The following is a 123,727-nucleotide window of genomic DNA, read 5'->3' on the forward strand; positions in this document are numbered from 1 at the left end:
CGAACGGCCCGGGTTCGAGGCCTGGCCGGGGCGCTGCGTTGTGTTCTTGGACAAGACACTTTACTCTCAAGTGCCTCGTCTCCTCCCAGGTGTATAAATGGGTACTGGCGTTTACTGCTGGGGGGTAACCCTGCGATGGACTAGCATCCCATCTAGAGGGGAGTAGCAATACGTCCTAGTCGCTTAATGCTACGGAAACCGGGATAAGCTCCGGCTGTATGGGCCTCATGGCTCGGAGACAGACTTTATATATATATATGTCACGGTATTTCAAGTCATTTGCCTGATGCGTAAAATTACTTTCAAATTAACTGAACCTCAAAATAATAGTTTTCGTAGGTAGTAAAACGCCAAATAAGTAATTACAAACTCAAAATTATCCCGAATGGTTAATAACATGGTTAATATTGCGAAAGAAATGTTTGTAATGTATGTACAAGATAAGTATACTTGTTTTTTTTTATTTCAGACTACTTATATTTGTAATCTGAACACCTCTGTTGCTCAGCCTGTTTTTTTTAAAAATAAATATTCAAACTCTATGCTATCAGAGTTAACATCCCATTTTAAGTAGTGTTTGCCTTCCGTAAATTCAAATTCTGTAACACTCGAGTCCAGAAAATGTCGAGGAAGCACAGTGGATGAGTCGGAAAGCGTTAAACTAGGACACCCGATTTCACTAACTTTTACAAATTTATTGTATTTTTACAAATATAGACTGTCTTCACAGATCGCAGGCTTTGTTCAGCTACAACTGTTTGTCAATCGATCGATTGATCAATCAGCAATCAATCAATCATTCAATAAAACAATCAATCAATCAATCAATCAATCAATCAATCAATCAACTAGCCAATAAACCAAAGCGTGACCAACGTCCATATTTATATTCCTCTTACAATATGAATACAGTAGAACCCCGAAACTCGAACTCTGAAGGGAAACGAAAAAAGTTGAGAGCAGTATTATCGGGTGATTGAATTTCAATTTTCCTAGTTAATTATTGATAGTTTACTGATTCTCAGCACTTCAGTATAAGGTTAGTGAAATAAAATCTAGTCAGAAACCTCACGATCAAAATTCCGCTGAAGGGGAAAAGGCCAAAAGATGAAGAGAAGGATATGAGGCAGAGCGAGACCAGAACGGGCAAGGGAAATGGAGTAGTTTGAGTTAGCGGGGTTTGAGTTATCGAGTTCGAGTTACTGGGGTTCTACTGTCATTATGATTATGAATATTAAAACATTACTAAACAACTAGAGGATTATACGGACCGCTATGTTCTTCAAAGGCATCACATTGTGAAGTTAAGAAGAAACGTTTTTTGAACAAGTGGTATACTTAACATGTATCCACCCTCAACTCAAACTAGAGGGCTGAGGGCGACAGTCGAACCTTCAGACGTACCTTCAGCAACGAACAATTGCCGTAGACGGAAGACTCTATCCCGTAATCTTATCTACATACAAACACTTCATTTTTATATAACTTTCCATAGGCGGACACCTTTCCTTATTGGACACTTCTTTGTCTCGTGGGCATCCGCTCACTGGAGATTCTACCTCAATTTACAGCCTTGTTGTATTATATTTTGATCGATTCCCTCCTCTAATTCGGACGGTGTAGTACTCGGGGTTTGTTCTCTCAAGAACATCTTCACAATCAAGCTGTTCACAATCCAGGTCATCTGTACCTTCGATTACACTGCTTTCTTCATCTTCTACTTCGCAAATTACGTCTTGAGGCGTTGTTCGAACTCGATCCAAATGTGAATCTGTTCCTCCCAAATTGATATACGCCCTTCCGGTCCTTGCTAAAAATTCATGTAAGATGTTTGCTAACTCAGAAAAAGTGGGCCTCGCTTCGGCGTCTAGCTGCCAGCACGCTTTCATGACCTCGTATACGTCATCGGAGCATTGAGTTGGTTTCTTCATGCGATAGCCAATCATAAGCTTTCTCGCTAACAGTCTTGCCGGGATACCCGGATAAGGGCATTCGCCAATCGAGATAATTTCCCACAGCAGTACCCCAAAGGACCATACATCAGACTTGGTGGTGTAAATATGGAATCTTATTGACTCGGGTGCCATCCATTTTACCGGAAGTCTGCCAGCAGTTGTGGTCTTCGTGTAAACACCCTCCAATTGTACATCGCGCGCGAGCCCAAAATCCGTCACTTTTGCGATTTTGTCTTCAGTCAGTAACACATTCCTTGCAGCTAAATCTCGATGAACTAGGTTCAAACTGCTAAGATAATTCATTCCGTTTGAAACATCCTTGGCAATTTTTAACAGTTCCCGTTCGTTAAGTGAAGATGCAATGTTTACATAGTGAGGATTTTGACACCTGCTGTTTCTAAGGAAAGCCAACAGGTTCCCGCCAGAAACCAGCTCCGTCACTAAATACAGCGGTCCGTCCACGGAGCATGCTCCCAAGAGACTGACGATATTAGGATGGCTTCCGGCTTGCTTCATGATTGACAGTTCTGCCATCAAGTCTTTGTAGTCATGGCGATCCGCGCCTGGCTTTAAAGTCTTCACTGCCACTTTTGTCGTCCCTTCATCTAAAAAGAAAACCAGTTTAGTTATAGAGCGGTTTTCACTTGAGTGTCGAAAGTAATTTGCGTTTGCTTTGGTTTTGCATCACTACGCTTAGTGATTAGCTTAAAAATCTCGCGCCATCTCCTTAGCCAATCAGAAGTAAAACCAAAACCAATCGCGACTCTCTCACGCACATTTTCCCGCGCTTCGTGCCTTCGACATGTATTTGCTTCGAGTTTTGATTGGCTGGCTAGATTGTCTGTGTCCTTTGTGATTGGCCAGAGTAATTACTTTGGTTTTGGTTTTACTACACTCAATTGAAAACTGCTCTAACACATTTCCCCGTGGTTATTTTTTAATTAGCTGACAGTGTTATTATAGTAACCGATCGAGGACCCTATTCACTCAGAACCACCCAGTCAAATATCCCGCTTCCATTCCCTACCTATTAAAGAAAGGCTCTCCCAGGGGTTTCAGGGAATAAGGGCGCATGGCCATAAAATAACTGGGAACAAGGAAACAAAAGCAAAATAAAGCTGGGAACACGGGAACAAAAGCTGTGTTTCTGGTATTTTGGGGGACAAGGGAACACAAGGAAAATTTTTTGGGAACAAGAAAACATGGACCTCGCCCCCTGTGAGCCCCTCGCATAAGGTGTTTAGAAAAAGACGAGTCTTGGCGCTCACGCTGAAGTGATAAATGTACAGCGGATTTTTAAAAATATTTTATAAACCGGAAACTCCTATGTGTTTCTGATATACGTTTCTTTTTATTCGTTTCCCATGCATCACGTAGTAAACACGCTAGCAACATGGGTCATGAGAAGGACCTTCTGAAAGATAACAATTTTTCAACTTTTTACACAACACGCAATGCCAAAAAAGTTTACAGACAGCTAAATGCACCAAAGACGAAGAAAGAATCAAACGATTCATTCTGCCCCACCTGATGCATATTTAAGCCCCCTTTACTTAGCTAGAACAAGATTCCCGATTGCTGCTCAGCTCCTGAAGATAACAAGACGTCGTAAAAAACAAGCAAAAATAGTATTCACATCAACTTCGATGAATAGTTGAGCGACGCTAATTACCTGAATCCAGAACACCTTCCTTTACAACGCCAAAGGCTCCTTCTCCAATGGTCCTGAAAGTGTGTAACTTTTCTCGGGGAATTTCCCACTCGTCCGCTCTTGTAGATTCCTCTGTAAATTAAAAAAACGATACACAGTGTATAATCTTTTTTTTATTTTTTCTTTTTTTCTTTACGAGCGAGTCTTACAAATGTGCGAGGTAGCAAGGCGTGCGAGGCAGTTGCAGCGAGGCATGCGAGGCGAGGCAACGAGGCGTGCGAGGCATGCGAGGAAGAAATCCCTACTCCAAATAAAAAGGAAAAAAAAAACTAAAAATAAATAAAGGGAAACGGAGGGGGGTAAGCAAACTGAAGCTCCATTTGGACATTATTAATGGCCAATATTTTGTCTCCGGAATGGTATTGCACCTTAGCTGGAGGTCGCACTTTTTGAAGACCCCTCTGACCGAGCAGTTACTGATTGAACGACGATCTAGAGTTTTACCCTGCTTATCGAGGTTTTTGTCTAGTGCTATATATTGTGAATCTTAAGACCATTGCTCACCATTAGAGTTCTCAGTAGCTCAGTGGTTAGAGCATCCGACTAGTGTACGGGAGGGCGAGGGTTCAAAAACCCCAAAATTGGCCAGACCAACACTCAGGTTAAAATACTAAAAATTGGAATAATACCATGGTTAACTAAGTAACCCAAATTTGGACATATGAGTATGATTAAAATTCCGAAAATTTGGCCCAGTAATTTGATTTTTAGTTTGTGTTTAAGTCTGCGTAGTATTGTAAGGTTTATTAACTGTATTGTTGTAAGTGTTAATTTATTTAGGAAGCTAATATAAAAAAAAAAATAATCGTATTTAGAGTTATATCTAAATTAGTCTCTGGGGAGAAAGGGGTCGTACCATTTTAGAAGAAATTTTGCCTTTTTTCTTCGGGGTCGGCGCTTTTTATTTTTTTGGCTTTTTTTCCCACCCCCCCCCGGTTCTGGGGGGGGCCCGGCCCGCCGGGGGGGGGGGGAGATTTTAATTCGAGCACCAGACCAGACCAACACCCAGGGAATAATTTAGGAGAATGTGCTGCCTTTGGAATGACATCTGCAAATGGTTATAGACATTTAGTCTTCTCGGATATAGCACGATAAACCGTAGGTCCCGTCCCCTGCATCTTCTCTGTCACGGTTCAGTAGGGGACGTTAAAGAACCCACATCACCGTTCGAAAAGAGATGGGACTCTCCGCGCTGATTGTGTTCTGGCCTGAAGGGTTGGTTCTTCACCTGGGTTCAGAGACCTCTTTGCGCCTTTCCCTCTTGGACATAAGGCCAAGTAAAAAAATATTTCTCGTCCCCGCCCGCTTCTTTTTTGGGGGGCCTTTTTTTTTTTTTTTTTTTTTTTTTTTGGGAAGTTGGAAACAAAAAAAAAGGGGTTTTATTTTATATAAAATAATTTTTTTTTTTTTTTTTTTAAAAAATCGCCCGGGGGGATTTTTATTAAGGAAAAAAAAAAAAAAAAAAAAAAAAAAAAAAAAAATTTTAAAAAAAAATTTTTTTTTCTAAGAAAAATTGCAATAAACAAACATATAAAACTCTTACCTTGTGTAAAAGCAGTATTAGTGAATCCCAACTCGTGAATTTTATACAGGTCCACATATCGCCTAGTAGACTGCTGTCTCTTTCTTCTCCTATCCGTAGATTTCTTCGCTTCTTTTATCCTTTGGATTCTTTTGGGAACGACACAAAAAATTAACGTGCAGACGAGAGCAACAAACATCGCAGTAGAAAGCGTGGCGGTAACTATAGCGACGGTCTTTTGGTGCTTGATTGAATGACAGGTCACTCCGTCTCCACGGTAACCATTACTACAAACACATAGAAATGAGCCTTCGGTGTTGATGCAGTCAGATTGGATATTGCAGACATTATGCGCGTGCGCACACTCGTCAATGTCCGTGCAGTTGAGAAATCCGTTGCCTTGGTAACCGCTTTTACAGACACATAGTAAACTGAAGTTTGAGTAGGTGAGATAAGCATTGTCCACACAAACCTCGGAGATGTTGGAACAAAAACACTTCCCTTGCGAAGAACTACACATTATTTCGTATGACACGATGCTACTGGTGTCGTTGACTTGACAGGTGTCAAAACATGATGGCCCCGCCCACTTGTTAACGCAATTGCACGTGCTCCCTCCAGGAACGCAAATGAACGAGCTTTGACAGTATTCACATGAGCAGCTTAAATCTGCGATGTTTAAACTCATGAGAGGCCTTCCATTCAATGTTTTTGGATATTCACATTTTACTTGTGACCTGTCGTGTGTGGTGTTTTGATAACGATCTTCACTAAGCCATTCTTTAAGCCATAGCAAGTCACAATTGCAGTCCAGAGGATTGTGATCAAGGTAAATTCTCAAATCAGGCAAGATTTCCTTGAGTTGTATACCATGTAATACTCGAATGTTTGAAAAGCTCAGGTTTAGGAATTGTAAAGCACGCAAACGAGCAAAAATCTCCAAAGAAATAAATTCTATCGGATTGCTACTAAGATCGAGGCTAACTAAGCCCTTCAATGGCTTGATAACCTCTTTTGGCACAAAAGTTAGATTATTATGAGCAAGGAATAAGCTTTTTAAGTACAATGAATTAGAAAAAGATTCAGATTCGAGACAGCTGATTCCGTTAAAATCAAGCTTCAGTGTTCGCAATGACGTAAGTTTATTGAAATGAACCTGCGAAGATTTTACGGAGCTTATTTCTAGCCAGGTCAAGATATGTTAAGCGTTGTAAACCTGTGAACGCTCCTTGGTCAATTATGGAGATTTCATTCTCGCTCAAATCAAGATAAATTAGTGACATTAGATTCTGGAAAGATCCATTCTGTAATCGAGAAATCCGATTTCGATTAAGATACAGTTTCAATAAATTTTTCAGTCCTTGAAATATTCCTGAGGGAAGATCATAAAGTTTATTGCTTCCCAAATTCAGCGTTTTCATCATGACGTTGCTTTGAAAACTTTCTTCTCTAATACGCGAAATGTTGTTTTTTTCGATCATCAGTTCTTTAAGACATCGAATCCTCTTCATTTCTTGAATATTTAGTGTAGGAATCGCGTTGTAGCTGAGCACAAGTTTTCCAGTATTTATTGGCAAATTTGTTGGGAATTCGGTCAGGTTTCTCGCCGAACAATTAACCGCAACCAAGGGAATGTCGAAATTTCCACCAAGTATACATGATGAAGTACAATAGTTTGATATGACACTACACCCAGTAGAATGAAATGGCACATGTCCTTCATGGGCATCCAACATTTGCTGCGAAATGATGTGAAGTAAATTAAATAGAGGGAATACAACCGCACAATAGAAGCTCCTCATTTCGGCATCACCGGCTCAGTTTGCAAGATACTGCTGGTTATAACTCCGCCAAGAAGACTTCACATGATCTGGGCGTAGATCTCTCTTTAAACATGGCCAGAAATATCTCTCTGAAACTCTGCTTGAAAATTAACGCGGCGTTATTTCTCCTTTGAAAAACGAACAATGAACAGATTCAAATTTCGTTTTACAGTCCCGGACATTTGTCACAAAAAGCGCGAACTTGAGGACTGCCAGAAAGATTTCGCGTGCGATCGTTTTCGCGCGCATACAAAGAAAACGCAATTTTCCCTTTCGTTTCATGTATTCCGCGGGGAAACTAGTAATTAAAGGAATTTGCGCAACCCAATTGCTAGTTGTCGGCTTTGTCACTTCCTGATTCGAATGAAGGTAGTTTTTTACGGATCAGAACGCACGCAAAATGATTGCTGTTTTACTACACAGTCTCTCTTTTTAAGAGAGCTTTCTGAGCGCGCAAGTCACAATTGTTTTTATTTAGGCAGTGACAAACTTACAAAAAAAAAAGAGCGCCAAAACTGGTATTTTTCCTAGACAACCTCATTTTTACGCAATAATAAAAATACATCCATATAGCTTTCTGTTCGCTTGGGGGTAGCTATATAATTTGTTCGCCTCAAGCACCTTTCAAGTGTTGTGAAATGGTTATTTTAATTGGTTAAAGTACTAATGAGATGAAATTAGGACAAATTAAAAACGTTTAAACATTAAATGATAACGCTCCTGTCACAAAAGGAAGACCGTTGCAGATAATGAATGCGTCACCAAGCTTATTAACTGCATAAAGTATACGCGACTGATATCACTGTTATTTTTTGGTATTTGCATATAGAAGCATCGTTTGTAAAGTGTAAAGAAATACAAGGAAATTACTTTTAATGCGCAATTGATAGCCGATCTAAGTAGCCGGTTTATTCAAAATGTTATTATCAGTACTCGCTTAAACTCCGCTGTCCGAACAACGAGGGTCTTGATTTTTACTCCCGAGAACCAGCGCCTTGACAGCCTGGGACGAGAGTGGCCGCGCGAGCTTGGTACTTTCTCATTTTAAGGTGCGGGGGACACCTTAGGCTCATCATTATTATTTATTTAAAGCGTATGACGAGTACAACGTCCATCGACAACTTTACGAGATATTTATGATGGAGAAAAATTTGGGCGGGCGGTTTTTTTAAAAATTTTTTTTTTTTTTTTTTTTTTTTTTAAAATTTTTTTTTTTTTTTTTTTTTTTTTTTTTTTTTTTTTTTTTTTTTTTTCTTAACACAGGGGAAGAGAAAATGGGCAATTTATCACAGCTAGCCCGATAGTGCGGCTGAAATTTTTTTTCTGTAAACCAGTAAACACTTATCAGTTAACAGAGTCCGATCCAACTGTCGTTAAATTTGATGCCATGGCAACCTGAAATAAAGTGTATTTGGTGAAGGTTTTTATTTTTTATGTCTAATCGACAAAAGAAACATTTTTTGAAAATTTAAAAGATCTGTAGGTAGGGTTCAGAGCCACCTTAAATGTAGCTGCGATAGAATGCCGAAGACCGGGAGATTTAAACTATTACGGGCCACCTTTTGGGTAATGAGATTTCCCCATTCCCCAATCTAATACCCAGATTCCAACAGTTTGTCGCTAGGCTTTTCATTTCTGGGTACAAGATGGCTATGTGTTCTCCGAAACAGTACCACCCTCCCGCCCACAATCTTCTGGATCGGGCATTCCGGGAAAGGCCCTGGGGACGAGATTGAGATGCAGGGTGTGGTCAGGGGCAAGTTCAACAAAATAACTTAGCATTCCCTTCAAGAATGAAGTCAAGCAAGATAATATTAAATCAGAGCCATTTTAATGTTTCATCCCCACTGAGCTAAGCATAGCTTCCACTTTGTACCCAACCCCACTCCTTAGGGACGGACCATTTTTCGGGGGGGGAGAAATTTTCTTTGCAAACTTGTCGCGCCCGCAACGAATCCACTATTTTTTTACAATTTTTGTCGCCCTGCAACTTTTTTTATTTTTTTATCCCCCCTCCCCCCTCCAAAAAAATAATGGTCCGTCCCTTAGGCCTTTCAATTGCTCCTTCCCTTCCCCAGCAGTCACTAATACAACAGGTCATGGAAATCAATATCTGCTCAAATGAGGTATTAAATTCTACGAACAGCTATGATTGATAAACAGCTGGCAAGCAGACTTTCTTTGCTTGAGGAATAACTAGGGAAGGGGTTAGGGGTTAGTAGTTCAATCACCAGAGCAGGGAGCTTGCTTTCTGGCTAGCTGAACTTGATGACATTCTTATATCATGCCACTCAATAAAAAGTGCAGCCCTTGTTTGAGACCAGTCCAGTGAGTTTTATTGAAAAGATTGTTTTGTTCACAAACTCGTGTCTGAAATTCAAATTAAACTAAACCCAACAATGAAAAGTAATATTCTATTTACTTACGTTTATATTACTTAAAATCAAATGAATGTCAAGCTATGTTTTTGCCAATAACCTGGTTAAAGATGTGCTTTTGGCCATCTACCTGTAAGTGTTTAACTGTGTGAACTAAATGCTAAGCAGGTTTTACACCAATGAAACTACAAGCTGGGTGGTATACACAGTGTATACCAACACAGTGTATTCTATGAATTAACAATTTTCACAGGGAACCCATAATGGCTGTTGGAAGAGACAGAAAAAAAAATGTCCACAACAAAACGTGGAAAGGTCACTGGGCAACATTCAAGAAGTTCTTATTGATCTGTGCTCTTTAACGAAATCCAATAACCAATATGGGTTCCTTGTGGACCGAACACATTAATTAACAAAACACTTAATTAACTCATCTTTCCACTCACTTTCTTTGAGAAATTATTTGTAACCATACCATCAGTATATTATACCTTTTAACGACCAAAAAATTGCATAATTTTTCAAAAAAGAAAAACAAAACAATAATAAAAAAATTAAACTCAAAACATTGTTTAGGAGTTGCTCACTACCTTATTGTAGTTGACAACTGAATTCAAAATTCTAACTATCAAAATATACTTTTGACACTTTTAATGAGTTGAAAGAGCTACCTAAATCAATGCCACATGAATGAATGAATGCAATCATGTTCACTGAGTCGAATATTGTATTTTGAAGCATTATAATTTTCTGAAAAACTACTTTCTCTTATTTACTCCTTGTCTACTTAGTATAAAAAATTATGTAAGATATAATCTTGTATTTCTTATAGATTCTCCAGTCAAATTTAACGACACTTTCAATAATTTCAACACCTTTGAGAATATCAAGTTTTGGAATAAACTACATTTTCAATGTATTTGACTTTATCAAACAGTAAATGAGAACCAAAATTTACAAAATTCCCTATTTGTATTGAGTAAATATTGCAATAATCAGTTTTCAACTTAGTACAAACCAAGATATTATAATTCAAACACAATAACTTCTTTTTTAATTAATCACCTAACAAATAAGGTGAGTTTACCCTTTTTGAATGCCACTCTGGGGCATTCAGTTGCTATGTTAACAATGGTTGAAAAACAAAACAAACAAAAAACAGTGAATATAAACCATTGGTCAAAATTTCAAATTCTCAATTTGTACTCATTTTGAAAACTACTCAACATTTAACACTGGTACTACACTGCTAAACTTGTAATAAAGGTGGCGACATCCGTCTACATAGAGTACAAGAGGGCTTTTTGCCATTCTCAAGAGGAAACGGACACCACACTTTGCGCATCATGAAATTAACCAGAAAGACCAAAAATATTCCTCCCACTGCGTCAACGCCATAATGGTGATTTGAATAAAGAGCAGCCCACGTAATCCACACAACATGAAACATGGCAAACTTTTCGTTAATCCAAGGTCCACTTACTAATATCACGGCAGGCCATGCAACATGCAGTGAAGGAAATGCTCCAAACGGTAATGGAGAAGCAGCGTAGATTCCGTGAAAGAACGGAAATCCAAGAACTGCATCAAGTCTATGAAATCCAGCTTCATTAGCTGCTGCCTTGAGAACGTCTCCGTTTGGACTAAACACAACAGAGTCTACGTACCAAGGTGGCGCTGTAGGAAACAGGAATTGGATTATGGTTGCGACGAGATTCACCCAGCCAGCACACCAAAGAAAAGGGAACACTCCACGAATGCTGCGATTGCTGACAACTTTGAAGAATATAAAAAGGAACGGAAGGGCAAAGTGAAATAAATATGGCACAGCGGCAACACAGTCCAGAGCAGGATGCGCAAATTTTGCCAGCATCTGATGTGGAAAACAGTGAAAAACTAATACTTCCATCCATGGCAGGAATGTATGATTTGGTTTTGTCACTTTTCCAAGTCCTAAGAATGTCCGAAGATGAGAATAATTTGAATAAACTAGAAGATATGCCAAAAAAGGGATGGCGGCAAGCCCTGTATCCTTGAAAGGAACCTTCTTTATCTTTCTTGGTAGTTCTTCAAACCAGGATGTTAATTCAGCCTATTGGAAAGAAACAATATGAATTCTGTTAGAGGTGTAAACCTTGAAGCATGTCTTCAAACAGGGAATAAAATAATTATTAACCGTTTAAACCTAACAGGGACAAAGAATCGTCTATTATTATCATTTTCTTGGAAATACTGTACTATTTCTCCTAGGTTAAGCATCTCCCCTCAATTAAGTGCCCTCTTGAAATAAGCAATTCAGTTACATATGTAGGTGAGAGCAGGGTGAACACAATACCCAAAGGTGATCTATTAGGCCTGGTTCACACTAGTGACATAACGACATAAAGAAAAGTTCAGTTTTTTCCTTATGTTGTTATCCTTATGTCATTATGTTCCAACTATGTTGTTATGTTAAGTTGTACACACTGGTAACATAAAACATCAATGCGAGGTGTTTTTTGCATTCGCGTGACCTTGTCGTTATGTTGCTAGTGTGAACCAGGCCTTAGCAATACAGTCAACTCTGGTTATAAGGGACATTCTCGGTGAATTGTTAATAGTGTCCGAAATAATGAGAGTCGTTATAGCGAGGTGTGGGGAAAAAGTGTCGTTATTTACATTAAACAATATAGACTATGACGAGCTTATCAACAGTGAAACTGCTGAGCAAACATTGGGAATGGAGGATGTGGGCTTGATCTTTCCTTGAGAGTCTGAAGGGAAAAGGCCAAGCTGAATTGAAAGTACACTTACTGAAGGGATTGATGCAAAAATAAAAAGTAGCGTTTCCCATGTGATGTATAAATGTTGTTTTTTTGATGCAGTATGCTACAAAGAGTTCCCTGTGATTGGCAACAACATATATATTTTATATCATAAAATTGAAACAAAAAACAAAAAATCACTTGACAATATTTGGATTTGGGATGCTTCAGCTCTGACCAAGCAAATCATAACAAGCATAAGACCTCAGTGTTCTTGCTTGTTTTGTCCAGAACAAACAGATTTTTTCATGGTTAACAATTTACAAATTTTATTGGCAAATACCCGGGAATTTCTAATTTTGTACTGTGAAGGGATGGCTTTTTCAAAGAGAGGCAATCTTCACAAGTAGATATCAATATTATAAAACCCAGATATAGTGGTTGAGTTTCTTCACAGATGCAAGAAGAGGACATTTTACATCTCCCAGGTCTTGCAATATCAAATTACAGGGCAATATTTTTCAGCTTATTTTCTCTACAAACTCTGTTGGCAGCTTATAACTGCTTATCTAACCAAGAAATAACACTTTTTCCAACTCCTAGAGAGGTAAGATGGTTTAAAGATGATTTCCAGTCCGTCTCGATCGGGTTTTTTTTTTTTTTTTTTTTTTTTTTTTTTTGGTTTTTTTTTTCTTTTTTTTTTTTTTTTTTTTTTTTTTTTTTTTTTAAAAATTTTTTTTTTTTTTTTTTTTTTTTAAATTGGAACTTTATAGCGAGAATGACGGAATCACAGGAAACACGTGAAAATTGATATGCCGTGACCTTTGAGGCAATTTCACAAGTACTGCACGTTCTGCAAAGTACACTTCTCGATGAATTCCTCACGAAATGAAGCTAAAAGCACTTCAAAGGGCGAAATTGATTCACTGCAAAATATTTTACCGCACCTCAGCGGTTGATTAAAATATCACAAGGATTGTTTGCTTTATCAAATGCAAATGAAACTTGGTCTCTACATGCCACCTCCCCAACTCGGCACGCAAACTCCATTGCTCCACATTGCGCAAACACAACATTAGAGAAAGCGTGTGTGGGCAGCTAAATGCTCTTCGAAAACGATTGAAAGAGTTATATTTAACTTTCTAGCCGGGGAAACGGGAAAAATACAAGCGCCTTAGGTAATCAATTATTCAAGAAACGCCTGAATAAATTGTACGCTTCATTAGCATCAGCAAAAAGCTCTTAAAACAAACCAAATACCAGCGAAGGAACCCTATTCAAAACAATGAAATGTACAACGGAAATCAGCATTTTGTTTTGAATGAACACGCGATTCAAACAAAATGTACAAGCTGAAAACGAAATTCATTCAGAGCTTGGACGGAAAAGTCCGCAAACTTGCACCAACCACAACGTACTAGAGTTCAATCGTCAAATCATCTAATGTCGAAAACAGTTCCACCTCGTGCACATACCTGCTTCGTTTCCCAATATAGTTCAAAAGCTTCTTTCAGAGATCTTGCAAAGCGGTTCCAAGAAATCAGAATCTGCAAATAAAAGAATATGAAAACAGTGTAAAAACTACAGGCAAGATTACTGAGATCTACAGAGCATCGCCGACAGATTTCCGCGGAACTTTGTATACAGTAAAGGCACACGGGAGGTCACTACGATAAATACAAATAAATTACCCTTCCAGTTTTGTCGTGAATGATGAGGTCCTTATCCCCTCTAAAATGCTTTCCAGTCCGTCCAGTCATTGTGGACACCAGTCAAATTATTTTCCGGTTTGAAATGTTTATCGTCCTTGAAGCAGCTAGTCGGTTAACCACGCGAACTCCTGAAAGGAAAGCGCGCCAACGCTCGAACTAAATCCTCCAACGATATCTCTTGTAAAACAGATCCAGCTATCAAGAATACTGCTATCTTGCCATTGTTCCTTTCCAAGATGTCCAAAACGAACGATCTTTTCTCGATTATGTGCAACAAATTCCGCTCTCTGTAGCCGGTTTTGCGGTTAGTGACAGCAAAGTTGTGAAATGCAATCAACAATATGGCGTTCGTCGAGCGGGCGTGTCGCGATTGACCGACCAAACGAAGTTAAATTTAGCTGTTCAACTTTCACTCCAGTTCGTGGAGATAAGGATTCTTCGGTTGACAAAAGGCTTAAAAATAGTTTACTTCTTGTATAATGGAGTTTCTTGCAAGGATTAGCGTGTTTTGAATGAGTAGAGTAACTTATCGTTACACACTGCTCACACACTCCATTTCAGAAGAGTGTTGAAAAGAGGGAGTAAACTGTAGCATGCTGGGAAATAACGTTTGTTACCATAACGATAGCGCAAAGTCCAACGGAAACGTCATCGATATCTTTGTCCTCGCCGTACCGGAAATCGTTGGCACATGACAGGGGCATGAAAAACCAACATCAATAATCTTAAGTATTCCCCCAAGAGAATTTCGAAATAATTATTGGGATTTTTGAACAATTACGTGATTTCTCGGCCGTCACGTTTCGGATTAGCTTCACATTTCCTTCATGCGGTCTTTCGTCCGCTTTCGCACGAAATAAATATATTTTAATCTCACCATATTTGGTCATAAGCTGAAACTTTTTCTGCATAAATCAGGAGCCCATGATGGCTCCTGCATAAATTAACACGCTTTAGCCTGGTGCTTTATTATATTCACCCACGAAGTAACGCCTTCTATTTTTTCTATTATATTGACTTTGGCGGTTGAAAGAAATGTGGGTGTTTTGTTTTAATTCGACTTTAGTTTGGTCACAGGTGAAAAAAGTGTTAATTAGCCATAGGTTCTAGAAGCGTACAGGCTTCGCTCATTTTTCGCGCGAGACTCGAGTGTCACTCGTGTTTTATTTTTTTTAAAATTTTATTTGGTAGTGATCTCTAAATTATGCTGTATTATAAAGCCAAATAAAAATACAGAGATGGTTAATAGCATGTGAAAGGTTTCGCGGCTTCTGTTTCGCGTTTTTAGATTGCAATACGTGTCTCGCAGAACGCCTTCCCGCTAAGTAAGGAAGTATTAACCCTCTTGACTTCCTGCCCGGGACTTCCTGATTAGAGATTCAAGTCCTTGAACTGCAGGGCGGGCTTTTTAAAATTATTTTTTGAATATAAAAATCTCTTTTTTTTTGCTCTCCTTCGCTCTTAATCTTTCAAAACGAGGAACGCCACTGGTTCTTAAAAAAACAAAAAAACAAAAGAAAACTGGTCACAACATTGCCTGGAGCTAGAAAAAATAAAACGGAAAAGGTATTGGCAGAAGTCTTGTTTGCAGAGGTTATAGAGAGATTATTGCCCAGCAAAAAGAGAGATAATGGGTGAGGGTGGGGATGGTAGAAATGAAGACACTCCGCCTGGCTCTCAAATTAAGGCTTCCCGCTATTTTAACGACTTTCTTCCATTTCTTTTTCACTAAAATTTGCACCGCATTAATCTATACCCCATTACAAACCGGAAGCATTCTTAGAGCCCTTTGCTATGTGCAACCGGGTACTACGTCCGTGTATCCAATTCGTCAGCGAGGTTTGCGAGCGCGCTGCGGCTTTCTTCTCTCTAATCTACCCTAAGCCATTCTGCCCTCCCGATGCAGTAAAAAAATTAATGTTAGCTGGAATCTTGGCTGTGAAATCATTCCTATTCTCCGCGGGCTCATAGTCCCCTATAACCTTCGAATACAACCGTCTCTCATCACTCCGATCGCTCCAGCTACAACACGAGTAGCTGGAGCTACTACTAGCGTAGTAGCTCATCACTTATTGTTACAAAATGCCCCTTGTCGTAAGCCAATCATCCCCTCGCCCTCATTAGTGCTTTGTTAGAAAACTATTCTTCTTGCCGTTGGTTGATTTTAACGAAACAAATTAATAAATGCAAATATCTGCCCACCTATCGTCGAGCAGTTAAGACTCCAAGGTAACCATGAACGCTTATTGTTACTATTTAGGTCTATTAATTTTTTAAAAAAAAAATTGCCTACAAAAACAATTGAATGGCTGTAAGCATCCTCAGGCTCTCTGTGGAGCTCAATCGTCCGCTTTTAGGAGGACATCAGGGAGCATAATACTCGAACTTATACCGAGCATAATATGACAACCCCCTAATGATCGATACGCCTGCTAAGCAACTGAAAGGCTCAGAAAAATCTAATGTTTTAAAACTTCCTCACTTTTTGCCTTGGAGTACGGAAGTTCGTATCCCAGTTGTGTTTGTCAGGTTTGTAATTTACGTTATTACAAAGAAAACTGATAAAAATCCAGGGCTCCAATAGGATTCGTGCTAGTAACCCGGACCAGACGCCTGGATTGGCTTTTCTATTAAACCAGAAACTACTTTTCCATAGCGATTTTTACAATTTTATTTAAATTTGCGTTTTTATTGAGATAGTTTTTTCAATTTGATCAACAAAATTGCCCCTCAAGGTCGACTATACTGTGTTGGAATTAGTAAAATGCCTAGGTTTGAGATGTTAAATTTGGATGGATTAGAAAATGAAGCTCAGTAAAGGATTCAATTTTTTTTCGCTTGCTTCGCTTACCCTCCGTCCCTATTCTCGTTTCCAGAGCCCGCGCCCCCGTAGACCAGCGGTCGGGAAACGCGTAGCTCTCTGGAAACGAGAATGCCCCGTCCCTAGCCCCTCGTGCTTTCCGCATGCGCTCGCTGTTTCTTTTACGTTCTCTTGTATTCATAATACAGAAACTGTGAACAGTCTACCCTACGATAAATAACTGATTACCTGTCTTGTCTGGGGCCTAAGGTTATCTCAGGCAGTCGGTGCTTTCACACTAACATTTCCTATACCCACCCCTCCCCCCTTTGCGGAGAGGGGGCTACTCCCTGTAGCGCCCGAAAGGGGTACCAATTTTAGGTTAAATAGGTACATAAAAGGGAAGGGATTTTACGAATTGGAGTATATACAAAAGGGTAGGGAAAACTGTCATTTAGCTATTTCAAAGGATCTTTCCGAATATCTCGAGCAGACCCACCGAACGGTCAATTCTTTCAAGTGAGAAATTAAGAAAAGATGATGCAATATCCTTTTTGTAGGTATGCAAAAAGGGTACCATTTTCTATCAAAGGTATACGAAAGGGTTACCTTTTCTGTCAAGAATGGCATATGAAAAGGTTCAGGTCTCCGCACACGTGGGCACAAGACGCAGGGACAAGTCGCAGCAACACTGAGGGAACATGTAGCAGGGTCGTGGAACGGGGACATGTAGCGGCAACAAAATCAAAATATGTACACACACGGAGGACATACCCCAGTGTCATGTTGCAGCGGCACATCCCCTCGTGTGTGCTGACATGTTGCACGAAGTTCAACAAGTTGAATTCCGTGCAACATGTCTCAGGGACAAAACAGCCTCAAAGTTCGTGTTGCGCATGCCAAAAAGTATCAGCACACACGAGGGGATGTCCCTGGGGTATGTCTCCGCTACAATTTCTTGCGTGACTACGCATTGTGATTTTATTGCTGCTATACATGTCCCCGCTCCATGTCCCCTCAATGTGAACAACACATCGTTATGTCGCTGCTACATGTCCCCACGTGTGCGGAGACCTCAAGGGCTTGGACCTCGGGGCGGAGGCTACCCGTACAAAAGTTTGTTAAAGTGCTACTATGATCAATTAGAATAACAATCAATAGAAAATTAAAAACATTTTTTTTTTTTTTTTTTTTTTTTTTTTCTTTTTTTTCTTTTGGAAAAAAATTTTTTTAAAATTAAAAAAAAAAAATTTGAGTATGTCCAAAAAACGTCACTTATAACTCTGTATTATCCCGGGCATCTTCGGTATCAGATGTTTTATTCCAAACTGAAAGTCAGAAAAGAAAAACATACACATTTTTCACTGACTGAAACATTGAATTCAGTTGTCGATTACAGCTTAGCTTCTTCGTGACGTGTGAATAGCTGTAAAATTAGCCAGCAGATTTATGACTAACTGTCATGCGAGCAAGCGGATATTAGCCTAAGATGCGAAAATATTCAATAACGGTACTATGCATGTATACCATTTGCACTGACTTTCAAAAATAATCTAACTCTGAATAAAACTCCTTTGTTAGCTTATTATGTGTAATAATATATTAATGGTCTCGTTTACATGGACTCGTTCTCCTAAGTTAAATCAAAATTTTATGGAAAAACTAGAAATCTACTTATAACAATTTTTGATATGACTAAAACCACTCTTAAGAAATTGTTTTACGATTATGTACACTTGTCATATGGTAACTGATTTACTGTCTAAAACAGCAGGGGCGGATACAGGGGGGGGGGTAGGGGGGATTTCCCCCCCCCTTTTTTTAATAAAAAAAAATTAAAAATTTAATTTTTTTTAAAAAAAAAAAAAAAAAAAAAAAAAAATTTTTTTTTTTTTTTTTTTTTTTTTTTTTTTCTTTTTCCCCCCTCCCTCCTTTTGTTTTTTTGGCTAATCCCAAACTATCCCCCCCCCCCCCCCCCCCTTTCTAACACCCCCCCCCCCAACAGCGTAAGCAGTTGCATCATAGAGCCATGGTTCACACTTGTAAGATAAGCACAGACACAAGCAAAAGCACAAGAAAACGCCAGCGTGCAACGAGGCGAAATAAGCACAAACATTAGCACAAGGGAAGGTAACATTTTGCTTTTTTCTTGTGCTTGCATGCACTTATGCTTATTTTACTCAGTGTGTTATGCTTGTTTTACAAGTGGAAACCGCCGTGAAATAAGCTCAAGCACAAGATTTGTATTGGCTGTTGACGTGACTTCCATCATGCAATGTTCACCAGAATTTCTAAAGGTCTCTAAAGCGTTTACGCTCTCTTAATGGGTTAACGTATGTCGTCTTGTGCTTGTGCATATCGCAAGTGTGAACGTCCTTGTGGTTAGCCTTAATGCTTACTCCTACAAAAGGCTATTTATTAGTATCTTGCGAAACTCGTGCTTGAGAATCCGCTTTATTTTTTTGCGCTTCTTTGTCTATCTATCTATGTAAGGCTGTGTCAAACACTCGGACTTGACATGACCGAGCACAATGACGAGCACAATGTTAACTTTGTTATTGTTCTCCAAGCGTCATGCAGGTCCCATTCAGGGACATAACATGTGTACACCGTTTACACCTGCGTTCAAGAATAAAGAACCAGAAGAATTGAGGTTCTTAAGTGGCAGAAACTTCTCCTCCCATATTAAGAGACTTTTATGTTCGTTATCGTATGACGCCGAGTCAGCAATTTTCCAAGTTGAGCTATTTTCATCCAGTGTAAGGGTTTTCATCAGGGAACTGCTTTGCGTAGTTTTCTTGATCGAGAAACTGTTATGACAGGCTCCAGATTAGAAACTCCTCCTCTGTGTAGCGATATTTTTTCAAAATTAGGCTTTGTTTGGATCAAGGAAAACTGACTGTTCGATTAAGTGTTCACACTTTTATGTAAGTAGCACACAAATTCACACACAAGATCTTAAAAACATCTGGATCCAAAATGGGTAACTGGTGAATAATCGTTTTCTATTGTCCACGACAATAACTTTTGCTCAACAAGGAAAAGTCACAAAACATTTTGATATCTCGCAGTGTTTTGCTATCTCAAACAACTTCCCATCAAACACAGCAGGCCCTCTGTTACGGAACAAATAGTGCCCTGATACGAGGAGATTGCAAGAAAATGGCCATGGCTGAGATAGAGCCAATGACGAATGAAGCCACAAGCAAAAAACGATCAAGAATCCTGGCCGCATCTTGCCATTGTTTCTTGTAAATCTCTTCCTTGCTAACGTCGTAAACAGGAAACCTGGCCTCGGATATCTGAACCTCTGTTGTCTCGGTCTCAGTGTCCTGCGGTTTTCTTTTGACCGAGCGCTTCCTGGTAACGTGATTCGTGGGAATGTTTCCATTTTGGGACAAAAGCACCTGGTCACGCCCTCCACGAGGCTCCTCAAATAGGTCCATTTCAAACTCGATCGAGTCCCTTTCCAGATCAAATGCGTCATTTCGTTTCCTTTCCGAGGTTGTGTTCGATTGAATCATCTTTTGCGTGCTTTCGTCCACAGATCCTGTTTCTGACAAATGTCGGTTGCTAACACGAGGCTCGTATCGCACAAGTTTAGCCATCCATTCCAGCACAATCTTGTGAAACCAGTTTGGCATCTTTGTGTTTCGGTGATGAAGGTTCAGTATGATGCACGTGGCCCCGAGCGCGGTGCCTATTTCCATGATTGATACTGAATAGTACATAGCTGCAAAAAAAGCGAAACAAGACAATTTAATACATTATTGATAAGAATTGAGGTGAATGCATTACTTAAGATTATAAAACAACAACTTTCAAATAGTGATTCTATAAAGTAGATACGCATAGTCTACGAAAGAACACCTCTAAACTAATGGAAACAACCGTACTGGCAAGATGGACTTATTCGAGTTTTTTAATAAAAAAACAAACAACGTAACCGATAAAAAAAATGGGACGAAGGAAGCTGGACTGGCAACGAACTCGAACTGACAACAACTGATTAAACTGTTTTTTGTGTCTTGACAACCGACGGCATCACGACAAAACTGAATGTGAACTGGTCAGAAATAATATAAACAAATGTGGCGTTAACTAAAACGCGTTTGACTCTAACTTTAGTCTACGTGATCATTCATGCGTGTAACTTCATTGTAATCGTTAGGCGTACCACCTTATGTAGCTTGAGAAGCCCAAATAAGTTACTTTTCTAATTAATCAATCATAAAGTGAGCAAGCAAGAGAGTCTGTCAATCCTAACTGTACTCCCACGCGTCTTTTTCCCGTCCTTTTTAACGTTTGCCTGTTATAACTTGAGAGTTTTGATTGGCTTTCTACACTTCTTGTGGCCGTAGTTACTTAGTATCAGTTATTACGTAAACTACAGTTTTATGGCAGCGAATTGGAGAACTCCTCCAAACGTGAAACAGCTATTGGTTGACTTGAGGCAGAGAAGCCACCAATAAATTTAACAGCGACTTGAAGCAATAATTTCGATATTTTTTGCTTGACGGGCCGTCCGAACTCTAGTATTGAAATAGAAAGAAGTTTTAATTCCAAGATGCCACTTACCTAAAAGAGGGAAGTGCTCGGAGCTCGAAGGAAGCTTCTCTGACGTAAGTTCCTGGAAAACAGCCATTGATAGAAGTATGGTGATACCCAGGCCAACTCGTTCACCAGATTCTGCTGGGAGAATAAACTCCAAGAAGATGGTGCACGCTATCAGTGTGCAAGGCAAGATCAGACTCATGACGTAATAGTATGTGCGCCTGCGCAGAAGCATGGTGATGGACAATTCCGCCACTGGTAAATCGCAGCAGTCGTTTTCGTTCTGTGAAAAGCAAAAACACAAATTGAGATAGAAATTACCAGAACAACCAAAGCTTAACACTGACTGGCCCAATTAAAATCTGGAGTTGGAGCATGTTGTTTTTCCAATTCTGGCAATTACTCTAGCTTCTTCGATTGCGATTTGTCAAGAGACCATAAAAAGGTTGCAAAGATGTCAAAGTTAATAAAAAACGTTGTCAAGTGAACAGTATGGCGTTTATCGTTAGTAAATTAGATTCTTTCAAGCGCATTTGTCGTTAAAGGGGAAACCATTTCGCTTGGTTTGGTGCATGGGGAGAGTGCTCGTGGATCAAAGGTAGATCCTGGCTTGACCTTGAGAAAAACCGTCCAGGAAAAGTTCGTTCCAATCCTATGGATGTTGGACGGAAGAGTTGCTCATCCGTTCCTGGTTTTTGTAGCATAAAGCAACTATAGAAGTATGGTTACTCTTCCAGTATCGGATGCTTGTCCATCTTACTTCGTTACCGCCCCTTGCCGCCTCAGCATTTTTTCAGGATGCTCTACAATTCTTCCTTATCAATTTATACTCCTGTGTTGGAGTAAGGAAAGAAAATTGTCTTGACCAAGAATACAGCACATTGACACCGGCTGGGAACTCTTGATCAAAAACTTAACGCGCTGACCATTAGGCCACCGCGCCTGGTTGAAATAAGACGTCCCAAAATTTCCTGAAAAAAATGAAGGGCCTAATTTTTTTTTTTTTTTGCTAACTAACTGATGAACCTCATTCCTCTCGATGGCTATCCACTCCACAGTCCATTCCTCGTTTTCCTGGAAAATGTCCGAGCCTCTATCCTTCTTAGCAACAGCTCTTCCTCCTGCAAGACCAGGCCTCTCTCTCAAGTCAACTGCGCTGACGTCATATGACCAGGATGCGAAAACCATTTTGCAGGTCTGATCATCAAACGGGAAGTCCTTGACATTGATGTTGCACATGCTCCGATAGATCATATGAGCCCGCCATGTCTGGTTGCCATCATGCCGAACCTTGACGTAGGTTGTGAAGCCGGACGTTGCTTTCAAACTCAGCCGGTCATCAGCACTGTAGAAATGGATGAAAAATGGTTTAAAGCGTTAGAATTGTTGGACACAAGAGGAAATAGTACCAATCTCACCTGTAAGTGGAAGGAAGCTGAAAATCAGAAGAGGTATCCCTAGGAAAGAAAAGTGTAGATTGATGGAAATTCTGAGGAATAACAATGATTTGGATGCGACTTCATTCGTTCAGCGCATCAACAGCGAGGATAGACTTTAGAGCAATTGTTTAGAAAGTCGGATCATTAGATGAATGCCAAACAAGAATACAAGAAATCAGATAACACTAATAAGTGAGGGTTTTTGCACACGCAGGGGCACTGACTTTCTTGATCTTGCAAACAGGCAAGCAATCTGACAGAAAAACAAGTAAACAAACAGCTTGACAGTCAAGCAGACTGACGGGCAGGCAGACATGTAAGCAGAACGAATAGTCTTCCAGACCGCTCCGGCAGACCGGCAGACGCGCAGGCAGGCAAATAGATAGAAAGGCAGACGGTAGACCGGTGGACTCGAAGAACGGCAGACCAGCAGACCAGCAGACGGGCAGCCCGGCAGATCTAGATTGGCAGACCAACAGAACGGCAGACCGGCAGACCGGCAGACGACAGACAGACAAACAGACAAACATACAAACAGAGCGGCAGACCGGCAGGAAGACACACAGACAGATAGACAGATAGACAGACGGACAGACAGACAGACAGACAGACAGGCAGAGCGGCAGACCAGTCGACCGGCAGACTGCCAGACGTACAGATACACAGACTGGCATACCGGCAAAACTGCAGGCAGGCAGGTGCACAAACATAAAAACACTAACAAAAAATAAGGCTTACTTGTTGTACAGAATGACATCAGGCACCCAAAGCATCTCAGGAGGAATTTGAATTTCCTTGACTCCGCCATAATTGTCTGGTTTCCATGTCATGTAAGGATTGTTCCAGTCCTGTGGAGAATGAAAATGGATCAGCATTATATATGCTCGAGGGCCCCTGATGCAACTTTACTCGAATATTAAAATCAATATACCTTTGCTCATCCGTATATTAGATTTAGGGATAGCGATGATCCACATCTTGCTTTTCCAGTTTATCATTGCTTTTATAATATATATTGTTGTTGTAATTATTATATTTGAATCATTTGAAAGATTCCGTCGAGAGATGTGATATGTAAAAGAGATATATAGGCGACAACATGTAAAAAAAAAAACAAAAAAAAAACAAATCACTTTATTTAAGTGTCAATTCATTTAGCACTACTGTGCTAATAGAGGACACTTAAAATACCAGGAAACAAATACTATAAATCAAACAGAAAACTTGTTAAAAATCCCAACTGGCAGGACGCCAACCAGTTGGCTATTTACAAAGCATGGAGGAGTTGAATTCGGAACTATCGCCGAACAGAAATCCATCAAGTGACAGGGAAGAGGGTTTGAACCCGGGACCTCTGGATTACAATTCCAGCGCGCTAACCACTAGGCCACGCTGCCTCCTTTTTGACTAATAGAAAACAGAGAAAGGACAATCTCACCAGACGAACCCAGAAGTGTGTCTTGATTATCTGCTCCTTTTCATCCTGCAAAATTCAAATAGTTCAACTTAACATAAGTTAAAACATGGAAATAAATAGTCTAAATAGTTTTGCCTTGCGTCTGAATAGATCACAATCAGTACACCACTGTTCTGTAAATTGGGTATTTCTTTTTAAAATCAGCAACGCCCGCATTGTCTCTCGCATTTCAATGAAACTGGACAACTTGAGCCCAGGTCCCGAAGATCGGTGTTCTTGTTATTCACGATAGCGGCTATGTTGGTTTTCATCAGTATTCTTTGTTTTCATGTGACGTCATCAAAATTCTAAATCCAAAATCACAAGGCGCCTGAGTTTTTATCTTTATTTAAAAATATATATCTTGTTGGAGGTTTTCAGCTCGATTTTATCCGTCGTCTTTAAAGTAAAGGTCAGTTAGTTCGGAGCTTTCACGCCACACGACATCAAGATGGCCGCCAGACGCTGACTCGTCCCCAGTCGTCTTCATATTGCACGCGGCCAAGGGAGAAGCACGCACGCGAGGTGGGGGAGCAGGAGCGCTCCCTTTGCGCTCCCTTTCTCGGTACCCATCTCTCCCTCCGCTGTATCTTTGCCGCGTGCTATATGAAGACGACTGGGGACGAGTCAGCGCCAGATGGTTGTCGAGAAAAAAAATGACCCATCCTGTCCAATAATTTTTAGCAATATGAACGATTGAGGTATTGCGAGAATTGTTTATGTGACTATTTACTAGTTCGTGAAGTTAAACTAAATGCTTTTTATAGCAGATGTTTTCATCGATTTCTGTCCGCCATATTGGTATCCTGGCTCCGCGGGGCACCAATATGGCGTTTCCTTACTGAACTCTATAAATTTGTGTAGAACATTTTGCCAGATAACTCGATTATGGGATACCGCACAGAGCTGAGATTTGGACCGGTAGATTATCTATTAATCTTCTATAACATTTCAAAATTTTGACTTTTTTTACTCAGTGGTTCTCGTTTTACTTTTTCGTGACGTGACAGGGAAACCAGATATTATACTAGGAGTAGTTCTCACTAACATTGCCCCCGCTTTTGGCTAGTCCTGCTTTGAATTTGATTTTGCAAATGTCGTCTTTTTTTTTGCGGCTGCATGAAACTTTTTATTAACCGTCCGTCTTTGGCGTGAATATGTGAAATTTTCTTGGATGTTTACTCTAGTGCTTTTATAGCCGTGAGACATCTTACAATTAATGCTTATTAGTGAAAAGTTAACAAAAGGAAACAATGCGATTAGTGTCTAGCGGTATCGATTTGAGTAGTAACTTTTTCTCGGTGGAAAAAGTCAAGTCCTCGTATTCGTTTCTAAGAAAAAAATGATTGTAACAACTATCAAACAACTGGAGCTAACTGTTTTCATTAAATTTTCTTGGCATGGAAGCGGAAACCACAGGCTTCGTCTCGACAACTGATCGAGACTGACTTGTCAAAGATGCGGCAAAATTTTCTCACCTCTTTTGACGAAAACGTCTCGCGCGTCCGGTACTCAATCCTTTTGCAAAATCTTTTTTACAATTGAATATAATCTCTGGAGTGTGTTTCGTCGAGAAATGGCAAATCTCAGTTGTGAGTTGTAGCTGGGTAGTCTGTTTTGATTGTGACTAAGTCTTTCGGTCTGTTGTGATTTGTGTTTGACCGATCGCGGTTTACAAACGAGTCTTTCAATTCAGCGAACATATCTAAATTTGAGACGTTAGCCTGCGTTGCAGCCGGACGTCTCACAAAACCTCGGGGTTTAATTCGTCTGCAACGCAGGCTATGAGACGTTTGAGTCGCAAATCTTCAGCTTATTGCTCGCAGTATGGCGGCGAAAACACCTAAAACACCTTGCGTGCTTGCCGCAAAATTAACCGAGACCACCGTGCGCGCCTAGTTTCTTCAAATCGGGATCGCCTCGCATACTACCATACATTTCTTGTATATTTCTTCATATATCTTCTATTTTTTAATCCCTTATATATATACACGCGGGGACTTCAATGATGCCTCCTCGGGTTTTGGCCTCTGGGCCAAAACCCTGCGGGGGCAAATACAAATTGGGCACGTGGCTTCCAGGGGAAAATGAGTTAAAACAGCATGCATAAATATTAAGTGGTTTCTTGATATATCTGATAAAGATGCTTGATTATTGGGACGCGGAGGCGATATTTCCAGACTGCTTTATTCAATGTTTGCCTCCCACTAAACCGCGTGGTCAATTCGCATTATAATATGAAAACCATCATGGCGGCCGTCGTGAATATGAGAGTGGCAAGCACATAAAAGTTTTAACCACTTTTATGAGCGTGGTCGAAATCATCTACTGAGTAAAATATGCGCATAAATTTGTCGAGTATCAGTACTTATATTTTCATTTTTGGAAAAAGAAACTTCTGGATGGTAATATCGCATCGATCTCGACCCATATTTACTAAATAGGCTAAAGTATGTTACATATCATTCTATTTTACCCTTTATAAGATGCGTTGGCGTCTGGTCGATCGGCAGTCTGACCAAAACATCAAAATTAGTTTGTAGTTTTTACGAAAAGTGTTATTAAATACAACGGTTTATTCAATTTTGCAAAGAAAAATAAAGCGTAAGCAGTTTACTATGAACCACTAAAACAACAAACGAGGACAAATAGTTTCAATTTGCCAAAGACGTCAACGCACAGCAAGGAAGATAAATTGATATATATCTCTATATTCTATACTAAGAAATGTACTACTTATTCGTTGCGACATTTCGTGATGTTAAAGGGGTTGATAATTACGGTATTTCCTATTCATTTTTATTTCCTCAAAAACAAATAAATGCGGCCACTACAGTAAAACAGCAGCTTGTGGATCCCCGTGTGGTGATATGTAAATGTGGTGAAAAAGCAAATTTTTCTTTGTTTGATAAAGTAATTATATAAAATGCCCAACAGTGAACAACCGAGTAACCATAAATTCTCTTAAAAATATTAACATAAAAGACCTTTTCACAGGAATTAAAATTACTGTAAACTTCGATCATCAAGGACTTTGCATGTTTTTTTGGGCCAAATTTTAAGGAAACACATTGCATGCTTTCCAGGACATTTTAAGTCCTCAGATTTGATAAGCAAAATCTATTTTAGAAACGTTATCTTGAGTTCACAGACCGTTAATCTTTCAGAAATCAGATCGTCCGAAAGTTATTTTGACGACGTATTCGTTTTTTGCATGCAGCAAAAAGCACATTGCATGCTTTCCAGCCCATTTGAAGTCCTCAAATTAGATAAGAAAAATCTTGTAAACGTTATCTTCAGTCCACAGACTGTTAATCTTTCAGAAATCAAATCTTCCAAATTTTGATGTCGTATTCGTTTTTTTAACCATGATTAAAACACAGGCGAAACATGTGCTTCCCATTTCAAAATGGCGGATATTCCCGCGAAAAAGTCTTGATATTTACGGTTGAAGGGAATCATCTCCAAAGACGAAGTTGAGTGGCATAATCAAATTCGCCCAACTGGTGCTATAAGAATGTTGAATATCAGTATAGAGAATTTGTAGTTTGACACATATGTCACGATTGGACCAAAATGTTTCCAGTTTGCCTTTCATAATTCTCTCCATTGTTAAACATCCTTGGCCCGTTTGAATTTGGTTTGAATTGATTATTTCCACTTTGTTTATATATCTAAGTAAAATATTATCATTTTCAAATTTTCCCTTAGATTTAAAGTAATATTGTCTATTGTAAAGTATAGCAAAGCTCTTGCAGGGTTGCCACAAGCCAGAAAATAGTCAGGGAAAAATAAATTCAGGGATTTATTTTAAGTCAGGGAAAATTGATTGAAGAAAAAACGAGGAAAATGATTTCGGGCTTGGAAAAACATTTCAGGTCAATGTGATTTCAGCGTTGTTTTTTTTTATGAAAGCGGAGGCTCGAGTCTGCTACTTTATATGACATTTCGAATTTATTTGGTCAGGGAAATTTTATTTTTATCAGGGAAAAGTCAGGAAATTTTGAAACCTGATGTCTGTGGCATTGGGTTAAGTCAGCAGCCTTAAGTCTGAGTTTGTCGTGTTTTTTTATATTTTCTTACCACTTTAGCTACGCCAATTAACTCGGCACTAAACCCGATGACAACAGGTTTAGACCGGTCTTTGACAGGTCTCACAAGTCTGCGGTTCTTGTAATCCTGCAGCAGGTAATCCAACAATCTCTGTTCGTGGGTTCTATTCCCGAGTCCTTATGAAAAATGGAAAAATGCATGACTTTATCAAAAAGATAACATATTTTGAATTAATAAGACAAAACATCCCCCTTAACTGATTTTCTCAAATTCCGTGTTATATTTAACAACTATTCACCGAAGCGGAGGTGGCCATCAGATATTTACCGTTATAACCCACCCATTAATTTTTGCGTGCGCTCATTGGACAAAACGCATCACGTTGCACAAAATCGGACGACAGGTATCAGCGAAAATACCCCGTCCGATTTCATATCCGTCGCCCGATTTTGTAAGCAGCAAAAAACAAACGAATGAAGTCACCTTACACTCAATTCTAGCTTTAAATGAAATCACCGAGTTAGAAAAACAGGTAAACAAATCAACTTACATTTGTTTCAACCACAGTTACGGAGGGTTCATTACGTAGGTTTTTCCTATAAACTACTGGCGATAAACCGCGTTGTAGAAATTAATCGGAGGGTTATAAAATAAATAAATAAATAAAATAAATAAACCCCTTTCTGGCTTCCTGGTATATTGGAGGATAATGCCCGAGGCTGAAAGATTGTCCTCAAAATTTCACAGTTGCCCTCGAAGCTTCGCTTCTCGGCCAAATGTTCATTTTTCGACAATCTTTCAGCCTCGGGCATTATCCTTCAATATATCAGCCGCCTGAAGGGGTTTATTTACTAAGTAGCCACCGACACTGAGGTGAATAGTTGTTTTAGTATATACTCCCGGGATATACTAAAACAGTGAGATAATATAGCTCGAAAGGATGATTTTTGATTAGTTTATTCCTGTCAACGAGTAGAGTTTTTCGCGCACGAGTTGCTTGAAGGTGAATAGCAAAGGATATCCCAAAAACGCTATCCACTGTTTGAGTATAATGACCAGAAGTTGAACTACTCAAATTTTGAGTGCATTCTATGCTTAAAACAGAACTGTTTCGTAGGCCACCGAAACGATGACCCACTCATCGGTTAAACTCCATTTCACACTGAAGCGTCAAATATACTAAATGTATATATATATACATATATGATTCGTGGCAAGTATGGTTATTCCCACAAAGCTTACTGTTAAAAATAATCCTCACCAGAAATAAGCAACACATGACAGAAACATCATTGGTCTTTATGGAAACCTGATACGGATCTTAGATAACCCAATTGAAAACCACAGTTAATTCAGATATTTTTTTAAAAAATAGACGAGTAACCAGGATAAGACATAATAATTTATTTAAAAACGAAAATAAAGATTATTTGTCAAATTTTGCAGACTGGCAAACGGAAGCTCATAATTTTAAACTTTTTAACCAGAGGACGTTTTTTAATTTGCTACCAAATCATTTTTGCTTAATTTTTAAATCTTTAGACAATATTATAATTTTAGAGTTTTGTCTTTTATCTTTGCAAAGAAAAAATAAAAATGAGGATATTGTGGCAAGAAATGTTTTATTACTTGTAAACGTTTATGCGTGCACGATTTGATGGTTTCCTGACCTATATATAGTCTTCTAGATTTAATTATCATAATATCATTTTCTCAAATTATTTCTTGTACCTTCTTTGTAATTTGTATGGATTTAAATGCTTTTCATGTTAGCACGTTCATTTGCCATATTGATGAAAACTCCTACACAAGTATCCGATAAGAAACATTGAAACTAAAAACACTTTAGTGACGTCATAGTATCGCTTTTCACAGAACGTGTTCGAAAGTGGATTTGTGTTGAAAATAGGAGCAAATTGTAGCCGGATCTTGGTGTTGACCAGGATCAGCAGTAGACTTAATAAACATTTTAAGATGCAGGGCTGATCAAACAGCTAGGGACTGATGTTATAAATTTATTTTAGCCCAATATTTCGGTTGAACAAAACCAACCTTCATCAGGGGCATGCAATGCTAAGTGAGTATGGAAACAAACGGTTCAAAATTTAAATAAACTAAGATGAAAAACCGGTACGTCACCGTCGTGATATGCTGACAACAAGAAAACAAAACAAATTGTAACGGTAGAAAATAGAAATAGCATACAACATACATTATCAAGTTTATCCTGTCTATTTATGCCATCAGGTTCTTGTGTTTTTCCTTGAACGCTTATTTCGGCTTTCTTCAACCGAAATATTGGACTAAAATAAATTTATAACATCAGTCCCTAGCTGTTTGATCAGCCCTGCATCTAAAGTTTGTGTTGATAAAGTTTGCCATGAATTACAGCACAAAAAACATTATCCTGATCGAACTAAAGTCTAAGGAGAATTGTAGTATTCAAAACCTAACTTATTTATTAACAACAGAATATATCGATCAAAATAAGACAGATGAAACTCTAAGACAAGCTGTATAAAAAAAAAACCATTGATTTTCTTGTGTAAATATCATTTAGATTTAAAACACGCCATTCTAAAAACACTTTAATTTTTTAGACATTCCTGTTTAATCCCTTTATTCGAGAACATAAAACTCATATATTTCCTTGTGCAAATGTCAATTAATTTTTAAACACGCCATTCAAAAAAGACTGATTTTATAGTTCGTAATAGGTATTCCTCTTTAATCCCTTAATTCGAGAACACTTTTAACTCTCTTAAAATGTGCCATGCTTTCTTGGTCGTGACAAATGAAGCCCCAAAACAAGCTGTGTAAAAAATAATTTATTTTTGTGCAAATGGGACAGTCATTTTTGTAAACACCATTCTAAACACATTTTTTTGGCATTCTTGTTTAATCCCTTAATTTGAGAACATTTTGTTTTAAAATTCTTAGTCGTGACAGATGGAGCCCCAAAACGAGCTGTTTTAAAAATCATTTATTTCGTTGTGCAAATGTCAATTAATTTTTAAACACGCCATTCAAAAAATACTTTGATTTTATAGTTCGTAATAGGTATTCCCGTTTAATCCCTTAATTCGAGAACACTTTTAACTCTCTTAAAATGTGCCATGCTTTCTTGGTCGTGACAAATGAAGCCCCAAAACAAGCTGTGTAAAAAATAATTTATTTTTGTGCAAATGGGACAGTCATTTTTGTAAACACCATTCTAAGAACATTTTATTTTTTAGGCATTTTTGTTTAATCCCTTAATTCGAGTACATTTTGTTTTAAAATTCTTGGTCGCGACAGACGGAGTTTCCAAAACGAGCTGTTTAAAAAATCACTGATTTCCTTGTGCAAATGTCATTTATTTTTAAACACACCATTCTAAACAGACCTTGATTTTGTAGTTCTTAATAGGTATTGCTGTTTAATACCTTAATTCGAGAACACTTTCTTTTAAAATGTGTCATGCTTTCTTGGTAGTTCGAAAGCAACAATATAATATAATATGATTATGTTTTTAGTAAACCTTGTATTCAAAATCAAATGCATGATACCCTTTGTTATATATACGACATATTACTTTGTCAAAAAGAATTGGTGTGTCCTAGTAACTGAATGCACAAGATTTCAATTTCTCTGACATGTTTGCTCTGCGCAAACACTAAAACAATTTATCTCTGTTGTTAACCTTAAAATTTTAAGGTTATTCAAAACCATATGGTCGGCTTTTTCAAAGGTCTGTCGAATTTAATAAGATTTCCTCGACAGGAAGAAAATTGAGACGTCATATCGAATGAGGCGGTGTACGTAACATGTGAAAAAACAATACAAAAAAATATTGACGGGAAAAAACTATCTTGTGCTTAAAAACTTTGTGTGTTATTTTCATAACAGGATTTCGTTGCTGTTTTTCTTAAAAAAAAATTCATGTATGTCTCTTTGCTCACCGAAAACAATAGTTTATTTGTATAAGTCGCAAAGGAACAGCATTTTGCATTCGGGCGCGTATGTTAAGTTTCGTCAGTCAATAAGGTTTAACTAGCAACATTACTTGAATGCAGTTCGTGCCGCCATCTTTAATTCTCCTGCTCTGAAGCAATCTTTAAAAAAAACACATAAACACTATCTTTTCAAATGGGAATCACAGTGGGTACACTTTAAATACTGTATTTAAAGATGACAAAACTATCATGAATTTAAAAACCAATGTTTTTACATTACCGACTGTAATACAAAATTGACATAAGCACCTTCTAGAAATGTCGGAAAGAAACTTTATGACGGACTAATTATTTTCCTGTTAATTCTTAAAAACAACACGCAGCTAACCTTTTTGTTTTAAATAAGGGCTCTAAATTGACACAATATCTCTTGCGTCAACACCGTGCTGATTTTTAGCGGACATGACGTGTCGGAAAATACGAAAGGAATATCAAAGTTGACAGATTTCCCCCCTGTTTTGGCTATGTCCATGAAATTAACACCAATATATATTTTCACCAGCAGAATAATCCTTGTTAAAGTTATATACCTAGCTATATTTACCGCAGAACATAAAACTTTTGGTTTTTATGTATTAGTACGTGGAAAAAAAATGCAACAAACGCAATCTTTATTGCTTCAGAATGTACTTTGAATAAATCACCCGCTATCGCACGAAGCTTTGAAAGTAAATTTGTTAATGTGTTCTATTAAAACGGCTTTTTTATTGGAGGATTGTTAAATGTTTTGTATGTCATTGCCTTGCCAGTGAAACGTGCGACTATTGGTGAAAAATACACAACAAAAGTCAATTTTGGTTGCAAGGTAAATGTTTTAAATAAAAGCAGAATAAAGCAACAGAACTTGGCATGACTGCAAAGTTATCAAGCGACTGACGTAGTACACAGATTGAATTAAATACTGGCTAGCGAGGGTTCTCTTACATTTCCTTTCTATCATTTATTACAGTGATAAATCAAATTTGTCGAAATTCTGAAGGCTATCATTTGAAAGTGTAAATTCAATTTGAATAAAACTTTAGCATATACCTTACAAGCACACCTCATTCACACATCACTAAGAGAGAGCTTTGATCTTTGAAAAGAGCGCAAATTTCGAATTCCTGTCTTTAAGACAATTTGAAACAATTTCTTGAAGTTTCGCGTTTATGAAAACCACTAAACTTGACAAAAATCAAGATTTAGAAATATCACGATAGCCAACCAGAATTAAGACGTGAAATAGACTTAATTTTCCTTTCTCCTACTCATGCAAATTGGTTATATTCATATACCTCCAAGGGAGAAGTCAATACGGGATTTATTTCATTTTGCAAAATATCAGTAATATCTTCGATAACACTTGATTTATGCGCAGACTATGCTTTTCAACATGACATGAAATGTCTGTAGACATGGCGACTTCAACCGTTCGTTTACTCTAAAAAGAAATGATGTAGTTCAATTTAAATGGAATAAATTTTTGAGCATGAACGACAAGTGATTTGTTCTTCAAGATGTCTTGTTTTTTAAACCATAGATGCTCCATACCGTGTTACTTCTTAAACCCCGGTGGTCGGGCATTAAATAGAATAAGCTCTTGAAACAATGCGACAAAAAAGTAGTTATTTTCAGCACCACTGCGAATTTTATGGTGGGGAATTTTTTGCATTAAATAAATCCATACCCTCTTAAAAGAAAACCACGTATTTTAATATTCTATCGACTCTATTTATATCTTTTCACTTACTAGGCAAATCTGTAAATAACATTTTGGTCGAGATATTACAATCTTAGCAACTGTAAAGACGTTTTCGTATCATTAAAAATTTAAGAAAAACGCAATTCTGTAATTATTTGAGTCTTACAGCGCATATGTTTTAAAGCTAAAAGATGTTTGTACACTAGTCGGTCATAACATCAGTTAGATTGAAATGAAGGGCTCGATTTTTGCTTGAGGCATCGCCGAGAAATTGCATTGCGAAATTCAATTATTTTTTGTCAGAAAACCAGAAAATGTTAATAGAATTAAAATCGCATCGCGAAGTTCTTAAAGAAACCGCCATGTATGAATAAACGTGCTGTGAAATAACTAAACAAGCAAAATTTCCATGCAGGTTCAAGAAATGAGGACTTTCTAATGTGGGGTAAAATTCAAAGTGTAATCTCCCTTATCGATTTTAATGGACGTAAACCTTTTCAAGTAAGACGAGTCTCCAGATAAAATTCGCCAAAATAATTTCAAACTAACTCTAGGCGATTTGCGCTAAGAAATAAACATGTCCAAAAAGCCCCTTACAAATAAACAATTTTACCGATCAAAGACCGGTATTTTCAATAAGCTAGGAATTATCCTACCTTGCGAGGTTTCCTCAGTCTCAGCGGAGGCGAAGCTAACAGTGAATGTACAGGTGCCGAGAAGACACAACAAAAACAAGGACATCTTCAAAGTACTACTTAACAATGGCGAGCTACAAAAAGAAAAAGCAAAGAAAATTTCAAAGCGATTTCTTTGATTGAGGTCCGTGGCGCGCGCGTATGAACTTGGTGGAATACGTATCTGAAATGAGACGCATGAATAATCTTTGATATATTACTCTGACGTCAGATGTCTAGAAATATATTAAATGCGCGCGGAATCATTTTGTATATGTCGTCGATGAAAAATCCAAACATGTTAATGGCGTTATACGGTAAATTATCCAGGTCTTTAAAAACCAAAAACCAAAAAAAAAAAAATCCACAACATACTTTTCTGTATTCAGAGTAGTTTAAGTCAGCTAGGTATTGGGAAATAAGCGGTTATGCTCGGGTTTCATATTGTCGTATTTAGCATGCATAGTTACCAGCCGTGTGTTCGTCGCTACTGATACTTCCTGCCATAAAAACAGTAGCAAAATGCTCTTGACCAGGCCCAAAATGTTCCTTTTTGTAGTTTTGGCAATTGCGAATCATTTGTTCTTGAAAACAAAATGGCTACATTCCGCCATCTGGCTTAAACCGGTTTTTTTTCCCGCTATTCGACGAGAGAAGAAGGGCTTGAACTCAAATATGATTTACTGCTTGAAAAAGTCGAAGGGAGTGGAGAAGATATCTTTATGTTTTGACAATAACATGATTAATTTTGATTTTAAAGATAAACATAATTTTGGTTTCTTTTGTCAATAGATGCAATTTAGTGGATACCAAAAGTAGGGTTTCGTTGGATTCGGTTCGCTTAGAGTAAGTTCACTAGCTAGAGATTCGTTTATTTACCAGTGAAATTTCGCCAAGACACACTTAAAATGAAAAAGGAGTTCATTGAGCTTTCCTTATTCGTTTAAAAAATGAGGTTTCCTTCTCCGAAAAGAAAAAAAGTTACGGTCAGTAAGGGTTAAATACTTCAAAAAGAAAAAAATATATAATTGAAGTATTCATGCAAAACGATTCTTTTTATTCCGTTTTGAGAACAAAGCTTGCTTTCAATTAAGGGTGAACATTATATGAACATTAGCATGTTTGTCCCTTATGGAAGGTGCGATGTTATTGCAAACCTTGCACAGATATGTCACTTCATCGTGACAACCAATCAGAATCAAACAGATGTAAACAAGTACAACTTCTACTGGCTAATTACATTTCTTGCATGATATCATTAAGACAGTTGAATAAATCTTAGCCAATATGTTTGACACAGCTTTCCTTAATTACTTTTTTCAGTTTGAATCCATCAAAGCAAGATTGATGTTCAAGAACGTTTTCAATACTTGGCCGCATAATTAGTTTACAAAAAGTTAGGCACTTTATTTCAGAAGAAAGTATTACGTTGCAATGGGTTGTCAAAATATTATTGCTTTCCTGACAAAAAGATTACTGCTGAATTTCTGACACAGCTCTTGAAGTTCATAAGAAGGTTATTTAAGTAAACTTTAATTTTGGTTTTATGGTTTTTATTATGAGTTTTGGATCAAATGTCATGGCTGTCTTCCGTGAAGTTTGTAAATTTGTCCGCGCATAATGTGCGTCTAATGTCCAAAATGGCGCCAAGGAGCGGAAGAAGATATTAAAATCAGGTTGCAAAATGAAAACTTCTAAAAGATAACGCAACGTTGTGTTCAAGCATATCATTACTGTTTTCAGAGCCTTAACCAGACCTTTGCGAAAGACGAGACACGGCAAGATCTTGCTAGGGGATTCTGGGGGCAAGCCCTCCAGAAAATTTTGAAATCTACAAGCTCTGGAACTCTTTGTTCGACATTTTTCATAAGGTATCTATTGAGAAGGGAAATCAATCTTGTTCAAATTATTTACCAAAGCAAAACAGATTTTGTTTTAAATTTTGGGTTCAAATCTTGACGAGGCAAGTGCCTCTTGCCTCTTGCTAGTTACGGCCTTGGTTTTGCTTTAGATTAATTTTGTGTTATTCACAACAACAATTACACTTATATATGCTTAACAGCGCCCTTCTCTGGGTCGTTTTTCTCTCCACGTTCTGATCATTAAAACACTATCTTGTGCAAGATTTCGTTATCAGGTTCACAGCTACACTGGGATCATAGGAAAGCCGACACTATTTAATGCTTTAATTTTGAGGGAAAGTAACTCGACAAATGACAGGAACCCGGTAGCTATATAGGAAGTGAGGATGTAAATGGACATGAAAATGAACATATTTAAAAACACGACCGTCAGATTTTGCATAACGTTTGTCAGATTGTCAAATAACTTATTTTGAAACGATTGAAGCTTTTTCTACACTGCAGATTGCGGGGACTACAAGCAAACAGCGGCGAACGAAAAGGAGATCTATATATCGATTTTATAGACTTGGTTTGAAGAGGCCAACCAAAATGTGTTTACAATAGAGAATTGCTTTAATAACTAATAAAGGGCCGATTAAACGGCGAATTTTAGCCCGGTCCGAAAATTAAGCGGACTGAGATTTCAGCTCGGCTTCCAGAACAAATCTTCTTAAAATTAAAAGACGTTTTTGATTACATGAAGAGAGTATTTGCCCGGTCAAAAGGACTGAAAATCCTAATGTAATCGCATTCAATTCCACCCCGTGAGGGGGTGAGGATACGCAGTGATTGTGTGTTCAACGATACAAAATGGCGGCTACGTGAAGATTTTTTGTTTGAATCCGGGCTGAAACACGCCACGTAATCCACACCTAAATAGAGAAATTATTTTCTAAATTTAGACTGCATAAAGGTCAGCTCTATTTCAGGAAGACTGAACTTTCTATATTTAGTAACTAATTTACTGCAGCAATATTTCGTTTATGTATGTCATATCGCCCACGGGTGGGAACCCATTAAACTAAAATATTTTGGTTTTAGCTATAAATATAGTAATTTAGAACGCGTCATTTGATGTATGTCATCTTTGTGTTTTTTTGCTTTCAAAATCGCCGAGTTTGAAAAAAGCTGCAATTACATTCCTGAATGAAAGTAGCGTATATCGCAAAAGCCTGGGTCAAGAGAGGGCGCGTGAGTGTTTATGGGTCTAATTGAATTCGGTTGTTTTGCTGAGGACAGCTAAGAAATGTACCTGGTCGTGCAACCCACGTGTACTGGGAACTATTGTATTGACAATAAAAATGTTTTGCGAGGTATAAAATTTCCTTTGAATGAAAAAAAAGAAAAAAAACCCTAAACAAAACAAGACATCGAGACAAGAGTATCAACGAGAAACTTGAAAAGCTCAATTTTTCAGTGTCATGTGCCATCTATAACGTAGACTTTTTCAATTCTACGTTGAAAGCATAATCCTGACGAGCTTATTTGTTCTTCAACAAAATTGTTCTCCGTCTGTCCGTTGCGACAGAGATATATTTTGTGGAAAAGGTTAAACTTTGCCTTAAAACCTTTAACAATTATAACCAAACGTTTTCGAAAGCAGTCATCTCCACGAAATGTTTTCTTCGTCTCTACCGTTCAAAACATGGCGCCAGCCCAGTCAATTAATTGGTATGAATTTATTTCTAACCTGGATTTACGAGAATTTTGCATTTTAAAAATATCCAAAACGCAAGTTTTAGTAACAGTAAATGAACCTGCAAAAATGTTGGTTTTGTACTAACCAAATGACAGGATTTGAGCCGCATAGCTATTTGAAAACAAAGATTGAAATGGATAGCCAATATGGAAAGTCCTTTTTGACATGCAACCCACGTTTTCCTGTTTGGCCTGGATTTGCTTTGAAATTTGGGAAATCTTCTGAAGAAATTATTTTATTTTATTAAGCTGGACTTCATAAAAGTTTATTTTGTTTTATAAATGATGGAGACGCTTTATTTCGTGCAAACATTATTTACCTGGCAACGTTGTTTACGAAAGGATTTTTTTAACGCCTTCAGAAGAAGCCTTGTTCAACCTTTGTTTTGACTCAATTGACATTTTTGTCTAACAGTACAGTGTTGGCTCGGAGATTAAAAATAACATGCATTTAAATTGTACTATTTTGCTTTAATTAAGTACTTAAAGAGCAGCTGTGCACTACAGTTCGTTGTTGTTTATAAAGATAACAGCAAATAATCTAACGTATATATGTGGCAGAAACGCTAGAACCCAACAAATAACTATTCCAATCGAGTGGCATGCATAAAACACTTGCGGTAATACGCCGCGAATCCTTTTTTAAGCTCGTGTTTACATGTTTTTGGTACCCACGTGTGTCCCTAACTGGGAAAAAATAGCAAAGAAAAATTTTTTTCAAAACACTGTTTACAATACTTAGTTAAGCCCCACTCCATTAGTTTTACCAAAATTTGCATATTACAGGAAAGAGGAACTTCTAGAATATAAATTAGTCCTCGCATATCAAAATAATTTGGCTGTTTGGCAATGGTAGTAATTTTTTGAGAGCATGTACAAAAAGTAGCCCCGTGTTTTACAACTGATGCACTAGCGTGGCTCGTTGTCGAGATACTATAGGAAAATAAAACATTAAGATTATAGTATGTTATAAACAAACGGTAAAATTCGGTATTTTTGGAGTTCGTCAATTCATTAACATTACTCAAGACTGTACTTCACTGAACATCAAAATTGGCGAGCTCCATATTTTAAAGCTTGGATTTTTCAATGTACAAATCGAGGCTGCTCTTTTCAAGCAAAGTAGCAATAAACCCACGATAAATTAATAAAACGGTGCAAAACATAAAAGAATGAAATGATTCAATTCAAATTGTTGTCTATTCACCTTTCTATTTGAAAGCTCCTTGAAGTTAAACTGATCAGAAATCCTGTCTCTTAGTCCTCTAAAGAATTGCAACAACGAATATTCACGCGCGCGTTCCATACATGTTGATTGCAACAATGAAAAGCTTCCGTTGAATTCGTTCTAAATGTTATTGCGCATGACAACAGAGGCGTTGTGGGAGTTTCGCTTACGTTCTTAGCCAACGCATCATTTCGCAATTTCTATGCAGATTTCAACAATGGCACACACAAAACTCTTAACTCCCGAGAAAGGTCAGTCTTGGCGTTCAAACAACACTTTTTCATCTTCCGAAACAGTTCCGCTATATAATTGCTGGTTTCTGTATTCTAATTTTTGATTGGCCTAGCCCGGAGGACATTTTAAACATTTGTAAACAGAATTACTTAAAGGGCATTTGTCTGGCGTCAGTTTTGCGCGTACACTTGTTTCAACCACTGGAGAGTCCAAAGGTCAACATGAATAGAAAGACCTGATGTCTGCTGTGCTAATCTTTACAGGACACTGTAAATCAAAAAACAAATATTGCAAATTGAACATGGATTTGAAGTCTCTTGTGCTTTCAATTAATACATTTTGTACAATTTTCTTGGTAGTTTTAGTTTAAGCCTGTTACGTGACTGACTTCTGTCCGTAAAGCTGCCTTGGTATATCACTGTAGAGAGTGAAGTCAATTATTAATACAAACAAACACGGCAAGACTAGTACAGAGCTACATTTATATTGATTAGCAAACTACCGATTAACGTTTTTTAATCTGCCTGATTTTGCAATTACCAAAAGCAGTGAGAACGTAGGGAGTTAATGTTAGATTGCCACTACTCGCCTCGGGCAATACGATTAAAAGAAGAAACTTCAAAAGAATATTTCTACACCTGAGAATATAGACGCTGTTTAAACAGACACACTTATTGGTTGAATGAAATGAAATAGGTATGAAAGTGCCCTTATATTGTCCGAAACGTCTTTTTTTTAAAAAAAAAAATCAATTTGGGCACTTTCATACCTATTTCATTTCACTTTCATTTTTTAGCGCCACGCAGTATTTGGAACTTTTACACTTATTGGTTGTCTGTCTGTTAATTATAACGTCACCGAGGAAGGCTAAATTAGGGTCACCGCTTACAAGAAAATTATTGTTTGTTTTGGTCTTTCTTCAAAATAGAAATGAAATATTTATATTTAAGTAATGATGGCGAAATATCAGTTGTTAAGAAACAATCTGGAAGGATTTTAAAGCATAATGTATGCTGATGCGAAAAGAAACCCAAACTAGACTTTTGCCGTTACCTGAAAATCCGTTTGATTACATTTTGCATTTGAAATTCGTCTCTTCCTGGCTATCGCTTGAGATCATTTAGCAGTTTTATTCCTTTTGAAAATGTTCTGGATGAGATAGCCGAAAAATGGAGAGCTGTCAACTGACAAACCATGTAAACCATGTCACGATCTGAGCCTTTTTACCATGAAAAACTAAAACACGGCCAAAAGTGTAGACTGGAAAATGACAGTCGACCTACAATGTTCTGGCGACCTCAAAATTTTTACTGGTAATTGGAAAACGCCCAAAACGACAACAGGCAAGAGAAAAAGGTAAACTCACGTTTGAAATTTATGCGTAATTATAGTTGGTATCACAAAATGTGTGCAACAAATGGAACTCAAAATGTGATGAAATTATCAAGGTTGCAAATTTTGAAGCCACTCAGTGATAATCATAGAGTGTAAAATTTTATGGTGGGTTAAAATTAAAGTTTTTTCATCCATAAACGTTTTCCTTGTAAACGTTTGTGGCGACGTAGCAAATTTGAAAGGCTGACGTTAGGGCGTTAGGCTTTCCTAGTGACAAAAATGCAGCTTTTCAAATCAGCTCGCCACGGCAGTTAATTTACCTTAATAATAAGCTTCATGTTGATAACAAGCGAACTGTTTCACTTGTCCGCTGAGGCAAGACAGCAGTTTCCTTCAAGAACTTTTTCCACCTCGCGTAGAACCTTTTTAAAAATTGACTGATTACTAGCGGTTGCGTGAGATCAATGGTTTTCGACAAGTGGTCTCGCGACACCGCAGAAAAACGCACCGCGCATGCGTGCAACGTCACGATTCTGAATGAAAACAAAATAAATTTTGTTTCTTTATCACCACATTTTGCATGAAGGAGCTAGTATTGTAAGCGAAATTCATCTGCTGGATTGGTTTGGTCCGAAAAAAACAACAACACGAAATTATCGATGAAAATCTGGAGCAGTTTTTTTAGGGTGAAATTCACTCTAACTGATTAATTCCAGGGATTGCTCTGGTCCACACATCTTTAAATGACGATTTCTTTTGCATGATATTCACACATGGGAAAGAATTGTAATTTGAGGCGTTTGGAAAAGTGATAGAGCACTGTCTCTCAAGTTAATTCTTAATTCAAAACTGATTACGAGGAGTAAACGATTAACGGAGACAAACAAATTGTAAAAATCAATGCTAATTAGGCCATCACGATTATGATTTCTTTTGTTTTTACTTGATAAATTAATATTTATAAGTGTGAGAACTTCTTAATATTCATTCAAGAAATCCCAAGAAAATTTGTTTCTTCAGATATTGGTCATTTTGCTGCTTAGTGTCACTTTTAATTCATGTTTTAGAGCCAGTATTTTAGCAAAGTTTAACCTGAAGAGAAAGTCAAAACAAACGTCGAGCACCTTCAGCAATTCAGATTCAGATTTTGAACTGTGTTTGCGTTGCACGCGGTCAGGAAAACTAAGACGACTACAAATCGTTAACCTGTTTAACTAGTTTCCTATAGTATAAATATTGTGGGATACTAGTCGCCATTGACTACACTACGCTAGTTGGTAACTGTTTGTTATTTAACAACTAGATTACGAACCCGAGTTTTCTTTGAGCTGACAGCTCACTAGGCGCAGCCGAGTTGACTATCGCTCACAAAAAAACGAGGGCGAGTTTTCAGCGCAGTCCAAAACCTTCAGTTCTATGTACTTTTTAGCCAAAAATAAAGAAAAATTGTCCCTCCAAAAAGCAACGTAAAGCGTGCGATTTTATTCTATCAGCGAATAGAAAACAATGGGAAAACCAATCAGATTCTCGGATTTTCAATAGAATACGGCTGCGTTTTCTTCTAATATGTTTTAAAATCTAGACGACAACCTAGACAAATTGATTACAATTTCATTATTTCAATTCAGTTTTTGATCTACATTCATATTCATTCACACATGCAGTAGAAGCTAAAGTAAGGCGCAATAACTTCTCAATAAATACCAAAAGAAACTGACATGTTGACGATTTATCGTCTCATAAGAACATATGGCTCCGAGCTTCCGGACAGATAAGACTTATTATTTCCAAACCGTCCATGTATGTTAATGTTAATGAGGAAATGAGACATATCAGAAAAAAAAAAACTCTGGAATTCTAAAATGTTAACTACTAAACCAACCAAGTGTGCAATAACAAATCCGTTATCGACATTAGGCATGAATAGATTGTGCCGGTAAATTCAGGAAAAGTTGCTTCACAATATACCCAAAAGTTGCTCTAAAGTTGCTTAAATATCAAAAAGTTGCCACCAAAATTTAGAAAAGTTGCTTGCTCTCCAGAGTGAATTCTGCGTTTTCTAGAAATTGAAGCGCTTGCAGGTTTACTAAGACTTGCCCCAGCGTCTATGGCAACCTCAATGGGGTCAATGTCTGAATTATTTCCATTTTCCTCGTCTGAAATTTCATCTGATTGCGATGTCATAAGTGACTCGCACTTCAGCAAATACCAAGATGGCCGGCGGCAGGTTCTATGTTGCAGCGAATAAAACCAGTTTTAATAAAATCCTTTGAAATGAAACGACCTTTTATGGTTTGGATCGGTATTAAATCAATTTGTTGCTCAAAAGTTGCCAAGGAAAGTAAAAGTTGCCCTAGGTTGCTGGTACTACAAAAAGTTGCTCAAAAAGCCAAAAGTTGCTCAAAAGTTGCCGAGCACAATCTATTTATGCCTAATCGACATAGTATAAACCTCATTTATTTTCCAGGTACTATATAAATGAAATTTGCTGATGGAAAAAAATCTTTCCAACTGAACAATAGTTTTGATAATTTACGTCAGTAATAATAACTATTTTGCTCGAAATTCATGATTCAAAACGAAAAACCGCCGATAAAGGCTATTACCTCTAAAGTGCTCATTACAAAGTTTACATTTGTTTTTATGCAATTTTACAGCGTAGCGTTGAATACTCAATTTACCCGAGTCGATGCCTCAATAATATATAATACGTATACTTCAAGTAATAATAACTATTTTTGCTCGAAATTCATGATTCAAGTCAAAAAATCGCCGAAAAAGGCTATTATCTCTAAAGAGCTCATAACAAAGTTTACATTTGATTTGATGCAATTTTACAGCGAAGCGTTTAATACTGAACTTACTCGAGTCAATACCTCAATAATAATAGTTACAAGCAAAAATAACTATTTATGCTCGAAATTCATGAATCAAGTCGAGAAATCGCCGAAAAAGGCAATTACATATCTCTAAAGTGTTCATTACAAAGCTTACGTTAATTTTGCTTTTATACAATTTTATAGCATAGCGTTGAACACTGAACTTACTTGAGTCAATGCCTCAGTAATAATACTTTTTTTTGCTCGAAATTCATGATTCAAGTCGAAAAATCGCCGAAAAAGGCTTTTATCTCTAAAGTGCTCATTAAAAAGTTTACATTTGTTTTTATGCAATCTTACAGCGTAGCGTTGAATTACCAGACTCAATTCCTTTAAAAAAGACTTCAATCGGATGATATGCTAGGCAAATGATTGGTTCAAAATTTTCTTGAACTTGACATTTGTCTGTTGTTTGACGTCGCTTGATTTTCTTTCCAGCCTTCAAAGGCTGTCACATCATTTCCTCTTCATTGTGTAAGTCGTTTTCCTTGAGCGAAGCGCATAATAAATTCGCTAGAGCTGTAGAGGTTTTTAACTAAAAAAATGAAAAGGACAGGTGAAATACTGATTGCCTGTCAATAGCTATTTCATCACATTTGCGGCCGATCCTGACAAAGTATTTTTTGGTGCGCCTCTTTAAAACTTCTCAGGATACTTCATTACCACAGAAAACGCTTTCAATAGAACTGAATGAGATTCAGAATAAAAATGTTTACTTTCATTTTCTTTGACTATCGTAGTGTCAAAATAAGACAGTACAAAGTACATACACGGCGTTTCGTCGGCTAATGAGGTTTTCAAGAAATTTCTAGAAAGGTTGTTATTTCCTTACTAAGTATTAACTAAAAATATTAGTGACAGTTACTGCTTAGTTTGTGACAAAGCTGGAAATTGAACTAAACCTTCAATTACTGCGAATTACACTCAATAATCTCAGAGAATTAGGCTGAACAAGTAGTGCGAGACCGCGCTGAAATTATAAAATGCGCACAAAATTCAGACACGAATTAACGTCTTCTGTAATAATTGTTTACTTTTCTTTCGTTACATTTTCTTTCACAATAGGAAAAGGAATTAGGATAATATTGCTTGCATATATTGATGGTCAGTATTCGTAGCTTTGCACGCAAAGGCAAAAAACTTAAATGCAGCGACTCGCGAATGACATTTTTACTTTAGTCTTGATAAGGGTTTTCTTTGAAACGCCGCGACTATAAGACTTGCCATTAAAATATTTACAGATAAATGCATAAGCCATGCTTTGTTTTGAAAACTCTTATAGCTCTAAAATCCTGTAAAAAATTTAAATTTTGAATATGCTGAAAAAAGGAGATTCTGTTGGATTATTTGAGCCGCAAAGACTTCTCATATTTAAATTTAGTTTTTTTAATACACAAATTAAATTTTACGTTTCTATGGTTATCGCATTGTAAAATAAATTATACCTGCAAAAAATTGCCTATCATTCGTGTACGCGGTAAAATATCTCTTGCTTGTATCGATGTACGGCGATATTAACATTTCATCGAGACTTTTTTGTTAAGTAAATAATCCGACTTATTTGAAAACATCACAACGGAGGGTCTTGCACATGGCCAAACTGCAAAACGCGAAAAAGAAAACAAGTTCTGGGAGATTTACAGTGTTCTGAAGCAAAGGACATTACTCATTGTAATTAGCGGCTGAATTTAACTGATAGTGATTCACCGATCAGTTCTGTTTTGAACACTTTAATCAATAATGCAAGTACCTTGACGACGTGACATAATAAGCTTTTAAAAGCTGAAAATATAGTATAGAGCGTTCGTAAAAGTACTAAAACTTGCGCGCCCATAGGTAATTTTTTTCTTCTCGTAGAAAATTGCAACTGGAGAAACTGTTGTTTTTCAAAATTTACAGAAAAACATTTGGTAAGACTTTTTTTGCTTGGACTTATTGCAATAACAGAAAGTTAACGCGGAATAGAATACGGCAAAATAAACGAAAACGCTGGAAAGCAAAATTCGGTTTTCTTGTGTTTACAATTGAAGGTATCAAAAATTATCCTTTTACGCTCGCAATATCGGAGTGGGGCAATTTGTGTAGCCACCTTGTCGGTTAAGAGAAAGAAGTGAAATTAAACTTTAGGTGATAATGTTCTCTGAGATCAGTGGTACAGCCGAATATTTTGACGGAAAGTAGTTAGCTATAAAGAGCAAATGTTCCGTGCGCAATTCGATTTAAGAGTTTATTGTCGATAGCCGAGAAGACTTCGTTTTTCGCAAGCTCTCACTTCGCGCTAAAGTGCGGCGGGGCTTTCTTATTTTCTTAACCTTGTACAAAATTAATTAACAGCTCCCTTTTCTCGAGTTCAAGCGTGTTAAAAACACTAATCTGGCGTGGACAATATTTTATAACAAATATTCTTCGTGCGTCTGAAAAGTTGTGACAAAAGTTTTGAAGTCTTCTGTAGCTAAATTCATGATTCATACATTGAATGTTCTCGGTGTAAGGAAATCTTTGAATTTATTTGGAACGCTGTTTGTGGAAAGATATTGCGCGCTCAGCTGTTAAAAAAATAACAAATAATAAATATATATCTTACCGGCTTTTCCTTCTCCAGTGAAAACAGAAGAATTTCAATCTTCACGCGGTATATGAAAATCAACTACATACGCCAGTTGTTGTTTGAAAGAAATTGAGAATATTTTGCGCTTCTTGTAACGTTACTTCGCTTAAATTGTTACCACCGTTTCGACGTTTCACTTCTAAAAATTGATTAACGACATGAACTATTCAAATGCAAATTTATAATAAACTCAATTTGCATGTATTAATCTCAGACGGTATTGTGAACATTGTCGCAAGATCTTAAACGAGCCATTCAGCGGTTTTATCCTTTCTCCTCTTTTCTTTGAAATACCCATTGTTGATTTCCTGTCTTAGAATAATATCTTCCTGGAAAATCGCTAATGAAATCATAAATACTAATTTTCAAATACAATTCTTCAGTTGCTTTAAGGAGCGCAAGTTTTTCCTTCGAGATAATGTTTCAAGCCCTTCATCGCTATTTAACCAGAAGCTAGGTATTCAGATTTAAGAAAATTCCTTATATTATCTGTGCTGAACTAAAAAAAATCCCTGTATTATCTGTGCTGAACGGAAGGAATTACTCTCTCTCTCCGCCTGCCAATAGAAAATCGGATTAATGAATTAATCAGACAACATTATTTCCCTGTACTTTGAGCGCTTTTTTTTTGAAGAAGTTGTTCTAACGGATTGTTAAAACTTAGTTGTATGAAGGGTTAATAGGTTGGTTAGTCTTCCAGACGTTTCGACTGAGAATTCGGCGGTCAATCGTCAGCTGGAACGGTTCCCATTGAGCTTATTATAAAAGGTAAACAATCCCAGCTGCTTTTCACCCTCCTCTAAGTATATATCTATACAAGCCAGGGAGGAAAAACACAAACGAATAAATAGACGACACGAGCAAAATTTTGTAATAAATGAATAGGCCCGGAGCGCGACTTCGTGCCCTTTGACAGATAGTTTGTTACTGTTTTGTTCGATCAAGAAATTGGCGATGAAAAAGCATGAAAATCCCCCCACTCCTCTCTTAGCGAGTCGTAGCAACAACGACTGTGTTGCACCAATGACCAAAGTTGCTTTTCGCATCAGTACATTGTGAAAAAAAAAAAAAAATTAGTTGTCAATAAAAGAAATGAAGAGAGAAAAGAAAGACGAGAAAGAGAAAAAAGAAAGTTTTCCTCATGAACGCCCATGTTACGTGCCCGACTTTGTAGTGGACTGTACTTGCCGGTAATAAAATTGATAAGTGAGAGATATATTTATACAATTTTTTTCTCTGAATCTTCTATTTTTTTGCATTTATTATCCGGTGACCAGGTTCTTTTTAACGTTTTAGTTGGTAAATCACTCTCCGTTTTGAAAGCGCGAAGCTGCTCATATTCAAAAAGAAAACAAAATGAAAAATTAGGCCTGATCACAAATTAAGTACTTAGCCCAAGCCTTATTGTGTCATTTCACATGATTATCAAATAGGACAGCCTTTTGAGAGCTTTTATCCAAAGCCAGACGGCTTTCATTAGTTCCTTTTTGTTCCGCTCTGCAAACAAAGACAGGGACCATTGAATGCACTGAAAATACTGATATTTTACTGGAAACCTCTTTATTGTCTTCTAAACGACCGTTAAGCTTGATATTTATCTTTATTTTGATTGTCACAGGGAAATGTCAAACAAGAAAACAGCAAAATTTTCGAGATATCAAAGATCTTTTCCGTTTTCTCAAATAAGCACTTTTTTAACTATATATGGCAGGTGCATTTGCTGTGAAAATGAATTTAATAACCGATTATTTATCACAGGTGTAAAGAGGGCTACTGAATTTCGCGATGCTTATTAAAATTAGCTCTCTTAATACTCAAAAACTCTGCATGTAAGAGACTTCGCGCCTACCATTTTCCCTTTTATTTCTCAAATTTCTTACAAAAGCGTAAATAAATGTCCACTTTTTCATGTATAGCTACAAAGCAGAATGATAATTTTAAATCATGATTCAAGAGCGGGAAAACCATAATTTTTTTATTGATATCAAATCAGTTGTTTTTTAGATTGACCGCATGTTATTTTTTTTTTCTGATAGTTTATCTTTTGTTGAAGTGTAGTACCAATCATATCACTGTTAAACTAGTTTAGCGTCCATGACATATATATTATTATTTATTGCAACACAACACAGTCAACACAATACGCCACTTTAGAAAAGAGAGGAACCTGGGGCGAGCCTCATATCTCAATAGCTTGTGGGACTGTAATTACTGATTACTGTTTTATCTCCAGTAACGATCCCATAAGCGACTGCAAGATGAGACGACCCAGATTTCTTCTCGTTTGTTAATTGGCAAATTTATCCGGTTATCTACTTTTTTAAAACACGATTCAGTTACGGTAGCTGCAAAGTGCGCATTTTTTTTTTTGCTATGACACATATTTTTGAATAGCGACGAGAAAGCAGTAAAAATTCCGTTGATATGAGTAAAGGTAAACCAATTCAAACAAAATTCCACCAGAGAGTACAGACATTCTCATAGTTTATAAATTGCTGAAAAACTGTTTTTGAGTTATATGATCAACGAAAAATTGAACGCTATACCATGTTGCCTGTCGGCCACTTTGAGAAGCAGTCAAGTAATTTTTACGAAAGTAATTTTCCCCTGAAACCAAATTGGCAGCAGAGCTTTAAAGTTTCTAAATGTCATAACATCTATTTGGGGAATTGATTTTTCCGTTGTTGTAACTATACTTTGCAAATACTCGATTTTTGACAATATTTGTGAGGTCCAAATATCGGTTTAAAACTACTTGTGACAAAGGCTCAACTACCTTAAGGTTACTATTGTTAGCGGCTACTAATTTTAGCGTTTTTAGCGAGTTGGGCCAAAATCGCTAAATTTAGTATTCGCTAAAATTTGTCTGGGTGAAATTTAATACTCCCGCCCGCCAGAGTAATACAAAATTAAATCAGAAGGTCGGGCAACAATTAAAGAATATGACTGATTTCCCTGACGAGGACCCACTTTCTAACACTTTGTTCTTTCTGACAATGATAATGTTCGTTCAATTTCAAGTGACTTTGTTCTATTGCTGAGCATTTATTTCCATCTTAGCTATGTATTAAAATTGTTTTTTTTTTTTAATTTTCGAAAAATCGCTAAATATAATAGTCGCTAAATCTTGCTCAGAAAATATCGCTAAAATTAGTAATCGCTAAAAATAGTAACCTTAAGGTATTCACGGGATTTCCTATCCACACAATTCCAACGTCCATGCTGTCCTCATTTTTTATCGCGATCATTTGCGGTCCAATTTGGGGATTATTTGCCGTCGTGATCGCTAATGGTGTTCTTTAGACCTGTACAACAATTTATAAACAACTATCAGTTATAGACCTTCGGGCTCAATTACAATTACTTTATTTATCGTGGAGGACCTGGAAACTAGCGAACAGCTAAGCGTGTACTTGTCCACGTTAAATAAAGTATGTCTATGTCAATGTCTATGGTCTTTAAGCGAACAAAGCACCCATAACCAGGGACACTTCAAACCAGGATACAGTATAAATATATGTTACACACAATTATTAAAATAATAATAAAGGCCGGACTTCTAATAAACACTGGTACCTCAAAGAAACGCCCTCGTGTATATATTAAGAAACCCTTATGAATAAAGAATATAGGATGAAGGGGCGTATACCATTCGGTGGATCCGTCCTAAACGAAGAAAAACAAGAACTCTTCAAGAGTGTTAGTTATGAGTGTTAGTTATAACACGATTGCTGGAACTAAATATAGAAAATCACTGCATTTACAAATTCGCAAAAATCGTTTTTCTTCCTTGCGATCCAACACAGTATTCTGGAATGTTTCATAATGTATTCCTCTCATGCGTTAAGGCTAACCGGACATGTTTCTTTACCATGCCATGGTGATTTACTCGAGCCCTAGGCCTTAGCTTTGCTTTATCTCCTTTCACATCTTTTGCAAGTTTTTAAGACGGAACCCATCAGGAAGTCGAGTAATATTAATTTTAGGGAGTGGTCATTATTTATGGGGAAGGGGGGGGGGGGTTGGTGAATGGGAGAAGGCAACATCCCCCCCAACAATCAACATAAGATCAAAAACTAAGTGACCAACAAATGGTCACTTTGCCGCTGACTGAGCTACTTGAATACTTAAATTAAAAACCTGCTCAGCATCAAAAGGACATCATGTAAATGATTTTCTGTTTCATCAAAGAAATAGAAGTACTCTGTAAGATTTTTTTGGACACCTCATTCGACTAGCTAAACTGTTACTGATATTTTATTGATAATCTAGATCCATAAAGGGTAGCCAAACCCTTAGTTAAACCTGACAACAACAAAAACAATAAAGATAAAATGATAATCTGTCACAAGTATGAGACAAAGAAAAAATCTGGGAATTGAACCCATGGCCGCCCAGATACCAATTGTAAAATGGGAGCTCGAAGAAGCGGGTGTGGGGTGACCCTCTAAATGGGGGTGTCATCAACCCATATCAGATTAACTAGATAAAGATTGATAGAAAAACGTTCATAGGACATTGTAAATAAGCTAATAGTAGCAACTTGACCAGTCATTTGTCAATGTGTTTATACCTTAGACAGTGTTTTATTTACAGAGAAGTTTCCCTTTGCATTACTTGAAATGGACATCAGTTGGTTGCCAAACAAACTTTTTTGACCCCCCCCCCCCATCAGTGATGCGAATTTTTTTTTGCTCTCCATTTACAGGCGACCAAACTTTTTTTGTCCCCCTCCTCTAATTCACCAACCAATCCCGTAGATGAACAATCTCGAGTACCAGAATAATTTAAATCCCATTGCGTTATTTTCTACCAGTTTTTAATAGCTAAAGATGTAAGTTATTATCCATGATAACACCAACAGCAATTTCTTATCAGAGTCTTTAAAAATGAATTTCAAAGTTCACAAAAACCATCTAAACTTAGGTAAAATTTTACGTGTAGCTACTTTATTCAGTAGATCGTTTTGTAAGCGATTCAGTGGAATTCAGTGGAACTTCGAAATTTGTTTTCGATGTCTAGTGTTGTTTAAAGTTTTTTCGTTTGATAAGATATTTGAAACAGTAATATAGAAGTTTGCAATAAGATGTAAATAATTGTGGTACATAATTTTGTCCAATAAATACTCGAAGTTATGGCGTATTCCTTCTTAGCTAGTTCTCAGAAATGGAACACTGAACCGAATATTTTTTGACATGGCATGGAGATTTACTTAAGCCTTTGTCCTTAGCAAATTTCACAAATTTCTTATTCGTCAGTTGAAACATTTTTTTCTTTTCTGTCGTCATGACAACCTGCCACGTTGTGACGGACTGCTAGTTCTCCTGATAATTATTTCCTGTCAAGCAGGAAAGTGGCGGGAACTAAAAAATCCGAGTGGGGGCAAAAATGTTATTCTTCCCCCGATCTCTTCTTGCCAGCACGTGTAAACACACGTTTCTATGAAAGGGAAAGCATTTTCCTAACTCTTGGAGCTTGTAAGAATATGACAGCAGCAGAGACAAACCCAATTAACACAGAGCTAATAATAACGACCCTGTCAAACACTTGCGAAGCCGCTCTCCATTCATCTTGCCATTCAATCATTTGTTGCCAAGACGGCTCATTACTCTCAGATGTAGTTTCCTTATTAAAAGAAGGTTTTTCTTTACGCTTGGTTGAAATATTTCGTTTTGCATTGCCATTACAGTTTTTCCCAGCGTTATTAATGCTCCGACTTGAGTCATTTTCATCGTCGGCAGTAAAACTGTCTTTTCTCAAGTTCACCGACGTAATCGACACATTTGGATTTTGTTCAAAAACTTCTCCGACCCAGGCCAGACCATCCGCGTGGTTAAAGTTCTCAAACGTTGGATTATGAATAATGTCTTGCGCATGTCCAGCATCTGTAGTCCGCTGACTCTCCCTCATGGAAAAACGTCTCTTTCTAACCTTTACTCTGACAACGGGCGCCAGGATTTTAAGGAAAATGGTTTTAATCCAACCTGGCATCTTTGTTTTGCTGTAGTAGAAGTTTAAAATGATACAAGTTGCTGCAATCGCCATACCAATTTCGAAAATTGCGACGGTGTAGTATGTGCCTAAAAATAGAATTAAGTGCAAGTTAGCGTGAAAAGGCTGGCATCAAAAGTAACTAGCTCACTACGTTAAATGGCGCGTGTCGTTGTCCTCAAATAACGCGACACGAACCCGTATTCTTCTAGATAACCATGACACGCGACCTGCCCTCCCACATGCAGTTCCCGCTGTCGCGTTCACCTACCATATTTGTGGTCCATGGTATATGAGCTCATATACCATGGCCTGTAAACCAATCAAAACTCAGGAATTGCAATATACCATGGTTAGTTTTTAATCAAAAGGGGTATACTAAGGGTTCGGACCACGGGACGGAGCTCCCCTTTTAAAACATTTTTGAGTATCCCCCTCATCTGGGCGACGTAGCTCCTTTGAAGAACACCCTATTGCCGGAAGTGGAGGTAAGGTAATGATAGGAAGCCTCGAACTAGGTGGCCCATACTACCGGAGCTTATCACGGTTTCGATAGCATTAAGAGGTTAGGAAGATTGCTATTCCCCCCTGCATGGGATGCTAGTCTATCGCAGGGTACCCCCAGCATTATTTCGCCGGAACCCATTTATACACCTGGGTGGAGAGAGGCACTATGAGAGTAAAGCGTCTTGCCCAAGAACACAACACGGTAACCTCGGCCAGGGCTTAAACCTGGACCGTTCGCACTCTGGCGCGCTAACCATTAGGAAACCGCGCCTTTCAAAGTAGTCCTCAACGTACTCACCAATCAAAAAGAATGTATCCGAACTTGGCGGCAGTTTCTCTGATGTGAGTTCCTGGAAAATTGTCATGGCCATGAGAATGGTAATACACAGCGAGACTCTCTCACCACACTCTGGCGGCAATACAAACGTGAAGAACACCATACAGGCGATCAGTGCACATGGGAATACCAGGTTAATGACGTAATATCTTGAGTGACGTTCCAGATTTAGTGTCAGTAACACTTCGGAGTAAGGATTTGGACAGCAAGTGTACTTTACCTGAAATTACAGCAAAAACACAAGCTAAGTTGAGAAAGATATTACAAAGTTAGTGACACAATCTACTCAGTCGGAAAAAAATTCCGAGTTCTCTGAACAGGAGTCAAACCTATGGTCTTCGGCACATCGGTCGTACGCTCTACCAATGAGCTACAGGAGATCAAACTCGCATGAATAGGCTCCTATATGCATGAAAGGAGAGGGGATGCTCGTCTTGTCTCACTTAGAGTGTTGAAGTAACCCTTCAATGTATCGTTTAGGAATCTAAGTAAATATATATTAAAATGCCGTCATAATAAGCTGTTGGTTTAGGGATTAAATAAGCTTGAGCCGCTCCCAGATCAGTCTCATTCAAGGGTCTAATTCACAGTTTTATAAGAGAGTATTTCCGCTACACCCTTGGGGTGAAAGGATTGAAACTAAGTAAGTCAGACGTACCTCTTTTCTTACTGCATCAACGCTCACTAGGTCCCATTCGTTGGATGGTTGATAAATCCCTTTCAATACGCCGGTCTCCTCGGGGTTCACATACACGTCAAGCATACTGACGTCATACGCCCATGAAGCAAACTTCATGTGGCACTGCTGCTCATCAAAAGGGAAATATTTGATGTCGATGTTACAAATGCTCTGGAACATGGCGGGTGCCATCCAAGAGTTGTTCCCATCGTAGGACAGTGCAATTTTGGTTTTGTATTTCTCCAACGCGCCGGCGGCGTCCATATCTTTGTCCGCGCTGGAAAGTAAACTGAAAATTATATAGATCACAAAATAAAAGGAACTGAAGAATATGTTAGCGGCCAGTGGTAAGCATTACTTATGCAATAGAGGACTTTTTCCGTGCTTACATAGCCTCATCTAAACACGAGGGGGGTTGGGAGAATTCGAGACAGTTATGCAAACCCGAGAAAGTTTGCATAACTTTCGAGAATTCTCCCAACCACCCGAGTGTTTAGATGAGGCTATGTAAACACGGAAAAAAGTCCTCTATTGCTTTTATAAAATATTTTTTCAAAAATAATTCGGCAAATGAAGTGAATTTGGTTTATTTACTTCTTGATTGAAATAGATTTTCTCAAAACGCGCATTTGACAACACATGAACCAATCAAAATTCGTGTTATAAGAGTTCACTAAAATTTGTGGCAAGTAGCGCCGTGACGGCGAAAGCGATTCCACGTAAATCTTGCAGAAAAATACGGAAAGTTTGGCAAAAACTAAAAGAAATGCTGAAAATACGGCTCTGTAAGGAAAGAACTTCGAGATGAGGGGTTTATTTGAGCTGGAAATGAATGTCACTGTGCTTGATCGCTCTTCAAAGTGATGTGAACTTGCCTGAATGATTTGGCAGCCCGATATTAAACACGGTTGAAAAGTCTCATCTTGCCTTGTGAAGTTTTGCAGGATAATTAGGAATCATAGCACAAGCAGCGGATCTAGCGAGGTCGGTAGCAATGGTATGCATTTATTGTACGGTAAATTGTCCAGCTAGCGATCTAAACGAGTCCGGTTTCTTCTACTGTCGTTTCCTCCGTCTTTGTAATGTGCTTCAGTCAAGCGTAGAATAAACCTCATATTGACATCAAATTTTGCTTTGCGTTTTCTGACAAATATCTTCATTCGTTTCTCTTCCCCAAGCCCATTTTGATTGAAAGAAGTTCACTACTATTATTGCCAATGTAACAGTAGAATTTTTACGCTGAGAAAGTCTCAGAGAAAATACATTTTAAGCGTCATTTTAATCGCATTTTAAGCAGATTTTACAGCAAAAAGACGGCAACCGATCGGCCGTGCAAAGTTTGAATTTAAGATGAGTTTGTAGCATATAGCTTCATTTGCTTTGACCTATAATTTTTCTCTACTAAAGAATTTCTTATAGCGAATCTTATTGTAGTACTTAAATGCAAAAATGTATTTGAAAAATGTTTACTGCGTATTTTGTTGCATATTTTTTCGTTCGCTTGAGCTCCCCCCACGAGCTCGTCTAGCGCTCACGATCACCGAAGCAGGCAAAGCGCTGTGGTTCTTCTTTCTTTTGCATTTTTTCCTCGGGCTAACGTAGGAAGAGATAGCCGGAACAAATATCAAAATTTGGTATTGTTTTCCATTTCTTTAATACTTATACTTGACATTACTTTACAAGACTTTTTGGCAGTAATATGTTTTTAAATTGTGCCGGGAAAGACAGAAACCGTGACGTCACAACCGTGTTTACATACTCTCATCTAAACTCACCTATCGACCAATGAGAGCGCGCGTAGTATCTTAATTCTATTCCGTCACCGCACTGAGGGCTCACATGAGATAGCATTGCGCCTGCGCGAACTCAGTGTATTGTCGCCTTTCAAAGCGAACAGACGTTTATTATAGTTCTGAGCAATAATTTGCTTTTACGCCGAGAAATGCCTGACACCGAGAAAGGCAATACTTCCGTCCAAAAGAAGGACACAGCTGGGCAGAAAAGAAAAGCTAGCGATAGCTCAAGGGCAAAAGATACACCCGAACACATCGAAGCCAATGTCGTCGTGGAAAATGGCGCCATAATTGGCGCATCTCCACCACAAGGCGAAGGTTCTTCGTCTGCCGTTTTATCCGCCATTCAAGAAGGGTTTACCCAAATGTCTGGAACTCTGGCTAATGCCATTACAAAGGCTTTTAAGTCGTTTAAGGACGACCTAGAAATAACATATGACGAAGAACAAGAGGAAGATCTCCTCGGTTCGGAACACGAGGGCGAGCCCCCCGCGAAGAAGAAGCGCGAAGATGCGAACGACAGCAGTCAGAAAAACATGGATGTGGACGCGTCTGTCGGGCAGTTGCTCGAAAGGTCCAATACAACTTCTAATGAAGGAAAAATCAAAGTGTTGAGTAGCTTGAAACAGGATCTACAGAAGGAGGAAACGGGTCCGAAAGTGGACGCCGAACTGGCGAGCATTATTGATACACTGATAAAAGACGGGCTGCCTGAGGAAAACTTCAGGACAAGATGAACAAATATCATCGCCCTGGAAATTGCGAAAGCCTGACGAAAGTACGTGTAAATCAGGCAGTGTGGGATAACTTGAGCCCATCTGTACGCTCGCAAGACGTTCGAATGCAAAAAGTGCAAACGTCTTTATTCAAAGGTATGTGTGCCTTGACTGGTATGATCAATAAACTTGTGGAACAAATACCTACGTTTCCGGCTGGAAACGAGTTGCTTCAAGAGGCTACTGATGCCTTTGCTCTGTTTGCTAATGCTAATAAAACAGTACTCGTCCTACATTAAGAGGTGGATATCATTCTGTCATAGACAACAAATTGATTGTGTTTCCCCCACTATATCTCAAGCGTTAGATTTTTTAGTTGAACTGTATGAAAGTGGAATAGGATATAGTGGTATAAACACTGCTAGGTCGTCTCTGTCATGTGTTGTCAAACCTATAAATAGGATATCATTGGGCTCTCACCCTACGGTCACGAGGTTCCTCAAAGGCGTTTTTGAATCAAGACCAACAGCACCACGATACACACAAACATGGGACGTTGGCAAAGTACTCAGCTACCTTCAGACCATACCAAACTCAGAGGATGTATCATTAAAGGATTTGACATTAAAAACAGCCATGCTAGTATCATTAGTGTCTGCCCAAAGAGGGCAAACTATTCATTACCTTAATCTTAATGATATGATTAGTTCCGAAACTTCGATTACATTTGCATTGAGTAGACCACTCAAACAATCAAAACCAGGAGTTAAGCCTATGGTAGTTCAGTTTACTTCATATCCTGCTGACCCTCGTATTTGCGTGGTCACTATTCTCAAGATGTACTTAGCCCGTACAAGATGTAAACGTGGTGATCATAAACAATTGTTTATTAGTTATCTGAAGCCTTTTAAGCCAGTGTCTAGAAGTACTATTAGCAGGTGGATTAAGGTTGTTATGCGCAGCTCTGGGATAAATGTAGAAGTTTTCAGGCCACACAGTACCAGGGCTGCAGCCACATCCAAAGCAGGTGCAAGTTGTGTTCCTTTAGATCAGATTTTATCAACAGCTGGGTGGAGCTCAGTCTCCACATTTGCTAAGTTTTACAACAAACAAATTGATGTCAAGAACAGTTTTGCTGAAAGTGTTCTGCAGTCTGTAAACTAAGTGGTTATTGTAACAAGTTTTCATTATTATTCTGCAGTCAAATAAATTGTGTTACAGAATATGGATTCTGTGTTGACTGTCTTGCATTTGTGTGCAGTGGGCTTTGAAGTCTCATGTGAGCCCTCAGTGCGGTGACGGAATAGAATTCAAAAATTAAACGAGACTTACCTGGCAGTTGAAGTTTGATTGGAATTCTATTCGTCACTAAGCACTGAGGGATTACATGCCCTCCCAGTTTAGACCCTCCCATTTACTTGACAGGGAGTTTTCCCACTGCACACATGGTTAGTGCTTTAAAAAACTGAGTTCGCGCAGGCGCAATGCTATCTCATGTAATCCCTTAGTGCTTAGTGACGAATAGAATTCCAATCAAACTTCAACTTCCAGGTAAGTCTCGTTTAATTTTTGAAATATTTTATAATATACTATAGTAAATGGTTTGAACCCAGGAGTATCAGTAGGTCATACAGTGTTATCGTCCGGGTGAGTGTAGTTCTGAGAAGAACTATTGTTGGCGACTGACTTTTCGACAATCTAAGCGGAGGTCCCTTTTCAGAGTCAAGTGAAAAGTTGTTGTCAGTCAATGATGTTATAAATCTGATCCTTTGAAGCTGATTAGTTAGCTTGCCGTGATGTTATTGGCTGTAAGACACGTGTAAAGTTTGTGAACAGTTAGTCAAATTAAGTCGTTCTGATTGCGGTCCGTTTGTCGGTTTTTTTTACGTCGTGAATTAGTACTGAAATCTGAGTAAAACATGTGGCAGTTTCCGCAAAATTAAGGGAGGCAGGCTATTACAACGAAAAATTGTAAACGATGGAGGGAAAATTAGCAAGGAATGAAGATAAAACATATGAAAGCAGGCAGAAAATTAAAACACATGAATGCAAAACGTAATGGTGCCATTATTTTACTGTTAAACATGTATGACCCGATGCACAAACGAATGTTTCTCCCTACTCGCATAACACATCTCACTTGACATTCACACCTTCGATCCAGATCCTTAATCAGATGCGGCGCCTCTTTCAACAAACTCAAGCTGAACTGTTTTTCAGTCTCAAACAACACTTACTTGTTATACAACAGGACATCCGGGACCCAAACTTTTGATGGTACCACGTAAACAGTTTTTACGCCGTCAAAGTCCTTTGGATCCCATGTAAGATCTGGATTGTTCCAGTCCTACAAGCAAAATTGAATAGTCCTGAACTGAATTGTTTCAAGCTTCTTTGTGAGTGTGTAAATTGCAAACACAACTGCGGTGATATCCTTTTTACATTTTAATCTGTGTGTAAGTTGGTAGCCAGATGAAGACATTTATAAACATGAAACCACTATCTCAGTGAGATAACTCTATGTTGTATTTTGTGGCGCACCTGTAAACGACTGTAAACTAGCTTTTTAGCTAAGCGTGCTGACCACATTAATAAAGTTTGTACTGTATTAATTGTAAGAGTTATCTGTCCGCCTGTATTTGTATAGAAAATGTTAATAAAAACATCTTTTTTTCAAATGCAAAACCGATTTTTGTTGGAAAGAACCTTCTAAACTTCCTCTGCCCCACCAATAGACCTTGAGCAAATAAGCCTCCCTTACTTCACAAGGAATAAAATAATAGAGCATTACTATAAGGAGTAAAGTCAGAAGAAAAGCAAATCAAATAAAAGCATTAATTTTTGTAAATAATTGCAAAGTTCTTCGTGACAGAACACCATCAGCAAAATTTACATTAGCTGCCTCAAAAGAAAGAAGAGCAGTGCGCATGACTGACCTGTCTCATCCACCACTGAGCCTGCAGTGCATTGTTCTTTTCATCCTATGCGGTAGAATGAAACAAATCAATTATTGGGTAAGCGTTTGTTGTTCTATAGTTACCATTGGATTGAATATGAAGACCAAATTAAGTGTGCACAACTGAAACTTTGCCACAGGGGGCCCTCACATCAGATAAGAGGATAAATAGGAATAAACTTTTACCTGCTTTTGTCGCGTCTCTTTCTTTCTTTCTTTTTACGCGGTCTGCAAGTTGGTGGTCTGGAGCTGAATAGATTATTCGCGGTCAGCTTGAACGAGGACTGGAACCGAGAAATCTTCGGAACCGCTAGTATCTCTATAGTATCTCACTATATAGCACTCGTAACTTGATCGGGTGTCGTCCCGAGAATAAATATTTACGAATGTTTCTCCCGTCCCAGACCCCACACTTTTCTCGATTCCAGACATCTAACCTGCTAGACCGAGTATTAAACATTCAAAATGGCCGATAAAACGCAAAAACGGGACGATAACAATTAAGAATGATTTTTTATTTATACGCATAGCTCATGTGAGGGCTCCCTGTGCTATGCCAGCAAGGGTCCAATTAACTTACTGTCATTAGGGACGGACCATTATTTTCTTGGAGGGGGGGGGGATGAAAAATTTTCCTCTGCAAACTTTTTTTTTTTAGTTTATGCACCTCTGCAAACATTTTTTTTTCGAAATTCTTACTATTTTTTGTTATACATATCGTGTTTGCAAACAATTTATTTTGTCTTTCCAGGCCCTGCAAACAATTTTTTTTTTCAATATTTTTCATCCCCCCCCCCTCCAAAAAAATAATGGTCCGTCCCTTAGTATTAAAGAAAACTCCCTAGTTGCTAATTCTCTCTTCGATGTTGCCGTCTATACTTACAATGTTAACAATCCGGACAACTTTGGCTCCTACCCTGACCTTCACACTCTTTCCTCCCCCCGGATGACCATCTCTGTCGTACCCTGCAAGTAAATGCTCCAGTAGACGCTGATGGGGATTCTGGGTAAAGTTCTTTTTCGCTGTTAAAAAGGAAAAACAAAGCAAACACAAGATGCGTCAAAGATGATGAATCAGATACTGATTTGTTTACGATTTAAGGTGGCTTTGTATTCCTCATTTAGAAAGTTTGAATGTTGAAAAACGTTGTATCTATTTATGCTTATCTCAATTCGATACCAAAAAATGGGAGTCACCGAAACTGGTTTGTGAGATATAAGCACTTTAGCCTGTTTTTTAACTATTCATACTGTTACTAAAGTAACGTGTTATGTCACGAAAATTTCCACAACTTGTTCACCAATGAATGGGAATTTGTTTGATACCATGCAATGTAGCACAATCTGATAAAAAGCGGTAGTTTTGATCCATCAAAGTGTAAATGAGTGCTGGAAACTGTTAACAGCCATCTTAATTTATTTGAAAGTCCGCTACATTTTCACTATCGATGTACAAATGACTGCCTACCAATGATAATGGGCTAATAATGCGTTTTACCATTCCATGCTTTACCTCAGTGAACATAAACATATATTCAAAGAACACATTATATATCCAGAAACGAATTATATAAAAAAATAATTAAATTCAAACCGAGTAATCACAAGGTGATTTGTCATCGTCTTGCAGAGGTTTATAATTAATTCTTTTAGTCGTTTCGATCAATGGCCTTCGAAAGGAATATTTATTTACACATTGGACGAATATGTTTTTGTTCTTACGCTTAAACTTAATCACTCGAAGAAGCTTAACTCGCACATCTTACATCCTCAAAGTTATCATTTGAGGTTTTAAACCACTCTTTTCACGTTATAGTAAATATTGATGTACACCTTAAAAACCTTTTCTGCGCTGCTACAATCGGTAAATAAAGGCGCATTAATCATTCAATGATTTGCAAAATATTTTAACATTTATTAAAGGAAATTTTCTAATTGTCATTGCAAAGTTGTTTTTGAGTGAAACAGCTGCCTTCGTTTGCATGACTTGAACTCGCTCAACTCTCAAAGCGAATGCAAAAGCGGCCGACAGACAATACTCAACTTGCAAACAGCTTAAATTATTAATTACATCTTAAAAGAGAAGATGATTATGACGGAATTGTAGAAGTAAGATTTATTTTAAAATCATTTTTTTATTTTTTTATTCTTACCTTCAGAGTTTTGGCACGACAAGACTATTGCTAACACTTCCAAGAAAAGGATTCCTGTTATTAGCCCGGTAAAAGAACGTTGGCTCAATGTTGATCTTTTTGTGGACATCCTGAAAGAAAAACAAAACATTTATAATGATTTTCATTTCCAAGGAACACCATGAATCACTACAATTCCAAACTTTGAGTTTGCGGATGAAACCAAAGTGTGTGACCACTGAGATTAAAGCTACTGAGATGTATGTCGTATGAGCCCTGTTCTGTTGAACGTAAAAAGGGTTAAACAACGGTACCTTAAATTCAGTTGTCAGCTCGAAATGGTGTAGTTACCTTACTGACAGAAGCTTATCAGCTTCTGTTACTGATTATACTGTATTTCAATAATTAATCAATATGTACAAGTTATTAAATGATCTACATAAACAATAATTCTCATAAACGACATCATTATTCCTTTTCGGCTAAACCGATCCTTTATTCTGTAAAAAAAAAAACACCGCTTCTTTTGACGATGCTACCGAGAAAACCAAATAATGCACGACCATATTTTTAACTCCTGTACGGATTTTCTTTTCTTTTTGTAGCTATTCCTCAACTTTTTAGTCATTGGTTATTTCGTATTATTAGTTAATGGTTTCCGTTATCGAGCTGCACTAATTGGTTGCCATATATATATAAGGTTTCTTTCGCTAGACATACTGAAATAAATATCATTATCATAGTAATGGCATATTTAGGCAATATCATATCAGGAAGAAAATTTATAAATTAATGATTCTGTAAGTTTTGAGTGAAAAGCAAAAATGGTGAAAAACGATATAACTTTGTCCAGTATGACCTACGACAGCAAAATGATCAAGAAAGAAGCACAACCTATCGCCACAATGTTAATATTTTTGTACTTAGCAAGTTGTTTTCCGTGCAGGTTTGCAATCGGGCCGAAAACATCTTTCAAATGACTTTTATTTAGCTGATAATGTCCTATCGAGATTAACTGAATCATCACAAAGAATATAGCGCCTCAAGCCACCAATGGGAACGTATTAGACTTTTAGGCGACGCAAAGACATAAATCCCTAAGGATCTTTAATTTTCGTTTCGAGACTCGTTCATGGAATGATTGAAAATACATCGGCTACGTTAACAATATCAATCCATTTTGGTCAACGCTCCTTTTTGAAACTGTACTTCAAACTAAGGTTACAAAAAACGATAAAATTCCAGATACGTGACAGGCTTGTTAATGCAGTCGGTAATTAAATCCTCCGTCCTTTCCAAAACGTGTCAAAAAAATATTCAAGTTTACATTTATATCTTGAAACTGACTTTTTCCTGTTTTCGCCTGTCGACTCTGATTTCTAGGTTTTTCCAAATATTTGTTTGTTGAACGAATTTTCTTTTGATCAACTTGTATTTGAGCTCCAGCAATTCAATAACAGAAGAATATGGACTCAATAGCATATCGTTTTCCTTGCCCATGCAGATAAATAATGATATATGCAAACTAGACAAGTCAAATTGACTATTAAAATCGTGGGAAAACTTTCGTCGTTCATTGCACGATCAAAGTTTGTCATCGAATTGGAGCGAGAAAGCAATTTATTTTAAACAACAAATTGTTAAAAGTTGGAAAAAACACAAACAAGTAGATATCGAGTTTTTATAATCTTTTACCAAAATGGTAATTTGACATCCAACGACACCTGCTTGATATGAAATTACAAAATTTAGGCAGTTTAGTAATTCACAATCGTTTTTCTCCGAAAGTTAAAAGTAAACGAAAACTTGCGGTATTGAGATCTTTTAGAGAATGTTTTCCTTTTTGAATAACGTGTTTGCAATAAATATTGTGAGATCAAATAAATATATTTGACAAAACTCTGCTAAAGTTGAATTTAAAGATACAACATTACCTTTACCTTTGCACTGCTCCGTTAGCCTTTTCTGTCTTCCAACTGAGTTAATTTACTGCTTTTTTTTGACTGATCCTTTATACACGCGTCACAGGAAGTTTTAACGTGAACGGAAAAAGCAAATTGAACGTAATTGTGCTATGGCGTATACTACCGCTTCTGAAGGGTCTTATCAATTAAAAGTTGTTCCGTGTTTAAGTGTTTTGGGCGTCATTTTATAAACAATATAAGGCCTGGAGGTGATGATCACGAGATCTTGTCAATCGTGCCCTCGCACGTCCGAGTTATTAGGGAAAAACGTTTGCCTTGCGTTTGGCGTCGCGAATAAAATTATATTGTTAAAAATTTAAAAAGAGGATTTTGTATGGCTTTGCTGTCACGTGACCTCTTACAGGCTGGTGACCCAGTGATTGACACGATTCGTGTCGCTTGCCGAAAACCTCCTAATTCCTTATGATTGGATTATTATCCACGAATAACACGCTTCACGGGTGAAAGTATCGCTCGAAAATTGAACTTAAGAAAAACTGGATAAACAGGTTATTGCAGTCTTTGTGGTTTTTCTGGCCTTGCGCAATACACGACAAAACACGTCTTCATTTCGGGAAAATAAAACAGTCGATGATTGTGACAATGGCTTGCCACACTGGTTCTCTTAAATACAGCAAGACCGCGGCGGCACTATGCACTTTAAGAAACTAAATTAGTGTGAAATTTAAAGGAGCTAAGGGGGGCACAGTACAGACATCGCATCTTGAAAAAAAATGGCAAATTTCTTTCAATTTTGCTGTTTGTAATCCATCTTAATTCTTCTCAAGCACAGACATCCTTGTTGATTTTTGTTTTATTATTACTTCTTTCATGAGTGTCTACCTTAGAAAACTATTGTTTTGAAGTTTCCCTCAATTTGAAAGAAATTTTGTACATCGAAAAATGACTTGAAATAACGTGACATAGCGCTCGTTTGAAGATGATTTTCAAGTTTATGGCTCGTGTCTAATTCCTTGTTTATTTTAGTTTTATCATTAGTATAACTACTTCTTCGATGAGTGTCGACCTTAGAAAAATATTATTTCGAAATTTCCATTTTTTTGAAAGAAATTTTGTACATCCAAAGAAATACTAAAAAATATCGTGACATAGCACTCCTTTGAAGATGACTTTCAAGTTTGTTGTTCGTGTCTAATTCCTTGTTATTCTTATGTTAATGATACTAATAACTGTGGTCGGTAATTTGCACAACTGTCGTCTTGTCGAGTGGTGAGTCAGCAAATTAATATTGGCCTCGATGATACGCTGTTTGTATACCGAAACAAATATATTTAGCTAAGTCATGTTGAGTATTTCGTACGGTTTTTTTTAAGCCTTTGTTGCTGACAAGAGATAGTACTTTGTACATGTTAGTTGCGTTAACGACACATTCAAATGTCGCATCTTTAATAGTTTAGCATAAATTTGTTTATTTCACCAATACCGTAATGATTCGATTTAGCGCCCTCCTTCAAATAAGCGCCCCCTTCCGAATAAACGCCCCCCTTCGAATGTGTTTTTGTAAATAAGCGCCCCTATTCCAATAAGCGCCCCCATTCTAATTAGCGCTCCCGTTCTTATAAGCACCCCTATTCTAATAAGTGCCCCTATTGTGGATAACTGCCCATACTGAAGTCATTGACGTCAACTAGATAAACTCCTGACCGTTCGCCGTACAGTTCATGTGTATATTTACTGCTAAAATGAACAATTATTTTAAAAGTAAACAATTTCTAACTGTTACAGTTTCTGTTATTGTTAGATACATTTGGTTGTTTCTCAAGAAATTAAATAAGCGCCCTGTCCCGAATAAGCGCCCTGTCTCGAATAAGCGCCCTCCCTCGAGGTGCCAAAAGTAAATAAGCGCCCCGGGCGCTAAATCGAATCATTACGGTAGTTATGTCTCAGTGTTAACCATTCGTCGTTGTTTCTTCTTTATTTACCCTGTCATTGTGTGTTTATTTACCATGGGTGTTTTCGTACCTCGGTAAACGATCATGTTAACTGGTTCGTTCGATTAGAAAGCCATCACAAATGACGCAAACAATAAATGAAAGCATGTTTAACATGCATTCGCGGTTCTAATTTTCGCAATCGTTAAAGCCCCCTCATTCTGCAAGCGTCATTTCCGAGTACAGGTCTGCTAGTCCAGACGACCTTTGATACCTTCCCTGTATACATAACTAATATTAACGATAAAAAAAGTAATAAAAACACAGCGGATAAAAATGGCAAAAGAGATGCAGTGGGGAAGAACTACAAAGGACCACGTACCAAAGAAGACCACACTATGCTAGATAGTCCATCTACAAGAAAACGCTGCATAACACACTTTGGTAAACAAGACAGAGAAAACGATTCACAGAAATAATACAAACTGAACGTAAAATCTGGTTTAAATATCTCTTTCTCTATATTCAAGCCTTCAAAACCACATTTCAATCTCGATAAAATCTAGATAGGTTTTGAACTCTCTTCGGTAAACTAAAAGAAAACAAATCAAGATAGCGCATGCTCCCGGCACGGTGTAATTAAAGTCACATGCATAAGAAATCGCACGAAACGTCGTTCTCCAGAAATAAATCCGCCATTTTTGAAAAAAGTACACTGAAATGAACGAATCATGACGCAAAAAAGACAGTAACAGGAACAATTGTAACGGCCAAGTACTGAGTGTAAAGAAAACCACTAGTGAAGTTAGCTAGTTTGTAGATGCCTTAAAATCCCTCGCCAACGTATTTGCCGGTAAGTGAAGGAGCTATGAGTGGTTGCCTACAGGCAAATTGCGAAATCAGGTTGGTCGGTTTCTTTTGAAAACGTTCGATTACCCTATGCCAGACCGGTTTCACAAAACAGCTGAGAAGACCAGTCAAAATCAGTTCAACGGGATGTTGTTTTTTTGCCTGTCCAATATTTTCTACATATTTGACCGGCTAAAAAATCCCTTTTTTTTTCAACCACAAAGTCGCGTAAATCTATAATTAACCAAATTTGCATTTTCGGGACTGTACTAGGAGAATTTTGACCCTTAGTCTGTACGTACGGACAGCACTGCGGTTTATAAATTGTAATTATTTATCAAGACCCAGGATTGATATAAGTTTTATCTGTACGGTCGTCACGATAATAAGTTAAAAAAGGAATATATATTTTTTCGAGATTTGCTGTATTCTAGTAAGCCCTTTAAGGGCTAGTTCAAATTCAAATGGCTAGTAAAAGTATATATATAGCCGGTTTATTCGCCAATATTTTTCTTTCGCTTAAACCAGGATTTGAACTGAGGTTTGCCTTGAGAGGGGTAGTTGAATATTTGTACTCGTTCTATGATTTTAATAAATTATTCTGCCACTCCAACTCAGACCATTGCACACCTCTTTTAGCATTATTGCTCAGATTTCTCAAAAATTGGCTAGTGCCCACTTATATACCTGCAGGGGAGACAAAACACACAGAGCCCCTATCCAGACCTTCACGATTTAACCAAGCCTCTTCATTTTAACCCACTGCCGAAGTTACACTATTTTAATTCTCACCATCTTTGCTAAATCTATCCTCATATCTTTAAAGAAATGCTATGCATATCAAACAGAAAGCCTATCTGAAATACATGTACAGAAACTATCTGTAATCTCCTCTTTCGCAATCGTCAAGCTAATGTAACGTTTAAAGCGAATTGTAAGTCACAAACTGCTAAAACAAACTGAAATGAACTCACCTGCAGATTTTACATCGATCAGAATCCAAGCCATATACTGGTTGAAAGAATTTTCAAAATTTGGTTTCTCAATTTGGCATCGTTTCAATGTTTATTTAAGCACTTAATCCCTCGTCTTAGGAAATCCTGACTCCGTAGAATTTTAAAGAATAGAGGTTTGCATATATATGACTTTCTTTTATCGATGCTCTGGGTGGCACGCTAGTTTAATAATTAGTTAACGTAGAATATATCAGCAGCAATGCAAACTTTAATATAAAAGTATAACTATTATTCTTTGCATTCTCTATGACATTTGCATTTGTTCTGAATGTGAACTAAAATATTTTCTTATTAAAATTAAATTGAAAAGTCTCCTAATTTGAACGTAAACGCCATGGGAACAAAAAGATTGTAAATATTATTTCTAATGTAAAGCTCATAAAAATTTGAAACAAGACTTCACGAAATTTGAATAATAAAAGCTATTGCCTCAGTACGTTTACAACGGTTGTAATTTGTGTCCGTTCTGATTCAATGATAAATTGAACCATGCTGCAAAGCACTTTATACGAAAATTGCGAGAGTTATAAAAGTAAATCTCCCAGCTGTTAATAAACTGACATTTGCCAACAGATCATAAAAATCTATTACCAAAGTCACTTGGCACTGAAAACAGTACCACATGTGAAATAAGTGAAATCAAGAGGAGATACAAAAGTGCCCAAACATTCTTAGCATCATGCTAGAATTGCTTTCAATCTCTAATTTCCGTGAGATTGAAACAGTCTTAGAAAGTTTCAATCACGTGTTAAAATACCGTCGAAGCTCTCAAAGCGGAGGTATTTCGAGGGGTACGATTTTGATTTTTGCTGTTGTTTTTAAGCGCTCTACTGAATTTCGGTGAAATTCTGATTAGTTCTCTTGCCACTAACGGCCTGCGGTAGTACACTTTCTTTTGCGACAAGCATACAAACATACATTGTACCAGAGTAGGGGGTGCTAGCGGCCGATTACAAGAATCACTCCTTTAAAGGGACCGCTCCATGTCCGCTTACGGGAACTTCGATTATAAACACTAGCGCTTCCGACATTTTGGTGACCCTTGGATTTTATCAAATGATAAAATTTCTAATAAAGATCTTTTTAGTTACTTCAGTAAAATAAAGAATAATTGTAGCACTTCTAACCTTATGCCTTCATCCTTGCCGTAAACAACACCGAAGTTAGGTTTATACGGCGAAGTTCGCCGCAAGCCAAAATTAAAAAAGAAACTGACTCGAAGCAGAAGTCGAGGATAATAGAAATTCATCAATTGTAAATTAAATTAAACGAATTGCAAAATTTTCTCGTCATATGTCATATCTTAGTGATTATTTGCCATTGATCTAGGTTGACACATTGTGCAGGTATAATTAAAAAAACCCATTATAGTTGTAGCATCGATCTGATCACTTACATTTGCTGTCGGATATTTATAAAGTTGTTTTGTGAGCAAAATCTTTAAAAAATCAAACAATTTTGTTGCGACTCTTGTTAGCACTGTAAGCCTGATTTTAAATCCAATGTGTTGTTCAGATGTTAAAGCGTTTAAATTTCAAGCTGTTATACATGTGTTTGCTAGGACTAGAAAAATTAGTGGTCGAGTCTTACGCCAAGGAACATGATGAGGTTCGAAGTAATTCATTGAACAAATGTAACTATTATTTGTTGTTTATTTAAAATATTTTTAAATATTTTTTCAGCGTTTATTTATATTTCTTCAGTGTAAATTTATTTGTTAGCTGGAAAATCATTAGCACTTCAAAGGCCAAAGTATACTACTGTAATAAAAAGTTTTGTAACTTATTTTGTGCAGATGAAAGAGACCTTTATGATTTTTCTTTCAGTATTGTTTTGCCAATCTCATAATAGTCTTCTTTCGATATATTAAAATTTGTAGCGAGGCCTATAGGGCACAAATAAAAAAAAATTAATAAACATGCTTGTAAAATTTCTTTTGCTTGTGTCTGGGCCTTGCTGCAAAGCTGAATTTTAATATATTGAAAGAAGCCTATTTTACCTTGCTATACAGACTCAATTATGCTATGGTGTTTTTTTTTTCAGTTTTACAATATAAAGCTTAACATGTATCCTAGGGGTCCAAGTAGCCACAGCTGAGGTATAGATGCATCTGGCGCGTAGAGGTTTTGTTACAGCATCCACAACTTCCTTAGAAAGGATGCTTGGCTGAACTGCTTGTTATTTCAGCAGAAAGCGGTGCTTTCGACCCAATCCATCGCCTAACCACAAGGTCACTGAGCCCACCACAATATCACGTAAAAACTCCAAAGAAGAATCGCGAAAACGAACAAATAATGAGCCACAAAACAAGCCATACGAGCACGACAATTTAAAACTATTCTCTACCAATATTTTTAGAATAAGAACAAAATGGAGTAAACCCAAACCTTACCTTATTGACGCTCTTGCAGTAAAGGTTCATTTTGAGTCTCGTTATAAAATCAAAAAGTCAAACATACACCGCTTCGAATGTTGTGTAAATTATTTAACGGCGTTGTCAGCGCAACGCTATTTAGTGTGCTTGTTTGCAAATAAAAGTGTTTACGTTATCACTGGTGTGCTTATTGTTGCTTGAAAACATCTTTTTATTATTATATTCAAATATTAAAACTAACCAAACGTTTTTTGTCTCTTAAGACATCAACAGAATAACGAAAAAAATTATGTGGGCAATCTCAGAGGTTATGCAACTACTGTCGTACTTTTTATTTCTGGCAGTTTCAAATTAATTGCAAAGATTTTCTTAGTGTTTGCTTATTTTTCATTGCATTGTTTTTATTAATATTTCAGGCAAAAACTGTAATTAAAGTGATTATCATTTTTGTTTAATTTTCTCGGTGCAGATGGAAGAAAAACAACTTTTATAATGAATACTGCTACCTACTTTTCCGTATTTTTGTACGTTTCTAAGGTTTTAAGAAATATATGCGCCTTCCTTGAAATGTTTTTGGAATATTTTTATCCTCTTGTTAAAAATGAATTACGCATGTGTTGACCTTGATTATAGGACGAAAGCTTGTCAAACTGCCATTATTTGTTTTTCAATATTTGTTATGCTTTTGATCATTAAAGCCTGAATGTAGCAGGTAAAAATGACAGGTCTCATCTTTGAATTAATTGGCATGGTAACAAGCATCCCGAAATAGGACAAGCTTAAATTAAATGTTGCAAAAATGTTTTCACCTTAGCTTTCAAATAAACCGGTTTGATTTGATTGCTCCTAACACTAATTGTAGCTGCCTTAATCCATCTGCTTCAGTTTTCAGCGTTTACTCTACCAGACTTTACGAGTTAGATATTCCCAATGTATTTTTGTTTGTTTTGTGATGGGCAAAATGCCTCTTTTTTCTTATAAGATTTTATCCTTTTTTTTTAAAAAAAATTTAAACAAGTTGCTCATCCTCGCACGTACTATATTGTTTTTGGTAACAAAAGGGGTATATTCGCTGACAATCGAAATGTAATGAGCCACGCAACCAGAAAGCTATAATTACAATAACTTTGGCTGGTTATTTAATAAAATACATTAGTATATTCCACACAAGTGAATAGTGCTTTTCGCGCGCGCTGATTGGTTAACTCGGAGGTGATTAGCAAAGTACTATTCACCTCCAATTCGGTGAATAATTGTTAATCATTTCCCGACTAAGACAGCTGAGAGAACAACAACAACAAGCTTTATTTGCATGACTGTAAATTTGTTACAATATTGCAAAAGCGTAAACTTATTTAGTAATAATAATAATAAAAATAATAAAATAATAATATATAGTAAAAAACAAAAATGATTCATATAAAATTAATTACATTGATAGTATTTTGTTACGTAAATCAAAACAAGATGATATAAATTTAATCAATTGCATGGTCACAAAACGATCGGGAGAATTCATTAATTCTAAAATCAAGTCAGGCACTGGTAGTTGGCTGACATTTAAGATGATAGGCTGTATTGTCTTGTAAAAGTTATCTCTTATTGTTGCATATTTGGAACAATAAAAGAGAAAATGAATTTCATCTTCGGTTTTATTACAATCACAGACCGGGCAGAGCCTATTAGAGAGGTCCAACAACTAAGATTAACCAATCAGAGCGCTCTATTGCCGCTCCTCATGATATTTTTTAGATATTGGACCTGGTAAAGTTTCTGCAGCTCTTTCTTAATTACAAAGTTGTGCAATAAATCACTTATTAACGAGAACTCAATAGCAAATTTACTACATATTGAACACGACTAGTAGCATGATGTCCTCTCAGTTTTTTACACTCTTTTTTTTTTCTATATAAGAATATGTTTGATAACAATATTGAGGCTGAAATTTTCGCCATTTTAAGAATATTTTAGGAAAAAACCCGAGACTAAGATTTTGAAAGAATATAATTTTGTGTGTTGAAAATTTGTAAATACTATACAATTATATGTTTTCAACTAAAACGTATAAAATTCATTTCTTTAAACGGCAAAACTGGCCAAAGAAACAACAACAACAACAACAAAAGCAGCACTCGCCGTATGTTTGACGCTAATAACATTTCTGCAAGAAGTTACATACCAAACACTTGATACCCAATACATTCTAAAATGGAAATGTCATACGCTATAATCTAAGAATATTCACAAGAATATTTTCTGCCTAATATCGACAAAGAAAATAAGATTATTAAGCCTGGGCCGGAAAAAACAATATTCTTATAGAAAAAAAGGTGTATGTACCTTTTCATAGATCTGGCACACTTCACTGGTTTGTTAAGTACTGTTGGTTTTAGCCTATCAGAAGAATGTGGGCTCATATTTTAATAATGAGTCACAACATTTGGTTATCGTATGGTCAAATATCATTAGATTTTTTTGTTAGAAGATCGGTTGCTATTTCGGGACTGTCGGCCAAATTCTTGTATCTGTTCGCAATAGTCGTTAAAAAAGTGAAATGCGTTTTCGATCTTCGGGTGATGGAAAATCTAAAAGGCTTTCATGTGTACCTTGTCAACTTCAACGGCATTTGTTTACTACGAGATTTAACGTCATTAGAGCTTGAAAAGTTAGATGTTTTTTGTAAATACAAACATGATGCAGCAAAACTATTAATTAAAATGTGATTGTGGCTTTTAAATTGAAACTGTTTGAAATTTGACTCTACAGCAGAACAAGAATACAAGTACAGACAAACGAATCACAGGAAATTGAAATAAAAATGAAGTTCATCCTCGCTAATGGAAATCACTTATATGTTTACATGATAAAATAAATTTGAAATGAGTGAAAAGAAAAACATGTATGCTAAGGTTTTGAAGGATTGTTTTATGCTAGCTAACTGCCCTAACTGAATAACTGTTTTTCAGATTTGTCTCATATCATTATATATTTATATAGGTTAGGAATGAAATAAAACCAATAATTTCTCAAATGTGATCTTGATATCTTCACCGACGTCCAGAATTAATTATCTTGTGTACCCTTGATGTTGCTCTTGACATTGGCAAAGCATTTACCGGTTACATGCGACAAGACATATAATCCAACACGATTTATTTTGGAGCAGGGCCATCCAAGAACGTAACTGAACTCAATAAGGAAAACATTGAATGGATGCGTGATAAATTTCATGTATTGTGTCCATCTAGAAATTTAATCACGTATGTCCATTACCGTCTAACGCAGCATGTTTTACTTTGTTGGAAAAAATGTCAAATGAACGAAAGGCACTTATGGGAAGACTATAAATCAAACCACATCAAGCGATTACTCACCCGTAGAAAATCAGCCTTGATTTATGACCAAAAGTGCGTCTAACAGTAAATGATGAAGAAATGAAGTGTAGAATATTGTTTTCAGTTTTAATGGAACACGAAAGTCAATGAAAACAAATACAGCTGCATTAGATCTTTGCAGATTAATGCAGGTTTCCCTTCACATGATTGGACACTTTTTAATTAGGCAAAAAGGTAAAAACTGAGCTATATCAAGTACCTTTTACAGAACTCTGAAATGACATCGAATTAGGACTTCCCTTACAGAAAAAACTTCCTCTAAAGAGGATTCTTTATAGTGAATACATTTAAAGACCAATTTTCTCTCCACTTGGGGCTTATTAATTACGCAAAAAGATACAACTGAGCTATATTAAGTTATATTTTTAAAACTCTGAAGTGACATCGAATTAGGACTTCCCTTTAATACAGAAAGAACTTCCTCTATAGAGGATTCTTTATAGTGTGGAAACATTTCTAGACTAATTTTCTCTTCACGTAGGGGCTTAATAAATACACAAAAGGTAAAATTGAGCTAAATTAAGTTATTTTTTTGTATAATAATTAACCTTTTATAAAACTCTTACTCTTTTATACAGAAAGAACCTCCTCTATAGAGGCCAGTGGATCGGCTATTGTGAACTGACATTTGTAGACTTACTTTCTTTTCACGTAGTGCTTATTAGACAAAAAGGTTAAAACTGAGCTATATCAAGTTACCTTTTATGAAACTCTGTAATGGCATCGAGAGAACTTTCCTTACAGAAAGAACTTCCTTTCTAAGGATCCTCTTTAGTGGATACTTTTGAAGACTAACGTTCTCTTTCAGTACTTAGGAGCTTATAAATTAGAAAAAAAGATAAAACTGAGCTATATCAAGTTACTTTTTATAAAAATCTGAGATAAGGTCATGGGGACTTTCCTCACATGAACTTCCTCAATGGAGAATCCAGCTTTCCTGTGGTTAATTTTGTTTTTCGATTGTTGCTAGCCATACTTGCACAGTTCCTCGTAAAATTTTGTGTCAAATGCTAAGATGTTCTTCAATGTCACAAGGAAAAGCCTTAAACATGTCATAAAGCATGTCATTATCGATCTTGACTAAGCATCGTGCTTTGCAAGAGATTCTAACCCAAGCCTTAATTATAAGGGCGTGTTTACATACCATAAAATTAAAGGTTTATTTTCAATTTTGTTTTAGGCTTAACAAATTTTTCATTTTAACATATTTTTAACATATTTTTTCTCTTCCTTAGGTATTTATTGAAAAATTTGTGAATGAAATGGAGAAACCTCGAAGTCGGTCGGAACTAGAAAGATCCGGCCTTTATTCCCCACCACCCTCCCCCCCCCCCTTTTCCATCCATATTCATTGAGTGTTTCCTAGGCAGTCGTGGGCCGTGGTAATACTATTTAGTTCTCTTGGATCTCTGGGATTTACCGCTGATTTACTTTTTGCACCAATTATGTTCTTGTACCGAGTTTTTGTGGTTTAGAGCGGTTTTCACTTGAGTGTCGAAAGTAAATTGCGTTTGCTTTGGTTTTGCATTACTACGCTCCGTGAGTGGCTTAAAAATCTCGCGCCATTTTCTCAGCCAATCAGAACTAAAACCAAAACCAATCGTGACTCGCTCGCGCACGTTTTCCCGCGCTTCGTGCCAGCTACATGTATTTGGTTCGAGTTTTGATTGGTTCACTGGATTGTCTGTGTCCTTTGTGATTGGCCAGAGTAATTACTTTGGTTTTGGTTTTACGACACTCAATTGAAAACTGCTCTAAGGGCCTGTTTATATGGAGGAGAGGGCTACCCTCTCCCCCGAGCTATCTTTTGCCGAGCGTTTATATGAAAAAGTTGTCCCTGTTGACCGAGCCAGACTCGGTTCAAAAGACTGGCGAGAGTTGTTTTGAAACATCTATTATGTCTGCCTTTTTTAAATAAGGAACGCTGAAACATCGACCACGACCATTTTTTGGACAAATTTTCCGCCGACTTCGGTTTCAATGTATCTGCAATTTTGTTTTGGTCGACTGCAGCGTTTGCGCATGCTCCGTATGTGTCAACTTGTCCCTTGTAGGCGAGGCGAAAATAACCAAACTGTTTATATGGAAAAAAGTTGGCTCGCTCCCCAGGGTCACCCTACCTTCAAAGCGAGTAACCCTCCACCCAGGGTCACCCTGCCCCCCGAGCCAACTTTGCAATTTCTCATATAAACAGTTCGCAGCTATTTATAAAGAAACGTATGAAAAGTTCTCTCGCCCGGGGTGGCTCGGTATGGAGGGTAACCCTCCTACCAGGGACAACTCTCTTCCATATAAACAGGCCCTAACATACAGCAGCTAATGCGATTACATCTCGTTAACTGAGTGAGGTAACTTCAACTGACGATGAGCCCGTATGGTCTCGTGTATAGTCACATCAACTAAGCATTAGCTAACCGATTAGAAAAAAATTGCGACAATCTACACGCAGAGCTAGTTTATGTCACACTGTTTACAGATAATAAAAACCAAAAGTAAGGTGCGGTTTAATTTATGGTAAACTTTAAGACCATAAAATTTTGTAATACTATGTATGCAAATAAATACCGTAAAATTCCGGTTATAAGCCCCCCCCCCCTCCCGCTTTTAAGCCCCTCCGGTTAAAGGCCCATCTACCTGGAAACAAAAAAATACATCGGATTAAAAGCCCTCCGGATATAAGCCCACCTCTGCTGGATGACAGTACTGAACAGGGCTAAATGTTGGTCTATTATGCGTTTTTAACTTAAAAACGTATTTCGATCAACACGTATTATTCCGTGTATAATCCCGAATATAAGCCCCTCCGCTTATTTATAAGCCCACACAAAACCCCTTATGAAGTTGTATAAGCCCAGGGCTTATAACCGGAATTTTACGGTATAACTAAGCTTTTGGTGTTACATTTGACGTTGCAATTTACGAGTTACATATCTTCTTTTCAGCTAAATGCGTTTACTTGCCACTGACAGTAATTGAATATAGCATGGGCTCCTGAATATAGCTATTACTTAGGTATTGAAAATTAAGTATAAAATACTTTAAGGGATGCACAGGAGGAAAGAAAAAATATCTTATAAAATATCCTAGATTTTAAATTCTCAATAAACTGAAGATGGCATGAGTCATGCCAAAACATGACTTTACTTTGTTTCCTTTTTTTGAAAATAGTTATCTTATACGTTTCTTTTTATTGAAACAATGGCGCCTACTATACTTAAATGTAACTTAAAAATTCTGACATGTTTTATCGGGTAATAGGTCCTTGTGAATATATCACGAATATAGCCACTCTATGTCCAATGCCGGTATGGAATATAAGTACGTTTAAAGTTCAACGGTTATTTTACCTCGCGGTTCGGATAAAGGTTGTGAAGAAAACAACGATGCCCGGGGGGGGTACTCAAAAAAGTTTTATACGGGGAGGCTCCGCCCCAAGTTCTAACCCCTTACCCTTTTATATACCATTTTTGACAGAAATTGTACCCCTTTCGTATACCTTTAACTGAAAAAAGGTACCCCTTTCATATACCTAAGAGACTTAAAATAGGACATTTTCTTGTCATTTTTATGTAGCGCTTTATAAATGAAAATAATACAGCCATAAATTGCGTCTGTTCGAAATATTTTAATTAAAGGCCCTTTTAAATAGCCAAATGACAGATTTCCATACCCTTTCATATACTTAAACTCGTGAAATCCCTACCCTTTATATACCCGGGCGGAGCCTCCCCGTATAAGCCATTATAGGGAGTACTCCCCCCCCCCCCCGGGCAACGATGATGGCACTTTAGTATTCTGCATAAACCGCCGTCAAAGGTTTGTGTGTTAATTGATATCAAAAAAACCTGCCGAATAACCCTGGCGAAAAGTGACAATCATCAATTGAAATGTCAACGATGATATATGATACTTGATCATAGAATTCAATAGTTATCGCATTATTCACAAAAGTTAATATGATCATGTCTTATTTTAGACCAGCTGTAAAAACCTGGTTTTGTTCTTTGCGCTCTTAAAAACGTGCAAATAAAAAAACTTCAATAGCAAGTGGATAGTTCACTCGATACGATCAGCGTTAATGGTCTATTTTTTGATTCCTTGCACTATCTCACTAAATTCTTCATCGCGTAAATTTTATTTTTTTTAAATCAATCCAATTTTTAACAAAGTTATTTAAAACCCCAAACACCAAAAACGTCAAGATAATTATAAGTGCTTTTGCTCATAAATTTAATCCTGATCAAGATGAAACCAGGGTGCTAAAAAGGAACCCTTCCTTTTAGCGCCCTGATGAAACCATCTGCGTACCGTATGCTTCAGTGTTGACTCAGTGAATGCCATCTTACGTTTTAAAGGTTTAATCGATAAGGCAACCATTTAGATGAATTCCATCCGTGTTCATAATTGACTTTTGCTTAGAATTCGTTTCCGCCTTTATTTTGATATCGCATGCTGTGTAAGCCAGTGGAAAAAGTATAATTAAAACCGGGATGAAAATAAACGACTTTTCATCTATAAAAACAGAGTGTAAAATTCTGCCCAATTCAACAATCAACAATTTTCGCGTTAAAACGGTCCCTGTTACAGTACCAGACTAAAATTTGCCCTGCGTCCGCAAAAATTGCCAACGAAATTGATTCGTTAAATCAGCGCTCTACTGATTAAATTTAACTCGGTAATATTGTCATAATTTCTAACAAAACCATGAGCAATATTGAACCAAAAAATGAAAACGATTTTTCTATCAACACTGAAGAAATAGAAAACTTCCCTACGGAGCGGACTTCGCGGGTATTCTATAGTTGAAAGAATCCCAATAATTAATCGTTATATTATAATAAAGCGAAATTTTGCCATTAGGTGCTTAAATTCCTGCCATTTCAAAGTCAACTAGCATTCAAAGACCTTACCTTTGTAAGACAATTTTAGTTGCCTTTAAAAACCCACCTGTTTAATTTCTTGAAGAGAGAGAGAGAGAGAGAGATCGCCAAACAGCTTTCTTCACGGTTATAGTGCGGCCTGCAAACAACTGACAACAGACGAAATGAAATAAATTATTTATTACCATTAAGTATGTTTACGGCGCTTTTATTTTTGCAAAAATATGGGATTTAATTACTTGAAGGAATTGTGACAATCAGCTAACACTGAATATTTATGCCGCCCTTTTGATAAGTCAATATTTTTCAATATATATTTTCGGTTCGTTCAGTTCTTGTTTTATATTAGAAACCTTCTATACAAAATATGCCGTAGATGAACTGTTAATACATGGCATTTTTACGCCGATATCTATAAAATTTGAGTTATATATTACCATAAATTGTGAACTGTAAATAAAATAGTATTTCGCAATAATGTAAAACGAAGCCATCCTCAAATAAGTAACAATATATGTATTTGAAATTCAGCACTTTAAAGTTCGCTCGAAAAACAACTGAAATTGCTTTCTACTTTTCATTGGGGCTGTTAGCTTTATCAGTTTCTTGATATCAGAAAGGAAAAAAAGTTTGATGTAAAAATCAACTGATAATCATTAGTTTTGTGGCTGTGGTGTATTGATTTGATTTGAAAGATCAAGAAAAACTATGAGCCATGGTGTAAGAGTATATACAAGCAATGGGAAGGTCATTAGCAGTTACTTCCTGCGCCCTGATAGGTAAGATCTAAAAATACAAAAGATAGGGGCTCTTTAAACAAAGGATGTATATCGCTTATTTTTCCATCAACAGGCAAAACGGAGAGGATGTTTATTTATAACCAATTCTTGGTGCATTTCAAAATATCATTTGATTGTGGTTTCGGGTACATTCACCTAGCGCGGTACACAATGCTTGTGTATAATTTCAAGTTGTGTATTTTCATTACATTTATCCAAGAAAGACTGGCCATTATTTTTCACTCCTCTGGGAGCTTATCTGTCTTTTATTTTACGGGAAATTATCATTTTAAAGATATACTGAACCTTCGTCTACAACAAAATCAATTAACATTTTGTTGCGTTTAACTGTCTGCATGTCAATTTCACTAGGAAATGTTTCTTAATAAATGGAATGTTCCTGTGGCAGAAAATTTCATTTGGAATAAACGATTTTATTGATAAGATAATTTGTCTTGAAATTCAGATCACGAGCTTAGCGTACTAGCTGGTAAGCCTGCTATCATAACCTTTGATAAGGCTTATTTTGCTAATATATATGTTTTATATCATTCTCTTTAATTTACGTATAGGTGCCTGGCACAAAATCAGAGCGCGAAAAATTTGTTTGATCTCAGCTTAACTTGCTTTAACCAACACGTACATTAAAATGAAAGAGCTCAAACGGTTCTCTAGAAAGTGAATCATATTTAAATGCACAGAACACAGGTTTAAATGCGGTGAATTATTTCTAGACAGTGAATAAACATGAATCAATTTGTGAAATTTTCTAAAGTAGTTTTGATTCCAAATCATTCAATTTCAGTTTTTCCTTTGCACAATGAGCTAAGCAAATGTGCGTGATTCGAAATTTAGTGTGTCTATTGAGCCCTTAGTCTCACAGTCGCCACTTAACCGTTCTATGTAACGACGAGAACAGTTTGATACAAACATCTTTGGAACCACGCAACGAAAAAAAAACGCTTTATGATTAGAACTCGTAAAAGGATGGAATTTTCGCCAGATTTCTGATATCTGTGTTAACACAGACGAAGATCGATGAATCCTCAATGTCGAAATACAACTATCGTAATTAAACCACATAGAGACTAACCTTGCCAATACGTGTAGAAAACTGACGGCGTTTCAGCTAACAGAGTGATGAAAAAGTCTATAAGTTTAACAATCTGCAGTGTGAATTCAACTTCGCAACCTCTGAACGCGGAGATTGCATTGAGCTTTTCCGATCGTCGAAGGTGATTCAACGAGACAACCCGAGCTGCTCTAAATTGTCGCCTTTTCTACTTGCTTACGTCATACCCAAGAATACCAAATTAGAAAAATTAGAAAAGAAATTAAATTAGAGTGCTTAGTTGCCTAACGGGAACAGGGCAAATGCATGGTCTCGCCGCAATCTGTCAAGGTTTTCATTTGATTTTATAAAAAACAATTGCTTACGTTTATTTGACGTATTAAGTTAATTTTTTAAAACTTACAGCTCCTGTCCTCAAAATAAACACGTACATGATTTCCACTTGTTTGTATTTTTCTCCTATTGCTTTTATTTTTCCAATCATGTCATCGAATTACGTACTAATTTCGTAGGTATTGTTTCCAGCTTTTTATCCGAAAACAAAAGAGAAAAAAGTTAAAAGGTAATTTCCGTTGTACATGAAACACCCAGGAAACTGTGCATATATTTCACCTAATCAAGTGGTGAAACTCTTTGGCGTCATATCAGGGGAATAAGGTCGTGCCGTGGTTCGTATTTTAACGAATCAGATTAAAAACGCTCATGACAAAAACGAAATAGCGTTCTATCCGTCGCCAAAGCGTGTCAAAATTGTAATATTGAAAACCTCTACGCAAACGAGTTCAGGTTTTCCTTTGAGTCAAAATGCCCAGCCAGAATAGATGTGGTTTTGAACTTGCTTTGTTTGATGGTTCATGGTTTAAAAATAAACTGTTTTAAATTGGAATTCCTACCATCTTACCTTAAATGGCGTCCTTCCTTACTCCTAGGGCTAATTTAGCGAAGCTAAGAGACCGACCTTTTTTCAGACAAACGAGAAGACAAGACATGACGCAAGTAATACAGGAGCTTGTCACGAAGATTGACTTATACTTTTTCATTTCCTTCTCCTTCGACATTTTTCCTGTTTAACGTCTGGCTGGAGCTTCGGGTATTTTAATGTAAAGTATATTTTTTCCTACATTGTCATGATACTTGATGTAGGATATCAAGTCACTGTCCAACCTCATTCCCAGGGTCTCTCTCCCCTCACTGTCTTGATATCGAAGAAAACAGAGTAGTAGATAGAGCTTTTGATTGGTTGATACCGAACTTTGGGTATAGTATGAGAAGTCGGCAGACAAAATACTTAGAAAGTTTTACTTCACTTTTCAAGCAAATCGTATGTTCTTCACTGATATTCTATAAAACCGTTGCACCTCGATCGTGTATTTTGTCATTCTCAGTTGACATCCATTTATTCGTTTATTGCTGGTTTTTACTGTCACGCGCTGCAAAAAATAAATCCAAAGCTATTGAGTCAAAAAAATCAAGCCTATTACAGAATGTAGAAAATTACTAGATAGTCTACATGTCCAAGTTTCAGATCTGTACGGTATTCCGGATTAGAATTTTGATGACGTCACGTGAAAACCAAGAATTCTGTGTGTGTTAATGTTCCAAGAACACAGTACTTCTTTTTACAGTTTTATACTGCCCATTGTAAACGTTATCAGTTCTTTGGGGGTTGGGGGGTTTTTACTGCAGCAGTACCTGAAAGGGCACTCTATCCAATAACGTTTTAAACTGAACATTGTAATTATAACTGCTGCAATGGCTTATGTATAACAATTCTACCTTAGTTTAAAACCGTCATTATTTTTATTATAACTGAGTCACAGCATTGGAAACCCATCTCACTTGGTCGGAACCTTTCGTTTTACTGCAAATGCCTTTCCGTGTGTCATTTCAGTACTATACTACACAACAGTGGCGTAAAAAAGTCCTCATATGGTTGTCCAAAACAATCAAATAGATCAGTCTCAAAGGATTTTAATTTTCTTTTATTAAACACTTCAACTTAAATCAAATTCCCGCATGTACCTCTGACACTTTTAATTTTTAAGTTTGCGAACCAGACGATAGTGTTCTATACAACTGTACCTTTTAATATAAACACCTTAAAACAAAAAGCAAAGTACATATTTGTACAACGTTCTCACAGTCAATACATGCAACGCAACGAGCCAGTCACAACTCGAAGCAAAACTATGTGACTATTGCCAAGTGCGGGAGAAACATGCAACCTGTGTTACCGCGGAAAAACATGCAATGGGTGCATGCCAAATGCGCGAAACGCACGTAATGATTAGTCTAAAAACTGGTTTTGGTTTACTGCTAATTTCAAAACGTAGCTAGCATGTAAATAGATTTAAATAGATTTAACACGTTACAAGAACTTTTTTGAACAAATCAACGAGACGATAAAGTAAAACAATTACCCTATAAATTTCATATTGCTGTATTATTAACCTATCTCTTCTGATACATGGGTATCGTGTAGCATGTAAAAGATGAAGTATAATATTTCGAGACTCAGCTGAGTATTAAGATAGACAATGTCTGCATGCCTATATCTGAGCTTTAGTAGACATTTTTTCAGTGGAGTGGTTTTAAATTAGTGCTGTAAAACCAAAACCAAATTAAACACCTTGCCGGTCAATCAGAAAAGACACATGCAATCAGTTGTACCTATCACAACTTGAAGCAAATTCATTTATCTTGCGCGAGGCATAGGATCCGGAAAGCGTGTGCGAACGAGCCAGGATTGGTTTTGGTTTTCTTTCTAACTGAAGGAAGAAGTGGCACGAGATTTTTAAACCAATCACTAAGCATAGTAAATTAAGCAAAACCGTAGCAAATGCTTTTGTTAGTCAAGTGAAAACCGCTCTATTGTGTAAACTGTGATTTAATGAAGCACATCAGGCATAGCACTGGTGTACCTTAATCAACTTTACTTTGAAACAATTATTTTTATCATAAGGGAACTAGTGTCTAGCTTTTGTGGATTGGTTTGAAGTTTAAGTCTGTCTGGCTCGTTTCGATGCTAGACCATCGGTGGTAACCCTCCAGCATTTTTGTCCCAAAGACAATTCGCCGGGCTTCTCATTGGGGTAAACGAAGTAAGGCCCACGGGAAGGGAAATCTATTTTCTCAAGACACGAAAACAAGAGAAGCTTAATTTACGTCGTGATCTTGTTGTGCAAGAGGAATGGCAGATTGGGTGCACTTTAATTTTTCCTCCTTGTCAATAGATTTCTCCGAGTTCGCAAACCTCACCAGAACATTTCTCGTACTCTTGGCGCCTGCAGAAAGATCCCGAGAAACGTTGCAAAGCTGATTAAAATCCCGAGAATCAACACCACTCGGTCCAGGATCTTGGCGGCCATCTGCCAGTCCAAGTGGTTGTTGAACCTTATCATCTCTTCGTGGTCACGCAACTCGTCCACCGGCTCAAACACGTACTTCCCTTGCTGCCTATTTTCCATGTGATCGTCCAAAATAGGCGTCTCGCGAATGCTGCTTTGTGTTCTACTGCGCGTGCGCTGTATGAGCGACGGCTGACGATGAATAACGTCACCGCAGCAACCATTTCCCTCGCATTTTGTTTCGTTTATTGGATCCAACCGTCTCATTTCGCAAGGCGCCGAGTAAGAACTTTCGGGGCTCTGTGTTAAATCGCAGTTTTCTTCTACAATAAACTGCTGTTTTCGGCTCTTTCTGTTTGTCTTGCTTTTGGCACCAGCCGGTTCATACTTTATTCTGACTAACGGTCCCAGAATTCTAAACATGAGTTTTTTGAGCCACTTTGGCATCGTTGAGCGCTGGTAGTAAAAGTTCAAAATGACACAAGTAGCAAACAGAGCCAGTCCAATCTCTGTAATAGCGCTGGAATAGTACTTAGCTGGATAGAAAAGAAAGAAACATGCAGCACAGTTTTAAGTTTCTTAAAGTCAAAAAGGTAGTTAGGGACACATCACATAAGGGGGCACCGCTCCACACAAACAACTGTAATTTCTAGTAAGGGGACATCTCCCTTAAAGAAAAAAATAAGTAATTGTCCTGGCTTATTTTTATTTCATTACAAAGGTATTTCTCATAAGAGGAAAGTGAGACGTGGTATCCCTAAATAATAATAAAAACTTGTATCAACCTCAGTTTCCAAACTGAGCTATTATGTATAACAAAACTGTTGCGACAATTTGCCAGTTAAAAACTGGCAAATAATATCTATCACACCATCAAAACTAACTGCCGACTATGCCAAACTTTACACTGAAACCTTTAGTGTGTATCAGGTTAAATCGACAACTTAAATTTCCCCCTACACAGGGATCACGCTGGAAACGGCAGCTTTTTCAATAAACGTCGCCTGTTAATTTACCTTTAGCGACTCGCAATTAAAAATCAACTAAAAACCTATCTAAATCTAACTAATCAACGAAGAACGTAACTAAAAGAATGCAAATTTGTTTTAAAAAGCTCTGTATATCGTACCATCTAAATGGTACAAATGTAACTGAAAAATTATGTTTCTACGTCACCATTAAGACTAACAACTAAAAATAGGTGATCATTAATTTTAACTGACAACATTCTCCAACTTCCAATAACACAGCTTGAAAGTACTTGTTACTCATATGTCACGAAATGCATTACCTAGCAACGGAATGTACTGAGAATCCGCTGGCAGTTTAGCCGAGGTTAACTCCTGGAAAATCGCCATGGCCATCAGCACAGTGATGCCCAGTCCAATCCTCTCCCCAGACTCCGGCGGTAAAATAAAGGAGAGAAGAACCATGACAGCGATGAGAGAGCACGGTACCACCAGGTTCACCATGTAGAAATAGTAACGCCTCCTTAAATGGAGCGTGATTATCACGCCAGGGTACGGGTGGATACAGCAGCTGTATTTATCCTATACGAAAAAAATTAAAGTTTTCCAATTTACCGATAGCCTGACTAAAGCATTCTGCTTTAAAAATAAATTATACATTAAACATGTATCCAGAGCGTTTTCGAATAATCTAATCAAATATTGATACGTAGCCTCCGAGCAACTTGTGACATGGGCTGGAAACAGTAAAACAACCTGACAGATTGCCATTAAAAAGTCTCGAACTTGAGTTAAATTTAAATTAATTAAAAATTGCAACCATTTGTTAAGCTGAACCCTTTCCACAGTTTTGTACGGCACATAGTGATTTCATGATATAAAAAGTTGGCAGGGGAGCAGGAGACTTAAAAACGGCGATTCTGATGAAACCAGATGTAAAGTGATTACTTTGATTTAAAGCACCTATTGTAAGAATCATGCCTTCAATGGGGTATTGCCGAGCATTTTGTGCCCTCCCTACCTAGACAAATTTTATATTGTGATACTGAGGGAAATGAGTCTTCGAATATTGCTAAATTGTCCTTGAGAGTCCTCGAATTGTCCTTGGAAAACAGGTTTGAAATCTGTATGAACTATGTATGTCGCGTACGTAAGTACTTGACACGCTTGTGTTGCTTATATCAGAGGAGCAGGTTCAGAGTCATTCACTAACCTCTATTCTTTCAGCTGTCACACTAAACAATTCCCATTCAGTGTTATTTTTATAAATGTCCCCTTTGGCACCGGTCTCTGACTCGTCCACGACTATATCCACCTGACTACCATCAAATGCCCATGATGCGAACTTCATTATGCAGATCTAAACAAACAGAATAAACTTGAATTAATTAAGCTACAAGTCTGCAATCAGGAAAGCGGACCCTGCATCTGACCTACGTTTATCTCGGTACCCCTGAGTATCGGATGCTAGTCTACTGCAGTTACCCTCCCTCCCTCCCCTCAGTCGCATTGTATCACGTTGCCCTCAGTACAACATATCAGTGAGACAGTTATCTATTGTGCAGCCAAGATCTATAAAGATTCAATAACTATCAGCACAAATGAGTTACCTAAAAAACGGTGCATTTTGAAAAACAAATGGCTATTTTTTTAGTTTTTAACCGTCTAAATCTTCCTAAATTGAAGCCATTCTTGCTTATTTTCCAGCTTATATTATTTCTTTCTTGGTGTTGATCTACCTTACAAAACTAGCATTTTGAGGTTTTATCCAATTTGAACGAAATTTGTCCATTGGAATTAAAAATGACTGTAAAAATTCGTGACATAACTCCTTTTAAAAAGCCCTCGTTGCTCAGCATAACAGAGGGTGCTAATGGGGTTAACAGTTAACTGACAATTGGCCAAAAAATAGTAGTTAACTGATATTTGGCCAAAAAATTAGTAGTTAACTGATAAATGAAACGTTAACAGTTAAGTGACATTCTATTAGTTATACTGAATGAGATTGTTGTTGTTAATAAAAGCAACAAGTTTTTTCCTAACACCAAAGCTATTTTGTGGCATTTACTTGCCCCGCTGCGTGACCAGGTGATATATTAACTGATTCTATAATTATGAGAAGGTACCAGAGTCGTACCAGGCACATGTTGATCTCCGTGATGGCGTCAAGTGGGGCGCGGTCAAAGTTATTCTAAGTTTTTATCGAGATGATGACGAAAGATCGACATTGAAACGGAAACAGAGGTTGCGTACCGTTTGACATGCCAAAGCACAATTCAATGGACATAGCTTGTAAACATTGGATCGATTTCATGGAAATCAGTCAAAAGACAAGCGGAAAAGTTTGGACTCGGTGCAATTTGACTTTAAAAGTTGTTAACTACAAACACACAGAACTACACTAAAATGGCGGTCATACTAATCAGTGCTTGACATACGCACCGATTACAACAAACACCAAAGCTATCATGAATTCATTTACATTCTCTGGCACCAACAGATATCTTTTTACCATGGATATCAAATCCCTCTACACGGTGATTCCCAATAACGATGGTTTACAGGCTCTGAAATATCATCTTGACCTGCGTCCCCAAAAGGAACCCCCAACTGACACTCTTGTACGCTTGGCGGAGTTGGTCCTCAAGCTCAACTCGTTTGAATTTAACAGCAGCTTCTACCAACAAGTCGGCGGGGTGGCCATGGGTACAAAAATGGGGCCAAACTACGCTTGTCTCTTTGTTGGCTTTGTTGAAAGCAAGATGTTTCAGGATTATCCAGGCAACAAACCTGAACTGTACAAACGATACATTGACGATGTCATCGGCGCCACGTCTGGAACACGTGAAGATCTTCAAGACTTCATTAATTTCTGTTCCTCATACCATCCTGCGCTCAAGTACACCTTCGAAATCAGCGAAACATCGATTCCTTTCCTGGACCTTCGCCTATCCATCACTGATGACAAAATAACAACATCAATCCACTATAAGTCCACCGACACCCACAACTACCTCCACTATGGGTCGTCCCATCCGCCTGGCTGTAAAAACGCAATCCCTTACAGCCAATTTCTTCGCCTGCGCCGCATCTGTTCCGACCAACAGGACTACAACACCAAGTCCAATGAGATGGCATCATTCTTCAAGGCGAGAGGCTACCCTAGTGAAGTAGTTGCAGCCGGGCAAAGAAAGGCAGCAGACATCGAACGTCAGAGCGCACTACAGCATTCACGAAACCAACCATCTGAGGGGAAATCAGAAAAGACCCGCATGATACTAACCTACCATCCAAAGAACCAGGAAGTCAAGAAGATTTTGTTAAAGAACTTTAGTATCCTGATCGACGACCCTCGAACAAAGAACATCTTCACGACCACGCCCATGTGAAAAGAGAAAAGCCCTGGGAACGAGGGTGGAAACAAATCAAGCACATTTTATCGAGAGAGGTTACCCGGAAAGCCTTGCCTAAAGAACTTTCGCGGAAGTTTATTTTTAAAACAGGAAGTAGGCCATCCAACTAAAACTTAAATCTTGCCTTTTGTAACGCAATACCAACCAGCAGTACCAAACACAGTCCGAACTTGAAGCAAATACTCATGAAAAATTGGCATTTTATAGAACAACCATTGCACAAGGAAATATTCAAGGAACCTTCCCTAATATTATACAAAAGGGGTAGGTCTCTCAAAGATATACTCGTGAGATTGAAACTTTGAAAATGGCTAATACACGTGCGTGAGAGTCGTGCATGCCTATCTTTTTAATCACTGGCGTGCTGAAGTAAAGAAAATTCAGGTTATGACGCAATTATTTTTGCTGTAATAAAAGGAAAGTTAATAGATAACTAAAATTAGTAGTTAACTGACAATTGGCCAAAAAAATAGCAGTTAACTGACAATTGGCCTAAAAATTAGTAGTTAACTGACAATTGGGTACCCCCATTAGCACCCTCATAACAGGAACAACACACAGCATGTGACTGACGTAAGACTGGTTTTTACTGGGCACAAGCATAAGCCCAATTATAAGCATAAGCACATACCAAGACCAAACACACTCATTCTTCTTATACGGTTCTCACTAGCTATTTATATAGAGATAAGCACAGGCACGAGAAGAACGAACATATTTTTCTTGTGCTTATGCTTTTGCTTTTTCCAAGTGAGGACAGTATAAGAACGAGTGTGTTTTTTTGTGTGGGGCTAATGCTGTTTATGCTTGTGCTAATATCCAGTGAAAACTAGCTTTTACCTGGTCGTCAAAAGGAAAGTATTCAGTGTTGATGTCACATGTGCTCTGAAATATAGCTGGCGCCATCCATTTGCACGAGCCGTTGGAGTTGATGGCGATTTTTGTCTTGTACTTCTCTGTGCCGCCTCCCAGTTTATCATTATCATCAGCACTGTCGGCGAACCGCACACTGTGTTAAGTTTAATGACAATAAATAATAGCAGGCCACGTTTTTGAAAAGCACTTAAGGGATTGAGCAGCATCCGTCTTAATACTTGATGATATCACACAGTTCAATTGTATCGCGATGACTGATATTGGTGATCACTAGCCAAGGTTTTACTAGTGACAATGTTGTCTCAGTAAAGTTAAAGGGAACTCTACATCCATCATTGCTAGCCTTTATATGAATCAGGGTCCGTCACACACTTAGGTTTTACCCAAAAACCCTAAACTTACCACCCCCTTGCAGAACATAACTTACGTGGCGACATGAAAGCTTTCATTTGAATGGCCACACACTTAGAGTTTCATCCACAGACTAAAACGTTAGAACCACCTTGTACAGCGTAATAAAGAGTAGGAGATAAAAGTACAGAGCCACATAAAAGCATTTCTCATTAGATTTCAATTGAATTTTCTCGCACTAGGATCATTGTTTTATCCAGACTTAAAAGTTAAAACTACTACAAAGACAACTTGTGATTCAGGTGATGATTGATGTTAGAATTTATTTTTGACCGATTGTTAGTTTTCAACTAAAAGGAGCACTGGTAAAGTGGGTGAGAGATTAAAACACAAAAGAAAAACATAACCTGCAGCACGTGGCCTGCTGTAAACATTAATTTATCATTATTTACTATATTCACTAAACATTTAAAGATATTAATTTATATTACTTATTAAATTATTACAAACGAATGTTAACTTACCACGTGCCTCGTTAAATTTCAAATCATGAATATTAAAAGGACAGTATTTTACAATAAGGTAACGTTACAGTACAACCTTAATGTCAACCCACAGTTAGAAATATAGCAAAAGTTAACTGAATTACATTCCTAACGCAAAATCATGTTCCACGGGGCATATGTTAAACTGTTTAAAAGGGCGTTTGGCTACAGATGGCTCGGATGGAAACGGATTGCAATTTAAAAACGTTCGCTAACGTTTTCAAGTTGTTTTCGCGCGCCTTTAAAAAAATCGATATTTATAGCCGAAATTTGATTTCTATCCCCAAACAAGGGTTATGTCTTCCGTTAAATGTTCAAAGACAATATTTGTCATGGGTAAAGTTGCCTACCACTTATTTCAAAGCAATTAAGACCAAAAACTGTGAAATCACCGTGACATAGTCCCTTCAGTTAACCGTTCCTTCAAAAGGACTTTATTAATTTGAAGTAGTCGTTATACCAAACAGTAGCCAGATAAAAGAAAGTGTTATAATCACGATACTTGATGGAACCAGGTCTCTTCTCTTACGATAGCATCATGCCTCACCTATTGTACAAGATGATATCCGGAGCCCAGACCTTCTTAGGACCGACATGAACAACGCTGGTGCCATTGTAGTCTGCCTCGTTCCACGTCAAGTCGGAATTTATCCATTGCTGAGAAACGAAATGAAAGGTGATGCAAATTACCTTATAAACATGGTAGAAAAACCTTAAAGATGTCCTCCATCTAGAAGTTTCTGTACGCCACATGTGCGTAAACCAATATGTTTAAAATTTGACTAGCCTCTTACCTGGTAAATCCACCATTGAGAACGAATTGTATTTCCTCTCTCGTTCTACAAGCAAACAAAAATTAAAGAAACAAACGAAAAATCCATAAATTTAATTTCAAAGTCATTAACACTAAACGAGCTCTGAAGTCAAAATACAATTCTTGTACCCAGTCCCTTTCTGTTTTATAGCACAAGTCAAATATAATAATAGATTTAATACAATTTCTTGCTGTTAGTTAGCCAGTTTCTTAATGGAATTAAAAGAAAATGTACGGTCTTTGAGCATTCAAGGACCAAACACACTGCAATTTGCTAGAGAGTAGAGCGGTTTTCCTTGGTTGAGTTTTTTTTTTGTTTTGTTTCTTTTTTGTAAATCCCTGCGAAAAACCCCCCCCCTTTTTTTGCTAAAACAACAACAATTACAACAACAAGGGCTTTGAAGAACTGTGGACTACAACTTCATCAAGTTATTGAAAATCAAGGCTCAAGAAAGTGACGATGTTTTCCACGGTTTTGAAGGTAATTTCCTCGCTTGTATTATTCCTCGTATATTGTTATGCAAATATCGATAGTTGGTGTAAGAGGTTATTACCCACCAAGTTAATAATCCTGACAAGCTTCGCGCCAAACGACACGAGAACAGCACGTGATCGGTTGGAGTGCGGTGTGCCATCTTCATCGTACTTTGCGAACATGTCTTTAAGAAGTCGCTGTTGAGGGCTAAGCTGAGGCGAACCTGGTAGAAAATACAAAACATAAATCATGTTTGAATTAATTATTAAAATTGAAATGCACATTTTGTATATATAGCTGTTGCTCCTTGCACTTAAAGTCTGTCTAAAACTGACAACGAATAGTCAAGATCGACATATTTTAACAGGTTGATACAACTGAAGTTTTTACATTTCGGTAGTTGTCGTTGAAAATCCGCAAAATGTTCGAGATTCGACGATTTTCGCTTTCTAATTTAGTTCTATAAACTTATTGAAATATATTTAATTTCATGACTAACAGGTGCTTTGAGTCGACGGCCAAGTTTAAGCGTCGTGTAGTTCCTTTTCTATGTCTTAATTTGAACGCAGTAATAATCAATCTCAATTGCAAACACAGATCAAGATAGTGAGATAAGTAGATAAGTAGTGGCTGTAAAAAATTCGTCAAACTGGCAATGATCTCACTTTTCTCGGCTATTTAAAATACTAGAATTGAGCAATAAGTCAGTGCGTTATTAAAATGGTAGCCTTGAAACGCAGACAGAGCGAGTTTACTTACAATTGTTGTTTAAGGTTGCGGTTTTGTGGCATTTGAATGTGGGATTTGCATGTCAAGTGCTAGAATAACGCGTATTTATCGCTCGGCGTTTGACACAGGGCCAAATTTGTGAAAATAATTGAAATTTATTGTCGATCGGTAAAGGGAAAAAGCGTATCGTTTGTCTTCATCTCGAACGCACAATTGAGGTCCGCCTTTATAGTGCTATGACGCTAGAGTACCGGATAACTGAATCACTTGTCGCAACGAAAATAAGCGATCAGGTTAAATATAAATAAAGGTACCTTAAAATCATACTGTCATAACCACTTGTAATGCGCGACACCAACACAAGATGTTTTTAAAAGCTTTTTTGAATATTCCAGAAGGTCACGTCTTGAAATTACTGCTTCAAGGGGTGTATAAAAACCGTATTGCACAGCAAGTGTAACATAAAACATTGTGTAAAAAGAAAACTTACCTGTTGAGAACTGAATTATGTTCCATTGCTGGCTCAGGATGGTCCATATTATCAGTTGTATTTTCATTATTGATGGGTGATGCGCGTCAGGCCACGTTTGCGGGGAGAAAAACTGCTTTTACTTTCTTTTTTCCTCCAAAAACTGCCAAGATTCTGTTTCGCTGTTCCCCTTATTCAGATCGGTGACCTGTTATGCCACAAGGGAACAGAATCTTAGTTGTTTTCACTGCACAGATAAATTTCATTTATATCACCGCCAAAGTCGAGAAAATGAAATGCGCAATTTTTAATATGTTGCCAACGTACTTACGGTTTGAAGATTAAGTTTCAACACGAAGACAGTAACTGAGCCTTGAATATTATTATAGATCGTAATTCTGCCATTGTTTTACATCAAACGAGGATATCCGATAAGGTTGATGTAATGAATACCGGTTTGTTGTGGGCGAAGCATTTCTTTTCAGTATTGATATGCATACATGAAGTTGTTATTAATCTTGTCTGACCATCGAGTTCGTTAAATAATTTCTTAAATATACGCCACGCTGCTACGCAGCACAAACTTTAATGATACAATTTCCTTCTACTAACCTTGACAAAGGAGACAGGACAGGGTGCTTTTTATGTTAAGGCTTCGCACGTTATTCCTGCTGGGACATTGTGCCTATAGAGTTTAGTCTTGTTGTTTAGCTGTCGAACGCAAGAATAGCAATAGGTTATGATTCTACTTTAATTAAAATGTATATATATTCAAGTAGCGAATGACCAATGGCGTGCAAGTGTGAGCTAATAGCTAAAATGCGCTTATAATGTTGGTGTGAGGGGTGAATAATTATTCAAGTTAAGATATAATTTCAGCAAAAAAGGTGAGAGAAAAATTGATTTCATATCATGTTTTTATTTTGTATGCAAATGCTTAGTCCTTTTTGTGACCAATTTGCCGTTTAAATTTACTAATTAGAGGCTGCCGCTTATTTTTTTGCTAAAAGTGTTTTAACACCGAGAATTGAATCTTTGAAAAAAACGACGTTTATGGTTAAGACCGGACTTTTCAGAAATTGATGACATTCAATTCGGCACAAAAACGTTATTATAATCATTGCACCTTAAGAAGCCAATATAACCATTAATTGTAGGCTGTTATAATTCGCAAAAATAAGCCGTAAATCTTCAGTTCACAATTTCAGACACTAAGACTTCATTTCTAGCAGAACTGGGGCAGAACTTTTTAATCTTCCATTATTAGTTGTTATAAAAAATACAATAAATTCTGTTTATTCTTTGTCACTTAAAGGGACTGTGTCACGGCTGTTAGCCAAACCTAGGCATAGGAAATGACCAACAAATTCTTTTAAATATATAAAATAACCTCTTAAAACAGTATAGGAATATTGAAATAACACACCAAATGTAAATAAAGGTACGGATGGCCAAAAGTGTCGAAGATTGAAACGGATTGAGATATGGGTTTTTGAAATGTAGTCCGGCGGAACTGTTTTCAAAGTTAATCTTGTCTGGTTGTAGCTTTAAATTAAAACGCCCGGGAGACACATTTGGCTGCAATGAAGCTATAATTTTGTCATTTAAAATCAAAGAACTAATTTCTTTGCAAAAATTTAGTTTCATGGCGAATATTTGGCAAAATTTATCATCATTAAATTAACTTAGCCGTGACACAGTCCCTTTAAATATTCCTAATTTAAAAAAGTCAATATATATGTAATGGGAAAGAGGAATAACCTGCATGCTGAGAACCATTTTAAAACTGACGAAATATAAATCACAACAACTCGTCAAACATTTTTTATTACGGTTTCTAGTCTATAAAAAACCTTATTTCCTGGCATGGCGGGCCGTCTTGAGTATTCAACTAAGTTTGCCGACTGATCAGTTCGCTTTAGTGAGAAGAAGACTGCCTCATTAACGTGACTTGGTTCGCACCTGTTATTTGCTTGAACAGTTGCAAAAGGAGCAAATATATTCATCTTTGGAATTTGTATTAGAAACTAAACCTTCATTAACTTTACCTCTGACCAAGGTGTTCTGCAAAACAATCTTACAAGAAAATTGCCACAGAGAGGAAATTCAAAATGGTACATTTCACTAAAAATATGTTTTATTTCGGCTACTACATTCAGACATTTACTAAAAAAAGACCGCAGTAAGCTACCTTCAATTTAGCAACTCTATTTCACCGCTTTATCGATCTGTTCGCGTTATTTGCATAAGAAACCAATTTCGCACTTTTAAGAGTAGAATATAATTTTGTTCTTTTTATTTACAAAGAATCAAAAGAAAGCTCCTATAAAACTAACGTAACTGACAACCAGACGAATTGTAATAGAATTTCTAAAAAGATCACCGTTGTTTTGCATAAAAGTGGCGATGTGTTTTGACGTTAATAGCGTCAAAACACAACTCTATCTCTATGGTTTAGACCAGTCGTTCTTTGATAAAACGAGTTGATTTTAAGTTTAAAAAACGCCCCAAGCAACATTAATTGCTATTGTTTATGTTGTACTCTCGATTGCAAGTAAGAAGTTAGCACGTTATATTAGAAATACCAATATGGGAGTGCATTTACTAAAACAAGAACGCGAACACCGAAGAATTCGTTACCTTTACCAAGACGCCTTATAAACAACTTGACCTTACTTAATTTGCAGACCTCAAAACTACTGTCTTGCACTCTAAAGGCCACAAAGATGAGGCGAATCGGCAGTGGAACGCACTTACATGTAGAAACGGAACTCGTAAATGTTGAAAAAGACTGATAAAAATCAGGATATTAATACTGAATGCTAATAGGTTTCAACTGAGCCGCAATTGTAATTTCTAACTAATGCATCTCGCGTTCTACATCTCGTATTTCGCAAACAGGTGAAAGTTTAATACGAGTGAATGGATGTTTTCGCTCCTTTTTACCCTTAAAAACGAGAATCGTATCGCCAGAATCAATATGTTGGAGACATTAAGTCAATTTTTAAACCGTTGTCTATGGCAATGTTGGAACATTCAGTTAATATGTGTGACTGTGACATTCTTTGCTGAAAGAAGGTGAACGGAAAGTAATGCCCCTAGTAATATGCCTGAAACCTCTGTCCATAAAAAAAATATAAAGTTTAATTTGACTTGAGACTTCGATGTTTTTTAGTCTAAGGACAACTAAATCAAAGAGGGGAAGTTCAGGAAAGAGAAACTTAAAAAAAAAACCGCATTGTCATATAATCTACTCTTCATGTTTTTCTTTTATTCCTTCGACGCTCGGAAACGAAGCTGCTTCTTTTGCAAGCAAACCGTTGCAAGCGCTTTAGTTAGCAATTCTACAAACGAAAAACAACAAGTACTTTTGTTACCGACATACCTTTATCTGTCTCTAGCGTATTCCATTTTCCGTTGGCGAATTGCAATCACTCTCTCCTTTCTCCATCGATTAAAAAGTCAAAACTAAAAGCACACGTTAATCAGCACATTTGATCTCTGTGTTCCAGTTCTAATTAGTTACCTGACGTAAACCGCAAACTATTGATATTCGTGTAATGAAATTAAATTTGCTGTCTCAGCGTGTCGAAGACGCTGTTAGAACATTTAGAAATGTTATGCAGCTGAAAACACATTTCAATTATATTTCTTTCTTTTATTATAACTCGAATGTAAATTGCTCATTTTGGTTAGAAAATGCATCTTCTTTGTTTACCTTGTTTTGTCTTATATATTCAATCTCGCATATTATTTTTAATAGCTGAGCCTAAGTGAACGTTAGGAAGTTTCAAAGTTTTTTCAGTAAAAGTAATAACTAACATGGAACTTTTCGGCGACGTTGGCTGATTGCAATCTATCAGCTTGGGAAGTCCAGAGCGGTGCTTTTATGAACACACATTACAAAATGCATTAATTCGACTGTCATTTTACGACAGAGTAAGCTAAATTTTAGCCCCCCTACTCTGAGTGATTGCAAACAAAGGCGGCTATAAGATTCAAGTTAACCACAAGAGAGAGTATTCTTTAAAAGATAAGTATTGAGCGATGTTAAAATAGAATAAAACATGGAACTTTTTGGCGATGTTTACTGATTGCAATCTATATCATACAGCTTGGGAAGTCCAGGACATAGCATATACAGAATATTATAAAATGCATAGTCACGACTTTGCAGATTCCACAGATTAACCTTAATTTTAGCCGCCTCTGGCCGCTTACTCCGACCCAAAGCGAGGCGCCTGAAATTCAGACTGACCACATATTCTTTTGTAAGTTTGAATGCCACTATTAAGCGATGGTAAATGAAGAAGTTTTAAAGAAGGCTGATTGTTATTACAACGAGGCTTATATCGTGCAGAGTTTGAATTTTGTAAATTACTAACAAGAGCTTAAGACTTCACGCAAACATGGCGCCAAATCAGAATCGGATACGCGATGTACGGCCGAATGCAATTTCATTTCTAAAATTTTTACAATGTTACGTAGTACAAACTTCAGATACCTACCAAAGGTCTTACGAATGTGGTACCCTTTCAAAAACTGCGGAGAAACATTAACAGCAGAGTGTATTGAAAACTCAGAAGCTGACTGCTTTGCAATTGCTTGCGTGCCTGCGTACGTAGGCATCTAGATAAGTCAATTTAAAAGTAAGTGAGTGAATGAGTGTACTTGTAAGCACGAACGTGGGTAGGTGAATTAATGAGTACATACATCAATGGGTTATTTAGAACTAGCGAGTGAGAGAGTGTTTAAGCCTCTGTTTACAAGGGACCAGGCTTAAGGTAACCCCTCTGCTAGCGTTACCCTGGCTCTAAAGTCAAAGATAGCTCAAGTGAACAAGTGAAATTTCACCACAGGTAAGATTACCCCAATAATTCTCGCGAACGTGGTAGCGAATAAAACTCGCAAAGAAAATCATTTTATGGCTTAAATTGATTTGGGCTTTCATTAGGTAGTTTATCAGTTATAATAAAACCACATTTCGATTTCTAAAATTAATTGAAATGCCAAATACTAATTTTCTTAGTTTGACGCATTTGTCAGCAAATCTAAAACATTTCCGCCCAAAGTAGAACATAAAACAATTTTTGAATGAATACGATGTTTTTTCGCTACAATTCTTTGATTTTGACTGTATCTTGTTTGCAATTATGTTTCTTTAAATAAAACTAACGCAAAATAAATTGTCCAAAATAGTCCAAAGTTATCCCAGGTTACCTCTTTGGGTAAGCAGCCTTGCTTATAAACACTTCAACCGGTCGAAGAAAAAGAAGAGACGCGCAAGAGATAGAGCAACCTTGTTGCTTAGGTAACCTTATACCCACCTCCTTGTGTGGAGAGTGAAGTTGTATTATTAGTTAATAGTTGAATTAGTTTTTGTACAGCTCCCTGATTTCGTTGGCGTCGTATAGTTGCTATATCATAATTTATATTAATAACAGCTTAAAATAAAATATTTCCGTATGCGACCCACAAGTCAAGAGGAACTCGTAGCAACTAATTTGCAATAAGACCATGTGAAACTGGAAGCTTTCACGTTTTTTCAATTTTTTAAATTTGCATAAAGAAAGAGAACTGTATAAAGTTTCGTTATTTCAAAGCCACAAAATATATAAACAGTGACTTCCATTTAGCATAAACATTTGCACAATTATTTGTCTGTGGACATCATCCATTTCCGGAGAATAGAACAGAAGAAGCTCGAGGGAAGCTGAGCTTTTAAGTGCAAAGTAAAAATATCCGTGCAAATTTTGCGGCCAAATAAAAACTTTTGTGTTAATTGTATTTCAAATATTTTTGCACAAAGTCTCGCTGTTTGAGACCTTGGCCAAGCTTACAAACGTCAAGATAATTCTGCTGCCTTTCAAAAATATTGCTTTATTCAGCTCAAAACAATATCAGTTCTACGCAATTGAACAATTCATTGGGACGGAACCTGAAGTATTTGAGCGTAAACTGACAGAAATTTTGAAAACTGGGAGATGACGTTTGAGGATGTCCTCTGCCAGGATATTCCCCAGTTTGCCACGTCCCACGACATGGCTCGCGAGAAACTTGAGATATCGTTTGATGGATTATTAAAATACGTACATCATATAAATCTAGTGCTACTGTGAGAAATGTTACAAACTGAGGCAAAACTGGAGATATGAATGGAGTAATCTGTACTCCCTGGGACGACCTATTAAATTCAGTTCTAGCGCAATACTCATTTTCCTCGGCCATACACAAAGAGAGGACAAGAAGATAGCTAGGATCTCTTAAGCGCTGTACTTACGTTTGTAGGTGCTAAAATAGAGGGCAACAGTCACTGATATAAAATTAAATTCCAATTTATAAAGTTAGGTCTTTTTATGATAGATGAATGCTAATTAAATGTTTGAATAAGTTATAGTTCCCTAGCTGCGACCGCAGTTCAAATTATGGAATAGAATGCAACGGATGTTCACTGTTTCTCATGCGACGAATTTCTCGAGTCGTAATTTTAATGTTGATAAAAATTCAATTGTGAATTCGTTTTTCTAGTTAAAGTTTTTCCTCACCCCGCAGTTCCCTTAAAATGCAAGACAAAATATGTCTGTGGGAAGTAAATTTCTTCATTTTGCTAGATGTATCTACAGAACAGAAAATATTTGCCCTTCGGAAGATTTGCAAGCAAGCATACGCTAATTTCTGGTTGAATTTTACGTGTCGTTTACCATTAAAGAACAGTAGTTTTATCTGAAACTCTGTATGTAAAATTATGTATGATTATGAAGTCAAAGATAAGCTTGAAGCTCACTTCATTTATCGAGTGACTGCGCTTAGAATTTCTGTTTTGTTCAGAAATTTATATTTTACTGATCAGGCAACGTTTAAATGAGTTTTTAGTTTCTTACCTGGCGGATTTGGCAGAAAGCTTTTGATGCAAAACCGAGGAAATAACTGATTGCAACTCAGATTCAGAAAGCGACTGACGCACTCGTACAGTTGTACCTGATTGAAATAAACGCTAGTTGAAAAACTTCATTAAAATTTGAATGACATCTATAATTAATTGGTTTCTTTTTATGACATTTGACTTCATTATTTGCGAATCTGTTGAAGGCAAACAGGGAGAGATTCTCTTTGTTAAATTCTTTTTTGCTTAAAACAAAAGCAATGAAAATTATCTCACAATCGGTAGTGTTTTAAATCTATATCTGGCATGGAAAGAATTAAAAACAGTACCACCCAAGCTTGAGCTCTTTGTCCGCACAAGTGGCTCTTAAATTTGCTTTTTGAAATTCTAAACACCTTCATAAAAGGTGCAAATACAGATCGAATAGCCAGGAAGTTACTATTGTTGCTAGGGTGGGCGAAACGCAGCTGCAAGTTAAATGAGGAAAAGATTTTACTTTATTTGATGCACCGAAATAGTAGTTTTTCCACGACACATTATTTGCTTTGGACATTTGATAATGTGGAATTTCAAGGTCACTGTTTCAATAAATTGACGTTTATTTTTGCAACTATTAATGTGTGTTTAAATTAGAGAAAAATTAATTTAAAAAATAGAATTTTATTGGCATCAAGCTCGAAAAAATTAACGCGGGAATGTGGAGATCGGAATTTTCGCGATCGCTGTAAACGGAAGAACGGTCAGTCAAAACTTTTACTTTTTCTCTCCGATATTAACCATTGTTTTAAGTTCCAGTTAAATTATATTCATTTTCTATTCTATTTAATTATGCTTCTACAAGCAACCAATTTTAGATTTGTTTAATTAGGCATTTGTCAAAACTACACTGTTTGTCTTAGTTTGTCGTGACTGTTGGCTCAAAGTGTACACATTGCTGTAAACTGTTTACATTTTACCCAAAAGTAATTATTACAAAGCAACTTACTTTGAAAAAGGCAACGAAAGGGGATGAACAAGAGTGATTTATATTTGTTTTGTTATGTTTTCGTCAGTACGTTCGATGTCTAGCCATTTTTTGATGGTTGAAGTTACGTTCAGCGCATTCTGTATGCATTGCGTGCCCCACCACACGTTTTCACGTACGGTCGGGCGTCCTGCAGTAGTTCAGATATTTTCACCTTCGTTCATCGTGTGAACTTAGCCTCTGGAAGGATAATTATGGACACTCTTTGTCAAACAGATGTTGTTCAGGATATTTGCAAGGTTATTTCATACATAGAGTGCTTCGAACAACATTTTAAGTACCATGTACAAGCTTCCAGAAAAAACCAAGCCCTATTTTGGTTTCAGTATGATAACTGGAGGAGAAAGGAGTGAATTGCGAACTAAGCAGCGTTATTCTACTTTGTGCTTTCAGTTTCCCGTGCTGTGGGAGTAACTGTCAAACAAACTGTCAACAATTCAAACGACAAGGAGCTTTATTTACCATTATCAGTTATTCTTAAAATAACTTGTTTACAAGTAAAAGTTCTATCATTGTATTCTATTATTTTCAGTTGTCATCGACGTTTTTGCAAAAACCTATTATTCCAACATCGGTCAAACTGACAATTATTCAGGAGGAAAGTCTTAACTGCCAGTTTACTACTCCCTAAAATAGATAAAGGGAACTAGAAAGGTCCAAGATCGGATATCCCGAAAGAAGGAAGAAAAAATAATAAATAAATTGAAGCAAGCTGGTTTTTCATTAAAAGAAAAACGACTAAGAAATCATGTAGATGGGAGAAAGAGAGCCGTTGTTTTCCTTACAGAAAGTCTAAGACATTCCTGTTTGTGTCCAGTTCTAGCGGTTAAAAGCAGTCACTATTCAATACTTATTCCATAATCAGCTAAATGATTACAATATCGATGGGGAATCGATATAGTCTATTTTTTATGTCGTAGAGAAAACATCTTGCTAACCGAAAAAGAAACCAATCGGTTAAAACAGGTTTTGTAGTCAATAGCGACAAGACCTTTTTAAGCACATGCGTCGGTGGTTTGTTGGTTAGCTTATCTTAACAGCATATTTTTTTTACGTTTGTATTTCTCGGTGATGTGATGAAATACTTCCTCGTTACAAATGAAACCCCATTACGCACCTTTCTACACGAATAGAACTATAAAGTGCGCGTGCACCTTTCTACAGTATAGTTTAACAGCCAAGCTAAGAAGTGCCAACGACGTGGAATTCACGAAATTTATTTTACTCTACTACAAGTCAGTGAACTGGTCAACAGGACATCTAAAATATCTAGATGGTTTTTTCTTGGGATTAAACTATTTAAAGGGATTTCTTAATTTCTTTTCAAGAAGTTTGTTTTAAAATTGGAAGTCATGATACATTTTATTTCAATATTATTGACATTCTACACCTATCGATCATGTCCCATCCATAACTTCGACATGTTTACTTTCTTCAAGCTAAGAGCAACATCTTATGTCGCTAGTTAAATTTGTCTCGCTTGTCCTTTGTCTTTCGGCATTTATTTTGATTTGCCTTAAAATAAATATCTGAAACAAGCCTTTTCTCTTGCACAAAGTAACATCAAAACGATATTTAAAAAATTAAACTTACCAGCCGTTGCCGAAAGACTTCATTGGCTATACTGATACTGATTACTAACTGCTAAGGATGTAGAAGATCACATAAGAATTAATTAGGCTTTTCTTCAGGTCAAGATTGCGAGAATTGTATGGGTGCAAAAGAAACAATTACAACATTGTTGAACCTGCGTAGCAACCAGACTGTTACTAAGGAAAAAGCGGGCATGTGACATAAAATAATACCAGAAAGCAATGAATTAAAGTTTTACTCTGTCTAATTAATTCGATTAATTCGATATTCTTTATTTTGGTTAATATATAAAGTAGAATGATGATAACAGACGCCTTCACGATTTCTATTTTCAATTATGATTATGTGATTTTGTTTGGGGATGAAGAAAAAAAGAGAATATTATTAAGAGAAAGAAACCGGTAACGTGTTTTTTACTTTATTATTGTTATTTCAATATTGCTATTTACATAATTGTTTAAAGCTGAAAGACCTTTTCACCAAATTGTAATGTAGTTTAGGACCAGTATTTAACATTAACACCCTTAAATACATGAAAAATCATTCTGATCTCGAAACTAAAATTAAACAAGCGCGGGAACACTTGCAAGTTCTGGAAAGCGCGGGAAACGTAACCGATAGTGCAAGGCTGCAAGCGCGGGAAAATTGCGTTGGGTTAACTTGAGGGTGGACGTGATTGGCTACAAAAGCAAGACAAGGCACCGTGCCTCCCACAAATGCAAAAACCATGACAACAACTTTATTTTTGTCGACAATCATTTTGAAACCGCTCTTCACGAAAAACCAAGTGAAAAATAAAATTACTTCCTTAGTCTTTCATAATATTTATAACCGTGCCGTTTGTGAAATTGTGCATTGCAACTGTCCCTTGTTTCGTCATTCAGCTCGCAGACCATACCTGAGCTCGGCAACTCTCGGCCAGGTGTCGGTATGTACTCGTAGTTGAATGACACACAGTTACGATACAGCAGGCATTCGCGCGCACATACGGTGACGTCATCGACAAGCATACTAGTGATCACGTGACCTCCTACGGTGGAGTCTGTAACGTGTTGTACAAACGTTCCAGCCACTGGACTTGTGTCTGAAATTAATTAATGAGAGGTCTGGTGAAAATCAAATGAATCAAACAAGTAGAGTAGAAAAAGCCAAGACTGAATACTGGACATACATTTCTGCAATCTAAGCGCTGAATGACAAATTAATCGTAAATTTTAATAGTAATTGGATTGAGTGGGTATTTGGTGGGAAAAAAAAACATCTGGTAATTTCAGTGGCGGATCTAGGGGAGGGGCGCAGGGGGGCCTGGTCCCAACTTATTTTTAGGCCAAACTGAGGCCCACAGGGTCGAGAAAAAAATCATTTTTGAGAGCGCGTCCCCCCCTTATTCCAGGGTCTGGATGATCGCACCCCATCCCCCACTTACCTAAAGGTCTGTATCCGACACTGAATTTTACCGTTCTGGCTTTCTCTGCATCTTTAAGTCACAAGTGAAATTTCATTTCCATCTTCCATTTTCTTCAGATACCGTAAAATTCCGGTTATAAGCCCTGGGCTTATACAACTTCGTAAGGGGTTTTGGTTGGACTTATAAATGGAGGGGCTTATATTCGGGAGGGCTTATAAGCGGAATGAAAAAAAAACTTTTCGAAACGCGGCCACGGGAGTGTTGATTGAAATATTTGTTAAGTTAAAAACGCATAATAAAGCAACATTTAGCCCTGTTCAGTATTGTCATCCGGCAGAGGGGGGCTTATATCCGGGAGGGCTTATAATCGGATGTATTTTTTTGTTGCCAGAAAGATGGGCCTAAAGCCGGCGGGGGCTTATAAGCAGGAGGGCTTATAACCGGAATTTTACGGTTTATAACATGTAGTTAAATTAAGTTCCACTCACAAGGAATGATCAACAGGCTCAAGAACTGAAGAAGGACAGCAAACGAGGACCTCGACCCAATAAGACCGAGGGGTCACGTCTGGTTATGGTGCCTCCCAGAATAAACCAAGCAGACACAGCAATTAATGGGAGTTGTGACGCGACTCACATAGTGACATCCTCAGGAGGGGATGGCAGGGACTATATCCTATGATTTCCATGATCACCACTTTGCCCGACATTCGTCCATTAGTTTATAATTACAAAATTAGTCAGCGTACTTTTTTGATCTAAGCTACCCGATGCAGCATGTCATTGTCCTTACAAACTAAATACAACAAAATATACTTCCCTCCCCAAAAAAAATCGTATAATTGCCAGAGCTCAGCTTGACAAAATTAATTCAAAACATTTTTCCTACCCCCACCCCCCACCCCCCCCCCCCCAAAAAAAATAAAATTAAATCCCCCCAAGGGTTCATTTTCGTGTACACCAAGCCAAATATATGTCAAGGTTTCTTTTGCAAAGTCTATGCAACGCCTACTTTCATGCCAAAGATCTTTGATGTAACCTGCACAGAATGCAGCCTGGCATCCCCTCAAAATCCTTCACATCTCCACAAAAAATTTTTTCTTGCAGATTATGCTCAACATAACGAATTGCTTTACTTCTTGTCTAGTTATATGATATTGAGTTACTATATAATGACAAACAATATAAAAAAAGCGATGTTTAATACGCTATCTCATGTTTATTTTTACTTGGAAGGGATAACATCTGTCAAACTTGGAATCATATTGCTCACCTCTTGGTCCGATGCACAAATGATCACACATGCTGTTCACGTTGCAACCCTGTAATTTCCACTGGTTTGACTCTCTAATGGCGCAGATATGCGTTGTGCTATTAGATACAGGTTGAATGAGAGGTAGTGATGAGAAGGAACTTGTATTTGAAGGGCCAGCCACTACACATTGAGGCGAGTTACTTTCTGAACTCAGCTGAATGGTGTATAGGAACTGCTCTAGCAACCGAAAAGAACTTTTATTCGTAGCGTGCATCTGCTGGCCGCCGTTTTCTTGGCAGTAATTCTTCATATCATTCTCGGTTAAACTGTGATTTGAGGTGACGAGAAAACAGAAGTCGTTCTGAGCCTTCCATGCTACTTTACATCCAGGAACTACAAAACAAGCAATTGCGACATAAAGTTAGAAAATGAAAAGGAGATTTTCACTTGAGTATCGAAAGTAATTTCCCTTTTTGGGATTTGTATTACTACGCATAGCGATTGGTTTAAAGCACTCGTGCCATTTTTCTCAGCCAATCAGAAGTAAAACCAATTTCACATGACTACTTAATCACTCAAGTTTTCCCGCTCTTTGTGCCGGCTACATGTACTTGCTTCGATTTTTGATTGGTTCACAGGATCGTCTGCGTCTTTCGTGACTTCCAGAGTGATTACTTTGGTTTTGGTTTTACGACACGATTGGAAACCGCTGTACTTTACATCAGTTACCAATTAGAGCTATCTTGTATAGCAAAATAAATAGTACCACACTAGGGTTTCGTTTACAGAGTTACAAAACATTGATGCCACCTTGTGCAGCACAATAAGTAGCACCAGTTAGTTTTATTTGAATGGTCATACTATATATTAGACCACGCAGCGGTCAAAAGCAGCGCGCGTGCGCAGTTCATGTGTAATTGCCGCCAAAATTTTCCATACAAAGTCTTTAATTTTTCGAAAACTCTCGCTATAAAGCCAAAAGTTAACGCCGTCCCTGGAAAGTTAAGGTTTATACGCCGCTTATGGATTGGAAATTTGATAATTTATCTTCACTGAGTGTCCCAGCTTGAACTGTTCTTTCACCGTACTATTTCTTTAACAAATTTCTTACAAAAGTTTGCCCACTTTCAAATCGAAAGTTCGAGGCGGCGAAGACCGGATGTGACGTCAACTTTTGCGTTTGACCGCTGTGAAATATTGGACTCCCTTTACGGCCCCCCCCCCCCCCCCCCCCCCCCCCCTCTCCTTCCGCAAAAATAAGAACTAATTATAAGCCATCCAGTCTTACCTTGGTCACTGTAGTCGTAGAATTTGTACACAAAGTAAGTAGATTCCACTCCTACTCCTCTCACGCAGCTTTCAGCTAGTCCAGCTCGACTGTATGTTAGGCCAGCGGTTGCCCCAGACCAGCACTGTCCATAGTACTTTAACCCAAAATAACTAAATTCGAAAAGAGAAAAGATGAAATATAACCCTTTACCATTTGCGCAGTGATGGACGTTTTAACAAAAGGTTACGGTACTGGGTACCAATAACATGATACTTGCACGACTTGGTCACATTGTACAAAATCACTGAGCCATGCTTGGCCGCAAATTACACAGTTGGACATTCAGAACAAAGTAACTCGCATCAGTCAGATTTCCCCTTTCTTTGTTATGTCCCACTACGTAACTTGCTGTCCAGCATGGCTGAAAAAAGGCAGGTGCCACCCGGGGGTTGGGGGGCACTCCCATATATGAGCTTTATAGGTATGTGCTGCTAGGCCTTTCTCGATTATGCTAGTAAAACTGGCATTTAATGCTACTAGAAATTCTCGCATAAAGCCCAAAAAATGCTAAAATAATGCCTGATTTCCTTAAAAATGCCACTTGATTTCCAAAAAATGCTTTATTTTATTTTAAACAAAACGTACAAACTTTCACATTATATGCTCATATCAACAACAGGTGATTCTTAATAATTGTTTGTTTATAAAAATAAAAAATAAAAATAAATATTTATTTATTTTTTTTATTTTTAAACACACAAGCAAGTAACACAACACAAGTACACAAGTAACACAACGCACAAACAGTCGAAACAGACAGAAAACAATCAAATTATGTAATCAAAATTGTGAAACTTTAGGATTATTTATCCTTCTGAGTTCTGAGTGCTGAAAATCTGGATCACAGTCATGAAAAGTGACAGAAAATGCTAGCAATTCTTTTTTAAAGAAAAAACGAAAAAAATGCTCGTTTTCCCAAAAAAATGCCGAAAAAAATGCTAGCATAATCGAGAAAGGCCTATGTGCTGCTGTGAAGCGTATGGTTTTCAAGCAGTTTAGACTGGGACAGGGTATAGAAATAAGTGAGTTTTGGTCTAGAAAAGGGTAGCATTTGCCTGGAAACTGATCAGTGATATGACAAAATATTCCCAGAATAGGAAATATGAATAGAAACTCGGAAGAGAAAGAGACTTTCCTAAACGTAAATAAAATCATCGCGGCATTGTTGTTGACAGATGGTTTCCATTAAAACACTGATAGTGATACAGTTCTAAAAAATGTAACTCTGGGATAGGGTAGGGATTTTTGGTGACTACTCTAGAATAGGGTTGCAACAGCAGCTGAACATGGTTTGGTGTAGGATAAGGGTTTCAAAGTCCTAGCGGCACACGTCACCCTCACCCAAAAATATTCAGAGTGCCCCTTCCCCCGGGGGGGGGGGGGGTCAAAATCTAAAGCACCCAAGCTGAATTGTCTTGATGAAATTTTAACCAGACCGTTGAAAAGGAAAATTACAAAACACAAATATATAAGGAGAAGTAGCGAGATATGTGACAACAAAATCACCTGAGACTTTTGTTGTGCGCCAGGCCGGCGCACTTTTCAATCACAGCCTCGATGTTATTCCAGTTCATATCTGGACGGAAGTCCTTGAGAAGCAGAGGCATGGGGCGAGGTGAGATACCGCTGTCCAGGTAACATCCTACAGGCTCGAAAATTGGTTCGCCTGGAACAAAGCGACAATCCAAATTAAACACTTGGAGGGAGATGACTTGTCAGTTCCTTTAGAGACCTGATTTAAACTAAATGATTTGATTTTGTTTAGATCGAGAAGGTACATTGTCATAATTCGTATGCATGTAACCTTCTTAATTCACTAACGACTTGCAGTTAACAGGGACCGCGGAGTTGGAGGGGGGGGGGGGGAGGATAAAGACTGACTAAGAGAAGAGTGTCTAAAGCCCCCTTCCCCCACTTCAAGTCACTTGTCAGCCCCCCTCCCCAACCCCCAATTGGAAAAATGTTCCGCGGTCCCTGAGTTACTAGTCTCACAATAACAGTAAGTCTTGTTTTAGAAGACCGCACACACATAAAATAGAACAGTGCCCCTGAATCCGAACCTGCATATGGGAGAAGATAAACACAGTACGAGTTAAGAGTGTTTTGCGAAAACATAACACGAGAGCAGTTCAGGCTGCGCTCAAACTGTCCTGATTGTAAGATCAGCCGCGTGCCAAGTAATAAAGCACCGGCGTGCCTCTACTAAGCGCAGTAACTCCCCTGCCTGCAGGCAATGTTGAATTGATTAATAAGCGCACGCCATCACGAATTTGAGTTGCTTATGCTTCACTCATCACTGTCAGAGCTCTGTTTGGCAAGGTTCTTTACTCATTTACTAAAGATCGGATAAACTTTATGCTCTTGCATGCGTGGTAGACGGAATAAAAACCTTTAGCCGTGAGTACCCCCTAATTCCCCACCGCCATTAGCATCAACATGCAGGAAAAAGGAGTTTGTATAAAGTGCGAGCCAGCGACCCATGCGAGACAGTAAGCGACTTTTGATTCCAAGGTTAGCCGGAGTGCTAATCAGTTTAAGGCTAACCTTCAAGTAAACCATGTGAGCCAGTAGGCGAGCGATACACGCGAGCCAGAAACGAACAGAAATCCCTAATCCCAATATTAAGGCTAACGGCAAACTATCGAAGCTAACTGTTGGCTAACCGGAGTGCTATTTAGGTTAAACAATGTTTTATTTAGGCTAACCGGAATGGCTCGCACTTTGTCAAGATCCTGAAAAAAGTTGGTTGCATGATAAAATCCGCTAGTGTTGATGAAAAAGTTTTGATTGGTGAAATACAACACAGCATTATTAAAAGGCTTGATAAACAGGAAACATTCTCTGTCGGATACTGTTTTGACTCACTGACCGAATGAACTGTGAATATATTCCATATTACAATTCAACCGACGAATCAAATTGTGGCAAATTATATTATCAGCAAGAGGCAATTCGAGATACATGTTTTTTTGAAGGACCCGATTTGATAAATGAAAGCCATTTATTGTCATTTGTCAATGAAACTTTTTCTACCGTACTTAGGCCGTGATTTCTTATCATGTTTGAAACAAACACTACATTTTCAGACGACTAGTATTTTTGATCGAGTTATGTCGATTTAATCGTAAAAAAAAAACAGCGAAAGATAGAATTACAAAACTCTCTTGATCTAACTTTAACATAATGGCTATCTTTGAGGATGTATTCAACGTCTTATTAAAAAAAGGCATAATGCATATAGCAGTTAAGTTGTCAATGCAATTAAAAAGAAGAACAGTTAAGTATAAAATAAGACTATTATCACTTACCTTGTAGCAAAGAAAATGATTCCAAAAGAACAATAACTCCAGCCACCGATAGAAACATTTCAAATATTATATTTCTTCACGGAGATTTTAGCGGGAGGGCGCACGTGTTATGAATAAAATGAGAAAAATGATTTAAAACCGATAGTGCCTTCAGATTTACATTGAAGAGTTTGGATGTCAGATACTGGGCTTCTTGTCAATTAATAACAATCAAAAAACGTACATTTATCGGAAGTAGGCTGAATTTGGCGTTAATACAAATAAGCCCCCATATAACGAGTTATTGTTTTGGATATAAAAGGAAACCGCTTAACTATTGCTACCATCAAAAAAATTTATACCACACCAATAAAAATCCTTTAATCGTGATGACGATCGCAGATTTTACAAAATCAAAATCGCTGCTGGGAATTTTGTCCCGATCTTGTGGCAAATTTGATTTTTATCTCCACAGTCAGCTGCACGTTTTATTTTTGTACAATTTATTTTGCATCCTGTCAATTTATTTTTTCTCTCTCCACACCTGCCCTCAACTCGGCCGCTCCACTGTTTGTTTATAGTTTTCAATCAAAGTAAAAAGACTGTCAAGTGTCGATCTTATTCGAACAAATTAAATTTGAAAGGATTTTCAAAGGTTTTAACGCATTTTTCGCATCCGTTTTGTGAAGCATTTGCTAATAAGAACAGTTGATGAGTTTTTTTTAGTTGGAACAAAATGAGTTTTGAGAGAATGCGTACTTCTGTGACTAATAATCACCCTCCGTACCCAGACTCCGTATGAGCAAACGAAAGTAAGTTGGTCCCGGGTATGTACCGGTTGAAATCAGTGCCGTTTGCAAAATATTTGACGCATTTCTGTCCATGTCGCAGAGACGATCAATTTTCTTAGCAAAAAGGGCCAAGCACTGGAAGCGTGCTCGTGCCTAGGCCCCTTTATAAGTCTGATACTCACTCTAATCTGAGGCGATCATGTCACTCCAGCCTTGCATCAGAAGATGCGTTTAACTTTTGTCAAGGACAACGGTGGTGTGTTAGAGTTACCTTTGATTCTTGTTTCATTTGAATGGGACTCTGGTGGGGAGGGGGGGGGACTCCATCCTCGGACACCCAGTGGCAGTAAGCCGTGGCGACGGGCAGCTCATCGGGACGAACGGGATTTTCGGGCGAAAGTTTACAACAAGAGCGGGAGGGGTCTCCGAGGATTAGGGGACTCCCTACAGTGGACTTTATGGCGAGGCTCTGCCTGGCTGAAATGGGGATTTTACGAGGTTAAGTATAGCAAAGGGGGGAGTGGTTGACAAGGCCGGTTACTCAAAAATTTTAGAAATGCAGTGTATGAAAAACAATGTAAAAAGATTACATATTTAATGGCATCATAGGCACGTAATGCGTGCAGATGATATAATTTTGCAGCCCTGACGCATGCTGTTACATGCCTAAATGATACTCTGTCATATTAGATTGCAAGGATTGCTATAAAATTATTGTATTCAGATAAATAGTTAAAAATGTTGTAGTTTTTTTTATAACATCACTAATGTTATCAAAAAACCAAATCAAAACTGCTGATAAAGTGGTTTATATGTACTTTTTCTCTCATTTTCAGTCATCAGTGACATGCAAGCTTGTCATATATTACTGACAGAGTGACAGAGATGAGATATCACTAAAGCTTATTAATACACAACATGTGACATTTTTATTTTTTAGATGTGGCTTAATAATAAAAATGACAATTTAAATAATATTCCATAGTTAGTATGCAGATGCATACTGGTAAAATAAATCACATAAAAAATAAGAGTATTATTCGTATTTCCATACTGAAGTGTTGCAATATTCTTAAATGTACCTCAACAATGCAATTACATGAATATTATTACACAGCAAACTGTGTTGACTTCTGCTTACCTACACAATTTTTTAGGATGAACATTCACACATAAATACTTAACATTTTATCATGTTTTATTAAATATAAAAATTAAAAAAAAGAAGTAAGACATATCATTATGATTTTTTGTTCCAAAGCTCTGCTATAACAGGAGACAAATCACTTGCTCTCAATTCTTGTTGCTGCGGCGACAAATACTTAAAACCTTTAATTTCATCCAGACACTTTTCTTCCCCACAGCAGCACTGGAAATGTTGTGCCATATCATATTCAGTTGTATTGTAATCAAATGTGATGTTTTCTCCTTTCTTGATATCACGAGTTGCCACTGCGTACCAGAAGACTTCATGCTTGGCATCTAGGGATGGGTAAGAAGTTGCGCGGTTTTCATAGATAAACTTTGCATTTGGTTGGCAGGAATGGTTAAAGCATCTAAACACCCCTTCTGGAATGACATGCTTGTTTTTCTCGACTTGCAGCGTATGGGAGTTAGGTGCATCTACCACAACACCCCAAACATCTGTCAGAAATGAACCTGATGCAATATCATCTATTGCCTGGCATGACAGGAAGCCCTCAGAGACTTCAATAACTGCTAACTTGTTTGAATGCATCCTCTGCTACTGATAAGAAACAAAGTATAACTATTATTACACAACAATCACATCTGAGAGGGTAATTACTACAATCAGCCAATCAGATAGCTTTATTCCAATGTCTTCTTCATTGTAAAATCTCTTATTAACCTAGATGGCTCAAGACTGTACTGGCCGGAAGCAATTTTTATCTGACAATTTTTATGTGGTTATATTCTTTGCTCGTGTAGATGAGAAGATTTGGCCAATTTTTGTGACAAACATTTTCGTTGATAAGCTGGAGTGTTAGCTTTTATGTGACAAAAAAAAAATTGTCACATATTATGAAAATTGCTTGAGTAGACGACTGGTTTGATCACCTGAAGGGCAACTAAGATTTGAGAAGTATGAAAAGAATATCAATAACAAGAGAATAAAATGTACTTATCTACAGCTGTAGGAGTACCTTTCTTTTTTTCTTTCTTAATCCTCAACTGTAAGTTATTCATTGTTTTAGAAGTTTACTTCTTAAAGGAGAAGTTCACTCCAGAATGGCCATTCATTTTCCTTACGCCAATAAAAAGTTTATACAAAGATTTGTTATTCACCAAAATTTCAGCCTCCAACGTTCGCTATAACCCTTCGAAATCTTTCCCAAAACTCGACAACTGAACGCCGCCATCTTGGAGCTGGTAATGTATGCGTGACGTCAAAGAGCTCAGCCTGAAGTTTTGCGGGAAAATTTTAATAGTCAAAACTTCTTGTGTTTTGTATTTCTTGGAGCTCTGTTTGAGCAAAATGGAGATGCACAAACAGGCATTTTGACAAACAAAAGCCACTACGAAGAAACAAGGAGTTTTCAGTATTTAAATTTTCTCTCCAAACTTCAGGCTGAGCTCTTTGACGTCACGCATACATTACCAGCTCCAAGATGGCGGCGTTCAGTTGTCGAGTTTTGGGAAAGATTTCGTAGGGTTATAGCGCACGTTGGAGGCTGAAATTTTGGTGAATAACATATCTTTGTGTAAACTTTTTATTGGCGTAAAGAAAATAAATTGCCATTCTGGAGTGAACTTCTCCTTTAAGTGTAAAATTTAAAGCCATTCGTGCATGATGGAGGGTAAAGATTGCTGATATGCTGATGACAGCCTAGTCAAAAATTATGTGGCAAATCTTCCGCCTACAATGTCTACAATGCAATATCTTACTTTGCCATAAAATCAGTCACACAATAAATTTAGTGTTTTGCTTTTACACGAGTAACATAAGCCAAGACACATAGTACAGCAACAAAGTTTTTGTTAGCTCAAACAGCCGAGAAGAGGTACATTTGAAAATCGTCCTTTAATGCATTGCGAACCCTTGGTGGATTGTACGTTATGTATGCTGATATAATAATAATAACATTTATAGTGCGCAAATTTCATATATAAAATGTTCAAATGTGCATTACAAGACTAAAAACGGAATAAGAAAGCTAAAAACTAAAATTACAATTACGAGTAAACTTACAATGAATTTTAAAAGCTAAAAGTACAATTAAAGGTAAACTTACAATGATTAAAAAGCTAAAATTACAATTACAGTATTAAAAGTAGAATATAATTTAAAAACAACTATGATAAAAATGCACGACGAAAAAGGTGTGTTTTTAGCTTAGCTTTAAAAATAATGATGGATTGTTTCTCTGTTAAAATAATTATTTTAGCAACATATATTGCTGTTAATGGATGTGATCGTGCTGTTGACATAAATGTACAAACTTTATGTACATTTGTAACATGATGGCTTAAAAGTGGTTTAACTTTTCGTTGTGTGTGAGTGGAAAAAAATTTGAGGGCCAAGTTATATTGGCCTGGGCCACTTAAAATTCAGGGATACTGGCCTCAAGTGGCGACCAAGCTCTGAAGTTAATTTTAAGCCCTGGGTCTATTAAATTAAACATAAGCTTAATTTGATCAATTTGAAGTGAAGTTAATGCGCAAAATTTTAACTCGACCTGTCAGCGTTATCTAATTACATTTATAATTAAGGAACCTCAACAGAACCTTAATCACTGCCACTGACGAAAAAACGCAGATCTATAAAAAATTTCGACTTCTTGTAAAGACTTTCGTCGTTGATTTCGAGATACCTCTACTTAGAGCTTATTTAGAGTCACCTTCAGTTTAGCATTTTCAAAACACCAGAACACATCCGCACGTTTCAAGAGTTTTGTGATTAATTTCTCCTTGTACTCACCTATAACAATATAATAATCGCTGTTTTGGTGGTTAAAGCTTCTTCAGCTGAGCTTTTTGTATGCACTTCGGACGGTCGAGCGATCTGGCAATGACGGTAATTGCTCAAGAGTCCCTCAGGGAAGTCGCCATCTTTGATTTGAATGACCGAGTGGTCCTGGGAAGAGTATCGGATAATAAAGGAAAGAATCGGAGTGGACTGGCAGAAAAGGATTTGGAGCGAAACACATTACAGTGAAAAAAAAAACCCGCGAGTGAGAACCTAATTTTTAGGAACCTGTTAGGCTAAAGTTTTCCAGTAAGACCCCTCTATTTAAGAATCTCTTTAGCCTAAAATTTGAAAACAGGTTCCTATTTTCTAAAATCGATTTAAAATGGTTACTCTTAGTTTAGGGAAATAAGATAATCATAATTCAACATTCTGGATCCTCTTTGGTAACACCTATGGGCCTTAACGCTCTAGTTGCAATGTAAATGCCAATGTTGAAAATCATATAATCATATAAAAATATTGTTTTTACAAAAAATTATACACAAATTAAAGAGATTGGTCTTTGACTTAGGTCACAGGTGACAAAGGATGGCTTTGATTTAGTTTACATCCGTTAGAGGTTTTGGGTTAGACAAAGGCCGGGGGTATTTGAAGTGAAAAATTTAGAAAAGCGATGCAGTATCTCGTCTGAAGGTACAGTGTATATGAAAGAGGTATTTCGAAGCTATATGTAAGGGATAACTTCTCTGTCAAAGAAAGTATTTGAAAGTATAAGGGTAAAGACCTCAGGGTAAACCCCATAAATAAAATTGTTGAGGACCCTCACACCCCACCCCTGCGAGACAAATTAGGTGCTGTGTCATTGATAGTCAAACCTGCAATAACCCTGTCACCCATCATTCTCTGCCTTGTCCCCAGGCGTCCTCGTCCTTGGTCGTGCACAGTTCGCTTGGCATTGTGGGACTGACGTGCACGGTTCGCTTGGCGTTCTGGGCCTAACCCCCGGGCTCCCTGTTTTTCCGCCTTACCGCCTTAACGTCTGGCCAATCGGCGCCTGGGGACGAGGCAGCATCATTCTGATATGTTAAGTAATGCCCATTTTCCTCTATGAGACATGCCTGCAGGAAATCATGGTAGTTATTTTCAGCAAAACGAGTCCTAGAATTGACAATGCTGACAAAAACTATGACCAAGCAAAAGATTTTTGTGCATGTGTTTAATTTCTAGATATAATAAAATAATAATAAAAATTATTGACAATTTATACAGTGGTCCATAAAGTGAGTTATATACAGATGCATACTGCATGAAGTAATTAATATTCATAAATGTACATCAACAATTTACAAGGAGGATAACACTCCACAGGAAAAGGTGAAGCAAGCTGTTTTCTTCTTCTACTATACCATACAGAATTCTTTAGGTTATTAAACATTCAGACATACAAAACGATAACTATTTTATTAAGTAAATTTACAGGTAAAAATTAAACAAAGAACTAAGTCTGTGTTTGAGCCTTATTAGTGGCTCTTCACGCTAGGCCAGAGCTTATCCTGGTTTCAGTAGCATCAAGTGCCTAGGATATATTTCTTGCATGGGATGCTTGTCCACTACAAGCTTTAAGGTTACCCCCCAGCATTAGTTTCGCTGGTACAGTACCCATTTATACACGGCCGGGGTAGAGAGAGGTACTGTGAGATTTAGAGTGTCTTTCCCAAGAACACAACACAATGACCCCAGCCAGGGCTGGAACCCAGGCTAGTGGATCGGGAGTCCAGCACTCTAACCATTAGGCCACTGCACCTCACATTACTCCCATTTATGTAAGGCATACATAAATTTCATTAGTAGAATTCTACTAGTATACTAATACAAATGCTGCAATGCTATAGTACACTATCATCCATTAGTGTGCAGTGGCTGAAGGTCGTCTACAGAATGGCAACATTTTCTCGTTTCTCCGAAGTTTAATTCAGAGGAAGTTTTTGAAATATTATTGGATATTTCAATCCCTGAGAAGACTAAAAGAAGGAAATTCACCATTTAACATGAGCTAAAAGCGTCAAAAATACTAAATGATATGATGAGTTTGCATACACAACTAAAAGTTTCAAATCACAATTCAGTCCATGCGGGTGATTTTGCTAAAGTGTGAAGTATAATACTACTTTATATTGTAGAAAAAAAGGCCCTATTCTCCCAGAGGAGAATTAAGGAAACAGATGATGATATTGTAGAAAAATGATAAGAATTAGTTATATGACGGAACACGAGCTAGGATTCTACTAAAAAAGTTACGATAAGATTATTCTCTCTCAATTTCTATGAAGTGACAGTTGATTCGGCCTTCAGCCTCATCAGAAATCAAGAGCGAATTATCTGGCCTCACTGTCACAACATCAGCTATCACATCATAGGAATTGAGAGTGAGTAATCTAATTGTTAATTATGAAATCAATTTTTGTTCCAAAGCTCTGTTATAGCAGGAGATAAATCACTTGCAATGGCTTTTTGTTGCTCCAGTGATAAGTACTTAAAACCTTTAATTTCACCCAAACACTTTTCTTCGCCACAGTGGCACTGGAAATGTTGTGCTATGTCATATTCATTTGCATTGTAATCATGCGTGATGTTTTCTCCTTTCTTGATATCACGAGTTGCTACTGCGTACCAGAAAACTTCATGCTCGGTATTTAGGGACGGGTATGAAGTAGCGTGTCTTTCATAGATAAACTTTGCATTTGGTTGGCAAGAATGGTTCCAGTACTTCAGCACCCCTTCTGGAATGACATGCTTGTTTTTCTCGACTTGTACGGTATGAGAAGTAGGTGCATCTAACACTACACCCCAAACATCTGTCAGAAATGAACCTGATGCAATGTCATCTAATGCCTGGCATGACAGGAAGCCCTCAGAGACTTCAACAACTGCTAACTTATTTGAATGCATCCTCTCCTACTGATAAGAAACAAAAGCGAAATAAATAAATTATTAAATAAAAAATAAATACAGTAAAAAATTCTGCTAATAAACAAAATGTTTTGTAATCTAACCAGAATGTCATCTAACCAGAATATGTAAAATATTAGCACAAAAACTGTACAGTACATGTATATGTTTTCATGAAGAACAGTTTGCGTGACATTTTGCGTGATGTTTATTATTGATTATAATAGTTTAATATTATACTTTGATTACATTGATTGACATCAGTTGCAATTTGAATAAGTACCGTAGTTTTATGTAGGAATCCGTTTTCAGGTAGTTTACACACACGTCAGTTGGATAGCTTTCCATTTTTTCCAAATGTATAATGAATATAATGAATAAACATTCTTTCTTCACATATTCCTTGTCCGTTTTGGTTTTGTTTTCTATCCATACCGTATTTACTCAAATAAGCGCCGCCCCCTAATAAGCGCCGCCCTCAAATAAGCACCGCATTTGGACAAAAAAGTTAATAAACACCACCCCCGATAAGCGCATTCCTGATGCGGCACTTACCTTAAAATTCTGGTTATAAGCCCTGGGCTTATACAACTTTGTAAGGGGTTTTGGGTGGGCTTACCGTATTTATTCGATTAAGCGCCCAACCTCGAATTAGCACCCACCTAGAATAAGCGCCCACCCTGAAGGTAGGAAAAGTTAATAAGCGCCCAGCCTCGAATAAGCGCCCACCCCCACCCTACAAAAAACTGAAAACCATAAAGGAGTATTGATTATTGAAATTGACTATGTACTACTAAGAAGACTTCCCCCATGATCGAGTTTTCTTAGTATTTTACAGAAACTTTCAATGAACAGTTAAAATTCTGCTTTGGCACATCTTCCCCTTTTATTATTATTTATTGTTTTGCTACAAAAATAAACTTAATATTTGCTGAAAATCGTGAAAATTTAATTAGCGCCCAGCCTCGAATAAGCGCCCACTCCCAAGGACCAAAAATTTAATAAGCGCCCAGGGCGCTTAATCGAATAAATACGGTATAAGCAGAGGGGCTTATATCCGGGAGGGCTTATAAGCGGAATTAAAAAAATGGTTCGAAACAAGCTAAGGGAGTGTTGATCGAAATACTTTTTTAAGGTCATTGCCCCGAAATAAAATTGAACATAGATTTTTAACCAAACTTTGCCTACTGGTTTATTACTTCAAGGGAACTTAAATTTTGAAATAAAAAAGGGGGGTCACCAGATTCGTTTAGGAGCAGGAAGACCATGTATATTCCATATAATTCCTTTATAATTCCTCTGCAAGTACTGGCAAAGTACACTTTTTTAGCGATAATTTATTTTTCAAACACATGAATTGATCTGTTTTCATTTTACAGAAAGAATTTGATCGCTACACCCAAAATATGAGAAAAAATTGATAGGTCACCAGGCTCGTTTAGGAGAAAGTGACAATTTACTTCTCTCGCGGACTAGAAAAAAGAAAAAAGCCGCCATTTTGTTGATGTGTGCGCGCGCTAATTACGCGTAAAATTCTGCGCAGTAAGGATGCGCAATGCAATACAGGGCAATGACCTTAAGTTAAAAATGCATAATAAAGCAATATTTAGCCCTGTTCAGTACTGTTATCTGGAGGGGCTTATAATCGAAAGTTTTTTTTTGGTTTTCAGGTAGATGGGCCTATAACCGGGGGGGGGGGGGGGGGGCTTATAAGCAGAATTTTACGGTATTTGTGGAATTCTGTTTAATTAAAAACAGCACCAAAATTTTTTTCAAAGCAACTCTAAAACAAACTTGACATTTCTTTCCATCAAAAATGATGTTGTGTTCAGAATCATTTTATCAATTGGGTGTTGCAATGAAAACACAGTGACTCAAACCTCATTTGTTGCTCACGGTTTCTTACATTTTTACGATCTCCAACACCATGTGGTATCTTCATATCTCATCGCCACCATCTCTATACATGGGGCAGGACTTCACTTCCAATAAGATCACATTTTTTTGGAAAAATTGGGGGGTCCAGAATGGGTCCAAATGAGGGGGGTCCACGTTTTGTACCGCCTCAGCTTTCAATGTAATATATTATAAAGTGATTACATTATTTTAATGGATCCTTGGCAGAACCTTAAATAATGCCATTGACGAAAAAGGGCACATCTATACCGGTAATAAATTTCGAGGTCTTTCGTCGTAGATTTCGAAACACCTTGAGAGCTGTCAAATTATTAGACAACTTCAGTTCAGCATTTTCCCACCACTAGGAAACATCTATTTTGAGAGTTTTTCGATTCATTTCACATTGTACTTACCCATAAGAATGTAATAATCGTTGTTTTGGTGATTAAAGCTTCTTGAGCTGCGTTTGTTGCATTTCTTCGGACAGTCAAGCGACGTGGCACTGATAGTAATTGCTCAAGGGTCCCTCACTCCCTCAGGGATCGCCATCTTTGATTTGAATGACCAAGTGGTCCTGGGAAGAGTATCGGATTATTAAAAGGAAGAATCGAAGTGGACTACCAAAGAAAGGATTTGGAGCATATCACATTTTTCGGCATCGTTATAACCTGGAACGAATGCCAGATCTTAAGATAGCCGGTAAACTGAAATATTTCTAGCTCTTTTTAAAATATTACAACCCTTGTTTTTTTATTTGAATGACCTAGGGTTCTAGCCTGCGAGCAGGCTCTCTATTCGGGGGCAACGCGAGGCGCGATCCCGCGAGTGCCGAAGGCGCGAGTGCGTGGGCGAAGCGAGCCCCCAGAGGGAGAGCTCTCAATTTTGGTCGCGGGCTCGCTTTGCTCGCCCAGCGGCTCGCTTGGCTCGCCGACTCGAGCCTTCGGCACTCGCGGAATCGCGCCTTCGGCGCTCGAAGGGTTCAATATTCACGTTGCCCCCGATAGAGAGCCTGCTCGCAGGCTACTAGGGTTCCGAATGCACTGCCAAAGAAAGAAGTTGGAGTGTATTAAGGGGTCATGGATGGTTCCTCAAAATTTCTCAGTGCTCGCAAAATAAGGCTTCTGCTCGGAATGAATGCAAAAAATCAAATGCTCGCAAAATTTTAGTGGCTGTCCGTTCGCACGACTTTTGTGAAGGTAGCTTTCTCACAAGTGCTCGTTGCTCGCGGCTTTCGTTAAGAATTCGAAAACGATACTACCTTATTATAGGAAATTAACGCTTGTGTAAATTAAAGTATTTGAAATTAACGCGACTTAAATTAACGCGAATCGAAGGAAAAATTTCTTCCCAATAAAGGAAATTAACGCGACGTACGCAAAGCAAAACACTTGTCCAAACAACAGGAACAAGCTTATTTCAACACTAGGTGTATAATCTGAGAAGGAAACAATGTTCGTGATACTAAACCCAAACGTATGAGTTAAGCGAAGGAATCTGAGCGCTTCGAGCGTCCACTCTGATGAAATAATGCTTTTTCCTATGAGATAAGAACATCTAGACTGTATCGAGAAATTGGGGCCAAAATAATGGAAATTTAGGTTGCGGAAATTAACGCTCCACTTAATTAACGGCGCGGAAATTAACGTTAACAAAAATTAACGCGACTTTAATTAACGCGAATTTTTGACATTCGCGTTAATTTCATGAAGCGTTAATTTTCTATAATAAGGTATATCTCGCAAATCCGAGCCCGAGACGAAACGTTTAAAAAATCCAAGACTTTTACCGTGTTCTTCAATTCAGTGTGCCTCGTAGTGCTGTCAGTGTGCTTTATAACTCTTCATTGAGACAAGTTATTTTCACGGCTAAATGTTACTATTTTCAATAAATGAAACCTCCAAAGTTTTTGCACCCCCCCCCCCCCCCTCCTTTGTTGCCTGCAAACACAGTCGTATTTCCGACTGTCGTCTCTCTCTTTTCGGCCGTGAAAAACTACAGCCTGAAAATACGTCTGCGTTCGCAGGCTAGGATAGTGCATTCTCTAGAATTCTTGAACGGAGACCAAGCCCACTTAAAGATTTTATAAGTGCAGCAAAAGGATAAGAATAGGAGAAAAAGGAAACGAAAAAATGAAACGAAAAAATAACGAAAGGCCTAAACGTGGTAGAGCTCTTTCTGACCCTAAATGTCATTATAAAGTCAAATTCGTTGATCGGCAAGTGTACAAGTGCTAAAAAATTAACAATAGATCAAACTTGTGAACAAATACACTAATGAATGAGCGCTTTGCTTTTTCACGTATTCGTATTTGTTTGTAAGGGGAAGACGGAATCTATCAGGATGTCGAGTAATATTAATTTTAGTTGGACAAAAATCCAGTACCAGAATCCTATTACGCTGTCTTTTACCCTTGATGTAAGAAATTATCCGTGATAACATTAACAAGAATTTCTTATCAGAGCCATAGAAAATGAATTTCAAAGTTCACAAGAACCATGTAAACTATGAATAAAATCTCACGTGTAGATTTTGCAAAATCATCTCTTAGCGGTTCCTTGTAGTCTACAGAACAGGCGGTTTATTTTGCGGGTCGCGCGAAGCGCGAAGGAAAAAAAAACTAAAATAAACCGCCTGTTCTGCAGGCTAGATTCAGTGGAACTTCAAAATTTGTTTCCGATGTTTGGTGTTGTTAGAAATGATTTCTTTTGACAAGATATTTCAAACAGTAACACAGAAGTTTGCGATAAGATGTAAATAATTTTGGCACATAATTTTGTCCAATTTATACTCGAAGTCTTGGCCGTTTCCCTCTTAAAACTACAAGCAAAGGAAACAACCTCATAAAGTACCCTGCTGGGAACAATCTTGTAACTTTAAATTAAACAGGCTTTTATTAAATAATACTGATGAAAGTTTCACTGCCGCGATAAAAGATACTGGAACTAAGCCCATTTCTAATGTAATTGATTTCGTCAACATCCGGCGGAAGTGAAATACAACCAAGTATACAGAACCAATTTTATTGTCAAGCGCCCAAGGGATTTCGAGGTGGCTCAATTGAGATCGGCTAGCGCTGCGGTGCGGCTGATACAATTTACTCATCTCAGAGTCGCTGGTTCGAGTCTTCCTGTTATAGGGATTATCCTTAATGGTCTGGGGGCCGGATTATCTCTCCCCCCGTGTTGACTTGAGCCGGCTGCTCACAAGGAATTACCCTCCATCGGGCTTGGGGGCCGGGTAATTCTTCCCCAGAAATCCGTTTTTTTTTCTTTTTTTTCCGGATCTTTTTCGTGTTTAATACTGCATTCATTATTTTTCCCGCATCCTCGTTGTTCACAATTTTTTTTTATTTCTTTTGCTTTCGCCTTCTTCTACAGGCTTAAATATTTGGATTTTTTCTTGTTTTGTCCGACATTGCGAATATATTTCCCCTAAACTGTTTCTTTTCGTTCCCTTTTTGTGCTCTTACCACTGGCTTCGATTTTAGCCAAAGGTAAGGGTTAGACCTGTTGAGACGCTGGAACTTTCTTTAAAAATTCGACACTAAAATTTCCGCAAACCACTTCCTTGTTGCTCCACGGTAAAATCATTTCTGTGCAAGGATTATGTTAGCCTGCGAACGCAGACGTATTTCCTGCTGACGTTCTCTCTTTTTGGCGGAGAGAAACGACAGCCAAAAATACGTCTGCGTTTGCAGGCTAGCTATAGGATAATGGATTCACTAGAATTCGTGAACTGAGAGCAAGCCCACAACAAGTGCAGCAAAAGGATAAGAATAGGAGAAAATAAATGAAATACCAAAAAGGGGGGTGGGGGTGGGGAAACGAAAGGCCTAAACTGGTAGAGCACTTACAGAGACACTGTTTTGCATATTATGTATGCTGTAGATATGATAGGTGTAAAGCGACCTAAAATATTACAAAAACGCAACTTATACACGAAAAAACATGATAAATTGTTTTTATTTAATTTTCTTTCCGTATTTGTCGCTGCTAAATACGTTCGTTACGTTCCCATAGAAACTCTAATATTAACGCCGTTTCGCAGTTGTTCAAGTAGTGTAGGAACATGGCTTGCGACTTACTTAAGACTGGTTTTCACTAGCGACGCAATTACAAGCGCAAGCACAAGCGCGATCACGCAAAAGGGACAAATTTTGATCCTTGTGTTTGTGCTTGCCGCAAGCACAAGCACGAGCATCTAAATACAATACGCTTGTGCTTTTGCTTGCGTCGAAGCCGTTTTCACGTAAAAATAAGAGCTCTTATCCTTGCGCTTGTGCTTGCGTCGCTAGTGAAAACCAGACTTAAAGCCTGGTTTTTAATGGTAACGCAAGCATAAGTAGTTTGTGCCAAGCGAATTAAAACGAACGTCGACGGCGTAAGCACAAGCATAAGAATACGATGTTAACTAGTTACAAGGTCTGATTAAATTAAAATTAAAAGTACAATCAAAATTAAAATTAAAGTTGGCTAGACACGGCCAGACGTGGTGCAAATTTCCTTTTGCTTATGCGGTGTTTTGTTTTCACAGGGCAAAATGCGAGCGCAAGCACAAAAAAAGGAAAAATTTTGATCCTTGTGCTTGTTCTTATGCTTGCGTCAAGGCCGTTTTCACGGTGAAATAAGAGCTTTCATGCTTGCGCCTGTGCTTGCGTCGCTAGTGAAAACCAGGCTTTAATCTTCTTCATTTCCTGTGGGACATAAGGCAACAAAAATCTCTTTCCGTTTAGCCCAGTTTTGTGCAGCATGTTGTGCCTCGCCCCATGTGATTTTCACCTCACTGAGCTCAGTCATGACAGTTTGGCGCCAGGGAACACACGTGGATTGCGATACCAGTGGTTAAAGCTGGCAAAATATTGTGAATAAATCCGTCAAACTTTTCTAGACTTTCCGAATTTTTATGTAAAATTTAAAATTGGGGAAAAAATAAAATGTTAGTTGAACAACCAAAAACTCATTTCATGGTCACGGGACACAATCAATAACTTAATAACTTCTTTAGAGCGATTTTCTCTTCAGTGTCGAAAGTAATTTGCGTTTGCTTTAGGTTTTCGTTACAACGCTTAGTGATTGGTTTAAAACACTCGCGCCACTTTCTCAGCCAATCAGAAGTAGGACCAATCAAATCGTACCTCGTTCGCGCACGTTCTCCCGCCTTTGATTGGCTCACTGGATTGTCTGTGTACTTTGTGATTGGCCACAGTGATTGCTTCGGTTTTGGTTTAAAAAAAACAAAACGTTTCGAAACGACCCACAACAGTGTTGATCGAAATACGTTTTTAAGTTAAAAACGGATAATAAAGCAACATTTAGCCCTGTTCAGTACTTTCATCCGGCAGAGGGGGCTTATATTTTTTGCTTCCAGGTAGATGGACCTATAACCGGGGGGGTGACATTTTTTTAATGGGATGCGATTGCAATTTAGTTAGCCTCAATAGCACTCCGATTAGCCTAAATAACACCCCGTTTGCTTGTTAATAGTGCTCCAGTAAGTAGTAGTGAGTAAGTAGTAGAAGTGCTCTGGGGTACCTGTAAAACGCTGCGGTTAGCCTGTTTACAGTTACTCTCAATAACAGAAACGGTAACATGATATACTTACCTTGGTAGCGCAATAAAATTCGTCATTTTGCGTGTATATATAGACAGTTGTTTTCCTTATAAAGCACGAGTCCCT

General features: G+C 37.5%; 8 protein-coding genes and 1 pseudogene across 19 annotated transcripts; 1 reads left to right on the forward strand and 8 right to left on the reverse strand.

Moving 5' to 3' along the window:
• Positions 1-1,533: 1,533 nt before the first annotated feature.
• On the reverse strand, positions 1,534-5,876 carry LOC144654115 (fibroblast growth factor receptor 1-like). The gene is made up of 3 exons (XM_078514216.1): positions 5,210-5,876; positions 3,628-3,738; positions 1,534-2,560 (listed from the first exon to the last, which is right to left on the reverse strand). The coding sequence occupies exons 1-3, from the start codon at positions 5,874-5,876 to the stop codon at positions 1,566-1,568; spliced, it is 1,773 nt and encodes a 590-aa protein (XP_078370342.1). The 3' UTR covers positions 1,534-1,565.
• A 3,445-nt stretch (positions 5,877-9,321) lies between these two features.
• On the reverse strand, positions 9,322-14,425 carry LOC144654383 (uncharacterized). Its single transcript, XM_078514524.1, has 3 exons — positions 13,825-14,425; positions 13,609-13,680; positions 9,322-11,481 (listed from the first exon to the last, which is right to left on the reverse strand). Exons 1-3 carry the CDS (start codon positions 13,891-13,893, stop codon positions 10,639-10,641), a joined length of 984 nt encoding a protein of 327 aa, XP_078370650.1. The 5' UTR covers positions 13,894-14,425; the 3' UTR covers positions 9,322-10,638.
• Positions 14,426-17,942: 3,517 nt separating this feature from the next.
• On the reverse strand, positions 17,943-39,616 carry LOC144654335 (neuronal acetylcholine receptor subunit alpha-10-like). The gene is made up of 10 exons (XM_078514452.1): positions 39,307-39,616; positions 34,480-34,592; positions 28,178-28,323; positions 24,077-24,121; positions 23,377-23,486; positions 22,618-22,656; positions 22,226-22,544; positions 21,224-21,482; positions 18,634-20,378; positions 17,943-18,403 (listed from the first exon to the last, which is right to left on the reverse strand). Exons 2-9 carry the CDS (start codon positions 34,562-34,564, stop codon positions 19,765-19,767), a joined length of 1,617 nt encoding a protein of 538 aa, XP_078370578.1. The 5' UTR covers positions 34,565-34,592; positions 39,307-39,616; the 3' UTR covers positions 17,943-18,403; positions 18,634-19,764.
• Positions 39,617-50,613: 10,997 nt separating this feature from the next.
• On the reverse strand, positions 50,614-79,860 carry LOC144654334 (neuronal acetylcholine receptor subunit alpha-3-like). Of its 7 annotated transcripts, XM_078514446.1 has the most exons (9): positions 79,737-79,860; positions 77,932-78,013; positions 61,516-61,625; positions 60,246-60,385; positions 59,343-59,387; positions 58,644-58,753; positions 53,877-54,186; positions 53,180-53,438; positions 50,614-52,463 (listed from the first exon to the last, which is right to left on the reverse strand). In XM_078514446.1, exons 3-9 carry the CDS (start codon positions 61,622-61,624, stop codon positions 51,823-51,825), a joined length of 1,614 nt encoding a protein of 537 aa, XP_078370572.1. In that variant the 5' UTR covers position 61,625; positions 77,932-78,013; positions 79,737-79,860; the 3' UTR covers positions 50,614-51,822. The 7 variants fall into 7 exon arrangements, with proteins under 7 accessions (XP_078370572.1, XP_078370575.1, XP_078370576.1 ...); XM_078514449.1 differs by lacking the exons at positions 77,932-78,013; positions 79,737-79,860 and adding an exon at positions 72,964-73,006; XM_078514450.1 differs by lacking the exons at positions 77,932-78,013; positions 79,737-79,860 and adding an exon at positions 69,608-69,626.
• On the forward strand, positions 55,791-56,705 carry LOC144654116 (uncharacterized; annotated as a pseudogene).
• Positions 79,861-81,681: 1,821 nt separating the features above from the next.
• LOC144654337 (neuronal acetylcholine receptor subunit alpha-10-like) lies at positions 81,682-96,743 on the reverse strand. 4 transcript variants are annotated; one of them, XM_078514453.1, is made up of 11 exons: positions 96,211-96,743; positions 95,088-95,170; positions 92,298-92,413; positions 91,724-91,892; positions 90,588-90,727; positions 90,010-90,054; positions 89,763-89,872; positions 88,284-88,452; positions 85,244-85,390; positions 84,354-84,612; positions 81,682-83,598 (listed from the first exon to the last, which is right to left on the reverse strand). In XM_078514453.1, the coding sequence occupies exons 4-11, from the start codon at positions 91,788-91,790 to the stop codon at positions 82,970-82,972; spliced, it is 1,566 nt and encodes a 521-aa protein (XP_078370579.1). In that variant the 5' UTR covers positions 91,791-91,892; positions 92,298-92,413; positions 95,088-95,170; positions 96,211-96,743; the 3' UTR covers positions 81,682-82,969. The 4 variants fall into 4 exon arrangements, with proteins under 4 accessions (XP_078370579.1, XP_078370581.1, XP_078370582.1 ...); XM_078514455.1 differs by having other exon boundaries at positions 91,724-91,910; positions 92,315-92,413; positions 95,088-96,743; XM_078514456.1 differs by having other exon boundaries at positions 88,284-88,434; positions 95,088-96,742.
• A 4,905-nt stretch (positions 96,744-101,648) lies between these two features.
• On the reverse strand, positions 101,649-108,610 carry LOC144654377 (uncharacterized). The gene is made up of 5 exons (XM_078514511.1): positions 108,503-108,610; positions 106,701-106,860; positions 105,153-105,304; positions 103,883-104,257; positions 101,649-102,286 (listed from the first exon to the last, which is right to left on the reverse strand). The coding sequence occupies exons 1-5, from the start codon at positions 108,558-108,560 to the stop codon at positions 102,003-102,005; spliced, it is 1,029 nt and encodes a 342-aa protein (XP_078370637.1). The 5' UTR covers positions 108,561-108,610; the 3' UTR covers positions 101,649-102,002.
• A 1,799-nt stretch (positions 108,611-110,409) lies between these two features.
• Positions 110,410-113,351, reverse strand: LOC144654447 (uncharacterized). Of its 2 annotated transcripts, none has more exons than XM_078514601.1 (2): positions 113,213-113,351; positions 110,410-111,019 (listed from the first exon to the last, which is right to left on the reverse strand). In XM_078514601.1, the coding sequence occupies exon 2, from the start codon at positions 111,008-111,010 to the stop codon at positions 110,513-110,515; it is 498 nt and encodes a 165-aa protein (XP_078370727.1). In that variant the 5' UTR covers positions 111,011-111,019; positions 113,213-113,351; the 3' UTR covers positions 110,410-110,512. The 2 variants fall into 2 exon arrangements, with proteins under 2 accessions (XP_078370727.1, XP_078370728.1); XM_078514602.1 differs by having other exon boundaries at positions 110,410-111,016; positions 113,213-113,348.
• Positions 113,352-114,441: 1,090 nt separating this feature from the next.
• Positions 114,442-118,601, reverse strand: LOC144654448 (uncharacterized). 2 transcript variants are annotated; one of them, XM_078514603.1, is made up of 2 exons: positions 118,465-118,601; positions 114,442-116,161 (listed from the first exon to the last, which is right to left on the reverse strand). In XM_078514603.1, the coding sequence occupies exon 2, from the start codon at positions 116,150-116,152 to the stop codon at positions 115,658-115,660; it is 495 nt and encodes a 164-aa protein (XP_078370729.1). In that variant the 5' UTR covers positions 116,153-116,161; positions 118,465-118,601; the 3' UTR covers positions 114,442-115,657. The 2 variants fall into 2 exon arrangements, with proteins under 2 accessions (XP_078370729.1, XP_078370730.1); XM_078514604.1 differs by having other exon boundaries at positions 114,442-116,158; positions 118,465-118,595.
• Positions 118,602-123,727: the final 5,126 nt, after the last annotated feature.

This window comes from Oculina patagonica, chromosome 5 (assembly GCF_052425735.1).
Source record: "Oculina patagonica isolate OP01 chromosome 5, crgOcupat, whole genome shotgun sequence".
Classification (NCBI taxonomy): domain Eukaryota; kingdom Metazoa; phylum Cnidaria; class Anthozoa; order Scleractinia; family Oculinidae; genus Oculina; species Oculina patagonica.

Coding starts and splice junctions, on each gene's coding strand:
- LOC144654448 (XM_078514603.1), bottom strand. CDS start 116,152: ATGCATTCAAATAAGTTAGCAGTTGTTGAAGTCTCTGAGGGCTTCCTG.
- LOC144654115 (XM_078514216.1), bottom strand. CDS start 5,876: ATGAGTTTAAACATCGCAGATTTAAGCTGCTCATGTGAATACTGTCAA. Junction 3,739..5,209: donor TAATACTGCTTTTACACAAG/GTAAGAGTTTTA, acceptor TTTAATTTACAG/AGGAATCTACAAGAGCGGAC. Junction 2,561..3,627: donor GGAAGGTGTTCTGGATTCAG/GTAATTAGCGTC, acceptor TTTTCTTTTTAG/ATGAAGGGACGACAAAAGTG.
- LOC144654383 (XM_078514524.1), bottom strand. CDS start 13,893: ATGACTGGACGGACTGGAAAGCATTTTAGAGGGGATAAGGACCTCATC. Junction 13,681..13,824: donor TTCACGACAAAACTGGAAGG/GTAATTTATTTG, acceptor TTTTATTTGCAG/ATTCTGATTTCTTGGAACCG. Junction 11,482..13,608: donor TATATTGGGAAACGAAGCAG/GTATGTGCACGA, acceptor TCTTTCCAATAG/GCTGAATTAACATCCTGGTT.
- LOC144654335 (XM_078514452.1), bottom strand. CDS start 34,564: ATGTCCTTGTTTTTGTTGTGTCTTCTCGGCACCTGTACATTCACTGTT. Junction 22,545..22,617: donor CAGCTTCCTTCCACTTACAG/GTGAGATTGGTA, acceptor CCATTTCTACAG/TGCTGATGACCGGCTGAGTT. Junction 21,483..22,225: donor TAGCCATCGAGAGGAATGAG/GTTCATCAGTTA, acceptor TGCTTTTCACAG/AACGAAAACGACTGCTGCGA.
- LOC144654334 (XM_078514444.1), bottom strand. CDS start 61,645: ATGTTTTGTTTTTCTTTCAGGATGTCCACAAAAAGATCAACATTGAGC. Junction 58,754..59,342: donor CTCAGTGGTGGATGAGACAG/GTCAGTCATGCG, acceptor TTTTGCTTGTAG/GACTGGAACAATCCAGATCT. Junction 54,187..58,643: donor GATGTCCTGTTGTATAACAA/GTAAGTGTTGTT, acceptor TATAATTTTCAG/TTTACTTTCCAGCGCGGACA.
- LOC144654447 (XM_078514601.1), bottom strand. CDS start 111,010: ATGCATTCAAACAAGTTAGCAGTTATTGAAGTCTCTGAGGGCTTCCTG.
- LOC144654337 (XM_078514453.1), bottom strand. CDS start 91,790: ATGAAAATACAACTGATAATATGGACCATCCTGAGCCAGCAATGGAAC. Junction 88,453..89,762: donor GATATCATCTTGTACAATAG/GTGAGGCATGAT, acceptor AACTTAACACAG/TGTGCGGTTCGCCGACAGTG. Junction 85,391..88,283: donor ACTTTCCTTTTGACGACCAG/GTAAAAGCTAGT, acceptor CTGTTTGTTTAG/ATCTGCATAATGAAGTTCGC.
- LOC144654377 (XM_078514511.1), bottom strand. CDS start 108,560: ATGTTTCTATCGGTGGCTGGAGTTATTGTTCTTTTGGAATCATTTTCT. Junction 105,305..106,700: donor GCGCACAACAAAAGTCTCAG/GTGATTTTGTTG, acceptor TTTCGAATTTAG/TTATTTTGGGTTAAAGTACT. Junction 102,287..103,882: donor TTTGTGCATCGGACCAAGAG/GTGAGCAATATG, acceptor AATTAATTTCAG/ACACAAGTCCAGTGGCTGGA.